Here is a 127,920-nt window from a genome sequence, read left to right on the forward strand (position 1 = left end):
CAATCAGCCACACACCCTGCGCTTGCCGCCTCTCCTTCCCAAGGCTGGGATTTCTAGCCCAGAGCAGCCAGGGCCACCCGCGGGTCGCACACCCGCTGACCCCACGCGCTCCTCGTGCCAGGCGTGCGCCCAGCCGCCTCCTCCTTCCTGCAGCTGCCGGCTGTCCCCGGCACCGGCACCGGCGCACCCGGGAGGGCAGCGCGGCCTGTTCCGAGCACGGCCTGCTGCTCCGCTTTCCCACAGCGCAGTGCCGAACTGCATCCAAAGGGCATCTCTGCACCCCGACCCACGGGGTTGCTGATGGGGCAGCCCTGGGCAAACACGAGCACTCATGCTGCCTGGCAGTACCAACAGGCAAATGCAGCCCCTCTTTTCCCCAGGACGTGTGTCCAGCTCGCCTTGTGCTGCCAGGTGCGGAAGCAGAAACTGGGTGACCTGAGGGACAGGAGCATGGTGGCCCGGTAACCTTGGGTATAAACTCTTCCCCTTTCCTCCTCCGCCTATTAAAATCTGCTTCATAAAACAGCTCGGTGCAATGCGGAAGAGATGGGCCAAGAGTGAGACAGTTGTGGTTGCTCTTATCGTCAGGGTAGGAGCACACAAAAGTCACCCTGTCAGTCACTTCATTCTTGATAAGTTATTTTGTGACAGTGGCTGCACAAGTGAGTCACTCGGCAGCAGTAGATGCTCCAGAGATTACAGCAGGTGATGGTACTGCTGATAGACTGGTGTTATATTACAATAGAAATCATAATTCCTGTTCCACAACTCCCCTTGTGGGTTTTAAGGAGTGCTTGGGCGGTCCTGTCCCAGTGCTTTTACAGCACGGGCAGGGCCGGGCCGGAGCGGCGCGGGACGGGGCGCTGGGAGCGCCGCCTGCCCGGGCTCCTGCCGCCGGGCACCCGCGGCTCCCCGCGCCGGAGGGCAGCGCCTGCGCTTCCAGGGGCTGCGGAGGACTCGGCGCCGCACGACCATGGTGAGTTACCCTCTGTGCCACCTCCGTGCTGGCTCCGGTGGGGACGGCCTGTGCTAGCGCCGCGGGTGAGAGTGTGTAAAGAGCAGCATCGGGATCCACAACCTGCTGCTCCTCAGGCCCGTTCGCCCACAGCCGCGGGGCCAGGACCCATCGTCCCGTCTCGGTGGATGCTGCTGTGGCTGTTGGGCACAGCAGCTGCTGCTCCCTTGTGCTCCCACACTTCCCTGTGGATTTCCAACTGGGAAGTGGGCAGGCAGGGCACTGGTCCCCTCACAGCTCTGTACCCAGGGCCCTTCCATAGCATATTCTCCTCCTTTTTATCCCATTGCCAGCACATGAGTCCTCTAACTCGCCTGCTACATGTCCCGGTGGGATACATGTTTGGGGCTGAAGCGCCAACCCAGGGTCGTGGCCCCACTGCAGTGCAGTCCATAGACCCGCACTCACTGCCCCTGCCAAGGCCAGGCTTTGCTTGGGAGCGTCCCACCCCTCGATGTCCTGCGCCCACTTAGCTAGCACGGTGCTAGCGCGCTTCCCGAGGCTGGGGCACGGCAGCCTCATTAGTCACGGCAGCTAGCAGTTTCCAAGGAAATGGTGCTTGCGCGCGGCGTGGAGGTTGGCATGGCTGCGGCCATGCTTGGTTTAACCTGTGCAGCTTTGCTCCGAGCGTGGCTTGAAGAGAGAGGGGGAATGCACCTTGGGCAGTGCCAAGCTGTGAATGCACTGCAAATCAGGGCAGGAGAAATGGCAAAAAAACCTCGGCAGCGGCCATAGCTGCTGGGGGCGGGAGCTGGCGGGAAGAGCCAGCAGGCAGGGCAGGGCGCACGGTTCCTGCAGGGAACCGTTAGGCTCCCATTAGCTAGGTCATGCCCGGCCCCAGCCGCGGTGACACAAGATGTCACCATGAGGAAGGACCGGGCGGCAGACGCGGGGAGCGAGTGGGCCACATTGCGAAGCTCCGTGTGACCCCTTGCACTGCTGCTCCCCGTCCCCAGCCAGCCGCCCTGCGCAGGGTTGGGCTCTCACCCAGAGCAGCAGTGTAAACATGCCCCAGCTTGGCAAGGGAGGAAACAGACTGCTCTTAAAGGCACTGGAAGGAAAGCACAAAGAGCACAGCTCCTAAACCACAAAATCACTTGGCTTTTGCTCCAGGATATGCAGGCTTATGGTAGCATTTGCCTCTGTTCATGCTGAAGAGATGTCCTGAAAAAAAGCCAAGCCTTACCTGTTGCAGTAGAGACTAGAGAAAACAGCAAAGGGAGTGGTGTTGCCGAGGGCTGGAAGGAGCCTCAAAGTACTGTGTTAATGTGCCGCTGTCATCGCCTCAGAAGGACAGCTGCACGCTTGCAGGATGCACACAGCCAGGGAGCAGCTCTCAGCAGCAGGGTCCAGGTAGGAATGCAAAACTGGGAAGAGGGAACGGTGCAGAATATCCCCAGAAACCACGTGAACAGCCACTGAACGCTGCTTGGCACCAGCCTGGTGGTCCCGTCCTGCTGCAGCCTGCCACAAGCGGTGCAGGTGCCTGCAGGACCAGGAGGCAGCAGTGCCGTATTCGTGCTGCTCGGCAGTGGTTGCAGCAGGGGCTGTTTGCCGGGTCTCCTAGCAGCGTCGCGGCTCTGCTCCACTCTGAGCTCCCCCGGGGTGCTTTCTCTGGGGCTCCAGAGGCTCCGGCAGTGCTAGGACAACCACTGGCAGCGGTGCTCCCACCAGAGCATGCCAACTGTGCCAGGGTCGGGCCAGCCGAGGCCAGGAGCACAAGTCTTGCCGTCGCGGGCCGGGGAACACAAATATTTTGACTGAATGTTTTGTGGCACATCAGCAAGCAACTCTTGTATAAAGCCTGTGAATGGTTAGGCCTCGTTGGCATTAAAAAGATAGGAACTCTAAGAGCCAGTTACCTGAATGGTGTATGGGGTGCCGTGGGGCAGGGCACGGCTGGGCTCACCCTGGGTGAGAGCCATGACGTTGCACGGGTTGGTGGCATGAGCAAGCAGCTCTGGCAAGGCCTAGCTCTGCAAGAGACTCCTTGGTAACGATGTGCCAGGATCCGTGTCCCCGTGCCTTCACCATGTCCCTGCTCTCGCAGCCGCATGTGCAGCAAGGAGTCACCACGGCGTGAGCTGGACTCATGCCTCCCACCTGCCAGCTGCTCTTCCCGTGCCCTTTCTGCTCCTTACCCGGGTTTTCCTCTCTGATTTGCAGGACGAAGCCTCCGAGCGACCACTGAATGGCAGAGGTAATGCCCGCTAGTACAGGAGCACGGCCCCACCGAGCCTCGTGCCACTCAGTCACGCTCCTCTGTGCTGCGTTGCAGGTGCCAGGGCAGGTCCCAAGGCCTCCACAGCACTGCAGAACTTCAAGCGCATCGGCATCCCCATCCTGGCGGTCGTGCTCGGCCTTGCCAGCCTCATAGCCATCGGCTTCTTTGGTATGGCCCCTGCTCTCCCCCACCATCGCTGGGCTGAGGCAGGACCAGCTTGGTCCCTCCCCACGGAGCCCCAGCGCTGATCCCCATTTCCCTGCAGTCAAGATCTACCTGGACTACTACTACTTCTTCTGCAAGCAGCCGCTGCGGCTGCTGCCGCTGGAGCAGGCGTGCGACGGCCAGGTCGACTGTGCGCAGGGCGAGGACGAGGCCAACTGTGCCCAGTGGATGCCCGATGGGCCGCAGGTGGCCGGTGAGTCCGGGACGCTGCAAAGCCCATGTGAAGCCTCAGCCCTCTCCGGCAGGGCTGATGCCACCTCTCTCTCCAGTCCGCATCTCCAGGAACAGATCCACGCTACAGGTGCTGGACACCCTCACTGGAGCCTGGTGCGAGGTCTGCCATGACTACTTCAACCTTACCCTGGCTGAAGCGGCTTGTAAGCAAATGGGCTACAGCAGGTAGGAGGCTGCTAGCTGCCCTGCTTCCCAAAGCGCTGCGGGGCTGAGTCCCCACTCAGCACCCCGTGGTCCCCCCGTGCCAGAGCAGGCCCTGGTTTCCAGCAGCGTGGCCGCAGGGCTGGCTCTGTGCCTAGCCCAGGTTTTTGCTTGCCATTCCTGCACCTCAGGGGGCTGTGGGTCACAAATCTGCTCCCATTAGAAGATCGAGGTGGCCTTGCCTGTGTCGTTGGTGTGCTGGCACGGTACTGCCATCCATGGGACCAGGACTCTACATCCCCTGTGGACGTCCTCCTCAGAGCACCACTCTGAGCCAGGCTTTTCCTCCGAGGCATTGGCTTGCAATGCACAGCTTAGCTGCACCTGATTACAGCAGAGAAACCTTGACAGCCTCCAGCGTTAGGTGTCAGTCCTAAGAAATGAGGGACTCGGTGCCAAGAATATGGTTCTAGTCTGCAGCAGCAGTGTCACTGGCCCCACATGAATCCCTGCTCCCCTGGGAGATGGAATTGGACCAGAAATGGCTATCCCACACCAAAGGCGCCGGTGCATCCTGCTGAGCCCTGTGCCTCCACTCGGTGTCTTGCAGCCCCCCTTCTTTCCGGGCGGTGGACACGGGCGGCAAGCAGTCCCTGCCACTGTGCGAGGCTGTGCTGAGCGCCGGCAGCCTCCGGGTGCGGGAGGTGGGCAGGTGAGTGTGCCGCCAACACCGGGCACCGGGACCCTGCACCCGCTGCCTCTCCTCACCCGCCACCGTCCCTCCCATAGGAAGTGTCTCTCGGGCTCCGCGGTCTCGCTGGTCTGCTCCCGTAAGTACGGCGGTGCAGAGCGGTGGGCGGTGCATTCTGCATCTCCTGGCAGCTCTGGGTGCAAGCCAAGGGCTCTGCTGAGCGGCTGCCCGGCCCCTTGGCAAGCTGGCATGGAACTCCCCGGGAAGCCACCGCCGCCGCGCTCGGGTCTCCCCACGCGCGGCAGGGAGGGCAGAGCGCGCTGGGCTGCCCTTGGCTGCCGCCGGCGCTAACGTGCTGCTCTGCGGCGGCCGGCAGAGGCTTGCGGCGAGAGCAGCCGGGCCCCGCGCGTGCTGGGCGGGCGCCCTGCGCCCATCGAGGCCTGGCCCTGGCAGGTGAGCCTGCGGTACCGCCGGGAGCACATCTGCGGCGGCACCATCATTGACGCCCGCTGGATCCTCACCGCCGCGCACTGCTTCAAGTGAGCCCGTGGACACGCGAGCCACCGCTGCCATCCCTGCGGGCTGCCGCGGAGCCCGGCGAGGGCAGTAAGGGCCGCATCCCCATGCAGGAACAACCCCCTGGTGCAGCGATGGCGTGTGAAGGCCGGCTCTGACCTGCTGTCCGGCAGCGCCAACCTCGACGTGGAGAAGGTCATCCTGGCCAAGGTGACACCCGCCACTCCCAAGGACGATGACATCGCCCTGGTCAAGCTGCGCTCCCCGCTGCACTTCTCTGGTGAGATGGGGTTCAACCGCCGGGCAGGAGCCCGCGTGCGGGGTGCCGGGCTCACGGCACCGCTCTGCCCCCCAGCCAGCAGCAAGCCCATCTGTCTGCCCTACTTCGACGAGGAGCTGCGCCCCGGCACCGCACTCTGGGTCACGGGCTGGGGTTATACAAAGGAGAACGGTGAGTGCTGTTGCGGGCACACTGGGCGCCCCTTGCCACCCTCCTCCAGAATGCTGCACTCAGCATGGGAGAGGAGAGGGGTCCCAGTGCTGAGCGTGTGCCCACACACAGGCAAGCTGTCCGAGACCCTGCAGGAGGCGGAGGTCATGCTCATAGACAACCTGAGCTGCAACCGGGCTGCCTACCACGGCGAGGTCACGGAGAAGATGCTGTGCGCGGGCCTGCCCCAGGGCGGCGTGGACACGTGCCAGGTGAGCGGGGCCCATGGCACCCCGCGGGGCGGCAGCGCACGGCCGGGGTGGCTCGGCCGGGCGGCGCGCTGTGTCCTGCTCAGGTGCTCGTGCTCCGCAGGGGGACAGCGGCGGGCCCCTGCTCTACTCGAGCGGCCCCTGGCAGGTGGTGGGCATCGTCAGCTGGGGCCAGGGCTGCGGCACCCCCAGGACACCCGGCGTCTACACCAGCGTGCAGGCGTACCTCAACTGGATCTACACCGTCCGCAGGGTCAGTGCGTGGGCTCGTGCGGGATGGGGCACGAGGGGAGGCGCAGTGTCTAACACGGGCATCTTCCCCTCTGTCCGTCCAGTCGGAGCTGTAAGACCTGCGGGCCAGGTCTCCTCCATCCCCGGCTTCCCAGCCCTCCTGCACTCGGCTCTCCCGGCCCTGGCAGCAGCTGGGAAATGAACCTAGAGCTGCTGAGGACACGGGAAGCTCGTGACCCTGCTGGGCAGGCTGTGGCTTAGCGTGTCCAAGGGCAGCCAAGGCGACGGAGGGCAGCAGCACTGACCCCATCAAGCAATTCGACTGTCTCAAGCTGCCTGCCGGAAAGACAGAGCAATTTATTGCCCTGGGCCACCTTGCTGTGTTAGGTGGGCTCCCGCGTGTCGAGGCTGCTGCTTGTTGGGATTCGGCCCCCTTCCCTCCTTCACAGGGGGAGGCGATGCTTGTGCTGGCAGAGACCCCCTTAAAAGAAAGGACTTGTTTTTTCCATGCAGTCTGAGACACAGTTTATGCCTCTCTGCATTTTTTGAAATGGGGAAGAAGAGGGGCTTTTCTAAGAAATAGAAGTGGGCACAAGTATTTCCAGAAAGACAAGAACCCTGGATCAGAGTCATTCTGGAGATGCTCTTTTTCTTGGGAAAGGCGCTGGCCACCCAGGCAGGGGATGCAAGCCCCAGCCAGCACCCTCAAAAACCCAAGCTGCAGAGCATTTCTCTAGTAAACATAATCTTTATTTCATTCAAGGCAAAGCTTGCTAAAACTCTACAGTGCAAAATGTGTTTTAAGTCGTAACGCAGCGTGTCGCACACACCCTGCGTGGACTCGCAGATATCTCCTATGTGTTTCTATAAACCTACACATACCTGCGTGGGTCACACCACACCTCGGCACCCACCTCCAGCAGTGCTGTCCCCAGCGCACGCCGCGAGAAGCCCCAGGGACCCCGCAGCACCCCCTTCTTCCCCACTGTGCTGCCTGCACCACCCGCACGCGCATGCCTACAGTTTCAGCCCCAAAACTGCTTGTGTTGACTGTTTTCCTTCAAGCCAGAGGAATAATCCATGCATAGTACAGCATTGCATATTCTGTGGTAAGTGGAGCTGAGTCCAGATACCGTCTAAAAAAGGTTGGCAGGTCAGGACAGCTGAAAAGAGTTCTCGAAAAAAAAAAAAAACAACCCACTTCCCTCCTCCTCTCACTGTCCTCTCCCTTGGGAGATCTTCCCAAGGATGGGCCAGCGGCTCGCAGGATGACTGGGGGGATCTTCCAGACCACCTCTCAGCAGCGGGACTCACAGGGAAAGTGCAGCTCTGGGGAGCCAAGCGATTTGCTGGAGGATCCTGCAGGTCCCTAGGGCAGAGACGAAACCGGGATCCTGGGGCCCGACTCCCACTCCTCCCTTTCCCCAGCAGCCAGGGAAGCCTGCGGGCACCTTGCAGCCCCACCGTGGTGGCACTGGCATGTAGCCAACAACGGTAGCTAAGCAGGGAACGAATCACTCCCCAAAGCACGCTGGCACCTTGCAAAACTAACTCGCTCCCTGGGTGGTGCTTTACGTGCCCAGTTCCCCAGAAGACCAGCAAGGCTCTACGCAGCTGGCAGCACAGTGGGGACATGCAGGCACGCTTGCATGCCATGCCTTCTGCCGGTGTGCTCCATCCTCTGAAATACAGTGGCCAGCAAACCCAAGAAACCCGGCTCACGCGGCTCCCTGCACGGCTCCAGTGCTCCTGCATCCCAGCAGCGCATGTGCCCTCCATGCAGACCCTCCAGCTTTGCACCCGCAGCGTCCTCCTGCAAGGACCTCAAAGCACGGGACAAGAGTTAGCCAAGGAAGCCTCACAGCATCCCCTGTGAGGTAGAGCAGTGTTATTATCCCCATTTTACAGGTGGGGAAACTGAGGCACAGCAAGGCAAGGCGACTTGCCCCGGGCCACCCAGCCAGGCAGTGGCAGGAGTGGGCTGGAGCAGCCTGAGCCCACTGCTCTCACCGGGATGCAACCGTGCTCCTTCATGCCCTGCGGCCGCAGTGCCGCAGTTTTCCTGGGGTGAAAGGGAAACACGACCTGCCTTCTTCCCATGGGAGTTGGATATAAAAAAGAAAATCTGGGTAACAGGCAGCTCAGCTATGAGAGCATCGCTGCTCGGAGCGCCTGGCTGTAAGAAGAGGGGCGCAGGAGGAAGAGCAGAACCGACCCAAGCCCAGGAGAGCTGCCTGCTGGGGCTCCGCATCGCACAGACGGCACAGGCACCCCGAGCACGGCGCACTGGGACGCCCGGCCACCAAAACAGCCCTGCAGGCACATGGGCCGTGCCACCACCAGGCTCCCAGCAGGGCCATGCCCGGGCACCCCGCGTCCCAGCCCCTCGGCACCCTCTTGCCTTGGCTCGCAGCAGAGCAGGCAGCTGCCTGTGTCCCGGCGGGCTGCGGGGCCACCTCCGATGGGATTCCCAGTCCCCACGAGAGCTGACGTCGTTCCCAAGAAGCAGTGCGGGTTGCAGGCACGTGTGTAATACAAACATGTCTCAAGCGCCAGTAGTTTGGGAAGAAAGCAAAAGGGGGACCGGGGGCCGGGGGCCTTCACGCCTTGGGGGCCACTTTCTGGTCCGCCTTGGAGCCGGCCAGGCCGTTCTCGGTGTTGTCGTTCCCCGAGGAGCTGACAAGGCACTCCTTCCTGAGGGGAATCATAGAATTGTAGAATCACAGAATCCTTATGGTTGGAAAAGACTTTCAAGATCAAGTCCAACTGTAAGCCCTTCAACACCATGCCTGTTAAACCATGTCCCTAAGTGTCTCATCTACACATTTCTTGAACACTGCCAGGGCTGGTGACTCCACCATTTCCTTGGGCAGCTTGTTCCGATGCTTCACTACTCTTTCTGTGTATAATTTTTTCCTAATATCTAACCTGAACCTCCCTTGGCACAACTTGAGGCCATTTCCTCCTGTCCTATCAGTAGCTACTTTGGAGAAGGGATTGACTCCGCCGCCCTCGGCCCCACTCACTTCCTGTCCTGCGTCTTCTTGATGATGAAGAGGACGACCTTCTTGACCAGCATGAAGAGGATGAGCAGGCCGATGAGCCCCCCCACGACGCCCACGATGATGAGCGTCACCGTGTTGTCCGTCTCCACCACTGCCGGGGAAAGGGCCCGCGAGGAGCTCAGCTGGGGCGAACTGCCTGCACGAGACCCCTCCACTCATCGCCCACCACACTGGTCCCGCAGGCGAGAGGGACGAGGCCGGCGCTGCTCCCAGAGGTGCAGCTGCCCCTAGGAACTTGGGTTCATGTGCCCACGGCCCCGCCACCCCCGCGGCACTCACTCTTGTGGACCACGGTGAGTAAGATGGAGGCACTGTGCTCCGCGTTCTTCTCCTTGGGGTTCTTGACGTGGCACGTGTACTTCCCGGCATCGCTGAAGTCCACCTCGTTCAGCAGGATGGAGATGTTGTTGTCCTTGCCAGTCGTGGAGCCCACAAACTCGACACGGGGGTTGCGCCCCACGAGGAAGGGCTCTGAGGCCTTGGTCTTTATCTTGCCGTGGTAAATCTGCAGAAATGGAGGAGGTCAGCACCTGCACCCCAAGCAAGGAAGGGGCTCGAGTGCTTGCCCTGCCCCATTGCACAAACGGGACCGGCCATGTGTCTCAGTGGCCATGGAGGATATCAGAGCCACAGATTAGCAGGGAAGAGCAGATCAGTGCAGCAACGGAAAGGAGTGTGGCAAAGAGCAGAGCATAGGCTGAAGAGTAGCCTATTCCTCAGGAAAGAAAGCCACGTAGCATTTCAGAGCAAGCAGCAGTGGAGAAATGAGCCATAAACTGCCCAAAGTGCCGACCTGCTCCTGTGCAGACAGCTTTGGAGCAAAAGGAATGAAACTGGTTCACAAGTTGGTACCAAGGAACTTTACAGAAATGGCTGGACTCAGCAGCAGCAAAACATCCAGACCATGTTTGCAAAAAAACTCAAGTGTGCATGGGGATGGGAGTTACCCTGTTTGCAGGGCCCGGGCCCGGTCCCGCCCAAGTGGGACACAAATGCTGCTCTGCAGTGAGGAAATCACACTGAATTGCCAGGAAAGCAGAAGAAAAGCTCAGAGAGCCACCCACCATCTCTGTCGAGTTGAAATACCATGTGAAGACCAGGTCCTGGAAGCCTATGCAGGTGGTGAAGACACAGGGCAACAGAACATTGGAGCCATTCAGGGCAGTCACGGTATTGGTCTTGCCCACGGACACCTCCAAGGCGAAGGCAATGGAGATGTGCACACCTGGTGGGGAGAAGACAGTGAGGATACCGTGCTGGCAGGTAGCCACGAGCCGTCCATTCCCAGGCACGCTGCCCAGCTCTGGCCAGGGAGAGCACGAGGGTCTCACTGGCCATGGTGCCATGCAAATAAGAGCATGTGCTTTGCTACCAGGGGACATGCAGGCAAGGCCCTCGCCTTCTCCATGCAACCACCCAGGGCCTGGTGGGGAAAGCAGAGCAGCCCAGGCCTCCCAGGGCAGCTCGGTGGGTGCAGGGGTCCCTGCTCCCCCAGGGTGTGCAGCGACTGAGCCTGGCACCCTGCGAGGCAGGGAGGATTGAAGGGGAGCCTCGTCTCACCAAGGAGAAGGCATGCAAATGAAAGCCCCTGATCTGCACGTTATCCACAGTGCCTCAGCTAAACCTTAAAGCTAGCGGGGGGAAGCCCAAAGCAAAGAAGAGCTCTCTGCTCTTAAAGCGACGAGATCAAACGCTAATTAGTATTACTGTGCTGGCTGGCTGCCTCTTGGACTGTGCCCCCAGTGAAGGGCTCGGGCTGAGCTGGTGCTGCAGGCTCCTGACAGAGGCTGTGCAGCGCTCAGAGCAGCATCCCAGCCAGCCCGCCTTGCAGAAAGCTTTGCCTCCCGCTGTAGCTGATGGGTGACCTTCAAACTGCAGAAGGCAGCTCTGCTACTCCTCTCCTCCCTGTTTGCAGAGGGGAGAGAAATACATGGAAGGAGCAGCTGCTAGTCCAGCTCTGAGAGCCAAGAGCATCGGTGGCAGCTGCCGGATTCTGCACAGGGGAAGGGCACTGCCCTGCTGTGCACCGGAGCCAGCAGTGTACGTACGATGCCCCTCCTGAGCACAGGGACGTTTTGCTTTGGAGCAGTGGAGCAGCCCCACAGCAGATTCCTGCCCTGCTCGCACCACGCGGCACAGGCCAGCAGAGCATCATCCTGTCCCTTCCCATCCCAGCGACAGTGGGGACCCCTCAGCTTTGCAATGGCTTCCCGGTGCTCTGCCTTGCCGGGGCACACACTGCTTTACCCTCTCTCATGCTCTCCTCGCCCTCCCCAGCAGAACCTCGGGTACCCAAGAGAAGGCTGTTTTCCCAGAGAAGACATCAGAGAGCCAAAGTCATAAGGATCGCAGCTCCCTGCAAGCCCGCGTGCGTCTCCCTTGGCGCATGAGCACGGAGGAAGCGCCCTCTGCTTCAGAGCGAGTTCTCTGTAGCTGCCTCGGCTGTTTAGCTATTCTGCTGCACGTGCGCATGCTAACGCTCCCAGGCGTGCCCGGCCCGGCCGAGCCGCCGGCTCGCACGCGGGCCACGCTCCCTGCTGCAGTGCTGCATTGCAAGCGCTGCAGCGAGCCACTGCCTTAACTTTGTGCAAAGAAGCCGCTCCCATTCTGCTGGAGAGGCTTCGCTCAATGTGTGGGAGCCTTGCCCAGCGGATGGAGGTCTCTAGCAGCGACCCAGCACTGTGACCATGCCACAGAGGGGACTTCAGGGCCAGGAGAGTGCCCAGGTGGTCAGAGCTGCTCCCTGGGGACGCCTGCTTGGCAGATATGGCCAAGCAGGAAGGTCCCTCGCAGGTGACAGTTATTTACAGGAAAGATGACTCCTTGCAACTTGTAACACTTTTAATCCTGTCTGCCACCGTTATAACATTGTGAGCATAATCTGAAGTGAATGTGTGGGGCACACGGAGGCTCATTTTGTTCCTGTCGCACTGTGCTCTCAGGAAGACAGAAGCGATATGTTACCACTAAAAAAAGCACAGAGGAAAACACGTTGAGAGCCCGGAAGATCCCTTCCTGAGCCTGCAGCACCAGCTGTCACCCTCTTTGCTTTACGCTCATAGCTGCTGCCCTTTGCTCCCCGGCGCGCTGCTTTCCGTTCCTCCGCTCACTTGCAGGATCCACCTGAGCAGCCCGTGGCAGGGAAACACTGCTCCGCAAAGGCTTGTGCTGCCTATGAAAGCCAGCGTGAGCTCCTGGTGCTGGCACAGGGGAGCAAGCGGTGCTGCTGAGCTGTCCAGCTCCTCTCTGCTGAGACCCGAGCCCGGGCTCACTTGCTGGGGCTGGGCCATCCAGGCCTCACCCTTCCCCTGAGCGAGCGCTGGCGGGGACGGCCGTGCTGCCCCCCAGCAGCCCCAGGAGAGCACAGGCATCTCCGAAACACTCCGCCACAGAGACCTGCACAGAGAGCTCCCCTCCCACGTCCAGGCTGTCGGCCCAGGACTGCAAGCAGTGAGGCAGAGTTCCTCTCTCCAGCCTAGCATCCTGCTGCCCAGCGTCCCTGAGCCTCTCCCGGCAGCACCTATCCAGCCTCCCTTGCTGGAAGTACCTGGCGCTGCATTTATCTGAAGCAGAACTCTCAAAGGAGAGCAGGGAACAGCACCCAAATCCTGCAGAGAGCCAGGTACTTTCCTGCCTCTGGTACCTCCAGCTCATTTAAAATGAATTGAAGAACTATGCCCTGTAAAATGCCTCTCCAGGGAGATTCCCAGGGGTTAGGGCTGCAAATGCAGCCCTTGCTTTTCAGCCCTCTACACCCATTAACAAGAGGTCAACCTACACAAGCTGCAGCCGGCGAGTGGCTTGGAACCAGCCCCAGTGGAACCTGCAGCGGGGAGGGGATGACTGCAACTGCCTTCCTTCTCTGCACAGCCAGGGGATTTGGGGTGTCCCCGACAGGGGCCTCATGCTCCGAGCAGTGACCCTGCAGTAGATTTTGTCCCCGAGCTGGGGAGAAGCGCATGCAAATGGTTGTTTCACGAAAGAGACTGTAAAAAGAAGGACCTGTCAGCTGGTGTGCTGGAGGCTGTGTTCAAGCAGCACATTGCTTCCCTATGGCTATTCCCCCGGTCACGTTAGCAGGCAGGTAGCGGCGGTGCCTGCTCGCAGCAGCAGCACGGAGCAGGGCAAAGCGCGACGCAGCCGCAGCGCTCGCAGAAGAAAGCTCTGGTGATGTTAGCGGCTGGTGCAGGCGGGGCGGGGGGCTGGAGGCAGGACTTCAGAGTCCTCTCCCGGACTCGGCTGCGAAGTCACCTTGGACAAGCCACTTATCCGTCTGCAGAGCAGAGAAAAGTGTGTGAGCGCGCGGGGAGAGGGAACTCATCGGAGCGGCGGCGGCGTCCGGCTGGATGCAAAGCTGCGGGGCGCGAAGCGGGGGCGGCGGGGGAGGCCGTCGGGACCCCCGCGTCTTACCGAGGAGCGCGGCGAGCGCGGCGCGGCGGCGAGCGGCGGCCGGGCGCGGGGCCATGGCTGCGGGCGGAGCGGCGCGGCACGGCACGGCACGGCACGGCGCGGCGCGGCGCGGCGCGGCGGGGAGCAGCGGGCTCCGCGCAGCCCCCGGCTCTGGCCTCCCCTGCCCCGCCGCGCCGGGCGGAGCCGTGCCGGGAGGAGGCGGCCCCGCGCCGCCCGCTCCGCCCCGGTGTCCCGGCAGCTGCCGCGGAGCCCGGCGCGTGGCCTCGGCCAGGACAGGGACACCCGCACAGCATCGTTCCTGCTCCCACGGGGACCGCGGGACGCACAGCACCACTGCAGCGGTCACACACGTGAGGGGATGCCACCCATCCAGGACCCTGCCTGCGCGACTGGGCTGCCCTTGCCTGGCTGCTTTCCCACACAGTGCTCTGGGCTGGGGATGCTGCTCCCCGCGCCTCGCCCGCTCATAGCCTGGGCATCCTCAGCTTTAGCCGGCCCTGCACCGGCCCCCTCTGCAGCTCCCTCTGCACCACCCGGGCAGGGGCATGACGGAGTGGGGAAGAGGAAAAGCTGCAGGCTTTGCCAGGCACTGAGGTGCCTGGGGGACTCAGAGAGGATGCCAGCATCGCTGGCAAACTGAGGAGCTGGAGCTGCAGAGCTGGCAAGCGAAACAGGAAAAGTACAGGCAGTGGGAGCCAGGCAGCGCTGGCAGCCACCGCAGCAGGAGCGCCGAGCACACTGCTGATGCAGCAAAGGTGGCTCATGGGCAGGCTGAGTGATGGCTACGGCGAGGTGAGGGGAGCCGCAGGCCCTGCAAGCAGGCAGGAAACGTGCAGAGACAGGAGGGGGAGCTCTGCATCTGCAGGAGCCCTGCTAATTGGGCTGGAGGTGACACCTCGGTGCAGCAGCTGAGCAGAGACGCATGCAGGGGTGTGCGTGGCCTGTCGCCCTGGCTTGTGGGTTGCTTGGGATGAAGAGCCTGGGCTGGGGCTCAGTGGGGCACAGTTCCACGTGCAGAAGCTGCACTGGCAGCTGAGGTTGAGTCTGGAGCCTCCAGGATGCAGCAAGCAGGAGCACAGGGACCTGCAGTGCTAGTAAGCTGCAGCGTTAACACCCACACTTGCTGCGGGTCAGGGCCACAGTATGTGAAAGACTCATTCCTGGGTCACGCGGGGGGCTGAGAAGTTTGCTTCCAAAAACATGGGGAAAAATCAGGACGAGTTTGTCCAAGGCGCCATGGTGAATCAGAGCGGCAGAGCTCCAGGAAGTGATGGCGGGGGAGGCTGTGGCCAGCAGCTGGGAGGGCCTGCCAGTAACTGCAGAGGCGTTGCTGCCACCACGGCACAGCCACGGGTGTGGACAGAAAGTGCTCTGCGAGCTCACACCCAGCTGCTCCTGCAGCAAGGCCCAGCTGCAGGGAGAGGTGCTGCGTGTGCCCAGGAGAACTGCAAAGGGACAGCAGTTCCCATGCCGCCTTAAGAGGGGACAAGGGCTTCATGGTGCCCAAGGTGCCACCTGCACTCTCCATCCATTCCCCCCACCAAGGCTCAAAAACTTGTGGCTGCAGAACACCTGCACAGGGGCCAGGCTCCTTGCAGATTGCCAGCCTGGCATTGCATGCCATAGAGCACCATGCCTTCCGGGACTTGGAGCTGCAGGCCACGGGCACGGCAGCCTAATAGAGCTGTCACACTCGCTGCCCCTCGCTGCTCCTCGGCAGGCTGCTCTTGGGAGACATCTGCTGCTGCCACGGGCCGGGAAAGGCTGCAATCTCCACAGCCTGGCCAGGTCCCGAGGTGTCCCACAGCCACTTCCCTGCACTCCTGTCAGGACGGCCAGGATGTCCGGCCCCGGGACGGGAGCAGGGCTGGGATGCTGCAGCTCCACAGGGCTCCTTTTCCTGAGGCCAGCACAAAACCACTGTGTCTAATTTCAAGCACCCTTTGCTGGGCCGGTGTCACCTCCCAGTGTGACGGGAAGCGAGGGCTCAAGGGCTCCATCGAGCTGGCCTGCTGCCACCAGAGCTCTTCTCGGGAGGGGGGTCAGGAGCTACCACATGTCCCCAAGTCCATTCCCAGCATTGCTGGGTTTGCTCCCTGCGTGGGCACAGACCCGGGATCGACTGCCCTGCAAACGGCAGTGGCCCCAGTGTGCTCGGCAGCCGGTGCACAGTAACTCCACGGTGCACGGCCGGTGAGCAGCCTGCTTACGGAGCACAGAGGGTTAAGCCGCTGCTCCCTGCAGCGGGCTCCCACTTGCCTCCACAAGGATGTGGAGCGGGGCAGGGCTGAGTGGAGCCTGTCAGCACACACCGGCCTGCAGCCTCCGGCATGGGACCCCACGGAGCCTCCGGCATGGGACCCCGCGGAGCAGCCCCCCTGGCTGCACCCCATCCTGCCTCTGCGTCCCCTGGTGCCCTCCCAAAGTGCCTGGAGCCAGGTGGCGCGGAAGTGGGGAAGGCAGAGGGAGGAGGTGGTGACACTGGAGCAGAGCCTCCCATCAGCACCTTAGATTTACTGCAAGGTCCTCTGGCTGTGACCTTTAAAAGGGAAGGCAGCCCAGGAGCTGGTAGTGAGCAGGAGGCGCCCAGAGTGTTGCGACGCTGCAGGACGGCTCAGCCGGGCTGGGAGCCGAGCACACGGACTGCGGGTGAGTACTTGGCTGTCTTTGCCTTTCTCCAGCGCCCTCCCTGCACTGCTGTCCCCCGGCGCGCTGCTAGCCTGCCCGCCTGCCCCTCCGCCTGCGCAGCGCTGTGCTCTGCTCCCTGGCAGGGCTGCGGCACGGCCGGCAGAGCCCGGCTCACGGGGCCCTTCGAGTCCTGTGCAGTGAGTGGGAGAGGAGGAGCAGCGCCCAGAGGCAGCTCCTGCCCAGGCAGCCGCGAGAGAGTCCGAGCGCGCTGCTGCGTCCCAGCAGAACGTTTCCTCCTGCCATGGCACAGCCCTACAGCGTCGCTGCTGGGCCTTCTGCGCACCGGGCACTTAACATCCCATTCTCTGCCCCTTCTTGCCACCTTCATCCCCCCGCCTCGGCTCTCCTGCCCTCGCTAGTGGCGTGGCTGGGCCGTACCCTGCATCCCACGGCGCCCTAGCAGCCTCTGGTGCTTCTTGTGCATGGGGCGATGCAGTGCCCAAGCTGCCTGTGTGCCCCATCCGGATGCACAGGCACCCACCAGCCTGCAGGAGGGCAGGGGGGACAACATGGAGGCAGGTGCCAGGGCTGCCCTGTGTCCTTTGCCGGTAGATTGATGGACGAGCTCATTAGTGCAGCTCTGGCACGCGTGCCCCGGCCCTGGGTCAGACGGGTGCCAATCAGCAGCCTGTGCCAGGGGAGAACGCGGGAGCGCAGCGCTCTCCCACTGCGCAAAGCCATGGGCTCCCAGGACATCTCCAGAGAGGTGCAAAGGCAGAGTGGGGACATGGACCCCTTCCCATCTCCTTCGACACAAAAGTACCACGTGTAAATGTTTTGTTGTTCTTTGCTTTGTTTCTTTTTAACTGTACAAAGAGCAATAAAAACATCCTACACTCAGGCTTTGGTGCAAGCAATACTAGCGGTGTTTGGCAAACAAAACTTACCGGAGGCGCCTGCCCCAAGTGTCAGTGGACAGTCGCGAGCAGCAGCGCGCCTCCCGCCGCTCGCTCTGCGCAGAGATCCTCCCTGCATGCCCAGCTAGGTGTGTGCAGCTGCATCGGCACATTGCTATCCAAGAAAGTGCATGGCAGAAATGAAAGGCAGACGCAGGACTGGCCACGGGTGCAAGAGTCAGAGACCTTTGGCCACAAAGTTGTCACGCCAGGGTCCGCGGAGAGCTGCTCGCGACCAGCCACGCGCTGGAGGCGCTGGCAGACGCTGGCCGTGCGTGGGGTCTCCAGCGGCGCTGCTGGGGAAAGCGGTTGGACACGCGCGTGCAGATGCAGAGAAGGGGACGGGAGGACCCGGGGGACAGGCAGCACGGTCACGAGGCTGAGCGGGACAGGGGCTGTGGAGCACGTGGGGCAGCAAACCAGGGACGGGGGCTGGCACCCAGCACTGCGGCCGGGCTGGCTGGCAGTGTGATGCCGTGGCAGTTACGGTTCAGACAGGGGTGCTCCCGGGCAGTCAGGAGAGGCAGTTTGGGCATCGGGGGTTGCTTAGGAATGAGGGAGCTGCCCTGCCTCCACGCCTGCAGCGAGCCCAGTCCTTCCCGGCAGGCGCCTGCGCTCCTTGTCCTCCCAGCCGCCCTTCCTCCCCTCCCTCTCCCCACCAGCGCGCCTTGGCACGCCGGCAAAGCGCTTGCCACTAGAATTACCCACCCCAAAGTGAAAACAAGCACAAAAAGTCCACCAAGCACCTCTGGCTGTGAGGCTCAGGCCCAAATATAGCCCAAGACGCACACGGGCATATCCATTAGGCGCCGGGAGCCATTAGCGGCTCCAAAAAGCAGCCGAGCAGGGGCTAATGGCCATTAGCAGCCACCAGCCACCGGGCGGGCTGGCACAGCCCCGGGAGGGCGGGCGCAGCACCTCGGTGCAGCCCCCTCGGCGCACAGGAGCGGGACGCTGGGGCCAGGCTCGCCAGCGCCCGTGCCCCGGGTGCCGCAGTCCAGCCCAGGTACCTGCTCCCCGTGCCGGGCTGGGTCACTGTTTCGCTGGAGGGAGGGATGCTCAGGGGGACGGCAATCCTTGCTCTGAGAAGCACATCGAGGGAGACAGGCTGTACAGGGGTGGAGAGGGGAGGGCAGCCCGGGGCGGGGGTGTTACTTGGTGCCCTCATCCGGGTTGCCTTCGCCGTCCGTCTTCCCCTCCTCCTCTGTCTTCTGGTCATCAGTGTTGAGCCTCTGCTGCTTTTTCCGGCGCACACACTTCACCACCATGAGCACCAGGATCACCACAGCCAGGAAGCCGCCGACGGAGGCGCCCACGATGACGGCCACCGTCGAGTCACGCTTGGGGGGCTCTGGGGAGAGAGGACACGGGGTCAGGACAGGCAGCGCCTGGCCGAGGCCACAGGGACCAGGCACCGCTCTGCACCGACCTTCAGTGAGCACCTTCAGACTGATGCTGGCATGGCCCCGCTGCCGGTCCGGGGGGTTGAGCACGTAGCAGTTGTAGGTGCCCTCATCCTCCAGCTGCACGTTGTTGAGAGTGAAGGACACGTCGTACTTGGTGGGGTTGCCGGTGAACTCCACGCGGTTCCCAAAGCGGTCCAGCTGCTTGTTCATGATCTTCATGCGGAACTGCAGGAACTGGGCAGTGTGGGCAGCAGACGAGGGGAGAGAACGTTTGGGACCCAGCACACTCGTCTTCCCCGGCTAGGCACCATGCTGCCTGGCACAGCTTGAACTGCGCATCTCCCTGGTTGTGCTCGTCCTGTGCACCCCTTCCCAAGCCCATGCCCACCACCAGCATTGCTCCCTTGCAGAGCTGCCTTGCAAGTCTCTCTCCTTGGAGATCTCTCCATTCCAGTCTACCACTGTGGCCACCCTGGCTCTGTACACTGCTGACTGCTAAGCTTCCTCGCAGCAGTGGCGAGCTGGATAAGAGGACCATGCATAGGGACCCAGAGGAACCCGCACAACTGTTTCAAGTCAGGGAAGCTGCTCCCGTAACCCCCAGCAGTGCCTCAACTCAGTGAGACTCACCAGCTCCTCTGAGCAGTTCTTGCACTCCTGGTACGTCCAGTTTAGGGAGAACTGCTTGTTTTCCACCTTGTAGCAGGAGTTGAAGGTGCAGGAGAGTTTCACAGAGGTGCCATTCAAGGCGTTGATGATGGGAGGAGCCATGACCTCCATGCCCAGCCCTGTGGGCACTGCAGCAAGCATGGAGAGCAAGAACAGAGATGCGGAGAAGTTAGGAAGGGAGCACCTGCGACTGTCCCGCAGGCTGATCTGGTCTCTCCCTCTCGTCCTGCACCTGGGCGGCTGAGCAGAGCTCCCACTAGCGCCTGGGATTGCCCTTCAGGCACGTCCACACACAAACCTGGTCATGGCAGCACGACGACAGCAAGGCCAGGACCACAGATCGCCCACACAGCACCAACACAGACAGGAGGGGAGCATCCCTGCATGCTGGCACTGTCCCCACGCCACACAGAGCCAGGCAGGGAGCCCGGCGGCTCTGCAAGGGCTAAGGACCACTTCACCAAGACTCTCCTGCTGCAGAATCGATACCGCTATGCAAAAGGCTGGATGCAGCATCAGAGCACAGGGCTCAGCGCCACGTCTGCTGGCTAGGCAATTTAAGGCTGTGCTCATCAGATTCCGTTCCAGGCAGGACGCGCTGCAGCAGCGAGGGATGCTCCTGCCAGGCAGATGCATTCTCACTCCCACACCTGCACACGCTTGCTCCACCACAGGACCTGCGCAACGGGATCGAGGGCGCTTGGAGGCCAAAGCCTGCGGCCTGCACCCAGCCACCAGCCTTGCCATCCGCTGGGAATGGGCCCGAGAGCACCTAAACCCAGCAGGTCCTGCCCAGCCAGTGGAGGGGAGAGCACGTGCTGGAAACAGGTCTCCTGTGCAACCTCTCACCAGCTGGAGAATACGGAGGAGAGGCAGCCTGGAAAAGGGAGCCTGTGGTACCCTGCAGGGACAGGAACACGGCAGCAGGTGCTTCCCAGGCCACCTCACCTCTCTTCTTCTCCTTGCCTGCTCCTTCCTCTCCTCCCTGCTGCCTGGCATGCTGCTGGCTCCACCCTGGGGCAGCGCTCAATGCCTGCAGAGGCAGGGGCTGCTGCTGTCTAATTTGCTCGGGTGCAAGCAGGGCAGAAATGGGGCCAGGCTCTGCAGCCAGGGAAAAGACCCTTTTCCCAGGGGCAGACCTGGTTGGTTGGAGCCGCGGCTCTTGCTTACAGCTGGATTTCCACCCATGAGCTGTGAAGCGTCTTTGTGCAGGGTCCCCAAGGCTTTGCAGGGGCCAAGAGCCACCAGCCGATCTCCGGGTGTCCCCAGCTCTGCAGCAGCAGGCCAGCCCTGGCCAGGGTCTGCACAGACGCCGGGTATCACTGCAGAGGGTCCAGCACAGAAGCGTGCACGGGCCCTGGGAGCACCCCACTCCCGCTGCCTCGAGAGCAGGGGACAAAGCTATAGGAAGGAAAGAAACCCCCAGGTGCTGTGGGATCGGCATCCCAGGCTGTGCTGTGGTTGCTCTGTCACCCCGTACCCTGCAGCTCATGCTCAGGAGGCAAAACCAGAGGCAGCCTCCACCAGGGACCGTGCTGGGCTTCTCCCCCGCCGCTGCACTCTCCCGAAGCACCAGCTGCCCAGCAGGATCCGCGGCCCCGCACGCTCCGGCAGGGCCATGCATCCCGGCTCCGTGCCTGCCGCGGTCCCAGCCGCTGGCACTCGCTGTGAGCAGGGCAGGAGCGCGGAGCCCGCGCTCCCCGCACCCCGCCGCTGCCCCTGCCCGCGGAGAGCCGCAGTGCCGGGGTGCCGCAGCGCAGCGCCCGGCCCCCGCGCTGCCCGGCGCCCCCGCCGTGGCCAGCCCCCTGCCCCGGCGCCAGGATGCACGGGCTAGAGCAGGGCTGGATGCAGGTGCAGCGTCCCCCGCCAGCCCCCGTCCCTGCGGCACCGTCATCCCCGTCCCTGCGGCACCGTCATCCCCATCCCTGCGGCACCGTCATCCCCATGGCTGCGGCGCAGCAGGGGCTCCTGGGGGCTGGGCGGGCAGGGGGCTCGGGGCCAGCGGCGGCTTCTCCGCGGGTGGCCGGTCGCATGCAGGGGGACGAGGTGGCACTTACCCAGTGCGAGGAGGAAGCCGAGGCCAGTGAGGCACACGGTGGGCTGCGGGAGCCGGGCATCCGGGCTCATTTTCAAGGACTCGTGTGTGTGCAGAGGACTTGGTGGTGGTGTGGAGGGTGGTGGTGGGGGCTTGCTTTTTGCGGACGCCCGGGGTTATTTCCAGGTGACATATAACATTAGAGCCCCTTATTTCCACAGCCCAATATGGCCGGCTGGAGCAGCGCGGGGTTAAAAAAATCAGTAAATGCTATGGTTGGTGGATCTCAGCAAAGGAAGTGGGAGGGCAGAAAAATTTCCCTCGAACAGCAGGCGGATGCTCCCGGCTTCATCCTGCTCCAGGGCTGCTTGCAGACTGGGCCGGGAGCGATGCCCGCTGAGGCTCAGTGGATCCCACCCTGCCTGGCAGACTGAGGAGCACCTCTGCGCAGGGATCTGCTCCGGGCAGCCAGTCTCACTTCTGGAGCAAGCACTCAAGGACCTGGTTGGGCATGGTGATCCCAGGCACGCTGTCCTGGCAGCCTGGGCATCTCCACATCCTGCGAGGAGGGCAGAGTCCCTGCCCTGGCACTACTGGTGCTTCCCCAGGGCAACCAACCAGTCCATCTTCATGCGGCCAGTGGGAAGGGGAGGCTCTGCCCAGCTGTAATGGGTTTTGGGCAGAGTCCTTGACCCCTGTCATACCTGGAGTGCCCAAGGAAAGCTGCGGACCTGGGCCCAGGCTGCAGTGGGGCAGGAAGGAGATGCCCCGCAAGCCCACACACATGGGAGAGCTGTCACCTGCAGCCGCACGGGCAGCTGGCTGCAGCCCTGTGGAGCACATTTGGCACCGGGCTCCAGGCCGTGTGGGCAAAGGCACCCTGCATCTGGAAGCACATGGCAGTGCCATGCTCAGGGTCCCTGGGAAGGTGGTGATGGAGCAGAGTAGAGGCAGGAGGGCTGCGCTCATGGAGCAGTGAGAGGCAATGAAAACCAGCAACCTGAGCAAAAGCACTAGAGCAGCGCCAGGGCACGGTGGCGGCCGAAGGACCCCGCAGTCATGCAGCAACCCCACTGCACCGGGATGGCCAGGCCCCTCCGCTCTGCTGGAGCTGCCCCACGGCACCGCTAAGGCCCCTGCAGCCACCCACCAGCCCCCGCGTGCCCTGGGGCCGCTCCGTTTAGTGCATCCCTCTGCAATCCCCGAGCTGCAGCGCACTGAGAAAAAGAGAGTGGGGTGTCAACGTGAAACCAAGGAGTGCGGTGGAGCAGCGGAGCTGCAGTGTCCCCGGCAGAGCGGGCGGGAGGTGGTCCCTGGCGCTCGCGTCCCTGCACCTGCAAGTGTCAAACATCTATATATAGTGCCGGGAGGTGGGTCAGCGCACGCCACGGAGGCAGCGGCCGAGGCTCCCCAGCCCGGGCAGCGAGCTGCAGGTGCTCCCACGCAGGGACCCGCGCGCTGTGCTCACTGCACAGGGATCCCTGCATGGCTTGGCTGCTTGCTGGAGCCGGTGGGGCTGAGGGGCTCCGTGCAAGGCGGGCACGTGGGCCCAGGTGCTCCCAGCTGGGCAGTTTTTGGCATGCTTGAGCTCCACATATTTAAGCAGCAAGTAAGAGGAAGCTCACTGGGGTTTTATTATCTTCAGCAGGCGCCACTGGCACATCCGCACTCCTCCCACAGCATCTCCCACTCCCTCCCTTCCCAGCTTCTCCTTGGAGATGGTTTTTGCAGGACCTGGAGCTGCATGGAGCAAGATCAAAGCTGGAGACCAGAGGCTGTGCCCTGCTGCACCCCCGCTCCGGGATCAGAGAGGAATAACTGCAGGTAACTGCAATGGGGCATGGAGCAGCTCTGGCACAGAGTGGCAGCAAAATGACACCGCTTCAAGGAAGGGCTGCCTGCTCCACATTGCTGGCCTGCCCATGCTGGGTAAGGGGTTTACACACCACAGCTGCACTGTTTGTTTCCCTCTGGAGCACGGCAGGGGCCTCCAGTGCTCTGCAGTCAGGCTGCTTGCTTTCCGCATGCTCCTGCCTATTCCCGTCCATCCACTCTGCCGGGATCACCCTCCTCGTCAGCTCCACGTAAATGCCGTTCTCCCGGAAGAAAGAGGGGTGCTGCAAGGAGCAAGGGACAAGGTGCGATGCTCTCATGGGCAGCAGGGCCAGGCTGCTGCTGCCTGGCCTGGCAAGCGAGGACTCAGGCCCTGCACTCCAGCGCAGTGATGCAGGGGGTCACGCGGCCCTAGCCTGCCCACGCCCCCGGGCTGCTCGGCTCCTCACCATGGTTATGTAGGTCTCCTCTGCTCTACTCTTCTTCCCTGTGTCCTGCTCAGCCTTGGGTGCCCCAGCCTCAGGGATGGAGACGTAAAATCCTTCCTGTTGAGGGGAGACCGGGATGCTTGGGACCAAGCAGTTGCCAGAGCCTGCAGCACAGTGAGGAGCCCGCAGCCCTCCTGTGAATGCTGGGGTGGCTGCCCAGGCATGGCCATGGCTGGTGCATGCACCAGCGTGCGCACCCAGCACCTGCCTTGCACTCTTGTGCCCCTCATCCCTCCCTGTCTCCTGCCACTCATCCTGCCCTTCGCTCCTGGCTGCCACGGAGGTGCCCACGGGTTCAGCCTGCTCTGCTTGAGCCCCTACCTCCACTTTGACCTTGTTGCCACCATCGCTGGGCCTCTCTAGAGCGCTGTTGGCTGCAGACCTGGAGGGAAGGCAGACGCAGAGTCAGCTCCGACAAGAGGTTCCTTGCTCTTTCTGCCCCAACCTCTGTCTCCAGGGACATGGGAGTGCCTTCTAGGGCCATCCCTGCCCTGCTGCGGGCCTGCAATGCCCACGGCAGCCCCCAGCCATCTCCAGGCACAGTGCAGGTCTCCAAAAGCAGTAGGAAGCCCAGGAGATTTGGGAGCAAAGGGGCGGCAGGCCAGGACACGGTGACACTAGAGGGCAGCAGGAGCCTGGGCCGCGCTGCGCTTTGTGAGAGAGGAAGAGCGGGCAGGGAGGAAGCCTCTGCCTCCTCCAGCTCCAGCCCTGCTGTGGGGCAGCCGGTGGGGCCAGGGCGGTGCTGGGTCCCGGACAGCGTGCACAGGGAGATGCTCCGAGCCCAGTGAACGTGTTGCCCGCTGGCAGCGGTACCTCCTCCTCAGGCCGAGTCCTGCCAGGAACGCCAGCAGGACAGCCACGCAGCAACAGCCCACAACCATGCTCCAAAATGCAGTGCTTCCCAGGGCTGCTGGCTCCCGGGCACCCGCCGCTCCTTGTCCTGCTGGGAGACACGAGACAGGGAGACACACGGACCACAGCCCAGCCACAGGGAAACCACGGTGGCAGGGCTGGAAGCCTCCCTGGGCCCCTGCCGACGTGGCCCCATCCCTGCCCTGCACCGCAGGGGGATGAGTGGGGAGATGTGGGGGGAGCGGGCACAGGGCACGTACCTCTCTGGGCCCCAGGGCTGACATGCAGCACCGTGTGGTTCTTGAAGATGCTGCTGTGCTGCAGCAGCCGCACCTCGCACACGTATGTGCCGCTGTCGTTCACCTGGACGTCCTGCAGCAAGATGGAGCCATCCCAGCGGGAAATGTCCCCCTGCCACTGCACCCGGTTCCGGAAAAGGCCCACAGGGATGCTATGGTTGCTGTAGTAGTAAAACACCATCTCCTCCTGTGAGGAGGCAGACCCCATCAGACGAAAAGAGCCACGGAGACAGGGCTGCCTTGTGCAAAAGCTCTCCAACCTGTTTACATTCCCTCTGTGCATAGTAAGGGCTCCCTGGCTGCGAGAGAGCCTGCTTCACTCCCCCAAGGTCTGGGAAAGCCCCAACACACCATGGAAAGTGCTGTGTGCTCACGGATAGCGTGTGGAAGTACCCACAGCCACCAGAGAGGGGTCTTCCCTGTCTCGTGGCCCGGGCCAGACGGGCTTCCCCGCGCCTCCCAAGAGCAGTGATGCTGCTTGCTCACTCGCTCTGCCTTGCTGCTGCCCCTGCATCTGCCCAACGCTGCTCCTGACTCACCTTCTGCTCGCCAGCGCCTGGCACGCGCAGCCAGTCCACTTTCACCACGGTCCAGCCCATGGCCAAGGAGTCCTGGAAACGGCACTGCAGCAGCACCGAGTCCCCTGCGTAGGCTTGGAGCTGAGGCTGCGTGAGCACCCAGCCAGCCGCCCCACTGCATCGCTCTGCCAAGGACAAGCAGAGCAGGGTGAGGCCAGGGAGGACGAGCAGATGCAGCCTGCCCATCCCCATAGGTCTGTCTTCTCCAGTGCAGCCTGGGGGCAAGGGCACTGTCCAGCCACGAGCACGATGCGGAGCCCCGCTCTCTCCCCAAGCCCTGCTCCTGGCGCGCCTGGGATGCGGGGCAGCTCATCCTGAGCGAGCGCAGCGACTGGGGTGCTGCGCTCGCTGAGCGAGCTACGCGCAAGAGAAGCAGCGAGGCCAGCTCGGGACTCGCGGCACAGCCCCAGCCCTCTGCGTCTCGGAGGCAAAGGCTGCGGCTCCCGCAGGGTTGCTCTTGTGAGTCACTGGCTGGGAGGACCAGCGCTGTTGTCATCTCACAAGGCCAGGGGCAATTCGACGCAAATGTCAGGTCCTCCTTTCATAACCCGGCCATTTGCCTTCTTTACCTCTTGCTCACAGGCTCCTGACCCAGGCCTGAGACTCGTCTGGCCACATATCTAGTGCCCAGGGTTTCTGGTGAACGCAGGCAGGGGAAACAAACAGAGGAACATCAAAGGGCAGGGAGCTGACGCAGCCCGGCCCGGCGGCTGCCCAGAGCGGGGCCAGACAGCACGCGGCGTGAAGGGGAAGCAGCAGGGCCAAAAGGCCCGTGTGGTTCACCAGCACAAACCCTCTGCGCTCCCATCCGCGCAGGCAAAACGGCGACTGTGAGATGCAGCCCTCTGCCTAGAAAAGCAGGGCAGAGCGGGGCCCTTGAGAAGAGGGAAACGCAACAGATGGAGAGAAAGCACCGGCAGAACCCAGCAGGACGAGGGGTGGCATCTCTGGTGCTGGTGTCAAGACTGGGTGAGCTGATTCAGAGGAGCTGCCCAGGCAGGCAGGTGTTTCCTGCCGCCTTTGTCAGTCTCTTCAGCTCTTCTACCAAGCAACTAAGGGCCAGGCCCTGGCAAAGCACCTGGTACTTGTCTGGTGCTCTGTAAATAATGAATGCAAAGTGCTGCAGCTTCCCAAACTGGTTTCTCAAGGCTTGACCAGCTGGGGAGCCAAACGGAGGAAGGGGACAGCCTATGGGAGCCTTGAGCAGCACAAAAATCAATACCCTGGAAGCCTTTCCCTGCACTTAGACTCAGCAAAGCAGTTCAAGTCCTTCCCGAGCCTTGGAGCCTGGCAGATCAAACACAGGTCTCAGTGTGGGGACACTCTAGCTGTTCAAGGCCTCCTGTGTGAGCCGGGCAGGATGGGAACACACAGCACACACGGATCAGAGGAGCTGCTGGTCCCCACGAGCAGCCTTGATGCTCTCAGGCCTGCAAATCCCCGAGAGCAACCTTGCCACCAGAGAGACTGTCACAGCACAGACAGAGGGACTGCGTAGGTCTTTCAGCAAAAGCTTGGGGGAAAGCAGGCGAGGCGGATAAAAGCACGAGGATGACTTACAGCTTACCCAGCAATGTCAGCACCAGAAGCAGGGCCAGTGACACCTTCATCTTGCTCTAAAAAGAACACCGGAGAGGACGTGCGCATCAGCTTTCGCCAGGGAAGGACACTGGCTGCTCACAACTGAATTGAACCCCAAAGTCAATAGAAGACTTTGTTCAGGTCTTTGCAGAGGGATGAACCAGCGCTTCTCTAGATTACGGGCTCTTGCAGCCAGCCCCACAAAACACTGTTGATAGCTGGGAGCCTGAAACCCACTGAAGCACAAATGTCAGATATTTCTTTGGTTTCAGAGTGCTTTGAGCCCTAGAAAGGAAGAGAGAGGGGGAGGGCTCTGTCTGAAACACCTTTGTGTTTCCCCCAAGTTATTAAACTTTCCGGTGGTTTGAGGGTCGAGGCTCTGCCTGCTCAACCGAGGCACGTAGAGATGGTAATCCTGCTCAGAGAGCACTGTTTGCTTCTATTACACCCCCAGAGCAGTTTGGATACAGACTCCTCATCCTGGGCATAAGTGCCCTGCTTCATGGTGCAGCACCTGATGGACACTTCTGCTTGAAGCCTCCAGGATCTATTCAGACAGGGCCATCTTTGGTCGCTGTATGCACTTTGACCTGCTGCACATTTCTGTAAAAGTAAAAGCTAAAAGCTGGTGTCATCTTTCTACATTTGGTAGAAATGGCCTGAAGGCCAAGGAAGAACTGTCATTACTGGGAACAGGCTCGCCAGTTCTCCTCCTCTTTCCATAAACGAAATCCTGAAAAGCGGCACCAAGCCTGCTGCGAGTGTCCGTCTTCAGAAGCAAGGATCGTTTGAGGATTGGGTTTTTTGGTGGCGGGGGGGATGGAAGCATGTGATTTGAATATGCTGTCTGCATCTCTGCCATGACACAGTTTACCGTGCAAACCATGCCTGCTCTGAATATAGCACGCACATGACCTACAAACACGGCAGGATTCATGCTCAGCTCCAAAGCTCTCGGCTGCTGCAGTGCATCACTGAGCTATAGCTTGCCAGAACCATCTCTGTTCCAGGTTCAAAGTCGGGGCTGACTTTAAATTGAAAAAAAAAAAAAAAAGCCTAGAAGCCTTCAGTGCACAGAAGCCCCCTGGAAAATTCACAGTCAGAACTTCCACAATTTCCCAAACACTCTGCACTCAAGTTACTGAGCTATGCAGAAGCTCTGACCCTCCTCAGCAAATCCTTTCCAGACTTATTGCCCTGTCTCAGAATAAATGCTTGCCCTGCCTTGGAAGGTGGGTTTGCAGGGCCTCCTTTTGTGGCGTGTGCCAGTAAATAACTGCACTTCACACATCAGGGGTGTGCTGAAGGCAGCACCCCCTTACTAAGGCTGTTGCAGTTAAGGGAATACTGAGACATTCAGATACCTCCACAGGATAATTACCTTTACCAAATGGATTAAAAAAATACACTGACATTCTGCCTTTGCTTTTTCCTACTTTCATGCATGGGATCTGAGCTCAAGACCCTCTCTCTTTCAGCAAAAAGAAAGCAAGCAAACATTATAGCAAACAATACTCACCCGGTGAGGCTTGGGGAAGGCCATCTGAATCTTTCATGAAGGACTCCTCAGTGACTAATTCAGAGACTCTGAATGAAGCTGATACTAAATCTTCCTGAAGTTGTGCGTGCGAGTCATTTAAAAGTTAGCAGCCTTTGGTTTCAGAGCCCTTATTTCATGCTCAGCTTGGTGGTCAGTTCTAACGGGGAAGAGGAAGTTGCAAGCTAGACTGGGGTACGAACGAAACAGGAGGCAGACAGGACTAGCACAGAGAGGTGAGGAGAATTACAGATGGGTGTGCGTGCTGCTAATAGGTATGCAGCTCCATAACGAGGGCATTCTTCACAGAGAGAAGCTGCCGCTCTCTCGCAGTCCACTGAACGCAGCAGACTGCTCGCACCCGTCATTACGTAACAAGTCACAAACCGAGCGCTTCTGGGCAAGCCTGCGCTCCCTCGCTTGGTAGCGGGGAACAAAGCAGGTTAAACAACAACCTGTGCAGGGTCTCGACAGTCCTGTCGCCTGCATCCTCTCCTGACAAGGTACGACCAGCGAGCAATACTGAACAACTTCTCTGAGCGCTACTGTTAGCGCAACCGGGCACCACAGTTCGGCAGACACAGCCAAGAAGAGCCTGTCAAGGATGCTCCCATAGCATAGACTGCTGCTATATTTTCAAAAACAGAGATTTATTTTCTACTGGCCCCCCCACACCCAGCCATTTTGGGTGCTTATTTTCATCTTCTCTTTTCCTATCAGGTACCACAGGAATCACTGGGCTCTGTCCCAGTAAAATGGTTTTAATGGTACACAGAGTCACTTCGACACAGCCAGCAGAGGAGGAAAAAGCTTTGCTCGTGCTCAAAACGATCCATAATCCCAAACACTATCAGCTGCCAGCTGGGAGCTTAGCATTGCACCGTGAAAAGATGCACTCAGGATTTAGCCTACTGCTTGTAAAGTGGTCCCAGTTAGAGGGAAACATGGTGTAGACAAGAGCAGTTCCTCAGTTCCACAAAGAACCATTGTGAGATGAGGTATCACTTCTGAAAGTGGAACAACAAACCACTTCTCTCTGGCCTGCGTATCAGTCCCATCGACATACTTTCTCTGCCCAGTTTTGCTTGGGAGAAGTAGTTCTCAATGGGGAGCACCAACTTTTAGAATTTAGTTTATTGCAGGCAGGAGAAAATTTTGTTTATCTGGAGGCACAGAACCACAGTTTTCCTGCTGTGCAGTCAGGCATGCCAAGGCCACGGCAGGCAACACAGACCTGCTGTGACGGGGCAGAACACATTCCCTTTGGAGGCAAGTCTGTTTTGTAAGCACCAACCCCCTCACCACAGAGCAGATTCTACAGCTGAGCATTGGTCAGAAGGTTTATGAGTTCCTGCAGCTGAATAGTGGTTACCTACCTTAACTCAAGTAAAGACATTTGCAGCTTTGACGGAAACAAAATCATTTATTGGCAATGGCATGTGAAAGTTGGCAGTAAACTTGTGACACGTGTAAAAAGAGACAATCTGATCAACGTCCCATACAGTAAACAAGCAGAGGACAGGAGCTCTTAAAGTACCTACAGAGAGAGGATTTTGACCGCTCTCATCTATGACATCCATTACTGAATAAGGTTAATGAAAGAGAGACTACTCTTTCTTACAGGGCAGTACTGATACGTCTAGCTGTTTCTTTAAAACAGTATCTAGAAGAGACGAACAACACAATCGTTCTCCCAAATACAAAACCTTAAGTTAACAGCTGAGGTAGATGGGGTTTTATGTTATCCCAGGTCCACAGTCCCCACTTCTGATAAAAAAAAAGTACATGAATTGGGTTTCACCTCTAGGCACAACAGGAGGTGCAACTACAGATGCAGTCTTAGCACAAAAAAAAACAAAAAAACAACAACAACAACAACAAAAAACACTAGATGCAACAATGTAAAACACAGAATTGTGGCAGAGAGCAAGTTCAAAAAGAAAAGGAAAACATTAGGAACAAAGTGGTGATCCTGTAATTAAATAGCAGATAAACCCCAAGAAGCAATTAAAAAGTAGTTTGTTCCCCTTGCTCCAAAGGCAAGCATACCTAATACCAACCTGTCAGGCTCGTTTAAGTCTTTGGCAAATATGTCCCAAAAGAATTGGGAAGAAAATGTTACCAGTACACCATGATCATCACCCTAGAAAGCTGCCACATTCTCCGAATTAGTTCGTGCTTCAGAGCAATTTGAATTCAGGGGCACAGGACTTGACAATAAAGAAAACAGGTCAGCATGTAAACAAAGAAATGTGCATTGTCAGATTGCTGGCAAGTACCAAACTGTACAGCTGTAGGCACTGAGGATGCTGTAGGCACTGGAGAAGCGAGGTTTTAAGTGTTGAGGCTTTTTTCTTCCAATAAGTTAGAAAGATCAAGAATCATTTCTGTGCTTAAATCAATCATCCCATTATTTTTCCAATCCATCAAGTTTAGAGCAAGTTCCTCCAATCTGTTCTGGTTATCTGGCAACCTTCATACCTATCTAGCAAGGAGCTTCAATGCCGTGATTTTGGTCTTTCTCCATAGCCTTGGTCACTCATCAGTAGGGGTCTTCATCATCTGTATCCTAAACGAGAAGTAAGGAGGGAAAAATTGAGCCCATGTATGAAAACATGAAGTGATTCACAACTTAGAATTCTGAGTCTGCTAAGCTTCTGACAAAAGCTTAAACTTTTAACTTTAAACTTTAAGTCTTCTAAAATGTTGGTGTATTTGAAAAAACCCTATGTCCTATAGTTATGTAACTACTTGCAGCTAAATCCATTTCACTCATCACAAACACAGCTAAATCGCCACTGCATAAGTGATACATGAGGTGTGTTTTTAGAGAAAAACAGACAAACCATATCAAGGGAAGATGACTTGCATTAGAACAGCGAATCAAGCAACACGTCTTTCACTCCTCCCCAACGTATTCCCTGGCTCTGTATTAGAGAACTGTGCCTTTGGTAAGCTTGCTCTGTATGACATGAGCAAAGATGGAAACACTCTCAAGGTAGGCATATTAAGGAGCTTACTTCTGCAGTATGACATGCTTAGGCATGCAGAACTTAAAAAAAGTAGGACGAGTGGGGAAAAACACTCGGCAATTCCAGTATAACACATAACCTGTTAAAGAATTTAGTTGCTACGGTAGTGGGTGAACAGAATTAGAGGACAACCCCTATCCCACAAAACTAAACCAACAAGCAAAGAAACATACATTAACCAAACAAAAATAAACCTTAAGAGTTCAACAGCACTGTTGTGACCAAAACGGTGCAAGTGGGGAGACCTCCAAGAAAGACGCAAGACTGCACAAGCTCGCAGCTTCTTTTGCAAAAACTATATTTAAACATGCCTGCCTCCATTCCCCACCACAGCAGTGTCAAACTCAGAACATAGAGCCCAAATGTGGTTTTGCACAGCCTTTATAGAAACTGCACAGCACAGGACCTATCACTTAAAACTCTGAATTTTCATCTTCAGATGTGAGCTTTGATTGCAATACAGTCAAACAGAAAAGTTCCCTCCCCAGGGAGGCAATACAATAGGCAGTCCTCACTTCCAACAAACCAGCTGTAGGAGATACCGACGAGCATGAGCCTCGCCACCTGGGATGCCTCTCTGCAGTTCAGAGGCATTATGAGCTCTACCTGCTGTTTCCCTAACACCTCCGAGTACTGAAGTCGACAAAACCACTGACAAAAACATCGACTTTCACTTACCACACACTTCCAACACCAGACTCTGAGTCTCCCCAAGCAGTTGTCTGTCTCTGTATATTCAGGCCTGCAGAAAGAGCACAGAATTAGGTTGGACTCTTCTAGCATGTGCACTACTATCTCATACAGACAGAGCTCTAGATCTGCCACACTGAACTCGAGGCTCTTCAGCATCCCTCAGATTCTGCATACTGAATCCAAAAGAATAAAAAGGGTAAGGTACCTCATCCTCAAGGGAGGCCTTTCGCTTAACTAGTGCTGTGAGAGAATACAACAGGTAACATTGTTAGGCTGGAAAGTTTCACAATACTAATCACAACACTGTAGTAAGCCCCCACTCTATACTACATTTTAGTACTTAATTTATTGCAAAAGTGAGTACAACTCCAGCAGCATTCATCTCTCCGTTCTCAATGCATCCACCATTCTGAACTCTGCCAGTAGAGAATAACAGCCCGTTCAGAAGGGAAATCAGTCTGCCAGGTCCATCCTATCCTTGGCATTTCTGCTCAAGCCATTTTCAAAGGAACTCGGCCTGCTTTGCTGTTTTGGATACTTTGTATCAAAACCCAATACATAAGCCTGCATAAGCAAAATATCGTGCTGATATAGGCTGAAATAAATCTGAACACAGAAGTGAAAAATTCTCCAGCTATGACCCACTTCAGTTCCACTGCTTCACGCCATTAACAGAAAAAGAGGATGTATAGAACATAAGTTAATGCTCCAGCACAGGGATTTTCCAAAGGCTTGCTTACCACTAGCTAAATTAGGCTCATGGAGACCTAGATCTGAATGGCTGAACTCCAAGTGCTGGGGGTTACGAAATGAAGGTCCCATGCCTACAGGTCAAAATATAGCATTTAAGTTCCAACCAAAACTTACTCATCAGACACTTCGATGGAAGATTTCTTACAGCCAGATGTTTTTTTCTCCTTCAGCACTCCAAATTTCCTTCCCATCCTCACCAACAGCAGAATGACCACAAGAATGGAGGGGAGAAATACTAATATGGACAGCAGCACTGCTGAAGTTAGCTGGAAGGAAAGACCTGCAAGGCAGAAAAAGCCCAGCTGTCTCTACGATATATTCACCCAGGACACGGGCTGCTAGCCTTTTCACACCAAACACAGAGCTGGCAGAGTTGAAACAGCTTGTGACCAAGTCTGTAAGGCTCCTATCCCACATCTTGTCCAGCAGAGTGCTTTATATACAAAAATCTACAATGGAAGGCAGTCAGAGCATGTCCAAACTGTAAATCTGAGGCAGCTCTTACATGCAGAATGGACAAGGAAATTAAACGCTACTAAGATAAGAATTTGTGATGTGAGAGTATTTTTAGACTCTCACACAGCACAACATATTCTACTATTGCTAGACTGGGAGACTCCCATTTCTGAACTATGTACTGAGCATCCGCGAAAACAACCACTTGCTCTTGCTCACCTCTACACAAGTGCTAAGCCCTGGTCAGGTTCAGGGTGATCCATGCTTCCAACACACTTAAAGGAAAAGTATCCTGTTCGTGCTCAGACTAAACAAACGCACACTTTTGTTTTCTGCGTCTTGACCACAGTTTCCTCTATCACTTCCTGTTCCTAGTAAATCAAATTGTTCTCAGTGTATTTAGCTAAAAAAGGACGTCTGAAGTAACCCTTGCTGCAATTCTTATGCGGAACTCCGGGGAACCAATTCCACAGGCAGCGCTCAAACTTTTAAAGGTCTGACAAAGCCGAGAGGCAGCCGTCTCGCACAGATGAAGGCGCACTAAAAGCAGAGCCTTACCCCTCTCTGTCACTGTCAGGACCGTCTGGGGAATGTTGTGGAACACGTCCGGAGGATTCTTGACACTGCAGATGAAGGTGCCATTATCACTCATCTCTAGGCTGTGGATAGCAATAGAAGCATCACCCTTGGCAATATCCCCAATCCATGATATTCTGTCTTTGAACTTTCCCACTGTTGTTGGGTATGCAACAGACTGGTAGTGAAAAATCTAGAAGGAAGAAAAGATAATAATCGCTCCAATAAAACACTCTCCTAAGAAATCAAACTAAATTCCCCTTTGATTTAAAATATCAAGAAGTACATGCTAAAAAGGATTCTTAACACTGCAAGATGACATAGCTGCGCAGGAAACTGCATGCAGCACTGCAAGAGCATAGCTTCCTTCAGGAAGTCTCCCCAGCAGCTGCTCTAAAGTCATTCTGTGTCTCTTTGCAGGATACAATAAAGCACTTGTATCAAAAGCCAGAGATCTAGTTTATCATCATGCCTTATCATAAAGTACTTTTTTTTTCGTCTGAGATACACCAGAGCAATTCAGAATAGGAGAAAAGGTGCCATTGAGAATCCCTAGTCAACGGGGAAACACACCAAGGCACACAAGAGGAAAAAAAAAAAAAAGAAAAAGAAAGAAGAGAAATATTCCCCATGCACAGAAACCCACCAGGCTCAAGCAGCCACGGCTCCCCACTCTACTTACTGTCTCCATAGCACCCCCGGTGAGGGGCCGGTACGTCCAGTCGAGCGTCAGACTCTCGCTGATGGGCGCAGTGGACGTGAAAGAGCATTTCAGCGATACCTGCTCGCCAATGAAAGCTCGCACTTTAGAGCTGACTTTAATCTCCAGGGAAAACGCACTGCAGACACCTGAAGGAGCGACGAGCACGGAAGGCAAGGATTAGAACTTCTGTTTTGCAACGTACTGGAAGTACCAAGGCACACACGGCACAGCCCCAGCTCGTAGGCAGAGGCACGGCAGCAGCTACCTCATAACACTTACCCAAAGAGACAACTCCCACAGCCTGTCTGCTACTGCACTGACATTCCCGCATAAAGAGCACAGACGCGGGGAACAGCTCCAGTCGCCCGCAGAGCCCAGAGCACCGCTGCTCCTCCCGCCGCGCCGCGCTTTTCCCCGGCCCCGCGGCGGGGCGGCCGGGGGGGAACCGGCCCGGCCTGGCCCGGCCTGGCCCGCTGCGGCCGCCCCGGGGAGCCCGCGCGCCCTCCCCGGGCCGCTCCAGGCCCCCCGCGGCGCGCTTACCGAGCAGGAGGAGCAGGACCCGCCGCAGGACGAGGCCGGAGCCGGAGCCGGAGCCGGAGCCGGAGCCGGAGCCGGAGCCGGAGCCGGAGCCGGAGCCGGAGCCGGAGCCGCCGCACCACATCCCAACCGCCCGGGCTCCCCTCAGCGCCGCAATATGGCGGCGCACCTGCGGGTGCGCAGGTGAGGGAGGAGCAGGCCCAACATGGCCGCCTCGGTCGCCATGGTGACGGGGCCTCCTGCTCGCAGCTGGGCCCGCGGGGACTGGCGCGGGGCTGCGGCGGGGACAGGGGACACGGGACACTGGACACCGGCCGCCCGCGGACAGGGGACACAGGCACACACGGGGACACGGGACGCCGGTGCGCCCAGTGTAGCCCTGAGCACCATTAGCACTGCAGCTGTGCATGATGTTGTCTTCTATCCACAATCCAAGTTTATTTATGACATGTGTGAAAGAAAAAGACCATGCACAAACAGATAATGCGTCTTGCACATCACAGTCCAGTCATAAAACCATAGAGACACTCTTTACATAAACAGGCCGATAATATTTTGATTTAGCGCTGGTCAAATACAGTAAAAGCGCAGTAGACTTTATCGACGCAGGGCTTCGTCACCCTCCGATGCATCTGCTGCCGCCGAGAGAGGATGTGGCAAATGGGCCCTGGGAGGCAGCAAGATACGCTTCTGTGTTATTAAAAATAAATAGAAAGCGAGGTGCAAGGGTCACCTTGGGTGGCTGGGAGCAGCACTGCCATTCAGTCCCCCACAAACACATTGTGAGAAACACATCCAGGGCTGGACCCTGTTAAAACGCATGCGCTCCCAAACTGTAGCACTTTCCACTGAAAGCAGCAAAGGAATTTCTATTACTTTATAGCAACTAGCTGCGCCTGTGATCCCTCACTTGCACTGTCTTCTTTTCTGGTCACATTAAAGAAGCTTTTGATGAAGGAACAAGAGGGCAACCTAGGTGCACCTTCTAATTATTAAGGTGCATGAGTATGTGTTTGCTCAGGTACTTTGCAAATCTCCACCTGGCTATCTTGGCCTTTTTTTCAAATCTTTGGGGACATTTCTTCTTCTTTAGAGCAGATTTCTTTAAATTCGGCATTTGTGAAGATTAAAAGGGCCTTGTTCATGGGGCCATTTCCTCCTGTTTTGCTTCGCCGAAGAAAATAACTCTTTGCAACTTATGCTCATGTCACGCTCTTTTCTTGCAGGAATTTTAGTTTGAGCAGGGATACCACATTTGCAGCATCAGTCATTTGTAGTTCAGGTTTGTCTTAACATTTGAAATTACAAGCATTCACGATCTGCTTTAGAAGTACCTAGGAAAGATTGTAAGAAAAACAAAACAGCAGAACGTTATTATGGCTTGTTGCTGGGAAAAAAAAAAAAAAAAAAAGTAGTAGATGCAACTGGTGAGCTCAGAAATTGGGTGGTAAAAGATATGGTGAAATGTTTCAGTAAATTCAGCAAATCTGCAAACAGATTCCAGTCTTCCTGTAGTGATTTAAAACAGCGAAGATTAAATGAATCAAAAAGCTGATTCAGAACTGATGAAGGGAAATTAGTTTGTTCCTCTTCATCCACCTAACAGGATAGCAATGGAAGGCAGCAATGAAGGCTTTCCTAGCAATGATCCTCAACAGTAAGGTGGAGAAATTAATTAGGCAACATTTGAATAGATACCTGCCTTGTATATACTGTTAAAGATCTCTACTCTTCTAATGGAGTGGCTTCCTTTTCTTCTGTAATCTTCAGCTTCTCCTTTTCAGTACTGTTAATAAAAAAATAAAAAGCCCAAACTAGCATCGGGTATTCTGAGCAGCAGCATCAGGTTCTGAGTTACACATAGCATAGATAATACAGAACAAGAAGTTATATGATAAGGTAATAAGCATTTTACAGGGATGGTGCCCACAGTTTGAGGTTTATGGAGGAAAGAAGAGGGTGATCTTCTGCCAACTGCCACTGCCACTTACGGTTACTGCTCTGAGTGGGAAGCCAGTCAGAAAGGTAAGAGCAAAACCAGGGCTCCAGAGTCCATTCATCCTGGAACTCTGTTCTGACTGCAAGTAAGCAGCCAATTACTGCTACTTGTGTTGGCAGTTTTGCACCATAAATGCTTAGGGTAGGATCTAAGCCAATGATTCCAAATGGTCATGAAGATATATTTCATCGGCCTCTTTCCTATGTCCTTACAGTTCTGTGTCTTCTACCTCAGTCTTCTCTTGCCGTTTCTTCCGAAAATGTCGACAGAAAATCACAGTTATCACCACAATGATCATCAGAACACAAGCAGACCCAATGGCCATTGCCAGGAAGTGGATTTCGGAGAATTGCACTGCATGGAGAGAAATAGGTAAATGTTCAAGAGAGAAAAAAGTCAATGAGCAAGAGAGAGACACTGAGGGACCCAGGTATGAGGCCCTTCTGCAACCTCTGAATAACCTTTTCTCGGGCTCCTTTCTCCTTGTATCCATCACCTATACTGCCACATTCTCATTTTAATCCCTTTCTTCCATGCATTTTCCCAGATGAGGAGAAAGACCTGACAGTGTTTTGCAGACCTCTGGGTGCAGTTCTTGGCCACTCACCTTTCTGCACAACCTTGAGTCGCACTTCACCAACTGTGCCATCAACATCTGGTGGGTTTTTCACCTGGCATGTGAATGTACCATTGTCAGAGGGCTGCAAATTCCAGATTACGATGGAAACATCGTTACGCTGAATATTCCCATCCCAGGTGACTCGCTCTTTGAACCGCCCAGTTGTCATCTTGTAGGGCTCCTTGAGGAAATAGAATACCTACATGAAAAGAGGGAAACTGTCACTCCTATGCAGTGTGCAGCACATGTGACAGAAGCAGTGCCTGAAAGCTGAGTGGCACCGGCAGAGGCAAATGGCCTGAGCAAAGGTGATCTGCGACAACTTGGTCCTCCCAGTGAACTCTGCGGCCACTTCACTCTGAGGAGTGATAGCACCTTTGCTCTGGCAGCCGCGCTCTGTCTGTCCTGCTCAGGCCAAAGGCTGTGTTAGGCTGTGTTCAGCCATCTTTCACTTATCTTACAGTACTCATTAACCTAACTACTCTGCCACATTAGCCAACACAAGCCATTCTCTAGGTCAAGGCACTGCAGGCTCTTAGCTTGGACATAAAGTTCAACTGTGGTATAAGCAGGTATGGTTTCATCAGGCCCAGGATATTTTAATCCCGACTACCCCAAACTAGACAGAAATACTGTTTCTTTAAACAGGGTGTACAAACAAACTTTTTGCTTATCTTAATTATTTTGAATAGCAGAGGGATGGTCCAAGATACATGTGCACACATACATGTGCACAGCTGCTGTGTTTGCCCATACCTACGCGGAGACCTGTTACAGTCACTGGGCTTACCCAGTGCTGTGCCTTGGGAGAGATTTGTCTGAACAAGTCTGTATCAGTGAAATGGAGCATAAAGGTCTCACTCACTGGCTCATGAGAGCTCTGGTCCTCAGGCTGGAAGTTCCAGGTCACTGACAGTCGCTGGCTAATCGGGCTGCTGCTGGAAAAAGTGCATTTTAAGCGTAGGTTAGTTCCATTCACAGCATCCACCTCCCTGGAAGTGTGAACTTCCACAGCTGCCACGGGCCACAGTGCTGCAGGGAAAACAGCAAGGTATTAGAGTTAAAGAAAACTACTGTCTGGGAGTAAATGCTTTATCTACTCTCAAGCTATGATGCAGCCTGCTTTATCTCTCCCTGTGAATGTTTAACCTGATGATCAAAAGGATACAGATTTAATTACTGAGGGCACAATCGTACTTATGCAAATACCAAGAGATCCCATGTACTTCCTGCAAGCCACACAAGCCATAGAGCGCCGGTTTCAGGGGAAGTTTGAGTTCATCTGAGTTGATACAGAACTTACTCGTCAATGTTGTGTCTGTACAATTAAACATTTACAGATCTGATAACTGTTTGAGTGGAGACCATTGAAAAAGCCTTGCCTGTAAGGGCAATAAATATCGCATTGTTTTTTGGGGAGAGGGAATACTTCTACCTTTTTCAGGGATAAACAAGCTTGCAATAAATGCATAGGAGATGCAATAAATGCTTGTAGTATACACTTGCTGCTGATGCCTGCTAACTATTCAGGCACTTGTCCTGGTCACCTTCTTGCATGTGGTTACATTCTACTGCGCTCTATTCCCCAGGGAAGCTCCCTTTAGAAAAGCAGTCCTGTCCTTTCAATTAGCACTGCTGAGCACCTATAAACAATTGCCATTTCCCATCCCAGGCAGACTACACAGATTTTCATTTATACACTTCATATAATCAGGGTGAGTGTCCTGCCCATCATGGTGAAAGCTACTCTTACTAATGCAAGAAGTGCTTGTTGAGGAGGTTAACAGCACTGCTGCACAATTAAAGTCAAAGCAGGTTGGGGAACTCAGTGCAGGACATCCTTATGGTAAATCTGTAAGTATTTGTTTGTCAAAGAGGCATCCTTTGTTAACCACCTGCCACAGCTGCTGCTTTAAAAATACGTTAGTATCAAGTTAGGCTATCCAGAAAGATAGACAAGCAGTAAAAGAGCATAAAGACAGAAAAACGGAAAATAAAAAAGCAAAAGGGTTGTCTATGTAGATGCTGTTCAGCTTCAAACTCCATTTGTCCTCTGGCCCACCCTGCTGTTGCACACACAGTGTACCCTGTCTAGCAGACTGCTGCTACAAAAGTGGTGCTGCATTTTCCCCACGATCGCTGTGTTGCTTGCCTGACCGCCTCAGCTCTCAGAACTGACTAAACCTAGTCCCTCTGGGTTTGCACAGAACAGCGGAGCTGATCATGCTGCTGCCACCAGTAGCACCCCCCTTCTTCCTGATCAGGCACTCCCATAACTTTCCTTTAACTCCTTCTTAGGAATAACACTCCCTCCCCCCCAAAAATAAAAAGAAATGAGCAATAATTTCTAGTCACCCTAAGAAGATAAATTACTCACCAAACTGTTGATTCAAGCAAAGTAGCTTATCTGGGCTGGTATATTTTCCTATTTGTATTACCTTTTTGTTTTTCTGTGATAATTGTCTGTAGCTGGATAGGCAGTCTAAATTTTAAATCTGTGGCCTAGTCAGTGTACTTCATAATCTGAAAATGCAATGGATTTATCTTTTTGAAAGTAATTTCTTATCAAAACTTTCTTGCCAAATATTTTCTTTTCTCAAAGGAGATTTTTTTTTGGAATGCCAAAACATTGAAGGTGTTCAGGTCTGAAAACTTCTCTGGGATAGATCATTGTAAAATCTTCTCTTCATTTTAAACTTCTTAAGAATAGCAGATGTAGGAATTGACTATGGAAGAATTTTTTCAGGAGAGGTTACGAAAAGGTATCTGTGTGCCAATGTGTTTGGAAAAGGAGGACATGGTATTCTTATAGCAAATTCGGTTTCCAGTTACATTACTATAAATGATTGAAAATTCAAGTAAGTTTATTGCTGTTCTGGATTCACTGCAGCATAACGGACTTAAAGCTAGCCCTTTTTAAAAAGCTCCGCTTGTCTAATAACAAAGATAGTGAAACAAACATCCAGGAGTAAAGTCCAGAGTCCTGGCCGGAGCAGGGAGCGAGGCTGGGGCCCGAAAAGGTGTGTAACTGGAGCTCAGAATGAGCTCGGTGTTCTTCTTCCACTGGAACACGCCTAAACCTGTTTGTCTGAGAAACTCAATCACTTCATGTCACTCACGGCGCACCCGTGAGCAGAAGAATCACAGCGATCGTGCACGGCACGCCTGAGACTTCTATAAAGTCACTCCTATAATAAGCTCGGCAATTTACTGATCAGGAGAGGAAAGTCGAGATGCAGCTGAGGCCGCATAAAACCAGGTTTCCTTACCTCGGAGCTGTACCCCAAGGAAGAGCACAGCACCCAGCCAGTTGGGGCCATGCATCAGGAAGACAAGCTCGTTCTCCAGACGCTGAGCAGTGCAGGTAAAAACGACGTTGTCTGGGACTCCCGATGACCGGATAGAAAATGAGTTCCCGAAAGCTTTCCCGCGACACTAGAGCGAATTCCTTCCTTTCAGCGTGGTCCACAAGGCCATGAGAGCTTCCTCCTGCTTGAGTCAGCACGCGCTCCCCGCCCTGGCACGGAAAGGCGAGGCACGGCCCACACAGGTCCCTTCTGTGGGTAAAACAGGCAGATTTTCAAGGTAAGATTAATTCCGTCTGCTCCCATATTCCTTTGCTCTTTTGTGTTGCAATCATCCCTCCTCCCAGTTTCCATCTGAAACCACTCCCCTCTTATGGGAGGTAGTGTGCTCCTAAAAGTAAATTTGCCTTAAGGTGTTTATAGCCTAGAGGGATGAGGGCTATGTGTTCAACAGATACCTGCAAACAATAGGAAAAAAAGCAAGCCAAAACAGGTTTGTTTTGCAGCAACGTTCACGCACATCCCGAGGATGGAAATGTCTTACTGAACTGCAGATATCTACAGTAGAATAACTAATCATTCCGTGAGGTTACCTAGTTGCAGGCATCGCATGGCAGAATTGTAAGACTGAATTAACTGGTGCTTGAAAGCTGCTCGGAAAAGTCGAAAGACATTATACTGGATGGGAGTCCAGCCCTGTGACAGTCAGGCACAGCTGGGAAATCCCGCTGCTTAACAGGCAACTCAAGGAACTAGAGAAACTCAGTGGGACACAGGATATGTCGATGGCAGAGTGTGGCAGTTGTCAGAGTGTGGAACTGAGTCGTGCATGTGTGTTAGCAAGATAAGGATGTTTGCAGGAGAGGACCATAAATCACTTCCCAGCCTGATTTGCTACTGGCTGTGGCTCTGTATGGGTCTGGTCCTTGGACTGTTTCCAAACAGTCCTGCCAGCTTAGGAGCTTCGATTGTCACTGGTGCTGCCGTCCTTGCACGGGGCCAGGGCAGGGACGGGGAGGACATCGCTAACTTCTGGGCACTTTGACAGGCTCCCTTTAGCTGAGCACCAAGCGGCGCAGTGTCAGTGTTGAGCCGTGTGTGCGCCAGCCGGGATGCCTTGGCTTAGCTGGGGCGCACTGAGAGCGTGTCACAGCTGACCAGAACAAGGTGTTCATGGAAAAGAGGGGAGCAGCAGGACTCTCAGACTTCCTGGGAAAGAGCAGCCATGTGCTCATCTCCCTCCCTTCTCGCTGTCGGAACATCCTTGCGGTTGCGTGCTGGGAAGTACTGAGTGTGTAGCCACTACGTGCAGCGCGCCCAAGGGAGACTTGGAAGGGGTAAGTCCTCCCTGTGCCAATTCTGCAGAATCCCACGGCTTGCAGATCCCTAACAGCGCTAGGAGCTGTGCTGTTTTTGCTACTCAGCAACCGCTGTTCAGGTCAGAACATGCAGCACCTCAGCACAGGCTCTCATTTTTAACCAGTGTATCCTTTTCCAGGTCAAGGAGACTGGCTCAGTCTTCCCAAGCGCCACTTTCTTGTCTTGGGAGAGACCGATCTCTTGTGATTGCAGTGGCGTTAAAATGAACATTTGGTCTTGACTGGCTCACCTCAGAGGAGAGAGAGCTTATGCAGTGTGTTGTGCACTGCAGCAGAACAAGGAAACGTGATCCCAAACAGGGCTCCTAGAGGCTGTCCTTCGGGGCATGGAAGCAGTTTGGTCTTGCAGCCAGAAAAGGCATTTTTATAATGGCCCAGCAAAAGAAAGCATTCTAGTGCCATAGCATGGGGATGCTGAAGCAGGACTGTCCCGCTGCTGCTGCCCGCTGCACAGGGCTTTGCCCGCTTAGGGGGAGGCCTGGGCAGAGGAGGTTCCCTTCTGCTCTGCTGTGCCAAGGCGGCAGCAGTGACCGAGTGAGAGCAGAGCGCTTGGAAGGGCTGGGAGCCCCCTCTAGTGGAGTCAGGCCTCTTTCAACCCGGCTTGTTAGACCCGACAAAACTCTCAGCGCACAGAAAGCTTCAAAAAAAGATGCTGCAAATGCTCCACATACATAGGCACAGTCGCAGTGGTGCCCAAGCACAGGGCCTGGACCCCTCCTAGGTTTAAATGGGAGGATGTCTCAGCCTTTCAGGCAGGAATTTCCCTGCTGCTTTTGGCAGCTGATATAGCAAAGGCTTTTTCCAAACAGGCACAGCCTTTCCTCCTTGCATTTCCCTCTTAGGGGACCTATGAGTTGACACAAATAAATATGAATTAGTGAAATAAAGCAGATTTTATTATAGGCGTGATTCACAACACCCATACCTGAAATTGTATAATTGTTTTTGCAGTCTCATACTGAAGTTGAAGAGACACAGAGAACAGAAGAGCTAAACACATACCCTCACAAAAGGAAAAAATGTCATGTACGATCTGTCTGGAGCAGAACATCAGCTGCAGCTCAGAGGTTTGCAGCACGTGGTGCTGCGCTTAGCCACGCTTCCTTTCACTGTGCTCCTCCGTGCCACATGCCACTCCTGAAGAGGCCCCAGGATCAGATGGGCTGGGCTACAGAGAAAGAACAAAGTTAAAATCCAGGTCGTGTCATCAGTGACTAAAAGTCTCCAGTGGAGTCTTGTGTGAACTGAGGAAAACACAGCAGAAATTGCAAGACAGCTTTTGAGAGAGTGCTGAACCAGTCACACAAGCCTCATCCCAGCTGGCACGGGGCTTAGCAGCATAAAAACCCAGCTATTTACCTGGCTTGTAAGTATGACCTACATCTCTTTGTTACTGGTCTTTCTTCTTCCACCTGGGTCTTTTTACCTTGTTTTTGTCTGCGTCATTACTGCTGTTGATGTCCTGTGTTCCTCTAGCATCCAGAGAAGGAGTGGCATGGTAGGAATCCAGCAAACACAATCACTGGAGCTGGCGCTACTTCAGGAAACTCAAAGGCTCATTTCTGCTGGCCGTAGAGTGTTTCTCACTGTTGAGATTCTCATAGCTTTGGGGGTTCCTTTGTTTATTCCCTTGCTATGCTAAGTTGCTTTCCACTATTTCATCTTTAGAAATGCTCACTTTAAACAAGTTGTTAGGGTGGTCCTGAAAGCAAATCTAACATGGGCTTGTTCATCTCTCCTACTGCTCCTGGGAAAGTTACAGCAGCTCTCCTGAGTCTTGAACGGGGCTGGCGCACGGCAGCCAACCCTTGCTGTCGATGACGTTCAGAAGTGAAGACATTTTGAGTCTCCACACTTCCTGGCGCACATTTTTTTATCATTCGTGTTCTGTGTCTTTCTTGACTGCCTGCAGGTTTCGCTGGAAACAGTGAGTCTCCTCGGCGCTGCTCAGTTCGTCGCCGTACCCAATTCTGGGAAAAAAACCTTGGGCCTCTTTCTTGTAAGCCAGAACTTGGAAAGCCAACGTGCGCTTTCTTTATTCACAGCCGGACTCAGTGATGCCAATTTGATCAGGGATGGCAGAGAAGAGCAAGAGAAGGAGGAACACGAGGATGAGGTTTGAGCTTTTCTTGCTTCTTCTGGGCCTCCTGCTGTGTGTGGGTGAGTACAGCGGCCAGAAGCCCATGGTGGTCAGAAGGGCATCTGCCCGGGTCAGCAGAGCAGCAAGCAGGGGAGTGTGCAGCTAGTTTTGCAAAGTACCCGCATCTTCTGTCAGACACAGTGCCTGGGGAGCCACAGCTGTCTAGACTGAGTATTCCCTTCAAAGTGCAGGTGCGGAGACCAGGATCGGGAATCCAACCCTCTCGGCTAGAGGAAAGGATCTAAGGTCCCAAAGTACTAGCTAGTTCACTAAAACACCCGCTCTTCAAAGTTAATGCAGTGCTGGGAGTGAAATGTAAGTGCCGGAGCTTGAAGGCAGTAATTTTTGCAGCAGTGTCTTCTATAAGAACCTGAGACTTTATGTTCATTCTATTTCCAGTATTTATTTATGCCGTTTTCTTAACTGTTTTGTGGTCTTGGGTAGATTACTTCCATTTTGTGTTCCAATTCACCATGATAAAATGGGAGAGGCGGCATTCTTCCGTGTTGCCAAAGTGAACTGACCAGTATTTGGAAAGCTTTTTTAAGATGAAGGGCAGAGTATCTGCAAAGGCTATAAAGATATTGTTAACTCTCAGAGATAAGTCGGAAAGATGATTAAAAGATACTTAAATAAGACTATAACAACTTCACCTAATGTGTGCCAAATACCAACTGCTTTTCTTTGAGAAGATAGAAAACATTTGACTTGGCAATGCTGTGTTCTTTTTAATATTTAAATTCATCTAAGATAAAGATTAAAGCATCAGATTGCCTTCTATCCAGCCAACTCTTACACCTGCGGAATTTCAAATCCAAAATTTTGTTACACGTCGCTCTGTAAAACAAGTGTTCCCTGGGATGAGACAACAGAACCAAGCAGATGAATGCAGCCCATTTTCTATTTATTGTGTTACTTCCTAACAACAAATAGGAAATCTTTAAAGCAAATCATGGGCCTGATTCAGACCTCCCCCCAAACCAGTTTTGTAATGCTCCAGCTTAGAAACTTTGCTGGTTCGAAAACCAGTCAAATTTCCATTCTGCTTTAATCTGTTTTAAACATGGCTTCTATAGGAAAAGATTTCATCTCAGAATCACATCTTATATTAGCCCACTCCCTGCTTGTAATGCACGTGACACAAATGCAGGTAACACAAGCAGCTGAATTTGGGAAAGACTCCCTTGAATTAGGAAAGATATAAGATATCAGTAATTTAATCTGTTAACACTCATTATTCTTTCTTTTGTAGTTGGCACAGCTGCACAGGAGGGTAAGTCTATTTTACCAGAGTTCTTAACTATTTAATATGATAAAAAGACCACAGATGCCTCACAAGCGAGGAGTCAAACAGAAATATTTGAATTTTGCAAATATCGTAGATTAGGAAAAATTCCCTGTTCATTACTTGTTGCTTTTCTTACTGATTTGAAAAACTAGCTCTCATGAATTGCCCTGAATTATTGCTAGTAATCTCCAAGCGTGGCTGGATATTTGCAGAGATCAGCAAGCAATAGAAAAAAACAGCAGGCAGGTTTGTTAATACTTGTTTTTCTTTCCTTTGCAGAGGGTGCTGAAGCACAGGAAGGTAAGCGTGCTTAACCAGCATTCTTAACTATTTAGGGTAATATAAACACTGCAGAAACATCACAAGGGAGGACTAAGAGGTAGGCAGAAATACTTGAATTCAAGCTGTATTTTAAGAGGGGAAGATTCCTTGTTCATTAGTTGCTACTGTTACCCCTGATTAAAAAAAAAACAAACAAAAATCATCTACTATGAGTTGCCCCAAGTTATTGTTAATGATCTCCAAAGAGGGTATGGATGGCATGTGCGGGAGCCTGCAAGCATACGATTAGTGGCATGTGGCCAAACTCTCTGACATGAAATTAAACATTCTGTGATGGCGTTTTGAGACTGCTTAGTGTTGCAAAAAGATTAATGTGAAAACTAAAGGAAAAGGTCTGTGCAAAAGACACATGCACGGGGAATTTACATTTTTACCAAAAATTCAAAGATTGGGCAAACCCAGCTACCGTGCTGGAAGCAGGTACTTCAGAAACTTCCAACAAGCTGCTTGGCAAGGAGGGCTGAGATGGCTCTTCTCCAGCTGGATTTCTGGGATTGAGGGGGGCCTGTGCAAAAGCCCATTGCAATGTTGGTTCCTTATCTGTAGACCCACCTCCCAGTGAAGAATTCCTGGTAGAGATTTCTGGAACTACAGTGACTATCACATGTCCTGTGACTGAAGGCACCATAACCTGGGATCCAGCTGTAATAAAACCATCTGACGATGAGACAAAATACATCATAGAGGATTATGACAGCTCCCCTCGCAATTTGAGTTGCTCATCAGGTGGCAAGAAGTACGCTATGTACCTGAATGCCAGAGGTGAGTGAAAGCACGCTCTGTCCATGAGAAACTCTGCAAGGGCTAATGGTGGATGGGTAATGTCCATCGCAAAGACTGGAGGCGCTTCTTGTCTCACAGAGTACGGGCCTCACATCCAGAGCACACAGCCTGGTTTCTGCAAATCAACATGGAACCAGGGAGAGTTTTCCTCCCTCCTGATGCTGATTTTAACCTCTGATATACTGGGAATTTGCTCTGCAAATTTGCTCTGCACCCAGGCCTTGGAAGCCAGCAGAGGTAGATTGGGATCAGAGGTAGGTAGGTGTGAACAGAGCAGTAATATTCTGGAAGACATTTTGCATCATCCTGCTAAGGCCATGCGGAAGAGAAGAGGGTAGTGAGTTTATTGCACACATCAGACCCTGGAATCGTTGGCAGATGGAAGCAAATGTTGTGAAAGAATATCCTGTCCATTCTCTCTCCATTTCTGTTTGCTTTCTCCTCCTTTCCACCCAGAGCTGCATCCTTTCTGCTAATGTTAAGCAGAAGAGGGGGGCCTGAACACTGTGAGCAGAAAGCTGGCCCTGATTGTGAGGTCTCAGACCTGGAGCTCCCCCCTTTTCGCTGTGCTCAAGAGTCAGGGTGTCAGTCTCTGAACACCTTCACCTCTCCTTCTACAGTGTGCGCAAACTGTGAGGAGCTGGATGCTTTAGCTGTCACAGGGATCGTCGTCGCAGACCTTCTCATCACCCTTGGGGTGCTGATTCTGGTCTACTACTTCAGCAAGGACAGGAAGGGGAAAACAAGCACTGGTGCAGGCAGCCGACCGCGAGGTAAGAGCCGTGTCAGGTGCGTCTGCCGTCTGGGACCTCCCTGGGGTGCAGAGAACTTGCCCTGGCAGCGCCGGAGCAGCCTGTGTCTCCTCTGGGCCTCCACGGCCTTGTCAGACTCCTCCGCTCCTGCCCACCACGTCTGCCGCTGTGAGCTGTCTCCTGTGGGAGATGGGCGCGCCTGCCATTTTGTGTCAAAGCTGTCCTGCCCACAGGAAACCATTTCACAGGCTGCTGTGAAGTGGTGGTGAGTCTGCGCTGAAGCAAGAACTGTCTAACGGCTGCTCAGCAAGAGCAGCCTGGCCTCGGCCTGCTCGGCTGCCGTCTCAGGCCCTCAAGGAGCAAGCATCAGGCTGGCACACAGAAGATGGAGTTAGAAATCACAACGTTTTATAAACTATAAGTTAGCCTTTATAGCTTCTGAAGTCATAGTTGGTGGCACAATGTGTTCAGCAGTGGGGGACGACACAAATTACAAACTACCCTGGGGTCATCTGCATGAAAGTCCCTGGCATTGGGGCATAAGAGTCATTACCAAGGATGGCCACTGTCTTCCTCTGTTGCAGGTCAGAAGATGCAGCATCCTCCTCCTGTTCCCAACCCAGACTATGAGGTATGGAGAATCTGCAGTTTTGCCATGTTTTTGCTGCTTGGGGAGGGATAGCCGGAGCGGGGAATCCATAGCATTTGTCCTTTGCGCTTTTTTGATAAAGCACTTGGTGAACCTCCAAGCTTTTCCAGGGGCAGGGGATGGAGGGGCTGAGCGGGGAGCCCTTCCCTTAGCAGTGACTCTAGAAGTCAGGAGCACAAGTGCAGCTTCCAGTGCGCTGTACATATTAGCAGAGCAGCACTGCTGCTCTCTCTTGTGCTTTGCTCTGAGTGTTGTGTGCACCAAGACCTAGGAATGTCAGAGTGTGCGTTAACCAGGGTTAACTAATCTGAATGCTGTTCCCACAGCCTATCCGGAAGGGCCAGCGGGAAGTGTATGCAGGCCTGGAACCCAGGGGCTTCTGAAACTCCCATGGATGACAAGCTGGAAAAGAGCGGCGGAGAGGCCAAGAGCTTCTGGCCCGCTTGATAGCAGATTTCTGCTGCCTGTTTTAGCATTTCTGCTGTCCTCCCACGGCACAGACATTTGGGGAAGAGCTAGATGGCTACACAGGACAGGCAGCCTGCTGCCTTCAACTGCCCCTCCTTGACATGTCCCTTCAGTCTGACAGAAGGGAAAAGGAAGAGATGAACACATTGGCAAGAGAAGTTTTCCTTCTCATTAAAGGACTGACTGAAGCTTTACTTGTGGTTCATGGCCTCCTTTTCCCTCACACTTCTTTCTCGCTGCTGCAGAATTTTCTCCTGTGTTTTATTTCTGCCGTGGGTGCCTGCACTTGCCCCTCATGCCTCCCTAGGCTGCTGACAGAGCAGTGTGATGGATCACAGAGTAGCTGAGCTGGCCCATGGTCCTTTATGTTTCAGAGCCTGACAGGTTCACACAGGGACTTGGCACCCTCCAGAGCCATCTGAAAGCTTCCTACTAGGAAGCTTAAATATTTGGCGGAGCATTAGATTTTAGATACTATTAAATTCCAGAGTTCTTAGATATTTCAGCTGAGACTGGGCCCTGCATAGCAATGTGTATCAGCTTTGCAGTCTCTGTGGGACAGCAAAGGGGGATTTTTGCTTTACCCAAATGGGAACTGAGCCCCTTTGGCTCAGCCTCAGGACCACCCCTCTGCCCTAAAAACAGCCTGGTTAGTGGAATGAAAAAGAAACCATTGGGGCCACACAGGTCATGCTACAGGATGCAAGAGAGCATCAAACCGTCTTGCTAGATTATCCCTCTCATCCCAGAGACTTCTCCATTCCTACTGCTAGTCTATAGCACAGCACAGGATAAAAATGTTTGTGGAGCATGCAAAGCCTGGGGACTGTACAAGAATGTGTGCTGGAGGAGTTTAATTTTCCTGAGTAGAAAATTATTTATTTCTCCATTTATAGCTATCTTTTATCTGTTCTTTATTGCCACTCTTCCTGTCTCCTGTTTCATCTCTGCTGGATTCTCTCTGTTACTAGGATGGCAGGTATCTTTGCCATTGGTAAAGACCTGTTTTAGCTTTTATCATGTACATTAAGAGGAATTGTGGTAGATTAATAAATTGAGAGACAGCTCTTCAAGATACGCATTTGAAAGGTTTCCTGATTGTTTTTCTTCTTCTAAAGGAAGGCAGTTTCTGCTAAAAATGGGGTCCCCAGCGGAGGGGTCGTCTCCCAGACTGAGAGCTGCTGTGGGGCCACCCTGCTGGCTCACCCTGCAGTAGCACACGAAGGGCTCGGGAGCAGACTGTGCCAGGATGGGGCAGGCGATCGGGCCTCCAAAACTGCACTGCCAAACGCAGCCTGGGCAAGCGGGTTTGCGAGCAGGACGGGGCTGGAGAGGAGCCGCTGCTAAAGCAGCAGCCCAGCGCATGGGCTGAGCGAGCCGGACTGCTGCTGCTCCGCTGAGACGGCTGGGAAGAGAGGAAACGGCAGCAGCAAGGGGGTTGCGGGAGGCTAGTTTAACCCTGCAGTTTCAGCGCGGCGGGGCCAAGCGCACAGCAAGGTTCCTGCCTCAATTGCTGTGCTTACCTCTCAGGATGTGGTTTTAGAGGGAGGCAGCACAGCTGGGCTCACCGTGCAAAGCGCTCTGTAGCTAGGCAGGAGATTGTTAAGATATGAAGAGCAGCATCTCTATAAACACCCTGGGCCAGGTTGTCAGCTTCTACAGATCATCAGTGCTCCTCTGAGACCGCTGGTCTGAAGAAGTTTGCTGAGCCCAGGCGCACAGCCCATTGCCCCAGATAGGATATGAGGAGCTTGGACTGCTCTGGGTCTTCAAGGGATAGATTTTGCCCCGTTTTATCCTGTGCTTCTCACAGCATTTATAGGACTGCATTTTTGCTGGTGTTTGCCACGAACTGTGTCATCCCACGCTCTTCTTATCGCGGTGGGATCAATGTAATGCCGTGACAACATCTCGCTGCCTCTGTGTTTAGCTGCACTACAGACATAGCTCCGTGTGCCCCGCAGGGGTGATGGGCTGAGCCGAACTTTTCAAAAATAGACTAGCTATAAACGTTCCCCTGCTCTCCGACCGGAGCACTGCATACTCGCTCTGCCGTGGCTTTCCCCTACCGAAATGAGTCTGAACGCGGTTAGCCGCATTGCTAATTATTTTGAGATCTGCTGGTGAGAAGAGCAAGGCAGTCCTCTGGTCGCTTGTTTGCTGAAGCCCTGCTCCGAGGCGCGTGCAGATGGAAGGAACAGATTGGTGTGGTTTAGCTGCAATGACCGTTGCAGGCTCCCCTGTCACTGGAGCAGGTTACATGGGCGAAAGAGCCACTGCAGCATTATTCTGCCCCACAAAGAGCAAACTGTTGTTGCCTGAAGAGCTGACACCACTGGAAAACAGCTCCTTGCCTTGGTCGCTGCGCATAAGGCTGATCTCACAGCGATTCCCGTAAGGGCCCATACGTGTTTTCTGCTTGAGACCTTGCGTCACACATTTGTGGCTGCTTTTCCTTGAGTGTTAACTTACATTTCACGAATAAATCCCAGGTCAGTGCACAGCCTGTTGCTCTCTAGAGCCAATCACGGAGAGGTAGACACGGGTGAGGACCCTCCAGAGACCTGTGTGGGCTGACCCTGGCCGTTGCTGCCTGCCAGCTCTGCTGCCGAGTGTTTGCTCCATCTCTGCCCCAGGTTTTGCTCCTTCTGCGTTTCCATTTCCGCTTCGAGCTTGGCCCACACAGGCTGATCTGAGGAGCTGGCACGGCTACGTCTTTGCTCATGTTTCCCGCCCGAAAGCACTGGGGCAGTGCCCCCACTCTGTGCAGGCACACACACCCCCTGTCCTCGTGTCCCCACTCCCCATTCTGGAAGAGGAGCTTAGTGAGACAAGGACACTCCCAGTGGCAGGAGCAGCAGCCCTCTCCCATGCCCAGGTCTCCTATGCTTTGCCCATCAGCTTCATCAACAGCCCAGATGTTATTTGGATCCAGGCACAGAGTGGTGTGGCCACGTGCCCCTGTGTGCGCCGGCAGAGCAGTGTCCTCCCAGGACAGGACAGGACAGGACAGGCAGGAGCGTTACGGCTCTGCAGGGCTCTGGATGGAGCACATTGCCACGTCCCCCCACAGCACTGCATGGCTTCCCTGGCCTCAACACAAGTGATGCAGGCAGAAAGCTATGAAAAAAGCTCATCTTTAATGACAAAGAAATAAAAAAATGTATCAGGTCAGGGAAAGAGCAGAGAGCCGCAAGCAGCCCAGCCTGCGAGGCTGCCAGAATGCTGCAGGGCTATTTAGGCAAAAACTCACATTGTCTTCAGCCAGCTGTGAGTTTACTAAGGCGATGCTGGGGTCCTACCCTGGCTGCTCGTGCTCGTGGTGAAGGGGTCACGAGCTGCTCGCGTTTTCAGACTTCACTTGCGGGCCTTGACAGGTGCCAGCCGGCTGTACTGTCCATCGTTCCGCTCACCGAGGGGCTAGGAGGAGGAAAGGGTGAGGTGAGCACAACAGGGGCTGCCTTTTGGGCAACTTTTGGCTCCTACACACGGAGCTGAAGCCCAGAGAGTAAGAGGGGAGCTGAGCCTGCCCCAGATCACCAGCACCACAATACCACCGCCTGTGCCTCAGGGGCTTAAGGCATTACACATCCCCCAGCAGTGAGGCCATCGTGGCTGCACGGCCACGCAGCCCCACACCATGCAGAGGTGCCAGAGCCCCCTGCACAGCCGCATGCTCACCTGGTAAAGCTGATCGTTGGCAATCAGGTTCTGCCTGTCAGAAGCTAAACAAAGAGAGATGGCAGTTAAGGATCGGGGGAGTTGTGTGGGAGCGCTTGCGGGTCAACCGGAGCAGTCGGCTGCTTTCAGCCCTGCGCTTTTACCTCCTGCGGGAGGAAGGATGCAAAGCCCCGCGCGGAGCCAGCCCATCACCCATGGGTAAGCCAGGGACTGCCAGCGTGGCTGAGGCTGCAGCCTCCACCTCGTGCAGCCCTCAAGGAGCTCCAGCACCTTGCCCAGCCTCCGATGTACCACCCCAGCCTGTCACGCAGGGGGATGCTGCGTGGCTCCTCTGGGCTCGTGGTGGGACATCCCCAGACTCACCTCGCGACAGGCGCCCCTTGTCGTGGCCGGTGATGCAGTAGACGGCGATGGCGAGGAACACGGTGGCGACCACGTCGGCGACCACGATGCCGGAGATGGTGGCGGCGTCCACCTCGATGCAGTTCTGGCACACTGCGGGCGGCGCGAGTGAGGGCGCGCCGGAGGACACCGGGCCGGAGGGCGCCGGGGCGTCCCCGCCGCTACTCACGCCGGTAGTGCACGTGCAGCGCCGTGTCCCGCGGCTCCTTGCCGGCCTCGCGCACGCGGCACGTGTAGAGGCCGCGCGGGTCGTCGTGCGCGGCGCCCAGCTCGAGGCGCGGCCCGCTGCCCACCGCCTCGCCGCGCCGCCACCACGACACGTCGGCGCCCTCGGCCGCTTTGCACTGCAGCGACACGCGCCCGTTCGCCTCCTTCACCAGCACGTCCTTCTGCCCTGCGGGGAGACGCCGCGGCGGGCGGGCTCAGCGACGCGGTGGCCCCGCGCCGCCGCCTCGTGCCCCGCCGCGCCTCGCCTCGCCTCACCTCGCGCGAGCGGCAGCAGCATCAGTCCGGCGAGCAGCGCCGCGGCGCCCGCCATCCCGCCGCCCCGCACGGCCAGAGCTGCCGCCGCCGCGAGCGGCCGCCCCGGGCCCGGCCCGCCCCGCCCCCGGTCCGCCCCGGCCCGCCCCGGCCCGCCCGCAGGAAGCGCGTCCCGCCGCTGTCCGCCTTCCCGGGGTGCTGCGCGGCGGCGGGCGGGAGGCCATGGCGGCGGCGGGCTCGCTGGTGGCGGCCGTGCTGGCGCACTCGGGCCGCCTGGACAAGGAGGACCTGGGCACGCGCATCGGGCGCCTCTCCCGCCGCGTGGAGGAGCTGAAGGCAGGCGCGGGGCCGGGGCGGGGGGCCGGGGGCGGGTGACCGTGTCGCCCCGCGCCGCCGGGTGACCGTGTCGCCCCGCGCCGTGTGTGCCGCAGGGAGAGGTCTGCGCCATGATCACCAACAAGTACAGCGAGTTCCTGCCCAGCATGCAGAGCGCCGAGGAGCTGGTGGCGCAGGTGGAGCGGCTGGCCGGCAGCATCGACGGGCTCAGGGCCCGCATCGAGAGCGAGGTGAGCGAGGGCTGCCATCCCGCGCGCCCGCACGGCCTGCGGCCCGTGCCGTGCCGTGCCGAGCCGCGTTGCGCCGCGCTGTCCAGTCCTGTGGGTAAAGTGCAAAAGTGCAGGTGACGAGGCTGTCACCCCTCGGGAATGCCGTGCGCCCGCACATTGTGGCATCAGGCCTCAAGTGTGTCCCCAGAGCCGTCATCAAGGCATGGCTCAGCGCTTGCTGTGCTTAATCCGTGGAAAGGCAGCCCGGCGCTCTGCCACGGGCTGCTGCTGTCGTCCTGCACAGCAGCAGATCTCGGGCACACAGCCGTGCCAGGGCCGGCTCTGCTCCTCCACAGGGATTCTTGTGCAGAGTGGGAACCCAGCGGGTGCCGCCTGCGTCTCAGCTGTGTGCGCCGCTGTGCAGACTGCGCAGGTCCCGCGGGCCGGATTACAGAGCCATTCTCACCATCTTCTCCTTTAACTGGCTTTAAGATGAGTGTAAGGAGCAGCATGTGTGTTCTTCTTCCCAGGAGGTTGCTTTGACTGCCTTTGGAAAGTATTTTTTTTCTTACAGTGACTTTAAAAACCCTGTAATGTAATAAAAGAGAAAACAGTTCATAGGAGTTTCTCATGCTGATAAGGATCGTTTTATCGAGAAGTAAAATAGGGGACTGCATAAGTTGAAGATACAGTTGTTGTGAAATGATAAAGCAGATAAACTGTTTTATTGGAGTCTTTTTTACCTCCTCCTCGAATTAGTGTAAGAATAGAAATACTTTTAAATCTTACGTGTTTATTCCTTTTAAGAGGAACTGTGTCAGAAAACATCTGGATGCCATAAATGAACTGATATGTCTGCTACCTTAGGTTCAGCGAGATCTGAACGTTGCCGTTGCCGAATTTACTGAACTGAAGCAGCAGCTGGAGAGAGACACGCTGGTTCTGAGTATTCTGAAAAAGCTACAAGAGGTGAGGTGGGGGAAAGTTACTGCATGGTGGTTCTCCTCCTGCAGCATTATTCAGGGCTTCTCTTCGGAGTAAACAACTCCTGTCTCTAGCCATGGCATTTAAAAATTCATCTTACAGCAGATGTACAGTTACCTCTGATTCTGTTTGTTGCAGTTTGATACAGCTATTAAAGAGTATAACACTGCATTGCTGGAAAAGAAGTATGTTGTAGCAGCTCAACAGCTGGAAAAGGTAATAATGGCTTCTCAAGCACAACCATGTGGTTCATAAAAACTTCCAATAAATTCCCTGAGATTCTTTTGTTCATAGGCCACTGGGGCAGCAGTTACCTGTATTTTGTGTTTGACTCTTTCCACCTTTATAACTAGGCACGAAGCAGCTTGAAAACCCTGGAATCTCGTAAGGGCTTTGAGCTAAAGATCCTGAAAGCGCTTGGCACGGAGCTCACGGTGCAGACACAGAACATGCTCTATCATCTAGGGGAGGAGTGGCAGAAGTTGGTTGTGTGGAAGCTTCCTCCTTCAAAAGGTACGCACAACTGTAGCCGAGCGTTGATCAGAACAGTTGCCAGGAATTCTAGGAACCCTATTCAGTGGAAGCAGAGAGTCTCCAAGCGACGCAGTCGCTTCTGTGATCTGCTGTAGCTCAGACCTCGCTCTGACACAGAGATCTTTCTTCCCTTTCTTTAGCAAGCAGCAGCCTGGAGTCAGTGCTGGCCTCAGAATTGTGCTTGTGCACAGTGCCATCAGAAGAGGAGTTTGCTGGCCCACCTGTTGCCTCTGTGCTGCAGGCATTTGCTATCCTAGGAGAACTGCACACCAAGCTGAAAACTTTTGGTAAGGCAGACCTTGGTTCTGGGTATACATAGCTGTAGTAGGCAGGGTGGATGCGAGCCCGAATTTGCTGCAAGATGGTTATTGAGGTCCAGGGCCATGTGAGCATTACACTGCAAGACACCTTCTTACTCTTTTGGCATGTGTTTTCCAGCAAGCATAACGTAAAACCTCTGGTTCTTACTATTCTAATAGACTGTATTTGTGACTGTGGTTTCATGGTCTCATGTTCAGTTTTTCCAGTTACATCCTCTTTCTCTGTAAAGAACATGACTGCTGGTTTCAAGCAGACGTTGAGCTTCTGCATTAGCAGGGGCTTATAAATCAGGAAGCATAGCAGATGCTAAGATAGGATTTAATGCTGCTGTCTGTCAGATTGTTTCTCTCTTTGATTAAATACGCTACTCTTTGTTAGGCCTCCCCCTATGCTTCAGTTGACTAAAATGGGGTTGAATTAAACCAAACTCAGCATTTTACCACATGCACGTTCCCTGATAGAGGTATTTCCTCTGCCTTATCGGGAATGTCCTTAAATCCAAAATAGCCTCTAGTGGGACCCACAGGAGCAAACAGCTTGCCTTGCACTGCTGAAAGAGTGTTTTTTTTTTTTCTTTTCTCAGGCCAGCTCTTGCTGAAACACATCCTCAAGCCACTGATTTCTTACTCATCTCTTTGGCCATTGGTAGAGGAACAATCAGATGTGGTCATCCTGCGTTTTAAGTCTGAGGAACTTAACTTGGATAATACTTCTCCTGTGGAGGTTTTTGAGAAGATTAAGCAAGTTCTGGAATTTCTTCACAAATATCTGCTGAGTAGGTAGTTTTCCCCTATTGCAATTGGACAGAGTTGCTGCTAGGCACTCAGCTCATGTAATTGTAGCAGAAGCTTTTTGGAACATCTGTTTATTAAGCAGCATTGATTTAGCCGTGTGGTCTAAGAAGCTTTTAATTTGCCATGCCATGCTCTTGGGCAGCTTGGCAACTTGCAAACTGAACTTGTTTGTGGTAAGTACATTCATACTGTGAAAATGAAAGAGAAACTTGCTTTGGCTCAAAAGAATCAAGGGATTCCTTTTTTTAGTGAATGATCTTTCTCTTGCGACGAGTCAGTGCAGTGATAATCATTGCACATGCCACAGGTCCAAAAGCTGGGAGTCGTGTCGCAGTCAACAGAGCTCCTCAGTCAGGCTGGTTCCACTCAGGATCTTCTAATGGCTAGGAGCTGGTCTGGGCTTTGCTAGCATTTCACAAAAATAAACATACAGAGAAAATGGTTTGGTTTACACATGACTTTTGCTGTTTTTTGGTGGGAGAGATGGTGCCACATGCCCAGGAAGGCCTGGACATGAAGAATACTTCCATAGTACTGATTGTGGAATGGCTGAGAGATGCTGTTCTGACAGGAGGGACTGAATGAATTGGTGGAGGGTCTGGTCAAGAAGGAAGGTGTGTTAAAATCTATTTGTGTTCTCTTGAGTCCAGATGTTCCTCTTGAGTGCGTGGACGACAAAAAGGAATGCAAGGTTGTACTATCAGAACTGCTGGGTGATATGATATGGGAAGAGTTATCTGACTGCCTCATTCAGAACTGTCTGGTGAATTCAATTCCAACTAACAGCAGCAAGCTAGAGCAATATGTAGAGGTAGGACTCAAAATCTTTCAAAAACGCATGATGGAAATCTCCGATATGTAGCTTCAACAGCAAGTGTCTCTCCTCTCTCTTTTGCTGAGGTAGAATAACATGGAACACTTCTCTCGTTTAAGCTGTGGTGGAGAATTTACTGCAACATTTACCTTTGTTTTTATGATCACGGCAGTTTCTTGTGTTGGCAACATAGATATTTTTTTAAAATTTAACTTAATTAATGGTAGCAAGGTGTGCCAAAACAGATTTGCCTGGAGACGGAGTTGTTTCAAACACAAGTAATGTTAGGACAAACACTCCAATCACTTTGCCCTAGGTAGGCTTGTACAAGGAAAATTGGCTGGATTAGGATTACTCTTTTGATTTTTGAGTTAGGTTGCCTGTTGAGTCAGGGGGAACAAAGTTAATAGAGCCATGTCTTTCCAGAACACCCTGGAGGAGCTGTTAGATTGTTAGAGCCTTTCAAACTTCCTTTCCTGCTTTGCTTTCAGCTGAGTGGAAGAGTTTATACCTTATGTTATTTCCCTCCTTTGATTTTAGAAAATTCACAGGTGCTAACGTAGCACTGTCTGCTTTTTCTCAGGTGATTAAGTCCACAGAGGAATTTGAAAAAGCCTTGAAGAACATGCAGTTTTTGAAAGGAGACACAACTAACTTACTGAAATATGCCCGTAATGTCAATTCCCACTTTGCTAACAAGAAGTGCCAGGATGTTATTGTGGCAGCCAGAAAGCTGATGACCTCAGAAATACACAATACTGTAAAGGTGCTTGTCATTGCAATATATCTCCTTTTTTTTTTAATGTAGAAAAATAGTAGAGCTAATGAAGACTTGTCGAGAACACTCAAGTCCTTTTTCATGGAGGGCTGACTCTTCTGGTTATTTGGGGATCTCAACAAACAACAATTTCAGATTGTTTTCTGTTTGTTTGTTTCATGGGTTGGTTGTTTTTAATGATGCTATAGTGAGTTATTCCACTAACATGATCTTTCTTAAAATACTTGCAAGTTCAGTTTTATAAGTGTTTTCTGACTATTGTCATAAGCACAAGAAAAAATAGAATATCACTTACAGAGCTTGTTTCTATGCATGAAACAGTGTATAATGTGTTTCATAGACTGCCGTATCACTGAAAATACAGGTGGCCTCTGGCAGAGACTTCTGAAGCCTTGCAGGCTATCTGGAGTCTCAAATCTGTCGTTCAGTGTTTCACTGTCTTGTGCAGTCTCCTTTCTGGGGACTCTAAATTATGTTTGACCTCTCTTACATTCCCCCACAGATCTCACCCGATTCCTCCGTATCCCTACCAAGACTTCCTGATCCAGGGGCAGGAGATCATTTGGAAATGGAGAAAACTTCAAAACTTCTGCATAACGAGATGGTGATTTTGGAGAATGAATCTAAACTGAGCCAGCACACATTTTCCCTGCCCACATGCCGCATCAGTTCTTCAGTGGAGGAACTAATGGATCTGGCTTACCAGACGCTTTTGGAGGCTACAGCCAGCACTGATCAGTGGTAGGATTTCTGTAACAGCAGGTAGCTCTCAGATGTGAGATACTTGTGCTTTTGGCAGCACTAAGCATCTGTTAGTAGATTAAAATCAATTTGGAAGAGCAGCAAATTGTCACAGTTTTTGTGAGCAGTCCTTGTGAGTTTTCCAGAATGCTGCCTTTGTTGACATTGCTGTAATTGATCCTGACAATTCATTCTTTGTGTCCATAAGGAAAATGTGCTTCACCACTCGTAAAACCTGGTTGCTTTAGAAGAAAAACTGAAAACAAACAATGCAGACACTTTCATTAGTTTCTCTGCTCAGGGCATCGGTGCTTTGTGATGTGTTGGTGAGAAAGGGACATTTATTTGTGATTTATCCTTGCCAATTATTCCTTAAGTGTAAAGGACAGTGAGAAAAGGAAAGTTTGGGAAGGTTTTTTGGAAGCTGTTGAAGCTCGTAGTCAAGGTAGGTTTCTGAATAATAATTAGAGCCAGCAAGAGTTGTCATCTTTGTTTCTCCCTTTTTTATCCTGGTTTTTGTTTTTAAATAGTCTTTCAAAAATCTCTTAAAAGGACCATCTGAAAATCCTATCTTTGATCTCCAGTTTGTTTTCTATTGCCTTCTTCCCTTTCAGCATTCAAGAACACATATATTAATTCTACTAACAAACTAACACAAACCTTATTTTTGTTTTAGCTGTATACAGCTCTTCTACTCTGTGCGGAATATATTCCAGCTGTTCTGTGATGTAGTGCCAACATACCACAAGTGAGTGTGCCTTTGTGTGTTATCTGGGCCTGCTTTGCAAAAAGAACTATGCTGTTGTATCAGCCCCACTTACTCCCCATTTGTCCACAACAGCCACAGATTAATAAGAATCTTCTTCCAGTGGAAAAAAGCTAGTACTCTTAATCCATTATTAAATGACACTGGCAGAGTATTTGTGTGAGAGGTTCAGCAGTTTCTGAGCTTGCAGTTTTATGACCCAGGAGGATGTTTTTTAATATGTCTTTGACATGAATCACATTGGTTCTATGTTTTATGATCCTTGTGCACATGAAGCTCAAGCAACATGCGCTAAAGTTTTGTCTCCAGAACTTAACAAATCTTGCAGATCGACTTTATCATTCCCCTCCATTGGGTTACTCAAATAGAGTCATGCTTTGTCATAGACATGGGTTAACCTTTAAGATATTCCAAAGTGGCTAATGTGGCTGAAAATAGTTTGTAAGTAGTTCTTCCCAAAGTGGTCTTTGAATCCAGATACAAAATTCTGACCTTGGGTCTGATCTGGAGATTTTCGTGTTTTCCCTGGGTGGGGGGGTGAGGGAGGAACTGAAAAAAAAACATTGAAAGATTACAAACACAGGATTGGGTCCAAGTACACTGATGCATTATTGGAAAGGACTTCTCTTTCCTCATCATCGTGCTATAACAAAGTGCCCATCTGCTTGGAATTCCATTGCTAAAAAATGGTGTGGGTACAACGCACCCTTGGAAAGCTGAGGAGTCTCTTCTCTAGCCATAATACACCCTTTCTGCATCAAAGTCCTTTTGCACATCTAGCAGGAGGCTGAATGCTTTTATTCTGACTGATGCCTTTATCAAGCATTGCTTGCAGTCAGATGCTTGCAGCATTTGTCTGAGATGCATTTCTCAGGGCTAGGTATAATGATTTTTTAACAGAGCCAGGTCTAAATGACTACATTCTTTTCTCCTCCTTCCTGGGACAGAGAGAACCTTCAGAAACTGCCCCAGCTGGCAGCCATTCACCACAACAACTGCATGTACATTGCGCACCACTTGCTCACCCTGGGACACCAGTTCCGGTACCGCCTGACCAGCATCTTGTGCGATGGAACAGCTACTTTTGTAGATATGGTACCTGCTTTTAGGAGACTTGGTAATTTCACCGTACGGTATTTAAATATTTTGCTAAGTGCAATGGTAGTTCATGCTGGCGTTCATTTTGTAAACGATTTAAAATGTAAATGGAGCTTCTGGCTAGAACAGGGAGTTGTTATTTAAGAATTTTCATACCTTCTGTGTAATAATGGGGTCTGACAGAGCTTTGTGATTCTAGGCAAGAAGGTCTTTAGAGCCTGACTCTTAGGTCTGGCTCTGCTTGCCCAGTGCACAGTTGCAAAAACAGTTTCCTACCCTGAACACAGAGATGTTGTGACATTCATAGATACTGCTTCAAGATCAGCTGGTCTCTCTCTTGATGCCTCCTTTAGGTCACTCCATAGAAACAAAAGCTGAGATATACTTGTGTCAGCCTCACAGGAGCCTGTCGTCCGTAGTTACTCTCACCTCTTCCGCATAAGCTTTGCGGCCATGAAAGCTCTACAGCAAATTACTGAATCTCTAACTGACAGTGCAGGCCTCATTAATTTGCTCCATGAGACTGATTAGAGGCTGGAAACGGTTTTAAAAACAAGTTTATGATTCAGCAGTTACAGTCTGCAAATAGGCAAAACAAATAATGTTTTGCATAAGACCCTCCCTCTGCCCTTGTTTCCTCCTGAAGGGATGGAGTGTTTTCTGGCCCAGATGCGAGTGCAGAAAGGAGAAATACTGGAGAGGCTGTCAAGTGCCAGGAATTTTTCCAATATGGATGATGAGGAAAATTACTGTGCAGCAAACAAAGCAATAAGGCAGGTAAGTAATACAAATTGAGACCAAACACACAGTTGTCTATAGATGTGGTCCATGAGTAGGTACAGTCTCAGTCCTGAGAACTGCAGGGTGCTTCAGCGGAGTTTGCAAACAGCTGTACTTACTAGTTTGGGTTGCATTTCCCTTGGCTGTGTCTCCTTTTATAAAACTGAAACATTCTTCTTGCTCTAAGATGAAATGAAAAGTTTCTAAACCTTGGGAATGTTTGTTCCCAAGCGAGTATATTGTTAAGGTATTTCATTTTTCAAGTTCTGTTGCACTTGTGATGAACCTTAAGGCAACCTGAATATGCTGCTTTTTTTCTCCCCCCTTCCGCAAGGAAGGCCTGTTGCGTGCAATAACTTGATGCTTTGTTGGCATTATTCTTCTTTAAAACTTTTCTGTCCAGCTGTAGTCGCCTTACCGTATGGTTCCTCTCTTGTATGTTCTGTTTGATAACACATCAGTTAGCACATAATTACTGTCTTCCAGGTATTGCATCAGTTGAAAAGACTGGGAAAAGTCTGGCAAGATGTTCTTCCTGTGAATGTGTACTGCAAGGCTATGGGGACGTTGCTGAACACGGCCCTCACAGGGATTCTCACTAGGATCACTGCCCTAGAGGTAATGGCATGGAGTGGGCATTTAACACAGCAGATACCCATAAACCTGTCATGCTTCTAAAAGAATGTCTCATTGCTTAAATCACAGTGGTAGTTTCCCATTTCATTTCCATTTGATTCCCAGAACTGTGTTTAAGCTTTTGTCAGGTTATGTGGAGACAAACACAGTGATCCTAATAAGTTTCTTAATGAGTACTTCTTCTCATACCTTTTCATGTCAAATAATAAAAATGTGTTTGCGCATTTGTTGTAGCTGTAATCTACACCAAAGAGCATCCCCACTGAATTAAGCCAATTATGCTTTTCTACTTTACAGGACACTTGCTCAGGCTGTGCCTGCAATAAACTTTGCTTTCATTGTTGGCCTGGCATAACCTGAACAATATCCTTACAAATTGTTCAGAACTTCATCAGAACTCTGCCCCATCGTGAAATGCTTGCCGTTGCATTAAGATAACTGTATTCAAAAGCACATCCATTGATCTGAGGGGACTGTAGAGCACTTGCTGATACTAGCCATTCATGAAAGAGGTCATATCAGTTTGAGAATATTAAGCATGGTCCAGACCACTGCTTTTCATCTTCACATAGCCACTATTTTACCTTTCACTTCCTGCTCCGTATCCCCAAAACATATCTAACTGTTCTTGTGCTCACGTTTGTTAATTTCTAGGATATCTCTGCTGAGGATGCAGATAGGTTGTACTCCCTCTGCAGGACCATGGTAGAAGAAGGACCCCAGGTTTTCACCCCACTACCTGAAGAGGATAAAAATAAGAAATATCAAGAGGAGGTTCCAGTCTATGTGCAGAAGTGGATGACATTCAAAGAGCTGATGATCATCCTACAAGCCAACCTCCAGGAAATAGTAGATCAGTAAGTATCTTACCTTTCACTAGGCCTGGCAGTTCTTCACCTTAGTAATGGGCTGCTGGGAAGTGCTCTGACAGCAGCAGGGCATTGCATCCCGGGGACCCTGTTCTCACAGAGGCAATTACCTTTAATAAAGGGGTTTCAAACAGGTTTGAGAATCAGGTACTGCGTCCTAGGGCTGTTGCTTGGGTGCATGTTTGTAGTGCCTTTCATGCTTGCCATCTGAACAGCAATGAAACGTGTCCTCAGCAGCCTAAAACAAAAGGCATATGCCACGGAGAAGGCACATGTTGAATGCAGCTAACTGGATTTGTCTTGTCTCTAGCCATACTGCTTTGACAGGTCTAGAACTTCTTACACTTGTAAGTAACCTTTAACCAATCAGCATCTTGGGCTTTAAGAGTGGGAGAACTACAGTGGTTTAAAGTGAGTTCTCAGCTTGTTTTATCAAGAAGTTGCCGTGCAATTTTGTGAAGTAATGATGTCATTTCTTTTCTGTCACTTAGGTGGGCGGATGGGAAAGGACCTCTTGCAGCTGAATTCTCCCCCATTGAAGTGAAGAGTCTTATCCGAGCCTTATTCCAGAACACAGAAAGGAGAGCAGCAGCACTGGCCAAAATTAAGTAACTGTGTGTTTACTCCTATGTGTTCCACCTTCTGATGGAACAAGACAAGAGTGAACGAAGTCTTACAGCTATTTTTTGATTCAACCCTTTTGTACTGCTATTTAATATGCTTTCCATTAGGCAAAGTGCCTCCTGGAGGCTGTACTGGAGAAAAAAAAAAAAAAAACATTTCCTAGCTCAATATCGATAGGGGAAATAAGGGAGTGGTTTGGGGTCTGGGGACTGGAAAGTCAAAGGTGGCTACACATAGACACTAATTGCCTTGCTCCATCTGCCAGGTCAGCAGAGTTAGGTCTTAAAAACTCAACCTCCTGCTATCCTCTCCAGATATACCCTTTAGATATTAGAGCTGGTGGGCATACAACCCTGGTCAAGAGATGCTTTTGGTGATGCTTGCTAAATTCCAATCTTCCTCTAAGCCCAGCCTTGGGCAATTTAGTAAATCTTTTATCCAACATCTCATTGCAAGATTAGGCACTGGTATCAGGTAGGCCTCCCATGCAAGAGAATGTGGTGCTGTACTGTGTCATCTCAAGATTGCTTAAGGGTCCTCTGGAGGGGATTTTATTTCCCTAGTGAATCTTTTACCTCTGCAGTTTTACATCAGGGCACATATACCCACTATATCTTACCTCATCCATCCTTGCAAATTGCATATTAAACCCACAGACTTTGATAGCTTTTGATGTTCTAAGACTGCTGAAGTGCCAAATTTTCCTCTTTCCTCCTCCTTTGCTGAGGTTTCCCTGAAAAGCAGATCTCAAGAGTGAAAATTTAAGGCAGAGGAGGAAACAGGTTCTATGTGTAGAAGTAAATTGTTTACTGCTTCACCGTGGTTTGTACAAGTGATAAAATTGCTCTTGACTTTATTTCTCATGGAAGATAGTTTAAAGGAGACTCAAAGTTTTCATCTTTGCCAGCTGTGGAAGTGAGTTCAGCCACTTCTTTTACTTTTTCATTGTGTAAGATGGAGGTAGCTTTGGCACCTACTGTCTTTCTGCCGTTATCTCTTTCCATACTTTTAGAAGAGAAAAGTAAATAAATTTAACAAGGAAAGGAAGTGTGCAGTTATAGCATTGTCTTTCAAGTTACTAATCTAATACAGTAAGTGTTAGATTGATTTGCTTTTTGATTCAGTATCTATCAGTCCTTTTTACAACACTACATTTGTCATAAATAGATTTCCAAACAAAGCAAAACCCTTTCTCCCCAGCACACCTATCACTATTACTTCACCTGATCTCTATCAACTTCATAAAGCCTCATAAAAGAATATTTTGAAAAGGTACATTTTTAATAGGAGAAATGGCCAAAGAATATTAGGAAAAGGGTTGATAATTTTTGGAGCTGCACAAAAGGGAAATAAGACATTGAGACAAGTTAAGTCAGACAAACAATTTACCCATACTGAGGCTGCAAATAATGAGTAACTGAGTGCAGGGAAGTACAAGGGGATGTTTACCTGTAGTCTTGGCTGTTAAGACCATATAAAGCAGAGGAAACCACTCTGTTCTTGCTATAAAAAGGCCCTTTTTGTCTGATGAGAAATCTTTAGTTTCACTGGCTTTTGGGCACATTTGTTAAAGACCTAAAAGAAGTGCTGCAGAAGAGATTTTTTTTGAGGGAACTATTTTAAAAGCAAAACATTAGTCACTACCTCAAAAAAAAAAAAAAAAAAAAAAGAGAAAATCAGGTACTGAAAGTACTTCAGTGCTATTAGAAAAAATTAAGTTTATTTTTAGTACTGTTTTTTTTTCTTATTCTTAGCACACTCACGTAAGCTATTTCTTCTACTATTCCACTGGTCTGCCAACAAAAATAGACAGCTGGCTGTCCCAGAGTCTCTTGCATTAGCAAACTGTTTTGATTTTGAGAAATGTCTATGTTTTATTTTAGTTGAAAATTTCACCAATAGCATTTGTTACAATAAATCCAAGATGTGGTGGGTGCTACGTGCATGGAGCAAAATGTTTCCTACCGCATAGCGCTTACAATCTGCTTATGAAAATTCTGCTCCCCAGGAGCTTAGTGTTTTCATCTTTGTTATCTATCCTGGTAGCCTTCTCATTTGCCCTTTGGTCCAACCCTGTTTGTATTCCCGAGCTTTTCTCCAGTACCTGGATCACAGCTGGCTCTTGCATCGCACCCGAGTCGTTGCAGATCTGAACAGCCTCTGCCTGCAGGGCCAGCTGAGTACACCCAAGGATCCCTTTCACACATAGCTATACAAGAAACCCATATTTCAAAAACACTCCTCCTATGCAGATTGCTCACAGAAGTGTAAGATGCTATTTTCTTTAATAAACTATTTGTACTAGCCAAGTTTCCTGCTGTCATCCGAAGGCTCTGCTGTGGGTATAGTTACAGACAGTATGAATTACTGCTGGACTGTTCTTCACTTGTTATGCAGACTGGGCTTTGCTCTTTGACGCCCCTCCGTGCTTTGCTTCTAGTAGATCTGGTAAAGAGAGGAGGGAAAAAAAAAAAAAAAAAAAGAGAGAGAGAGAGAGAGAAAAAGAATTAGTGCTGTGGGTTGAAAGGTTTTTCTGGATGTTCATGTGTCAAGGGTGACTATAGGGCAGAGACGACAGAAGAAATAGGGTGGGATTTGTGTGAGTAACATGCCTGGCAGTAGAGCAGGCACAGAGGCCAGAACTCCGTGTTTGTGAGGCTTGGTCTGATCTTCAGCGCTACAAGAGCCTCCACTGAAATAAAAAGTCTGCTGCTTCCTCAGTAACTGCAATTGCAAAGAAAGTGCAGCAGGGATGGAGGGGTGGAGAGCAGTTTGTACATAGGTGCCCGATGGCTATGGCTAGAAATTGACTATATTAAAATAACAAACAGCTACATTTCCCTACAGTGGAAACACAGCATAGGCATGGGAATCATTTTGGGGCCAATGGGGCAGAAGACCTCTACAGACACCTGCAGCTCCTCAAATGATATTCCCAGAGCCAGGTGGTGAGCTTCAAGGAAGGTGCTCTGCCACTTGTACTCTTTTTCTCCACTTCTTGCATGCAACTACGTGGCAGGGGCACACGCACTTTGCCCGCTTGCTGCGGCTTACCTCGGTGATGTGGTGAATCCAGGGCAGCAGCTGAGCCACGTTAGTGTAAACGCCCGGGTGGTTGGGCTCCCCACAGCCCTGACCCCAGCTCACGATGCCAACTAAGCGCCATGTGGGTCCATCCTGGCAAACCAGCGGGCCGCCGCTGTCCCCCTGCAAGGCAGAGCGAGGTTCAGCGCCACTGGAGCGGCCGCTTGGCTCCACCAGCCCCGGCTGCTACCTGGCAGGCATCGATCTGCCCGTGCGGGTAGCCGGCGCACAGCATCCTGGCAGTGAGCTCGCCCGCGTACATGCACGAGCTGTTGCACCGCTTGGTGCCGATCAAAGGCACCAGAGCTTCCTTCAGCGTCTCGGTAACCTGCGCTGCACAAGGAGGAAGGGCGAGACAAGGCCATCTTCAGCAAGCAGGAGGGGATGAGTGGGGCATCTGCCCTCACTCTTGCGCACCCCGTGGGGGAAGCGGGTACCAAAGCTTACCTTGCTCGGGGCTGGTGTAGCCCCAGCCAGAGACCCAGCAGTAGGAGCCCTGGAGGAGGTCCTGGCGGGCAGGCGGCAGGCACACGGCGCGCACAGCGTCTGCGGGGAAGCTGCCGGCTGAGCGGCAGCCGGAGGGGGCCACCGTGCTACATGCCCACAGCTGTGCCGTGGCCACTCACCCGAGAAGTTCAAGGGGACTTGGAGCTTCATCAGGGCGATGTCGTAGTCAAGAGTTTTGTCATCGTAAAGCGAGTGATAGATAATTTTCTCCACCGTTGTCCCTGCCTCTTGCCCGAACGCACCGTGGGCAACCACACCAGCAAACACCAGCCAGCCGGAGGCCTCCCGCCGCCGTCTGTAACTGACCAGAAACACGGGTGTCCCTCAGCATGGGTGAAGAGGCAGGCACAGAGCGCAGGGCACGGGACAGCAAGTGCTACCTGTGCACGCAGTGGGCCGCCGTGACGATCCAGTTTGGGGCCAGCACAGAGCCACCGCAGCGGTGCTGGGAGCCGTGCTGCACGCTGACCTGCCACGGCCAGCGCCCGCGGGGCGCGTCGGCCCCGCCGAGCACACGGGCGGCCCCAGGGCGCAGCCCGCACTCTGCGGGCCACCCCGCGGGCACGTGAGCCAGGAGCGCTGGGCAGCGCAGGGCCCCCGGCCCCAGCGTCAGGGGAGCGGGCACTTACCTGAGCATTTCAGAGCCACAACCCAACCTGACTCGCAGGCACTCCTGCATGGGTAAAACCCCCGCTCTGAAGCGGCACAGATGCCTCAGCCAACCCCAAGGGACTGCTCGTGGGCAGCGCCAGCACCGCATCCTCCTCATCTGCCTTCCCTGGAGCTGCCCTTACCTGACCTGCCACATGTCTTGCAGATGGCTGCCCCGCTCGGGTCTTATCTGGGCGAACTGCTGCGCGCCATCCAGCCGGACGTCTGTCACGTTCACCGCCTTCTGGTGGCTCATCCTGCAGCGTGACAGCACAGCTGCCAGGCTCCCATCGCCTGGGCCCTCAGCCCCTGGCAGCACCACGCACCTGAGGTAGCCGAGCTGCCGGCAGAGCCGCGTCCCCAGGGAGAACTCCCACCGCTCATGGCATGCCAGGAGCCAGGTGGGCCTGCTTTCCATCTGCACTTCCAGCAAGGAGGTCTCTGGGTTTATTCTGAAAGACACTGAAGGCATTTTATTAAGGAGAGCCTGCAAGTTCTCCTCCTTGAAGCCTGGCAGCTTCGTTGCACCATGACATCCAGAGTGCCTGGCTAAGGTCCCCTGCATGCTGCTCTCCACACACCCCTCCATGGCTGATATGCAAGGAGGGAAGGGAGAAACCTGTGCCAGGAGCTCGGGGCACCACAGGCTCCTCCTTGTCACTGTCATTGCACACTGCGATGGCTCCCGGTTCCTGCGGTAGGGTGAAGCCCGGGTCTGTCGGAGGCTGCTGCAGGTGTTTTACTTGGGGGAGAAGAGGGTACAGGTGGCATTGCATGGCCAGGACAGTCCAGCAAGGTGCACAGGTTTGGCATTGGCCTGCACCACCACCGAGAAGGCTGGACATGCCCCTCGCTGGGGTGACAATGAGCAGCAGAGCCAATGTAATTTCTGTGCACCTGCACGCACTGCAGCTCCAGGCCCATTGCAAGCAGCCCTGTCACCAGCACCTGTGCATGCTCAGGCTCTCAGCTCCAGCCCTGCCACATTAGGGGGGCCGTCACGGGGAAGGCACTGACCTAGGAGCCAAGCCCCAGCTGCCGTCCCTGCCAGCAGGCCGACCATCACGAGCGTTGGGAGCAGCCTCCGGGCAGCGCAGAGGTTTCCGAGCACTGTGCTGGAAGAACCTTTACAGGACAGAGAGGGGAAAGGATAAGCCTGGTCTTGCATCTCACCCAGGGAATCCCTCCCCACCAGGTGGCTGCAGCCTGGCACAAGGGCTTGCTGCCTCTGTGAGGACATGAGCTACACCCACAGATCCTGCAGGAGGCTAAAACCAGGGACCCTTCCCCTCCCAAGCCCATAAATGGCTCACCACATCCTGCAGGGACCCGGGTCGTCCTTATTCCTCTCTCCAGCTCTGCTGTCTGGCTCTTGCAGCTCTGCACAGCATCCCTGCCCTGCGCCGGGCTGTGGGGAAGCTCTCCAGCAGGGCTCTGGGCCAGACTCTGGAGAAGAAGGAAGGAAGGAGAGAAAAGGAAAAACAAACCTACTGCAAGGTAACCCAGGATGCAGCCTGGGAGCCCCACAGCAGTAAAGGATGAAGGTGCCACTCACCATGCTGGCCCAGGCGAGTTGGTGGCGCGGGCGCTGCCGTGCAGGGCTGCGGCAGGACCCAGGGCGCAGGCCTCCTGCGAGCGGCTCGAGTTTCACCGTGCACACCGGCAGCGCGGCGCCACGTGCTGAAGGGCGCCTTTGTCTGGGGCTGGCCTGCTTGCCTCCCTGCCCCGGGCCCCGCGCCAGGAGCTCACCACACCGCCAGGAGACCCTCAGGAACGGCCCCCAGTCCCTGGAGCAGCAGCTGGCGTGCTGCCCGCACTCACAAAGCCACCTTCCACCTGTCAGCCCCTCTGTGTCTTGCGCCTCCCTGACACACACCAAGCAGCTGAAGAGCAGCAGCAACCCCAGGCTCAACCCCCCGTGCAGTGGCACGAGCTCCAGGGCAAACTGTGCTGCACTGGGAGAGGGGAGCATGAGCGTGCTTGTACCAGCGGAGTACGGATCAGATGAGAACCGTGGGGCAGTTCTGCATCGCCCCCCACCTCCAAGCTGCATTTCCTTTGGGCTGCTGGCTGCAAAGAGCAATGAAGGTCAAGCAGCAGATCACTGGTTTCTGGTTTCTCTTGTAATTTCTTGCTGCTGAAAGACGCTTGGCCAATAGGAAAGAAGGCCTTGGCAGCGCTTCTTGTGTTAGAGCAGCAGCCACAGCTTCTGCCAAAAGCCCCACGATGCACATGCAGCCAAGCCTGTCTGTCTAAGCAGCTCACCAGCTGTACCACTCTCCCCACCAGGCTGCACCCATCCGCACCAAAGCGGTAAGAACCCCAGGACTGCAAGCATTCATGGCCCTGGCTCAGGGACTTCCTTGCACCTACAGGCTGGTATCATCAGAGCATCTTCTCCCATTTGCTGGTGACTGTAGGTGGTGCTGGAAGACTAGGAAGCACCAGCACAGAGCACAGGCGACTGCCCAGGAGTGTTCAAACAGGGACCAATATTTCTATCAGTTATGCTTGCTTGCAAAAGCAAAAGAAGTATCTTAAAAAGAAAGAGCTTTCAAAATTAGTTGCTCAATCTCATTTTCAACCATTCTCCCATAGTTCTTTAGAAAAGTAAAGTCAAACAGAGCAGTACTGCTCGTATGTGTGAACAGCAGCATGGAAATGCCTCTGCAAGTTACATGGCCATCACAGCATGGATGAGCTCCCTGAGAACAGCATGTCCCCTCCATCACTAAGGCTGACTTGTCTGCCAGCTGAGCGAAGCACCACTGCAGACCAGCAAGCCAGATGTTAGCTCCTGTTGCTTAACACAACTGCAGCTACATACATTGACATAAAGAGCTAGCCTGCAGTTTGGTAAATGACACACTATGAATTTTTGCAATAATAATCAAAAATCCTCTCCCTTGGTTAGCCAAGATTAGCAAGAAAGGGTTGCTTCTCAGCAAGTAAAAGTGCTTTCTGCATGTCTTACCTGATGCATTCCTCCCCAAACTTAATTTGGGCAGGCTGCCTTATTGCACCAAGCAGCTTTATTTCAGCTCTGGGGTGGACACAGCCAGAGTCATGTGGCTGTAGCCAGTACCTAGACTCATAAACCAAGCTGCAAGGCAGACAGGAGACCTTTGCTCTTCCAACACACTGCTTCGAGTGTCACAGCTACCACCTCATCCAAATCTGCCTCCCAGCAGACCTCAGCTTTGCACCAGGAAGCAAAGGGAATTGGTTACTCCTTTTAGGCTGTGCTCGGGTTTCCCCCATCCTTTCCAAAACAGGAGCTAAGTTCTTTCTGTAGGACTAAGCTGGAGGGACCCAAGACTACCAAAGAGTCAGTGGTTAAAAAAGGCTTTAAGTCCTCCTCAGGATTTAAAGCAACTGTCCCTTGTTGAAACAGGTTCTGCCACTCAGGGAGACTTTTTAAAGCCTTCCTCTAGTCCCTGCATTCACCCATCCAGACTATCACAGCTGGACAGTCCCGGCAGAAGCAAAACTGGATTTCACCTTTGATTAGCCCTGGGAGCTCCCAGCATCCCAGCAGCATCTGCTACATTCAAAGGCTCAGAGCACATCCAAGCTGAGGTGTCTGATGCTCGCCAGTAGCCAAATGAGCTCACCACTGGAAAGCAATATGCGAGCTGCTGCTCCATGCTCTGGGGCAGACCCAGCGGTTAAGTCTTAGATATGAAGCACTGAAGTGTGAACTTGCAGACAACTGAGGTAAACCCCCAGATGCCCAGAAATCCCTGACAGCAACACATACTCACCCAGAGAAGACCTAATAAAAAGCATCCAAATCAACATCAAGGCAGGCAGGCCTCTTAATTTGGGATGAATGAGTACCCAGTCTCCAATGCCCCAACTCCTGAGCCCTTCAGCAGCAGGTAAGGAGCCATCGGCTGCAGCATCACCTTATTCCCCCATGGCCAGACACCACAGGGAGTGTTTTTGCTTCTTTTACCTATCACCCACTTCTGCTGTTTTTTTCCTTTCTGATTTGATATGGAGGAGAGGAAGACAACAAGTCTCCTCCTGCTTGAATGTGAACAGCGGCTATGGTGGCTACAGGCCAGGGAGCCAAGCAGCCTCTCCATGCACACATTACTGCCTCCCTGCTTCCCCCTTGCCTGGCTGCCTGGAAGGGTCAGGCTCTGCCTGCACAGCTGGACCTGCCAGTGAGCAGCAAGTGATGCCGACAATCACTTGAGAGAAAACTGGAAGCCTGCAACAAGCTCAGCTGAAGGTGGAAGCATTAACTCTCCCTGTCTAGCAACTTAAGCGTTTGTGCTAGTTGGAGATAATAGATTAATGGTCCCTGGGAGAGGCAGGGAAAAGCCTGGAAGGATGTCTGGAAGCACTGTTAGACATGATGGGGAGGAAGACAGCTCCCCCAGCCCTGAGTGTCCTCCATTACTCTCATGTTCTTGGTTTTCCTTTGCAAGAAAGCTGACAAAAATCCCCAAATTGTTACCACTATTGCCTCTAAAACTATCAACACAACACTGGCCTGAACAGGGCTGCGCTTGCTCTCCCCAAGCCTCTCTGAACCCAGGGAACAAGGTGATGGATCCACTGACTTGGAGAAGCCCTTGCCACCACCTCAGGTGGTGTCCCTGCCTCTTGCTCCCTCTGTTGTACCACTTCCTCCCTCGTTGCATTTCCTTTCCTTCTGCCCCTGGGCTCTCCCCTAATAAAAGGGCTTAGGGAGATAAAGCAGTTTCTGTTAGCCTGTAATCAGAGAAATGGCCAAAAGCAACAGCCTAAAGCCTGTCTAATCCTGGTAATCACCTGCCAAATCTCATAAGGCCTAATGAGCTCTGGATATTCTCACTGTGGTTTCCCAGCATTGATGCTGGGGTCAAAAAAATAACAATGTCCCCCAAATGTATGGAGACTTCACCACCAACACCAGACACTTGGAGGTATGAGTGAACCCCATAAATATACAGGCCAGGATCTGAGACCTAGCACACTCTTCTGCCTTTAACTTGCTGAAGAAAAAAAGAAAAGGTGGGAAAGCTTGTCCTACACTTACATTGCACACAGGGCAATTTAATCTCTAACTTGCAGAACATGGCACTCATGTCACCATAAGAAATAAGACCTGCCTGACTGGATCTGACTAATCATCCATCTCACACCCAGCATCTTGTCTCCAAGAAAGGCCCCTATTCCAAGCCTCATAATGGGAAATTACTCAGTAAGACTTTTTTTTTTTTTTTTTTTTTTTAAAAACCTCAGGCAGTGGGATGCACTGACAGAAAGGAAGATAGTTTATATGCATTTACTCTGTCTAATGGAACCACACATCTCTCCATATTTCATATAAATGTCCAGTCCTATTTAGATATTTCCAAGAAGTAGAAAGCTGCTAGTCTAAACTTGACATGTTGTCACTATATCATTCATTCCAGTGATTTATTTCATATTCTTCATTGCTCAAGTCATCATCTCAAAGATGGTGAGTGGAGTCTTGCGTACAATAAATTGCTAAGGAGGTGTTATAGTTTGCATGCTCACTGATGCTCAGAAAGCAAGAGCACCTGCAGCTGGAAGCAGTGCCTACTTCCACCCTGCCCTTACCTTAAAAAGGGTGCTTTTAGCTCTCTTCCCCTTGGACCTCTCACTTTTGTCATCAGGGCAAGGGACTTTCTTGATGCTTTTCTACCTGCTTCATCATAGAGGCTCATGCAAAGTAGAAAATGGCCTCTGCCTCATTCCCATCTCCTTCCTGGGGGATTTTGCTGCATAATGAATATAGAACAAAGCAAAGGCAACTTCAAGAAAATGAGTTTCTCAGTAGAAAGAATCAAGGAGAGGTCTTACCATAAGAACCTGATACAATCATTTATTTGAAGAACAACTGGCCCCATATGAAACAAAGTGTGAAATATATTATTCCCCCAGTATCACAGTATTTTCAGCTTTAGAGATAACATGACACTGGTGGCAAAAAATCATTCCCAGGCACAGACCTTTTAGCCTTTAGAGCACTTGGCAAGGCTCCACTTGGAATTCAAAGGACTGAAGTGGAGAGGGAAATGAAGTCACCCCACACTCTCGTGCCTTCTGTGGGCTTGCACAACAGCTCTTGCACGATGCCTGTGTCAAGCCCCACTGCACCAAGGATCCTGGAGCTGCAACAACCGACTCCAGCTGATGCCAGGCAGTGCACTGCAGTGCTGAGAGACCAAGGACAGGCAGAGGGTACCCTTTTCTCTTGTAGGAGCCCGGTAAGAAGGCAAGGTAAACAAGTACAAGATAAACAGCACCTGTAGAAAGGTCTGATTTGTGCCCTCTTGCATTTTATTCTGCGGTTCGTGTCCACGTAACTTGGATCCTTTTACAGATTTGTTTCCCTCACTTGAGTTTACTCTCCCTCCATTCCTCACAGATGCATTTGTTCTGCAGTCATTTCTCTTCGGCCTTTTTTACTCCACTAAACAAAGTGCACTCAGTCTGTGGGAGTGCCTCTCCTCCCCCTTCCTCTTGTCCCAGGTTGAAGTCATTGTCTGGGATATGAATGAGCCATTATTCCAAGGAGGTTTCAGGTCTAAAAACTTTTCTCTCTCCTGGGAGCATCTTACTTCATCTGACTTTCCACAGACGGTTGCACTTCTCTTACCTGCCAAGTCCCTCATTTATTGCAAGCATTATAGTTAATCACTAAACACATCATCTTTTCTCCAACCAAAATTTTCTACTCAATTTGATCAGAAATTTTAAATAGCTTTATTTCCTCCAGAAGCTCAAGTGTTTAGGGAAGTGAGGAAACATTTACTATTAATTTAGCCTGACTATTTTACTTTACTCTGCTTTACCTTAGTAGTGGAGGAAATGCCCTTCACTTATAGAAGGACAGTAATCTGATAAATTATATCCCTGGATTCCAACACCATATGTTAAATGTGTTATGAAAATCTTTCCTTTGGGCCAGCTTTAGTTAGTGCACTTACACAAGAGCAAACTGCATCCTTCAAAGTCCAGCCTTCCCTAGTACATGGGTTTTTCCACATCAACTCTCCAGAGGGAGAGTTTCAGCTCTCCTCTTTCTGCATTAACTTCATCCTGGACAAGAAGGTCATGATTTAAAGCAGCTTTAAAGAAACAAATGTTACAGCAGCAGGAACTGCAAGCTTCCTCTTCTACTTTGTTCAGTGTCATTACACAAGTCTCTACTCTTTTGGGACACCCTAAATTCCACCCTTGTGTTTAAGGCACAGTTTAAAGACAGACACTAGCACTTAAGTGCACAGAAAGAAAACCCACAGGTGTCTGAAAGTAACCAATTAGAAAATAGCCCCTATACACATGCACCAGTGTACTCAGCTGCACTGTGGCATTGTAAGGTTGCACCTTGCTCAAGCAATGGACAAGCTGAGAAAGTTAAGTAAAGTCCTGCTGAAATCAAAGCACTGGATTTTCAAGGATGCTTAGCATGCAGTAACCCTTCACAAGAAAGATACTTAAATGCTCAAAAAAAGCTGAATCAAAATACTTGTGAATAATGATCCTAGAAGTGGACAGGCTTCCTCTACACTTGTGGACTGAGGGAAGCTGCAGGTGTGCAGAGGAAGGCAGAGCCCAGCAGTATTAAATTGTTCTTTGTGGAATGCTGGTTTTGCACAGTGCCAAGGTGCAGATAAGGAGCACCGAGGTTCTGAACCCTTGCTCATTGCCGCATTTCTCAGGCTGAGGCCAACCACTACTATAACTCTGCCCTTCTGGATATTTCTAGGCTGCAACTGGCTAAACATCTTCCTCAGTGTGAAGTTCACTGTCATTAAGTTACAGATCCCTTTGCCAGTTAAAGGGATTTTAATTAACACAGCCCATTGTTCCTCCAGTCAGCAGTGGTCAGAGGTGGAGAATTTAGTTCTAACAAGCAAGCATGTTTTAGTCTTTCCAAGTTTGGCAGGTTTACTGCATATATCATATGGTGCTAGCCACTAGCTCACCTAGCTGTGGGGGTCCCAAGCATTATGAGGTCTTAAGTATTACAGGGTCCTGCTGCAAAGCACACATTGGAGAGGCTGGTAGAGCAGGAACTAGGACTTAAGTGCACAAGTAAAACCTACTTAGGGTGAAGGGAATGTTTGCAAAAACAAAGCAATTTGTGGCACACACACACACCCACTAATTCCCACAGGTGACCCCAAAACAGGGTGCCAGGGAGTCATAGCTCGGCTGTCTCAGGACAGGGAGAGCACCTCTGCTCCTCAGGGCAGGCAGATCTTCATCTCCGCAGTCCATGCCCTTTCCCTGGTGACGAACGCTCCTGCGAGCCTGCCCCACACCAGCAGCAGGGCATCCAGTCAAGCCTGCAGCCTCCTGGCACCGTATCCTGCGAGCCCATCAGCTTCTCTTCTCCCCTAGGAGCATGGGAGAGGGAATGGTCAGCCAGACCTTCCTTAGCTCCCAGATCCTGCAGCTGCAGCAGGTGCTTTCCCCCAGCCTCTGTCCCTATTCCTTCCTGGTTTCATTTTGTTCTGCAGAGGAAGCTTCTCCCAGTATTTCCTCCCAGCTGCTTAACAGTCCACAGTGTGTAAATGGGTGCTGATTCTCATTTCCTCTAGAAACATGGGCTTGCTTGCAATACAAGCATTTCCAAGGAAGACCATTAGGACTCTCTGCCTGCTTGACTCACCTCCATCCACAACTAGCACTTCTCTTGAGGGAAGATTTAACAGTCATATCACTGTGCTCTTCAGTGAAAGAGCTCAAGTGGTTCAAGCAGATTATAAAACCAACTCCAGATACTTTTCCCCTTTACTTCCCTTCCCTCTTTGCACACCCTGTTCCAATTCAGGACCTGAGTCTACAACACAAATGCCCCAATGACTTCCACTTTTATCACTTCCAAAAGTGTCAGGGAAGATATCAGCCAAGGCAGAGAAGAAATGTTTTCTCTATGAAGTCAGTCAGCCCCCAGGATGTCATTGAAGATAGAAATTAAGGCTCATTAATATATATTGTATTATCCACAAAAACTGCATACTTAAATACTTTAATCCTTCACAAACAGCCTGAGCTCAGTTCTTCAAAGCCATCTTAGAGCCTACAAGTGTAAAATGAAAGATATCCTTAACCTAGCAAAGCATGCAAGATGCTGCAAGCATCAAACTGGTGAAACAGTAGGTTAGCAGGTTTGATTGAAGACACTGCAGAAGCTGGTCTTGCATATGTGTTTTTTGGTTCTTCACACTTTTCCTCAAGTTTCCTTTGTACCACCCCTCCACAATCCCCCTTCCTCCCAGTCTCCAAGAAGGGAAGAATAGGAGAATATAACTGACCTGGAAGAATTAGACATCTGTATCCAGAACAATGAGGACAACTGTAACCACAAGTGCTTCAGCCCACATGACTCCAGTGTCTATCTGTCAAGATGATGATAGAGATTAAAAACAAGATCTGATCATGTGTTCAAATGAAGTATAATTTTGTTTTGTTTTTAAGAAGTCCTGCAAAGTATCTGGAAGTCTGTTGGTTAGGGAAGCATCCACCTGCCCTTGAAATGCAGCCATGAGGCAAGCACAGCAACTTTAATACTAGGGGGTGGTATGCTACTTCAGCCAGCACATGGTTTGTACCCACCAAATGTTTAAAAGCAGCTCAAGTCTAATTTTCCCTGCTCCTGGGATAACACAGCAGGACTTGCTAGATCATCAAAATCAAGGTAGCATCCCATTGCCTGCAAGGAGGAGAAGGGAGTTTTTGGTACTGCTACTGGTCAACCACAAACCAATACAGATGCACTCACTATGCACCATGAGGCAGCTTCAAAATCCACCTAATTCCAACACTGACTTAAATAGGATTTAAACATGCATGGCTGGGTCCAGCACTAACAGCCTGGCACACTCATTAAGCTAAAAATGCCTGACTTATGTAGACTTGTTAGCTCCAGTATTACAAGCAGCTTCTGATTTGTCACAAGGAAAGAAGCTGTTATGGTGTCACCTGGAAGGTGGATGCACATGGAACTGCAACAACGCTGGGATTTCTTGTTGCTTGATCACTGCCCTTGGACACAGCATGAACTGGGGCTGCATCTTTTAGGATGCTAACCAGCCATTCTGCTCTTAAAGTTTTTGCGTACTGGGGACAGAAAGCAGGGCCAGGGGGGAGGGGGGGAGTTTACTTTCTAAACAGCCTCTAGAAACTATTGTTTATGAACCATTTCAACTGCTGCTTACCAGCCAAGCAAAATTCATTTCTCTTGCTCAAAGATAAACATAATCAGGACAGCACACACATCACAACTGGCATTCATCCATCTGAACAGAGGAGCATGTGTGCAATCTCCCTGCTATTTCCATCTTTTTCCAAGCACTTGGAGTCCCAGCACAAGCATTTCTGAGCAACCTCAGGACTCTGCAGCAAGCTTCAGTACCTACTTTCCCCTTGTACAAAGGGCACCTTTGAATGTTTTTGTGGTTATTCCATGCTCTCGCCTGTACATGCTGGAAGCAGTATTTCACCCACAATTTAGCATCAGGCCATCTGCATGGAGATAAGAACCACATTTGGTGGTCTTTTCCCCCCGCCCCTTGTAGAGAGAGAGGGTAGAAATAGACATTGCCTGAGGTTACTCAGAAATATTTTGTGTTTGGAGCTTTCCTGTTTTCTGGCTTTGCTACAACTTCACTCCCACACACCTGAACTAGCCCCATGCAATGCTCCAGAGTTTATTTTCATCTATTCATTTTGATAAAAGTGTTTATTTACTTTTCTCTATATATACTTTTCCAGCAAGGCACCTTCTTAAAGTGTTTCCACAGAGCTGTACCATTTTCCATCCAACTCTTCCTCCCCCTCCATTACTACTCAAGTCAGTAGAAAAGGGAAGAGAGAAAAATAAGTGGTGTTTTATACTTGATCCAGAGGCCCTTTTTTGTATTTGACTTTCACAAATACAGGAGGACAGATGCAGAGAGCAGGCCTTATCACACTACCCATCACTCCAGGAGCACCTGCTGCACAGGTCTGCATGCAGCTTCTCTGGGAGCAGCAGAAAACCCTGCATAATAACCATGTGACAACATGAGTATGATCAATCTGCCTGTCAGACCAGCCTGCAGTGGAGGTGATGATGGGAAACACCTCTGGAACAAGTCAAGTACATGCTCACTTGACCCCAAGAACACACATTTTAAATGCATGGCTCTGGTGCTGCAGATACAGGAGAGCCACCAAGGCTCTGCAGCGGCAAATCAAGCCTCAGTCTCCCTCGAGCTAGGGGAACCAACTTTGCAGTAAGGGCTGCACACTGCAGGTCACCCAAAAGCACTAGCAGAGACCTTCTGCCATCCAGGCCACTTTTCTAGTTTCTTCCCACCCTTCCCATCAGGTTACTGACCTCTTAGCTCTAAAGCAAAGGTCTCAGTTCCTGCCTGGGGGAGCAACAGTGAAGAGGCTGAAGATTAATCTGTGTCTTGCTGTTTCCTTTGTGCGTGCAGGAGCATGTCCCTCTGGGCAAGCAGGCTTTCCACAGTATGGGATGTACTGAACAGCAGGTGCCAACTGAGAGAGGAAAGAAAAAGGATTTTGCGGCATCGGTTAGAAACTGTTACTGCAACTATTAAATAAGATGCTAGCCCATTTACCCTCCTGAAACAATAGTCGCAGCTGCTTTCCAGAAGTACTCTTCCAAAGACAGCATTCTCATCAAGTAAAAGACTCAAAGGAAACAGACATTTGTTTCCACACAGAAACACCCCAGGCACAGACTATTTCCCTTTGCCTTAGCAGTTGTTATTGCTACTTTTTTCTTGTTAGACAAGGGTTTCCCATGGGGGTGGCTTCTGAACCCAGGGACCTGCTCCGAGCCACCCATGTCACCATGCAAGATGGTTGGGCTGACAGATCATGTGCACAGCAGCAGCAGCTGCCACTTAAGCCCACGCTTGACATGCTGCAAGGGCAAAGCATCCGACACAGGACATCTAGTTGCAGAGTTTCAAAGCTAGAAGCAATTGTTCAGCTGTTGGGTCTAGCTTCCCACACAACATGGGAGTTTAGTATAGCTATTCCCATACAGAGACAAACAACCCACACTCAGCTCCAGCATCTCATCCAGAACCAAGTGCAGCCTGCATCTGAGTGTTTCAAAGGCAGTATTAATTCTCTGGGCAGTTTGTTCCAGCACTTGAGCACCCCTTTAATTAAGCATTTGCACTTCATTTCTAATTTGAATTTGTCCAACATCCTCATCTAGCCATTTCTGCTCACTCTGCCTTTCCCTGCTGGATTAAAACCTGTGAACAGGTAGGATACTCACCCCCACCCCACAAACTTGTGCATAGGCAGTCAGCTCATTTCTTGGCCTTCCTTTCTATAAGCAAAAGAGATCGAGCTGCTTAAGTCTCCTGCTTCACAGCATTTTTGCACAGCTGACTGCATTTATTCTTTTGACTATCTTATCCAAAGAGGCATAAATGACTTTCATAACACAGGATTTCCCTTGTTGGAAGGGCCACAGGGAAAAAGACTCCCACCCTTTCAGTTAGCATCTCACCCACATCACTATAAGCGGCTGTTCATCATCATAAACATCTCTTCCCATCAGCACAGCACTAAGTCTCAGTCTACACAATAGCATGCCCTCAGCATTTTTCCCAGCAAGGGGTTATTACTGTTGTGGCATAACTAGCACAATTTTAGGCTCTCTGATAACAGGCTATTATTTCCTTCCTATTTCTAGTGTAGCTAATTACCCTGGGTTTGTTTCATGGAGCTTAATTTGATACCAAAGCTTTGCAAATGGACCAAAGTTAGAGCCATATTTGTAATGAGATGTTAAGTGCTGAATAGCTTGTCAGCAAAAACCTCTTCTGCAATGAAGTTCTCTTGCTGCTCAGTCCGGGGCTGGAAACAGCAGTGTACGTACGTGGAGGAGAGGAGGGGAAGGGGAAGGAGACGGGGATTCTCAGAAGCGTGTTACCCTAGGTGACTTCAGCAGACTTGTTGGGGAAGTTTTCAGTTAAGAATCGCAGTCCCAGGGGACAGGAAAAGAGACATTATTCAGCACTTCCCCCTGCAGGTATGGGCTTGGGGGCAGGATAGTCAGAAGAAAACTGTTGCTTTTCCAGAGAGCCCAGGGACACAGTTCAAGACAGCAGCCAACCCACAAGCACGGCTGCAAGCTGCTGGGGAGCACAGGCCCTCCTCTGCCTACCCACTTTCTCCCGTGGGCTGAGCACCTCTCGCTCAGTCCCCATGCAGTGCACTCGCACAGTTCCTGCTCCCTGCCATTGCATGACTCAAATGAGGGTTGTGCAGAGCAGCACACGCACTTGACTCCTGTGTACCCCCTCCCTCAGCTCATCTGAGACTTATTGGCACTTTCCCGTTAGAGGGCAGGACAGGATAAATAACCTAAGACCTGTTAGGACAGCAAAGCTGCACACGGCAATGCTGCTTCATGTTTTCCAGGTGAAGATGCTATTTCTATAGCAAATCAAGAGATTCAGATAAAAAGCCATGAAAAATCGTTTCCTGGATACCCCTCTGCTACACACTCTCTCTGAAGAGCTGGTCAAGAAGTGTTCTCCTAGCCCAAGCTATTGGTCAACACCAGTGCAGGTTTTAACCTCTTCCAAGATGGAAGCAATCATCTTTTGCGACATAAGAAATCATCCAGGTGTCTTGCCTCACCTCACTACAGACCACCAGATCAGCATGCTCCACCTTGCCCCAGCAAACAGAGATCCATGCCATCCCCACTCTGCAGCAATACCCAATCTGGGAGCACTTGTGTTCACAGCACATTTGCGCAAAATGGAGGCTGCGTTTACTTGTGAACAGGTTTCTCTCTTTTTCACTCTAGCAGGATTTGTCACTTTGTGAAGGGAAACAATGACAAGAGAATTTTGACATTTGTCATGTTTCTCACAGACCAGAACCAGTTATTGTCCCAAGCACCGTAGGGAAAAGAGGATACCAATGGTGTTATAGGAGCACTATTGTTTTTAACTCTTTGAAAGGAAGATTTCTATAAGACCAAAAACCAAAGCATATGATTATTTCTGCAAAGCCAGTTTGCCTTCAGACATGGAAGTACTTGCCTGGCAGTAAGAGGTCCAAGACTCTCTTTCAGCACCAATTAAAGCTTTTGGGCACTTTTTCCCCAAGTCAGGAGACTCTTCACCAGCCTGCCTGAAGCACAGCTAAAGAGCATGCTTCACCCACAGGTTCTGGGCAGCACAGGGCCCTACTAGGCCATGTCCAACCTGCTCAAAGGGATCACACCTCCAGCCCCAGGATGGGAAGGACTTCAAGAGTATCAACAACAGGAAGGGATTGAGGAAAGGAAAATAAATAAAAGAACCTGTGCTTTCTTCCCAGGACATCATAGGGCTCTTTCTAGTTGCAGAGCAGCAAAGCCCAGTATCACAGAAAATCTCATGCAAGTTTCTAGAAGCCTTCTGAATTGCCTTCAGCAGGCAGCAAGCCTCAGTAAGACAACTTTACTTTAGTTACTCTGCTCTGCATCCCATATGGGCTCCCTTCCTAGCCCCATTCATCTGTTTCTACAGTACTTGTTTGCCCTGCTACTTCTTCCAAAGAAACAAACCCCACCCTGTTCTCAGAAGGGTCCACTTGGAAGAAACCACCCCCACACAAGAAGGAGCCATTGCAGAAAGAACACTCCAACCTGAGCAAAAATCTGTGCAACGCAGTTGCAGAAACCATGCCTGAAATAGAAGCAGCAGAGGTGGCATCTACCTGCAAAGATAGATCAGCTCTCAGGGTTGCTTCAAGCTCTAAAGAAAGCACCCAACTTACCCAGGTGAGCCTCCAGCTCCCTCTCTTCCAGGCTCAACCTGCTCCCTATGAAAGCTATCTCTTCCCCCAGACCTTTATGGGTGCTGCTGCTGCTACCCCACCCCACACTCTGCTCCCAGCTGAAGGCTCTCAGCATCCTCAGCTGACGCTGCTAGGGGCCTTTTCTGGTGAGAGCTCACGGCTTCTTGAGGGCCATGTCACAGGTGCTGATCCAGGCAGCCACTAGAGATAAACAAGAAAAGGGAGAAAGAAACCTTCTTGGCACTTTTTGCCTTAAAACATGGCAATGGGAGAATTCGGATTTAAGTAGAGTAAATCAGAGCAACTTCAATAATATTATAGTTAAATAAACAAAAATGAAAACAAAAAAGCAACAAATGTTTATAAACAATAAAAGCTCTGTGAAAATAATATTACTAGGCTTGCGCTTATACACTCAAAATTTAAAGAGTGCAGGGAATGACTCTTTTTCTTCGTAGGTTAAGAAATAACCTAACATATAATCACTTAACAAAGATTATATAATAATTCATGCAAAGAGAACTGATGCTTGCAATGTTTGTGCTGACTTTCCTTAACTCCTTGGTGCCTGGCTCAGCAGCACCAGAGACTTGCTTGTTTGCAACTTTGGTGTGGTTCTGCACGTTTCTGCACATACCTCATCTTGTTGGCAGCACAACTGGCAACTGGGGGTGCAATAGCCGCATGCTTCTCTTAGCTGCAGGACACAGGAAGCATCTCCTGAATATCGCAACAAAGTCCAAAATGTTGTGAGCCAAGCTCTGTGTGTCTTGGATGCTGCTTCTCAGACTCAGATAGAAATCACAGGTCTTACACTGTTTAAAAAAAAAAAAAAGTGAAAATTCCTACATTCATTTCTTGCATTAATTTTCATTGTTATAGCAATAAATAGCAGCAACTGTGAATGGCTGTCACATAGTAATCAAACATTTCAGTGGCTTCCTGGAGCACCAGAGAGATGCTACAGCGGAGTCATTGGCTGTAGGTCAGGTACAGCCCAGCAGCTCCCAAAACAGCCCTGGTAATGAGGCTATGCCAGTCCTCATCGCGCAGCATTAACACTTCCCTTGTGGGAACAGATGCTCATAACTCATCTGCAAGAGGCTGGTGGAGCAAGGAGAGGGAAGGGTTTCTGTGACAGACAGCGGTGCCTTAGCAGTGAGTACTAAATCTTGAAGCAAGGTAGTTGTGAAGAGGAGTCTTCCCCCCACCATGCTTGGTGATTACATTTTAGAGGCCACAATGCCTCATCTCCCACTGACTGTGCAAAAGGGAAGACTCTACTGATGCTACCGTTAAAAAGCAGTACCAGGTCAATACACATATAGAAACAGAGAATATTTCAGGCTGTAGAACCGGAGTACTTGGTTTGCATAATAGCTCCTTCTCTTTTTTCCATGCTGAATTCTGAACAGTAACAGGAAATACTTTCGGTCAAAACTGTCCATCACAACAGTCTTTGCCCTTCTGAAAAGTGGACAGCACATCAGACCACATTTTCAGAGCATCATCTCATTAAAAAGATGTTTTTCCCCCTCTCATTTTAGGGCAAATCACAGCATTTCACACATACAAATGCGGCCTGCACTGGGTACTTGATACCAGTTGGCTCACATGTTATTATGGGGTTCTTAAGCATCATTCGAAAACCAGTTCTATTGATCCCAGTGGACAATTGCTTGTTAGTAATGGCATTCCCAATAAATTGTGCCTACCATGAAATTTTCTACAGCGGCTTTGTCACTCTCCCATTAGGGAGGTTTGCAGAGTCTAATAAATTGCTGCTTTATGTTTAAAAACCTAAAGAGTTGTACTAGTATTGAGCTTTTGCAGAAAAGACATATAGAGAGAAGACGACAACCATGGTGCATTTGCAGAAGGATTTCCATGCAGTCCACAACTGCAGATATTAAATCAATGTTCAGCACTGAGTGTTTGGATGATGCTTTAGCAAACACCAGCTACAAGCTTCTTTGCTGTGGCCACCCAGCTGGCCCTGGCTCCTGGCCCATTTTCTCCCATGCTCCGTGACTCCCTCATTCCAGCACTGTCATGGCACATGGTGGCAAAAGAGGGATGGAGAGGCAGGAAAGGATAAATAAATCAGGCTGTGTTTACTAACGTGTTATTTTTGCAGTCTCATATAAATAACAGCTAATATAAACAGTGATAATAGCACAATATTGCCAGGTACCAGGGGGATTGAATATCTAATTAATAATTAACAATATTTGGATTAAGCAGAAACAACAGCTTTATAATTAGAATCTGAAATTGCTGCTAATAATGACTGATTGATGCTGCTGCAAACGCAGAATTTTAAGTGACTAAGGACAAGTAACCTTCCCAAGGTTCTCACCAGAGTAAAGCAGAAAAGTGGAGAGATGGCCAATAACTGGTTTCTAAAATGGGGCGGATGAAGGAACAAGCTGAGAGAGGACGCGGTGGCAACTCTGACAGACTCAGAACCAGCTGCAGAGGGAGAGGGAGCCTTTGCTCTTCCACCGCTGCGAAGACAGGTGAGGGCCAGGGTTTGCAGGGCAAAACTCTGGTTAAAGGCAAGAGGCATGATCCTCTGAAACCCTGGAGCTATCTTGCATGGTCTGGACCATGGTCACTGACTGAACTGTTTAGCCCCTTGCTCCAGTTCATCCCCATGACCACAGTCACTGAAGCTTCAGGGAGAAGCTGAACTCCTGAGCAAAAGAGGGAAGCCCCCAAGACCCCTGCTGCATATTGAAATGGTTCAGGCTCCTCACTCGATGTGCGACTTCCATTCCTTGCATTCAGAGCCAGTGTTTATTTAAAATGATTTTGCTGTAACATGGTGATGTCTTGCCTCTGCCAGTTTCCAGCTCATTAGGTTTGTCTTTACAAAGATTACTACCTCCTCTGGGCTCCTCTCACCAGTCTCTTTTTTTTTTTTTTTAATGCGTGTTTATTTTCCTACAACTGCTATCACTTGGCAACGTGCAGCAAGGCAGAGGCAGCGAATTTGTTCTGCCATGCAAAGCTGGAAGCGGAAGAGAGAAAATCCTGGAGGGAATCCCCCTCAGCTGCTTGCCGCAAGATTAGAGGCACAGAGCAAGCGCTGGCTGCCATAAAACACTGGCAGCCTCTATAAGGCTCTCTGGCAGAGCATCAGAGGGGGCATGGCCAGGCCGTGCAACAGTCAACATCAGCAAGCTCCCCACAGCCACTCTGTTTAAACAGACTGAGTTACAACTCAAAATCCTACTAGCTTTTGCTGAAAAGACACCGCCTAATGTTGCAGTGTATACTCAGCATTGAAATGCCTAATCCATTGCTGGGGGATGAAAGCAAACCTTCACTGTGTTTAACCAGAAACGGCAAGCAAGTGATAAATAACCTCGGCATGGCTTTCATGTCGCCTTCAAAATCAGACGTGACATTGTTCTGTTCTCCAGAGACTGCTCGGAGCTCTGCTGCTGCAAAGCCCGTAGCCAGTCGTGGGAGGCCTGTGTGGGGCAGGCAGCCCAGCATGTGCACCACCGTGCCCCTGGGCACAGCTTTCCTCCTCCTTATTGCTGCATCTTCTTTCATTTCCTCTCAGCTGGGGAGGATTTCAGATAAACACTGCTTGACATTTTAAAGTATGAAGCTTTTTGTTCCCTGTAATTACTCCAAATCTCCAAGAAAGCCTTCAGAAGCTTTCAGCGTGGATGCGTCCTGCCAGATGCCATCCCTGCCTTTCCCACAGGAACAGAGGCTGAATATGCTTCTTAGAATCATAGAATCACAGAATCGTTAAGGTTGGAAGGGATCTCTGGAGGTCATCTAGTCCAACCCCCCTGCACATGCAGGGTCGCCTAGAGCAGGTGGCACAGGACTGCGTCCAAGCGGGTTTGGAAGATCTCCAGAGAAGGAGACTCCACAACCTCTCTGGGCAGCCTGTTCCAGTGCTCTGTCACCCTCACTGTTAAAAATTTTTTCCTTAAGTTCCTGTGGAACTTTTGATGCTTCCATTTGTGGCCATTACCTCTAGTTCTATCGGTGGCCACCAGTGAAAAGAGGCCAGCACCATCCTCCTCACTGCCTCCCTTGAGGTGCTTATAGACACTGCTCAGGTCCCCTCTCAGCCTTCTCTTCTCCAGCTGAACAGGCCCAGCTCCCTCAGTCTCTCCTTGTAGGGCAGATGTTCCAGGCCCCTGATCATCCTCGTAGCCCTGCGCTGGACTCTCTCCAGCAGCTCCACATCCTTCTTGTACTGTGGAGCCCAGAACTGGACACAATACTCCAGATGTGGCCTCACCAGGGCTGAGTAGAGGGGCAGGATCACCTCCCTCCACCTGCTGGAGACGCTCTTCTTAATGCAGCCCAGGATCCCATTGGCCTTCTTGGCCACGAGGGCACACTGCTGCCTCATGGTCAGCTTGTCGTCCACCATGACACCCAGGTCCCTCTCTGCAGAGCTGCTCTCCAGAAGGTCGGTCCCCAGCCTGTACTGGTGTCTGGGGTTATTCCTCCCCAGGTGCAGGACCTTGCACTTGGCCTTGTTGAATTTCATGAGATTTTTCACCACCCAGTTGTCCAGTCTGTCCAGGCCCCTCTGGATGGCAGCACAGCCCTCTGGGGTATCAGCTACTCCTCCCAGTTTCGTGTCATCAGCAAACTTGCTGAGGGAGCACTCTGTGCCTTCATCCAGGTCATTGATGAATAACTTGAACAGGACTGGACCAAGGATTGACCCCTGGGGGACCCCGCTAGCTACAGGCCTCCAACTGGACTCTGCACTGCTGATCTTCTTCCCTCCCCATAGGGTCTGGCCTCAGGTGAAGCCTGCAAGGGTCTTCCCTCTCACAAAGCACCTGCTTGCTGATGGTCAGAGGAGCAGATGGAAGAAAGAAGAGGCAGGAGGGACCTCCATGGGGGAAAATTTCACCAGAGAGTCTCTTGGTGGGCAAATTTAGGGTAAGTCACTGGGAAATTGTTTTCCCAAGCTGTCTGTTCTGTTTAGGGGAGCCACAGCACAGCAGTGCCCAGGGCTGGGGAGAGCAACAGGAGCTGATGTTTTAAAAGGGTTGCATATGGGACGGGGGATATTTAGACCATGCAACACATGCCTGTTTGCAGTCAATAGACCAGGGTTAAGCAGACTGGCTTGTTCCCCTTCATGGGCACCAAATATGATGGAGATGGATACACATCCTTTCAGAATGGCATCTTCCTCTAGGGACCAAACTGCGTGCGGGCAGAAGGACAAAGTGGCTGTTTGAGCAAAGAGCTCTCCAAGCACACTGGCCACGGGGCATGAGACACAGCCAAGAAGATGCCAGGCTGGGGGAGGTTTGTCAGATGTTAGTAACACGCTAGTGACTAATAGTTTCAGTTGCAAGGTTTAGAAACAAAAGAAAAGCTGCCTGGAACTTCTCACTCCATCCTCTTATTGCCTCTCCATCTGTCTTTGAGCAAATACCAAGAAGATATTTTGGGTGATGTACCAAGCTGTGAAATTAAGAAAAGGACAAAGAAAGACAAAAAGAAAGCGCCATCGGCTTGCTAGCAAAGAGAAAGAGTGGCTTAAAGCACAACAGGGAAGCAAGGATCTAAGGGCTTGTGGCACTCGCATTGCATTAAGGCTCCAGTTCTTGAAGGCTGGGTGCATGCGCTTGGGGTGTTGATGGTCCGGCTTGGCTCTCTGGTGCTGCAAGTGGAAACTGATAAGGTCGATAGTAGTTCACAGCTCCCGTGGGGATAGCACTAAGTCACAAAGAGAAACTGTGATCAGCAGCAGCCTGGCAGGGCAAGAGCTGGATGGTGTTATGGTGAACAAGCAGGAGGAAAAACTTGACATTAGGCTTTCAAGAGAGAGGATAAGGAAAATGCACTTTTTGGTTTACAGGTCCCTTGCTGGTTTAGGATTATTTAACTTTCCTCTTTGCCTAAGCATGTTTCAGTTTATCGATTGCTTGCTAACTTTGATTTACTTATCATGCCCAGGAGAGTACAATGAGTTCCAGTCTGTTCCAGTCTCTTGGCACCACCTCACTGTCTTCACAGAGTCTGACCCTTCAGGCCATTCCTGTCTCCTGGCTCTTCTCCTGGAGATGTTCCCAGCCCCATGACCCATGCCCATCTTTATCTGAGTTCTGTTTTCTCATCTTTCTGCTTTCTTGGGTGAGTGATGGAAAATGAGTCGTGCAGCTTGCATGTGGCATGGTCTAATTGATGGGCTCTGCTTGTAAGAATATTTACTACAACATCGTAATTAACTTGACATGCAACCAGAGTGTGGCAGATGGGAGCTGTGATTCATGGCTGACACAAGGCCTCCAGTAACACACGAGTAGGGACTCATGCCGCTTCCTCTTAGCTAATCAAATGAAAATAGAAGAAATTAAGTTTTTAATTCATCTTCCCCTCACCTGAGGCTGGTGCTGAACAGGATCACATCCATTTGCCAGAAGCCAGCAGTAAGCATATCACACAGCAAACAGAAAAGGAAGGTCTAGGTTGTGACCCGTGCTGAGAGTACTAAGTTAATTTTCAGACACTCATTGTAATGTTACCAGCTTGTGGAGCCATTTCATAAGAACAAAGTTCAGCAATATCTCTAGCATATTTACAAATGTAAGTATTTGAACTGAAATTTAAATGCTTGTCTTGCAGGTTGGCCAGAATTTGTTTGCTTTCCATCTTGCCCATAGATGGTTATATTTATCCCTAGTGTTGAAAGCCAGCTGGAGAAGGGATATCTGGCAACTTTTATCTGACCGGATGCAGAAATACAGCAAGGATGAGTAGAACAAGTGGAAAGTAGCAACTACCAGAGTGGTAGAATAACCCTGCCATGATATGTCCAGATAAGCATCATTTCTTACTCCTAGGTTTCACTCCAAACTGGGATGCTTTGGAAGGGATAATAGCTCTCTGCTTCCAAAGACGTCAGTCCTGCATCGTCAGGGCAAGGAGAAACTTTTACTGGTTAAATAATTCTGTAATTGAAGTCCACAAAACTTTGCACTTTCCTCTAAAACAGACCTATGTGTAGACATCCATACCAGTAATTTAAGTTTTCACAGGAAAATTGGACAACTTTCTTGTTTTGTGGCTGGCCATGTCAGCTGACCAGAGAGCTGCACTAAGCGTGAGGCTGCAACAGGCTGCAGTGCCATATTCCAGTGGCAAAAATGGGAGCCATTTACAACAGCAGTTCCGTGACTAATCCTGTGGTTTGGCATGTGTCTGCAGCAAAGTGCCCCGAGCAGTCAGTAGTGACTTTAAATCATACTAACTGTGTATACCCTGCTGCACGATGACTTCACACTTCAGTAATTATAATTAGAGCTGGTTACATTGTGAGTTTAACAAGCTGGTATTTTTTCACTGATGGCCTGCTCAGTATGCTGAGCGGACTGCTCTGGGGTTAATAAAACTCCCCAATTTAGTCCGAATCTTAGAGAAAAGTACCTTTCTAATTATGCTCATTGACACCTGCTAGCAATATTCATTTGACCTGTTATGTGCTGTCTTTAATCTTAATGAGATTCTTCTTGTATATGGCAATATATGCACAAAACGTAATGCAAAAGACACCCGGGCACGGGAAATAGGGCATCTCATCTACCGACAAATAATGGGAGCGATAAAGCAATTTTCATTCATCTATGATACTTACTCAGCTCTTGTTACCGTAGCACCTGAATGCCTCCCAGCCCTGTGTGTTATCTGCACAGCACTTCTGTGTGACAAGAACAAACTCACCGCTGCTTCACCCATGCTGAACCGAGGCACCAAGGGGCTGAGGGACACAGCAGAGAATGCAAAGAGCAGGGGCTCAAACCCATTTGGCCCAAGTCGTGGCCAACATGGGCAGCTTCTTCTGCAGCAAATCACAACGGCAGCATTTTTAGCGGAGGAACAAGCTCAAGGCCAAGGCCAGTGCTTCAGAAATGATCTCTGAGAGCAGATACCTGCCTAAGAACCTGCATCTAACAGTGCTGGATACTTGCAGCTCATATTTACCTGTCTCGGGTCACCCAGTAGGGTCACAGGATAGGGACAGTTCTCCCAAGTGCTATGCAACGGCTGGTGCTGCTCTGTCGGTGAGAGCAGGTCTGATTGATGCGCTAGGGCAGCTTTATCATAGAACTTTGGTCCTCGTTCCTGTTCCAGGAGCTCAGATAGTGTAGGCAAAATGAACCTTGTGCATTTGCCTGTTCCCCTTGCTCTGCATTCAAAAGTAATTTTGAAAGTTACTGTTAATTACAATGAGCAGAAAAAATCCCTGAACATTTGGGGTTGCCAAAAAGGGGGTAATGTTGCACATTGACCTTGTGCTAAAGAAAAGCTAGAATGGTAGTTGCAATTAGGTAGTTGCAATGCTGGGCACAAGCAGACCGGGCGGTGAGTCACAGGTAGAAGGACACTGTGCGTGCAGAGCCATAGTGTCTTTGATCCGTCCAAACCCTGGCCAGGACCAGGCATTCAGGGAGCAGCCTGTTGCCTTCTGGCATAATGCACTCTTCAGTTTCCACGTTCACTGCAGTTTGCTTATTTGTTCCTGTTTTCTCACCTCCTCACAGAATAACCCCTTTTACAAACTGGGCACGCTTTCTGGGGACAGAGCAGAAACAGAAAAAATCAGGGAAGGATGTTTTTTTTCTCCCTTCGCTTGTCTTCTCTTTTTCTTTTTTTTCTATTGGGAAATATCCCAAAACACAGTAAGTGCTCCTGAGCTCCAGCCAAACCTGTGGTTGAGTCCTAAGCCAGGGCAGGTCTGCCTGGTACCTCTCCTGATGTGTCAGTTCAGAACAGCAATTCAAAAGCTATGGAGAAATAAAGATGCCTGCCATCAAGTATTTTCCAGTATGAAAAGACCTGCCCAAAATAACAAGCAGTAGCTCTGCCTCACATGCAGCTTCTGCCAACTTGCCTAAAATTTTCAGTCATGGCAGCTGAATGTTTGCCCAGTCAGTGCTGACTGCTCACACATCTTTGCTGCCAGCTCCTGCAGACAGTGTTTTCTTGTTTGCTGGATCAATAAAAAGCAGCCTATTATCATATACACCTGCTGATTTAATCTAAATTGTGTGGGAGATGGCCACTGCAGAGGTGCTCCATGTATGCAATTAGCAGTTAACCCCACCTCTTTTTTAATAACAAATATTCTGATTGCAGTAGCAATATGTTCTGCAGATTAGATGGCTAAAGCTGACATAAGTGCACACTGAAAGGAAGAAAAAAACGTACAGACAATCTCTAAGCACCTATTAAAACAGATTTGCTCACTCTCAAAACAACCTTTATCTGATAGTGGATAACGCAGGGAACTAAGGAAATGGAGACAGCTGGAACATTTGTGAGTAGATAATTTGTTCCTAATTATGCTGTTTTCTACAGCCAACTTATGAGTTTCAACAAAACTTGAGAGAACAAAACACAAAGCTTGGTCTCTGGAACGCTGCCATCAAAAGCAGGAGACCTAGAGTCAACTCCTGCCTCTTACTTACAATATTAGGCAAGTTCAAGCCTAAATAATCTGGCATGTGGCATTGACCTTTACTGGCTTTTAGTTACTGGGAAAAGAAGTCTCTTAAGGGCTGGAAGTGCAGTCAAGCTGTGTGTAAACAGAGAGAAGGCTGTTCCTGAACTTTGCAGAGACTCCCACTGGAGAAGCAAACGCACATCACTGCTGAGCACCCCAGCTCTGTAACCTGTTCTTGCACAAGCTGAAGCAAGCAAAGGCTGCAGCTTTGGTCATTTTGTCCAGGAGTCACATTTAGTTCAGTGCCCAGAAACATCCTGTCTTCTACAATACAACCCCTTTCCTTTCGCTTTTACCCAGCTTTGGAAGGAGGAGCCAAGGAAAACAAGAGCTGTGTGCAGGGAGTGGGTTCATGTGTAAAACTGAAATTCAGCCCAAGCTATATTAGAGACAGGTTTTTCTTCCCCTAACAAAGGTCCCACAAATACAGATAGAGACACGATAAGAGGGCTTTTTTCTTTCTCTTCAGTGATCAAACTGGCTGCTTGGAATGGGGTTGTGTCGCCTGTGCAACAACTGTATTGCTCTGAGCTTCTCCAGAAACTGATCACAGATATTTTGCATTTCACAGGCTCCACTAATACAACAAAATGCTCAGTGAGTAAGAGCTATGGAATAAGGCAAAGGCAATAACAAGAGGAATGCAAACTTGACACTTGTTTTTTTTTCCCTGTGACAATTCAAAGGCATAATTTCTGTGAGTTTCTTTTTCCCAATCAGATGTGTAATTTAAAATTACATTTGAACTAAAGTGGTTTTTTTCTTTATTTTTTCCTCTCTTTTCCCATTTAAAGAACAAAACCCTCAAAGAACAGTTTAAAAGCAAGACAGGAAGAGTGCATGAAAGGGAATACATTTGTTAAGTCCCTTGGAAATCTAACTAAAAATCCAGCAAAACTGATCCCATCTTGAGCAAACTGAGTAAACCTATCTTCAAGGTTAAAGGGTACGTGCCCATTCCCCAATCTGTTGAAAAAAATCGTTCTAGGACTGTTCTGAGATATTTGCATTCATACCTCTTAAAAAGGACGGGATTAGACCAAAAACAGCCAAGTACACTTCAGATTGTAATTACACATTTCTGAATCCTTGTTTTTGTACTTATTTTTTTAAATAAAGTTTTCTTGAATGAGTTTAACCATAGATATGCCTCAGGTTGTGATGCCTGGGAGGATTTTGATGACTGCTACATCATCTGTTATAGTCTTGGTAACATACACTTGAACCAAGAAAATCTGAGTTAATTCAGACAAAGAACACACAAGCACTTCTATAGCAAAATAACCCAATCTATGAGATAACACTTTTTTGAGTCTCTCTCTACCTGTCAATAAACTAGTGGTAAAAGCAAATGAAAAGTGTCTGTGTTGGGTTTTGAGTCCACAGACTTACAAGGCTCAGAAACATCCAGTCAATTTTTCATTTTGAAATACAGCTCCAAGCCTTTTTAAAAACATTCTTTTAAGCCAATGACAAGTTGAGATCCTGCACTGAGAAAAGGTTTTTTTTATAAAATATACAAGAAACACAGGCATTATCACAGATTTTATTTGAATTCTTCCAGTAACAACATAACTGTGGTAAAGGACCAGGGTGGATGGGTGGGATGAGGCCTGCTTTCAACAGCCAGCTGGCAGCAGCTCTGCAGCCAGGGCCAATTGCACTGCACAAGCAACCTCCACTCTGCCCCCTACTCTGTACCCAAAAGGCAGCTACAGTTTCACTAGCGCTAAACAGCTGGCCGTGCAGCCCACGCGGCATGCCACGGCCACGACAAACTAGATCTTCCTCCAGTACTGCAGGACAACCACACTCCTACCATGATCTCCCTACAATATCTCTACACCTACCGCGCAGTACCACCGCATTCCTGGACCTCAACACCTCCACAGCATCTATTTCTACCACCATACTGCAACCTGCAAACTGCCACACAGGCACTGAAGTCCAAGGACAAGAACACAGTAACCTCACAACAGCAAAACTCCAACAACTGGGGCCAAGCAAAATTGCCTGTGCAGTGCAATGGCCCTGGCACGAGTTAGAGCAAAGCTGGGGGTGAAAGGGGCCCCTGGGGGTAACCTACAGGTGGACAAAGCATTTTATTCTGTAGAGGCAGAAAAGTGAAGATCCAGGTGCTGCACTCCAGCCCAAGAAGAAACAGCGACACCTGAGAGACAAGTCCTCCTGCTACCTCCATGGCCATATGCTGAAAGAGAAAATATAACACTTAGAACTGAACAAAATAACCTTAACTCCACCAAGATCCTAAAAACTTTGTCCCAACACCTTCTAGCACCTCGACTCAAACTCCTACTCCTATTGCAATACCACTAATAACCCCATACCATGCACCTACCCCCCGAACCAACAAAACCGCCACGAACGAGCCGCTCTCCCCAGAGCGACGCTCACTTGGCCGCTCTCCGCATCGCCCCTTGGCACCAGCGTGGCCCAGAACCAGCCTCCCTTTGGGAGGATGCGGAGCCCCAGCCCCAACAGCTCCTGCAGAAGCCCCTCGCTAAACTCACCAGCAGCCGCTGCCAACTCCACGGCCTCCAGCCGTCTTGATTGAAGCTGCAGCTGGGCTCAGAGGCGGGCACTCTGGGCAAAGGGAGCTGGGCATGGGGAGCAGCGGCCCGGCAGGCTTCACCCCTGCTTACAGGGGGCTGGGGCCGCTGCTGCGCTCGCAAAAGGCCAGGGGCCCCAGGGCACTAGCTGCTCCCCGACGTACAGGGCAGCCCGGGGCCCCGCGGCACAGGGAGGCTCCTTTTCTCCCAGGCAGGGGCACTCACCCCAAAGCGGCTGCCGGCTGAGCAGAAGCGCTCGGGACCCGGGCCCCGATTACGGCAGGTCCCCGACACCCAAGGCACACGGAGAGCTCAGCCTTCCCCCACGGCCACGGGAGTGAGCACCAGCAGCCAGGCCGCGAGCACGGGGCGCTGGCGCCTGCCGGGGCCGGCACCTAGCCCTGACTACAGGGAGGGCCCGCCTTGCCCCACGCTCCTCAGCCCCCCACCTCTCTCTCCGAGGGGGGGTCTGGACACCTGCCTCCTTACAGGCGGGCCGGGAAGGGCTCACTCCTCGTGGCTGGCTAAAGCAGCAGGCACCTCCACCCTGCTTACAGGGAGGCCAGGCTGCTCCTGGGGACAGCGGGCTCCACACCTCCGCACGCCCGCCCTGACTACAGGGCCGTCACGCTGGCCCCGCTGCCAGCAGGGCAGGCAGCCACACGGGCACAGACCTGGGCCCCCGCTGCAGGTAGGTCTACTTGCCCGCACCATTACCTAGTGGCTTCGCTCTGCCCGGGGACGGAAGGGGCAAAATGGAACTCTCACCCTCCTCCAATCCAGGTCTCGGAGGGGTCTCTGCTGCTGCGCAGAGCTCTTCTTTCTGTTCTGGGAAGCCCAGAATGCTCTGTGACACACCCCGAGGACAGGGGGTCACACTGGCCAGTTGCCAGCAGGCAAAAATATTTGGGGAGGGGCAAAGAGCCCTGCCCTGCTTACGGGGCAGGCGTGGGTTCCAGGGAGCTCACCGTGGCCCTCGGGTGCGGAGAAAGGGACTCACACCCTCCTTACAGGGTCGCCCCTCTCTCCAGGCAGCCAAGGAGCAAGGTGGCAAAGGGCCAACAATACAAAAGCAAAGACCTGAGCCCTGCTTACAGGGAGGTCGCCCAGCACAAGGGGAGCAAGGCCACCAAAGGCCAGCTGTGCTCGTATGTGACCGCAGCACTGTTTACAGGGTTGTCGCTTTGCCCAGAGTGCCTTTCTCTGCCCTCCTCTCTTCCTCCTCCTCTCTTCCTGCTCACTCTTGACTCGCAGTTCCTCTTCTTTCTTCTCTGGGAGTTGCTGCAAAGCAGAGCAGACATGTTTAGGAGAAAGGACAAGCTCAGCCTACCTGAAGGACAGCGCCATAGTGGGGAGCAACGAGCTCGCTACAGCTTGGCCCAAAACAGGCACCTCTTCACCCTGCGAGGCCGGCGTACGCCAGCCCCCCAACAAAACCGCCACGAACGAGCCGCTCTCCCCAGAGCGACGCTCACTTGGCCGCTCTCCGCATCGCCCCTTGGCACCCGCACGGCCCAGAACCAGCCTCCCTTTGAGAAGATGCAGCACCCCAGCCCCAACAGCTCCCACGGAAGCCCCTCGCTAAACTCACCAGCAGCCGCTGCCAACTCCACAGCGTCCAGCCATCTTGATTGAAGCTGCAGCTGGGCTCAGAGGCGGGCACTCTGGGCAAAGGGAGCTGGGCATGGGGAGCAGCGGCCTGGCAGGCTTCACCCCTGCTTACAGGGGGCTGGGGCCACTGCTGCGCTCACAAAAGGCCAGGGGCCCCAGGACACTAGCTGCTCCCCGAGGTACAGGGCAGCCCGGGGCCCCGCGGCACAGGGAGGCTCCTTTTCTCCCAGGCAGGGGCACTCTGAGCCACAGCCCACTAGCGGGGCGCTCACCCCAAAGCGGCTGCCGGCTGAGCAGAAGCGCTCGGGACCCGGGCCCCGATTACGGCAGGTCCCCGACACCCAAGGCACACGGAGAGCTCAGCCTTCCCCCACGGCCACGGGAGTGAGCACCAGCAGCCAGGCCGCGAGCACGGGGCGCTGGCGCCTGCCGGGGCCGGCACCTAGCCCTGACTACAGGGAGGGCCCGCCTTGCCCCACGCTCCTCAGCCCCCCACCTCTCTCTCCGAGGGGGGTCCGGACACCTGCCTCCTTACAGGCGGGCCGGGAAAGGCTCACTCCTCGTGGCTGGCTAAAGCAGCAGGCACCTCCACCCTGCTTACAGGGAGGCCAGGCTGCTCCTGGGGACAGCGGGCTCCACACCTCCGCATGCCCGCCCTGACTACAGGGCCGTCACGCTGGCCCCGCTGCCAGCAGGGCAGGCAGCCACATGGGCACAGACCTGGGCCCCCGCTGCAGGTAGGTCTGCTTGCCCGCACCATTACCTAGTGGCTTCGCTCTGCCCAAGGACAAGCCAGAACTCTCACCCTCCTCAAATATGGGTCCCAAAAGATTCCCCCTCTGCGGCCGCAAAGCGCTCATCTTTCCTTTATGGGAAGCCAAAGCTTTCTAGAGGGGCCTAAACATAAATCTCACACACTTCCTCACTCATTCCCACAAAGACAAGACAAGGACAAAGACAAACATGACTTTCCATGAAGGAAAGGGAGCACAGGGCAGCCAGTGGCAGGGAACCAGTCCTGACCCAAGATCGGAGGAGAGGCTCCGTCCTGCCTCCATGTCCCATGCAGGGACTCAAAATGCCAAGAAGCATCATGTGTCGCCAAAGGGCTTCTGTGCAGACACACCCCAAGGACAGGGGGTCACACTGGCCACTTGCCAGCAGGCAAAAAGATTTTTGCAGGGCAGAGATCCCTGCCCTGCTTACAGGGCAGGCGTGGGTTCCAGGGAGCTCCCCGTGGTCCTCAGGTGTGGAAAAAGGGACTCACACCCTCCTTACAGGGTCGCCCCTCTCTCCAGGCAGCCAAGGAGCAAGGTGGCAAAGGGCCAACAATACAAAAGCAAAGACCTGAGCCCTGCTTACAGGGAGGTCGCCCAGCACAAGGAGAGCAAGGCCACCAAAGGCCAGCTGTGCTCATATGTGACCACAGCCCTGCTTTGCAGCCCTGCTTTGCAGGGCTGTCACTTTGCCCAGAGTGCCTTTGTCTGCCCTCCTCTTTGCTTTTCCTCCTCCTCTCTTCCTGCTCACTCTTGACTCGCAGTTCCTCTTCTTTCTTCTCTGGGAGTTGCTGCAAAGCAGAGCAAACGCGTTTAGGACAAAGAAGCACCAGCTGAGCCTACCTGAAGGACAGTGCCATAGTGGGGAGCAACGAGCTCGCCACAGCTTGGCCCGAAACAGGCACCTCTTCACCCTGAGAGGCAACCGTACGCCAGCCCCCCAACAAAACCGCCACGAACGAACCGCTCTCCCCAGAGTGACGCTCACTTGGCCGCTCTCCGCATCGCCCCTTGGCACCAGCGTGGCCCAGAACCAGCCTCCCTTTGGGAGGATGCGGAGCCCCAGCCCCAACAGCTCCCGCAGAAGTCCCTCGCTAAACTCACCAGCAGCCGCTGCCAACTCCACAGCGTCCAGCTGTGTTGATTGAAGCTGCAGTTGGGCTCAGAGGCAGGCACTCTGGGCAAAGGGAGCTGGGCATGGGGAGCAGCGGCCCGGCAGGCTTCACCCCTGCTTACAGGGGGCTGGGGCCGCTGCTGCGCTCGCAAAAGGCCAGGGGCCCCAGGGCACTAGCTGCTCCCCGAGGTACAGGGCAGCCCGGGGCCCCGCGGCACAGGGAGGCTCCTTTTCTCCCAGGCAGGGGCGCTCACCCCAAAGCGGCTGCCAGCTGAGCAGAAGCGCTCGGGACCCGGGCCCCGATTACGGCAGGTCCCCGACACCCAAGGCACACGGAGAGCTCAGCCTTCCCCCACGGCCACGGGAGTGAGCACCAGCAGCCAGGCCGCGAGCACGGGGCGCTGGCGCCTGCCGGGGCCGGCACCTAGCCCTGACTACAGGGAGGGCCCGCCTTGCCCCACGCTCCTCAGCCCCCCACCTCTCTCTCCGAGGGGGGGTCCGGACACCTGCCTCCTTACAGGCGGGCCGGGAAGGGCTCACTCCTCGTGGCTGGCTAAAGCAGCAGGCACCTCCACCCTGCTTACAGGGAGGCCAGGCTGCTCCTGGGGACAGCGGGCTCCACACCTCCGCACGCCCGCCCTGACTACAGGGCCGTCACGCTGGCCCCGCTGCCAGCAGGGCAGACAGCCACACGGGCACAGACCTGGGCCCCCGCTGCAGGTAGGTCTGCTTGCCCGCACCATTACCTAGTGGCTTCGCTCTGCCCAGGGACGGAAGGGGCAAGATAGAACTCTCATCCTCCTCGAATCCAGGTCTCGGAGGGGTCTCTGCTGCTCCTGCGCAGAGCTGCTCTTTCTGTTCTGGGAAGCCCAGAACGCTCTGTGACACACCCCGAGGACAGGGGGTCACACTGGCCAGTTGCCAACAGGAATAAAGATTTTGGGGGGGCCAAGAGCCCTGCCCTGCTTACGGGGCAGGCGTGGGTTCCAGGGAGCTCCCCGTGGCCCTCAGGTGCGGAGAAAGGGACTCACACCCTCCTTACAGGGTCGCCCCTCTCTCCAGGCAGCCAAGGAGCAAGGTGGCAAAGGGCCAACAATACAAAAGCAAAGACCTGAGCCCTGCTTACAGGGAGGTCGCCCAGCACAAGGGGAGCAAGGCCACCAAAGGCCAGCTGTGCTTGTAAGTGACCATGAGTCTTGCTTCGCAGCTCTGCTTTGCAGGGCTGTCAATTTGCCCAGAGTGCCTTTCTCTGCCCTCTTCTCTCTTCCTCCTCCTCTCTTGACTCGCAGTTCCTCTTCTTTCTTCTCTGGGAGTTGCTACAAAGCAGAGCAGACATGTTTAGGACAAAGAAGGACAAGCTCAGCCTACCTGAAGGACAGTGCCATAGCGGGGAGCAACGAGCTCACCACAGCTTGCCCCAAAAAAGGCACCTCTTCACCCTGAGAGAAAACTGTACACCAGGCCCCCAAGGAGCTGCTCTCCCCAGAACGATGCTCACCTGGCAGCTCTCCACGTTGTCCTGTGGCACCAGTGTGGCTGGTTCTGACCAGCCTCCCTTCGAGAAGATGCAGTGCCCCAGCCCCAACAGCTCCCGCAGAAGCCCCTCGCTAAACTCACCAGCAGCCGCTGCCAACTCCGCAGCCTCCAGCTGTCTTGATTGAAGCTGCAGCTGGGCTCAGAGGCAGGCACTCTGGGCAAAGGGAGCTGGGCATGGGGTGCAGCAGCCTGGCAGGCTTCACCCCTGCTTACAGGGGGCTGGGGCCGCTGCTGCGCTCGCAAAAGGCCAGGGGCCCCAGGGCACTAGCTGCTCCCCGAGGTACAGGGCAGCCCGGGGCCCCGCGGCACAGGGAGGCTCCTTTTCTCCCAGGCAGGGGCACTCACCCCAAAGCGGCTGCCGGCTGAGCAGAAGCGCTCGGGACCCGGGCCCCGATTACGGCAGGTCCCCGACACCCAAGGCACACGGAGAGCTCAGCCTTCCCCCACGGCCACGGGAGTGAGCACCAGCAGCCAGGCCGCGAGCACGGGGCGCTGGCGCCTGCCGGGACCGGCACCTAGTCCTGACTACAGGGAGGGCCCGCCTTGCCCCACGCTCCTCAGCCCCCCACCTCTCTCTCCGAGGGGGGTCCGGACACCTGCCTCCTTACAGGCGGGCCGGGAAGGGCTCACTCCTCGTGGCTGGCTAAAGCAGCAGGCACCTCCACCCTGCTTACAGGGAGGCCAGGCTGCTCCTGGGGACAGCGGGCTCCACACCTCCGCACGCCCGCCCTGACTACAGGGCCGTCACGCTGGCCCCGCTGCCAGCAGGGCAGGCAGCCACACGGGCACAGACCTGGGCCCCCGCTGCAGGTAGGTCTGCTTGCCCGCACCATTACCTAGTGGCTTCGCTCTGCCCGGGGACGGAAGGGGCAAAATGGAACTCTCACCCTCCTCCAATCCAGGTCTCGGAGGGGTCTCTGCTGCTGCGCAGAGCCCTTCTTTCTGTTCTGGGAAGCCCAGAATGCTCTGTGACACACCCCGAGGACAGGGGGTCACACTGGCCAGTTGCCAGCAGGCAAAAATATTTGGGGAGGGGCAAAGAGCCCTGCCCTGCTTACAGGGCAGGCGTGGATTCCAGGGAGCTCCCCGTGGCCCTCAGGTGTGGAGAAAGGGACTCACACCCTCCTTACAGGGTCGCCCCTCTCTCCAGGCAGCCAAGGAGCAAGGTGGCAAAGGGCCAACAATACAAAAGCAAAGACCTGAGCCCTGCTTACAGAGAGGTCGCCCAGCACAAGGGGAGCAAGGCCACCAAAGGCCAGCTGTGCTCATATGTGACCACAGCCCTGCTTGCAGGGCTGTCGCTTTGCCCAGAGTGCCTTTCTCTGCCCTCCTCTTCTCTCTTCCTGCTCGCTCTTGACTCGCAGTTCCTCTTCTTTCTTCTCTGGGAGTTGCTGCAAAGCAGAGCAGACATGTTTAGGACAAAGAAGGACAAGCTCAGCCTACCTGAAGGACAGCGCCATAGTGGGGAGCAACGAGCTCGCTACAGCTTGGCCCGAAACAGGCACCTCTTCACCCTGAGAGGCAACCGTACGCCAGCCCCCCAACAAAACCGCCACGAACGAGCCGCTCTCCCCAGAGTGACACTCACTTGGCCGCTCTCCGCATCGCCCCTTGGCACCAGCGTGGCCCAGAACCAGCCTCCCTTTGGGAGGATGCGGAGCCCCAGCCCCAACAGCTCCTGCAGAAGCCCCTCGCTAAACTCACCAGCAGCTGCTGCCAACTCCACGGCCTCCAGCTGTCTTGATTGAAGCTGAAGCTGGGCTCAGAGGCAGGCACTCTGGGCAAAGGGAGCTGGGCATGGGGAGCAGCGGCCTGGCAGGCTTCACCCCTGCTTACAGGGGGCTGGGGCCGCTGCTGCGCTCGCAAAAGGCCAGGGGCCCCAGGGCACTAGCTGCTCCCCGAGGTACAGGGCAGCCCGGGGCCCCGCGGCACAGGGAGGCTCCTTTTCTCCCAGGCAGGGGCACTCACCCCAAAGCGGCTGCCGGCTGAGCAGAAGCGCTCGGGACCCGGGCCCCGATTACGGCAGGTCCCCGACACCCAAGGCACACGGAGAGCTCAGCCTTCCCCCACGGCCACGGGAGTGAGCACCAGCAGCCAGGCCGCGAGCACGGGGCGCTGGCGCCTGCCGGGACCGGCACCTAGTCCTGACTACAGGGAGGGCCCGCCTTGCCCCACGCTCCTCAGCCCCCCACCTCTCTCTCCGAGGGGGGTCCGGACACCTGCCTCCTTACAGGCGGGCCGGGAAGGGCTCACTCCTCGTGGCTGGCTAAAGCAGCAGGCACCTCCACCCTGCTTACAGGGAGGCCAGGCTGCTCCTGGGGACAGCGGGCTCCACACCTCCGCACGCCCGCCCTGACTACAGGGCCGTCACGCTGGCCCCGCTGCCAGCAGGGCAGGCAGCCACACGGGCACAGACCTGGGCCCCCGCTGCAGGTAGGTCTGCTTGCCCGCACCATTACTTAGTGGCTTCGCTCTGCCCGGGGATGGAAGGGGCAAGATGGAACTCCCCACCTCAAACCTGGCTCACGGAGGAGTCCCCGTCTGCTGCTTCGCAGGGCTCTTCTTTCCGTTCTGGGAAGCCATAGCTAATACGCTGCAGCGCTTTTTGTAGGGGCCTAAAGCTCACGCACTTCCTCACTCATTCCCACCAGGACAAGGAAGGGCAAGGACAGGGGCACACACACACACAGCTTTCCAGGAGGGAAAGGGAGCCGAGGGCAGTCAAAGTCAGGGGACCAGTCCCAACCCAGGGGAGGAGGAGACGTTCCGTCCTGTCCCCACGCTGCATGGAGGGGCTCAACAGGCCTAGGAGCTTCTCATGTTGCCAGAGTGTTACTGCCTTGACATACCCCAAGGACAGGGAGTCACGCTGGCCAGTTGCCAGCAGGCAAAAGTTTTTTGGGGGGCCAAGAGCCCTGCCCTGCTTACGGGGCAGGCGTGGGTTCCAGGGAGCTCCCCGTGGCCCTCGGGTGCGGAGAAAGGGACTCACACCCTCCTTACAGGGTCGCCCCTCTCTCCAGGCAGCCAAGGAGCAAGGTGGCAAAGGGCCAACAATACAAAAGCAAAGACCTGAGCCCTGCTTACAGGGAGGTCGCCCAGCACAAGGGGAGCAAGGCCACCAAAGGCCAGCTGTGCTTGTAAGTGACCATGAGTCTTGCTTCGCAGCTCTGCTTTGCAGGGCTGTCAATTTGCCCAGAGTGCCTTTCTCTGCCCTCTTCTCTCTTCCTCCTCCTCTCTTGACTCGCAGTTCCTCTTCTTTCTTCTCTGGGAGTTGCTGCAAAGCAGAGCAGACATGTTTAGGACAAAGAAGGACAAGCTCAGCCTGCCTGAAGGACAGCGCCATAGCAGTGAGCAACGAGCTCGCTACAGCTTGCCCCAAAACAGGCACCTCTTCACCCTGAGAGGCAACTGTACACCAGGCCCCCAAGGAGCCGCTCTCCCCAGAGTGACGCTCACTTGGCCGCTCTCCGCATCGCCCCTTGGCACCCGCACGGCCCAGACCAGCCTCCCTTTGAGAAGATGCAGCGTCCCAGCCCCAACAGCTCCCATGGAAGCCCCTCGCTAAACTCACCAGCAGCCGCTGCCAACTCCACAGCGTCCAGCCATCTTGATTGAAGCTGCAGCTGGGCTCAGAGGCAGGCACTCTGGGCAAAGGGAGCTGGGCATGGGGAACAGCAGCCCGGCAGGCTTCACCCCTGCTTACAGGGGGCTGGGGCCACTGCTGCGCTCGCAAAAGGCCAGGGACCCCAGGGCACTAGCTGCTCCCCGACGTACAGGGCAGCCCGGGGCCCCGCGGCACAGGGAGGCTCCTTTTCTCCCAGGCAGGGGCACTCTGAGCTGCAGCCCGCTAGCAGGGCGCTCACCCCAAAGCGGCTGCCGGCTGAGCAGAAGCGCTCGGGACCCGGGCCCCGATTACGGCAGGTCCCCGACACCCAAGGCACACGGAGAGCTCAGCCTTCCCCCACGGCCACGGGAGTGAGCACCAGCAGCCAGGCCGCGAGCACGGGGCGCTGGCGCCTGCCGGGGCCGGCACCTAGCCCTGACTACAGGGAGGGCCCGCCTTGCCCCACGCTCCTCAGCCCCCCACCTCTCTCTCCGAGGGGGGTCCGGACACCTGCCTCCTTACAGGCGGGCCGGGAAGGGCTCACTCCTCGTGGCTGGCTAAAGCAGCAGGCACCTCCACCCTGCTTACAGGGAGGCCAGGCTGCTCCTGGGGACAGCGGGCTCCACACCTCCGCACGCCCGCCCTGACTACAGGGCCGTCACGCTGGCCCCGCTGCCAGCAGGGCAGGCAGCCACACGGGCACAGACCTGGGCCCCCGCTGCAGGTAGGTCTGCTTGCCCGCACCATTACCTAGTGGCTTCGCTCTGCCCGGGGACGGAAGGGGCAAAATGGAACTCTCACCCTCCTCCAATCCAGGTCTCGGAGGGGTCTCTGCTGCTGCGCAGAGCCCTTCTTTCTGTTCTGGGAAGCCCAGAATGCTCTGTGACACACCCCGAGGACAGGGGGTCACACTGGCCAGTTGCCAGCAGGCAAAAATATTTGGGGAGGGGCAAAGAGCCCTGCCCTGCTTACAGGGCAGGCGTGGATTCCAGGGAGCTCCCCGTGGCCCTCAGGTGTGGAGAAAGGGACTCACACCCTCCTTACAGGGTCGCCCCTCTCTCCAGGCAGCCAAGGAGCAAGGTGGCAAAGGGCCAACAATACAAAAGCAAAGACCTGAGCCCTGCTTACAGAGAGGTCGCCCAGCACAAGGGGAGCAAGGCCACCAAAGGCCAGCTGTGCTCATATGTGACCACAGCCCTGCTTGCAGGGCTGTCGCTTTGCCCAGAGTGCCTTTCTCTGCCCTCCTCTTCTCTCTTCCTGCTCGCTCTTGACTCGCAGTTCCTCTTCTTTCTTCTCTGGGAGTTGCTGCAAAGCAGAGCAGACATGTTTAGGACAAAGAAGGACAAGCTCAGCCTACCTGAAGGACAGCGCCATAGTGGGGAGCAACGAGCTCGCTACAGCTTGGCCCGAAACAGGCACCTCTTCACCCTGAGAGGCAACCGTACGCCAGCCCCCCAACAAAACCGCCACGAACGAGCCGCTCTCCCCAGAGTGACACTCACTTGGCCGCTCTCCGCATCGCCCCTTGGCACCAGCGTGGCCCAGAACCAGCCTCCCTTTGGGAGGATGCGGAGCCCCAGCCCCAACAGCTCCTGCAGAAGCCCCTCGCTAAACTCACCAGCAGCTGCTGCCAACTCCACGGCCTCCAGCTGTCTTGATTGAAGCTGAAGCTGGGCTCAGAGGCAGGCACTCTGGGCAAAGGGAGCTGGGCATGGGGAGCAGCGGCCTGGCAGGCTTCACCCCTGCTTACAGGGGGCTGGGGCCGCTGCTGCGCTCGCAAAAGGCCAGGGGCCCCAGGGCACTAGCTGCTCCCCGAGGTACAGGGCAGCCCGGGGCCCCGCGGCACAGGGAGGCTCCTTTTCTCCCAGGCAGGGGCACTCACCCCAAAGCGGCTGCCGGCTGAGCAGAAGCGCTCGGGACCCGGGCCCCGATTACGGCAGGTCCCCGACACCCAAGGCACACGGAGAGCTCAGCCTTCCCCCACGGCCACGGGAGTGAGCACCAGCAGCCAGGCCGCGAGCACGGGGCGCTGGCGCCTGCCGGGACCGGCACCTAGTCCTGACTACAGGGAGGGCCCGCCTTGCCCCACGCTCCTCAGCCCCCCACCTCTCTCTCCGAGGGGGGGTCCGGACACCTGCCTCCTTACAGGCGGGCCGGGAAGGGCTCACTCCTCGTGGCTGGCTAAAGCAGCAGGCACCTCCACCCTGCTTACAGGGAGGCCAGGCTGCTCCTGGGGACAGCGGGCTCCACACCTCCGCACGCCCGCCCTGACTACAGGGCCGTCACGCTGGCCCCGCTGCCAGCAGGGCAGGCAGCCACACGGGCACAGACCTGGGCCCCCGCTGCAGGTAGGTCTGCTTGCCCGCACCATTACTTAGTGGCTTCGCTCTGCCCGGGGATGGAAGGGGCAAGATGGAACTCCCCACCTCAAACCTGGCTCACGGAGGAGTCCCCGTCTGCTGCTTCGCAGGGCTCTTCTTTCCGTTCTGGGAAGCCATAGCTAATACGCTGCAGCGCTTTTTGTAGGGGCCTAAAGCTCACGCACTTCCTCACTCATTCCCACCAGGACAAGGAAGGGCAAGGACAGGGGCACACACACACACAGCTTTCCAGGAGGGAAAGGGAGCCGAGGGCAGTCAAAGTCAGGGGACCAGTCCCAACCCAGGGGAGGAGGAGACGTTCCGTCCTGTCCCCACGCTGCATGGAGGGGCTCAACAGGCCTAGGAGCTTCTCATGTTGCCAGAGTGTTACTGCCTTGACATACCCCAAGGACAGGGAGTCACGCTGGCCAGTTGCCAGCAGGCAAAAGTTTTTTGGGGGGCCAAGAGCCCTGCCCTGCTTACGGGGCAGGCGTGGGTTCCAGGGAGCTCCCCGTGGCCCTCGGGTGCGGAGAAAGGGACTCACACCCTCCTTACAGGGTCGCCCCTCTCTCCAGGCAGCCAAGGAGCAAGGTGGCAAAGGGCCAACAATACAAAAGCAAAGACCTGAGCCCTGCTTACAGGGAGGTCGCCCAGCACAAGGGGAGCAAGGCCACCAAAGGCCAGCTGTGCTTGTAAGTGACCATGAGTCTTGCTTCGCAGCTCTGCTTTGCAGGGCTGTCAATTTGCCCAGAGTGCCTTTCTCTGCCCTCTTCTCTCTTCCTCCTCCTCTCTTGACTCGCAGTTCCTCTTCTTTCTTCTCTGGGAGTTGCTGCAAAGCAGAGCAGACATGTTTAGGACAAAGAAGGACAAGCTCAGCCTGCCTGAAGGACAGCGCCATAGCAGTGAGCAACGAGCTCGCTACAGCTTGCCCCAAAACAGGCACCTCTTCACCCTGAGAGGCAACTGTACACCAGGCCCCCAAGGAGCCGCTCTCCCCAGAGTGACGCTCACTTGGCCGCTCTCCGCATCGCCCCTTGGCACCCGCACGGCCCAGACCAGCCTCCCTTTGAGAAGATGCAGCGTCCCAGCCCCAACAGCTCCCATGGAAGCCCCTCGCTAAACTCACCAGCAGCCGCTGCCAACTCCACAGCGTCCAGCCATCTTGATTGAAGCTGCAGCTGGGCTCAGAGGCGGGCACTCTGGGCAAAGGGAGCTGGGCATGGGGAACAGCAGCCCGGCAGGCTTCACCCCTGCTTACAGGGGGCTGGGGCCACTGCTGCGCTCGCAAAAGGCCAGGGACCCCAGGGCACTAGCTGCTCCCCGACGTACAGGGCAGCCCGGGGCCCCGCGGCACAGGGAGGCTCCTTTTCTCCCAGGCAGGGGCACTCTGAGCTGCAGCCCGCTAGCAGGGCGCTCACCCCAAAGCGGCTGCCGGCTGAGCAGAAGCGCTCGGGACCCGGGCCCCGATTACGGCAGGTCCCCGACACCCAAGGCACACGGAGAGCTCAGCCTTCCCCCACGGCCACGGGAGTGAGCACCAGCAGCCAGGCCGCGAGCACGGGGCGCTGGCGCCTGCCGGGGCCGGCACCTAGCCCTGACTACAGGGAGGGCCCGCCTTGCCCCACGCTCCTCAGCCCCCCACCTCTCTCTCCGAGGGGGGTCCGGACACCTGCCTCCTTACAGGCGGGCCGGGAAGGGCTCACTCCTCGTGGCTGGCTAAAGCAGCAGGCACCTCCACCCTGCTTACAGGGAGGCCAGGCTGCTCCTGGGGACAGCGGGCTCCACACCTCCGCATGCCCGCCCTGACTACAGGGCCGTCACGCTGGCCCCGCTGCCAGCAGGGCAGGCAGCCACACGGGCACAGACCTGGGCCCCCGCTGCAGGTAGGTCTACTTGCCCGCACCATTACCTAGTGGCTTCGCTCTGCCCGGGGACGGAAGGGGCAAAATGGAACTCTCATCCTCCTCGAATCCAGGTCTCGGAGGGGTCTCTGCTGCTGTGCAGAGCTGCTCTTTCTGTTCTGGGGAGCCCAGAATGCTCTGTGACACACCCCGAGGACAGAGGGTCACACTGGCCAGTTGCCAGCAGGCAAAAAGTTTTTTGGGGGGGCAAAGAGCCCTGCCCTGCTTACGGGGCAGGCGTGGGTTCCAGGGAGCTCCCCGTGGCCCTCAGGTGCGGAGAAAGGGACTCACACCCTCCTTACAGGGTCGCCCCTCTCTCCAGGCAGCCAAGGAGCAAGGTGGCAAAGGGCCAACAATACAGAAGCAAAGACCTGAGCCCTGCTTACAGGGAGGTCGCCCAGCACAAGGGGAGCAAGGCCACCAAAGGCCAGCTGTGCTCATATGTGACCGCAGCCCTGCTTGCAGGGCTGTTGCTTTGCCCAGAGTGCCTTTCTCTGCCCTCCTCTTCTGTCTTCCTGCTCGCTCTTGTCTCGCAGTTCCTCTTGAGTGTTTTCTTCTCAGGGATCTGCTCCAAAACAAACCGGACATGTTTAGGACCTAGGCAGGTCACCACCAAACCCAGGGAACTCTGGCCTGTTCCAGCACCACTCCTGCTACTTTCACTAGGGACAAATGTGCTGCTGTTCATCATCTGTCTTGCTGCTTCTTTGGCCTCCCTCCCATAAACCATCCCCTCTGCAGCAAGAATTCCACTTGGTTAACTTACCAGCTGCTTTCTTTTCTTAAACAAAGGAACAAATAAATTATAGCTTTGCTTTCTAAATATAACCATTCATATGATAATTCTTTTTATTTCTCCCCTCCCATGGAAATCTGCTCCTTTAAACCAATCACATCTTAGCGTGTAATACTAGGGACCAAGAAGAACCACAGAACCTGAGGCTTCTTACTTAACTTGTCTGCATTAAAGCTGTATCCTCTCTGCAACTTCCTGTATCTTGAAACATTATATCGTCTCTCATGGGATACCGAGTTTCTTTCTTCTGCTCCCTTCTACTCCCTGTGACCTCAGCTTTTCCTTTCACAGATATCACAGAATTTCCTGCTTAGACCTCTGTGCTGTCCTACAACAATCCAAAGTTCACTCGGAGTCTGTCACACCTCCCCACCTACCTATATAATACCAAGAGCAGTGAATGCCTTCCCAGAGGCACCTCAGTCTTCTCCCTCTGACATATCACTGCCCCCTCAGTGGACCTCGGTGAGCCCCATCAAAATTCTGCCACTGTCTTCCCGAAAGTACCTTAGATTTGACTATGTAAAATACCTGCTCCAACCTCGCAGTGATACCTCAACTTCTCCCTCCAAAATGCCCTACCTTTTTCCCCCTGAGGTACCTCAATTTCTCTTTTGAAAACACTTTATCTGTCCCTTCACAGCTACCTCAAGTTTTTCCCTGCCAAAGTACTTATCCTGCCACCTCCAAGACACCACAGGTTTAATCACCAAAATGCAAGCCCTTTTCCCTCTGAAGCACCCTGACCTTTCTCTCCAAAATGGCTAGCCTAGATTTGCTATTTTCTTTCAGGTACCTCATCTCTTCCCTCCAAAATGACTCTCTCTCCCCTCTGAGCTATTCCAGCTTTTCCCTGAAAAGCCCTTGTCTCCCATCTCTATGTTACTTCAGTTTTCTTTCAAAAATGAGCATTGTATTCCCTCTACGCTATCTGACTAGCTGCCTAAAATATACTTGCTAAGTAAATCAAGGGAACATAGCAATTCCTGCAAAAGTTCTGCTTCTGTCTTATCTAAAGCTACCTCAGATTTTTCTGTCCAAAATGCTCCTTCTGTTCCTTCTCTACCATCTCAGTTTTTACCTCCGTAATGGCTGGCCTGACTCTAAGATATCTCAGCTTTTCCCTCCAAAATCCTCACTGCCCCAATCCCAACACTACCTCAACTTGCCTACCTAAAAGCTGAGTCTGCTTTCAACATGATCTCACTTTCTCCCTGCAAAATATTTGCCACGTCCCCATAATTTTACCTCAGCTTTTCCCTCAAATATACTGATTCTGTCCCTTCTTCGCAGCTCCAAAATGCTCCTCCTGTCCCCATCATATATTTCATCTTTCTGCCAAAATCCTCATCCTCTCTCCTCCAAATTTATCTCGGATTTTCCCTAGAAAATATTTTCCTCTCTATCTCAACATAACTTTTTTTTTTTTTTTTTTTTTTTTTTTGTCCAAAAAGCTCATCATGCCTTCTCTGCATCATGTTACTGTATCCCTACAAAACCCTCATCATCCTTCAATGATACCTCAACTTCTCCTTCAGAAATTCTGGCTCTTCCCCTTTTCAGGTACCTCAGCCTTCCCCTCCTGTTCACTCTGACAATGCCCTTGCACTACCGCCCATAATGCCTGCCTTTCCCCATCTAAAGCTGCTCCCGCTTTTGCCCGTCTAAGTTGTTCTTGGTAACCCCCATCGAGTTTTCTCTGCTTTGTTCTTACCGAAATTGTCCCTGCTTTTCCCCATCTAAGCGGTCTCCGTTTTTCCTCACACGGCCCCCGCTAAGATGTCACAGTTTTACTGGTCGCCCGTCCTCAGGGTGTCCTCAAGGTCCCGTCGCCCCCCACCCCCTCACTTCTGCCCACGACGCCGCGCGCTACCGCCCCCACCCCGGCCGCCCCCCGGCTGGTACTGCGCTTCCCGCGCCGCCAACGCGCCTTATATAGGGGCGGCCGGCGCGCGCGCGCGCCACCTGCCGCGCGAAAGCGGTGCTGCGTGGCGCGCCACTGCCGATCGTGGCGGGAAAAAAAGCGCGCGCCCGCGCCGCTGCCGCGAGGCTCCCACAGCGCCTCAGGGAGCTGCCTCAGCACCTGCGTCCTCTCAGGAGGTGCCGAGCACAGGCAGTCGCAGAGGCTGTGGCAAATATAGATATACTTCTATATTATAAATATAATGTATTGTATTATATACTTATAAATATTATATGTAAATATAGATAATATTTATAATATTGTTACATATATTATACATATAGGGTACTGTTCAGAGAAAAATATCTTTGAATTGCACTTTTGAAGTTTTTCTACTTCAGCTACATTCAGGAGAAAGCATGTGGTAAACGCCCTTGAAGTGTATGGAGTTTTGTAGTCTGCCCCAAACAAAGAATGTGTGAAAGACTCCCCGGCTCTTCATTTCAATAAAGGAAAACATTGCTCATTACTTCCCTTGTGGTACATGTCCTCAAAATTCATCTTCTTCCCTGCTGTAAACTCTCCCGTCTCTTCCTCTACAAGCAAAACCCCTTTTCAACTCAGAAACCAACACCATATTACAGGGAAAAACGCAAAATAGCTAATGGCAGACAGCCCAATCTCAAATATTCTTACAAACTTTAATCTAACCTGCTCATGAAACCTGTCAGAGTCTAACCAATCACTCATCTTGATTCCCGAAATGTATTCACAACTTCTGGAATATTTACTGCATTCCAACAGGGCCAATAGGCCTGTTTGAACAGATAAATCTGGGTAAAAAAGAGAAGGAAAGAGATTTGTATTATCTCAGTAATAAATCCTGTGAGTGGAAGCAGTCCCAGGTGAAAGCAGTTGAGCAGTGCACCCTCACAACTTTTTGCTATTACAGCACCTTCACACAATCAGGTGTCATTAATGTGCTCTTCCTGCAACAGATCATAATTGTGGCTTACCCTGAGGAGGCAGGAAGAGTTTTAGATCATTAGGATGGACTGTAGTAGCTTGTGTTTGGAACAGAGCTTCCAAGACATCTTCCAAAATAAGCATCTACCATGTTGTTTCTGTGACTGTGCGAAGTTAGACAATCTAATCCATAATAAAAATTATCCATCTGTGATTTCTACGTCTTTCTGTATTTCCTCAGTTGCTCTACCAGCTTTGACAAAGGCTTTATTCTTATTCTTCTTCTCAACTCTATCTGCAGAATCCACAAAGCACTTTTTATTGTTTTATTTTGAGAGTAAGAGATTGCATGCTTTGCCTGGCCTCCTCAAATCCTGACTCTAACAGCACCCATATAGCCACAGCTGGGGCACAGGGATGCCTCTGAATGGACATTTAACAGCACAGAACACCAATTAATGTCATTTACACCTAACTAGTAGAAGACAGTGAGTTGGCACTATAGGCTAAAAGACTTCATGCAGTGTGAGCTAGGAAACCAAGGGGCCCTACCACACATGCCAAGGCCATCTGCTGAGAGCATGCCTGTCTCTAAAGTTCTCAAGGCCTTGATTATGAAAATAGGGGAGATTATTCCATCCTTAAGACTCCAGTGATGTAATTACCAAACAATAAATCAGCACAACTGAAGAATATGCAAAGGAATTTGCAACCTTATCCCCGTAATTGTATCCCTGTTATTATCTGAGCAAGATAAAGGACATCAGGCCCCAGAGATTATTCCCTACCAGTTGTGATTTAAATTAGAATTGTTTGTCATTACTTAACTGGATGGGAGACTGCAAAGAAATCGTTTTAGTTTTCAGAAATTTCTCTCAGCCCCTCTAAAAGTACAAGTTTCACTTGCTCGACATTGATTTCTGGCTGGTTTGACCATTTTAAAGGCCTGATCCAAAGCATGCTGAAGTGAACAACAGCCTTTCCATGGGCATCAATTAACCAGAGATCGAGTCCTACACCTCCCACTTGTTAAAATTACCATCACCAGTATGGAAAACCCTCACAGACCCTTTTGCGTTTTTTCTCCGAAGGCCTGAAGGCCCCTTTTCCTTGGCTGCTTTCTCTTTGCAGCAGCACCTGGGAGCCAGGCCTTCTTGTTGGTGTTGCACAAGTTCCTATGGCATTGCAGCAAATTGGATAGTGCTCTGTTTGAGCTTAACTTATATTCAAACATCATTACTTATGGGGATCTAGGACAGAGCAGCAGGTCACAGATATAATGAGTTTAGGCGACAAAGGGTGGGACCTATTATAAATACATTTATAAAGGAGGAAAATGTCTGGTTGTTTGAGAAATGTAAAGGTTTTGAAAGAAGCATTTGACATCTATATTAACTCAAAGCCCCCAATGGGCTGGGCTTGTTTACATTGCTTCAGTCTTATTACAGGGTGAATTTTACCAGCTGTCTTGCTGAACAGTCATTTAGTCTTAAACTATAGTTAAAACTGTCATGGTTTTAAGCAAATTATATTGCGTTAAGTAATTATTTCCCTAACTGTAAAGGGAAATCAGGTAGCTCACGAATATCTCTCTCTCTTTTTTTTTTCTTTTTTCTGTTTTTCTTTCCAGAAATAAGAGCTAGCAGAGCACCCTCTGCATAAGATACAAGCAAGTGCAGAAGTAAAGATTTGGAAAGATTTTTGTTCTTAAAAAAGAAAAAGCATGAAAGGCATGAAATGATTCATTAATGGTATACGTTTGGGAATGAAGCAGACAGGAAGGGAATAGATTCCTACTAAGGTAATTTATCAATTAAACAGATCGACCATTTATCCTGAAACATCAGGGCAAAATTCCTCTCTTTTAAAACAAGGTGTTCCTGAATCAATGAAAGTTAATGCTCATGATTTCTACCAACTTTATATATTTATTCCTCCTGAGGGACCTTGCTGAAGAGCTATGGCAGGGAAGTGAGCTGCAGCAGCTAGAGGTCAGCCCAGATAAGGAGGAATATTATTCCTGTGTGATCTAGTACCATGTGCAGAGCTCTCATAGATCCCCAAAGAGGCTTGGAAGCTGACGTTCATCATGGGCAGCGGGAAGCTTCAGCTGAACTTGCTGTGGGGTCTGAGACCATGGCTACAGCCAGAGCCTGTATGGACTTTGTCATCCCTCTGATTAGAAACAGGCTCTGACAGCAAATGTTATCATTACAGTGGCCAAGTGGACGTTGCACGATACTTTTCATTGGGTTCCACTAGAATATGGGCTGCCAAGGATCCAGCCACAAGCAAGTAATGAGCCAGTAGCAGGAGCCTACACAATGACTACCAGCCTGTGAAGGCACTGCTGAAGCACTGCCCCTAACTGCAAGTGTATTGCCGTTCTCTACATAACCACCACACCAGCCCACACCGCTGCTAAAATAGTCATTTTGAGGGCTAGTCAGCAAATTTCTTTTGCCATCAGCCACTGAAGGTTGCTTAATGCAGGTATTTCTGTAATTGACAAAGCTCAAGCAAGTAAAATTCCCAATGAGGTCTAGCTTGAAGAAAAAAGAAGAGCAGAAGTCAGCTGGGGATTTGGTATTTAACTGCAAGACACAACAGGACTGGCTTTGCTTATGCATGAAAGTGACCTTGTTCTCTTTCTCTGCTTAGGGAAATAAAACTTGCAACTGAGGTGTTAATTACTGCTAGCTAATATTTTCTCAGATAATGCAAATTAGCACTCAGAAGCTTCAAAGAAGGTCAAAGGGAAGAAAATATTTGTTTTATGTGTACATAGTATTTTTGAGGGAGGTGAAAGGGAGCAGGGAATGGGGAGTGGGAAATCATTAATTTAAGATTAACAATAATGTAATAACAAAATTTGTTACTTTTTTTTACTTGCGTCCTTTTTGACAGAAAAAAAAGAAAAAAAAATGATTTTCAAGTGTGGATAAGATTGTCCTTTTTGGGGAAAAAATGCATTCTATTAAAAAAAAAGTTTCTGAAGACCACTTAGAAGTTGTAGTTGAGTTCTTCCATATTGCTACAAAAAAGGCTGCAAATATTTCTGTAAATAGGCTGAACTTCCAAATCAGAATTCCCGTTCCCAGATGCAGTATGATTCCTTGTCCAGGTCATGGAAAATAAGCACTTTCCATTCAGCTGTAGTAATAACATGGGTTTAAATTGGTTTCTACAAAATTACAATGGTGTGGTTATAGGTATTAAAGTAACATCAAGATGCCATCAAGCAGAACCCATGGTCCATGCTTGATGATCTAGACAGCAGAGAGAGAAGACTGTTTTATCTCCATTTTACTGATGTAAATCCTCAAGAATACCAAAATTGCCCCGTGCTCACACGAAGCAGCAATATGGAGCCAGAGGCACCCAGCAGTTACATCAGTGTGGGAACCGGTGCATCACCCAGCAATCACTATTATCTTTACTCACACATCTCCACCAGCTGCTGAGTTTTGGACGAATAATGAGGAAGCGAAGGAAGGGAGGGAAGAGAAGGGAAGAGGCTCTTTTCCAAGTTGATTGCCAGCACTCGAAGTTCCCAGGGGCCTTTGTTAGCAGAGAAAAAGCACCAGACAAAGTGACGCAGAGACACAGGAAGACTCTCTCTCTCTTTCTTTTAAGATAACCTAGTTAGCATTGAAAATTGGGGTTATTTATACATGGTCCCTGCACGTATCTCCAAGTGAACAAGGGCACAATTTAACATATCTTATGCTTTGTCTATGTGACAGAGCTCTGACAGTACCTGGCCAAATTCATTTACATTAAAATATTAAGTTACAGCATTTTCTTAAGTTTAAACATAATTTATAAACTGCAGTTAGGCAGGTTCTCCAAAATTATCACAGTCCTGTCCTTATCTGTTACAAAAAATACTGCATACAGTGAGACAATATCCAGCACAAAAGGCACCAACTGTTGCAGAACAGTGGCCACACCACGGAAACTCAGTCCTTTTTAGCAGGACAGTTTTAAGCCCAGAAAAGGAAATTAATTCCCTTTCTAGGTGCCAAACAACCACCGTAAGAGATAAGAAATACAGGCTCTGAAACTCCAAGAGCTTCAATAGGTATATTTCAACACTTCGTTTGGGAACAAATTATTATTGACATTCTGCTTCCAACCTGGGCTTGCTTTTTAAGAACACGAAAAAAATGTTTTTTTAAAACAGCTACAGCAATTTTTATTTATTTGAATGTGAGCTTACATCATTTCCCCAGTCAGGAATGCTGTAGGAACCGAGTAGACTGCTTAAAAGAATAAAAGCACCTGAAGCATGACTGAGAGATTGTATGGAGCTCAGCATAGGGGAGAATGAAGCGCAGGTTGAGAGTCTGTGGGTGAGGATTAAAGGGCAGGACAACAGGGGCGACACTGTCGTGGAAGGTTACTGCGGGCCTCCTGACCAGGCGGAGGAAGTGGATGAGGCCTTCTACACGCAGCTGCAAGAAGCCTCACAATCGCAGGCCCTAGTCCTTATGGGGGGCTTCAACTAGCCTGATATCTGCTAGGATAATCACACAGCTAGGAGCAGACAGTCCAGGAGGTTCCTGCAGAACATTGCAGATAACTTCTTGATGCAGGTGATTGATGAGCCAACAAGAGGAGGGGTGCTGCTAGACCTGATACTAACCAACAGAGATGGTCTAGTGGGAAATGTGAGGGTTGGGGGTAGTCTTGGCTGCAGTGACCACGAGATGATGGAATTCATGATCATGAGATGAGGAAGCTGGACAAGAAGTAGGATTGCAACCCTGGACTTTAAGAGAGCTAACTTTGACCTCTTCAGGGAGCTCCTTGGAGGAATCCCCTGAGGAAGGGTCCTAGAAGGAAAGGGGATCCAGGAGAGTTGGCTACTACTCAAGCACCACTTTCTCCAAGTTCAGGATCGGTGCATTCCTATAAGAAAGAAGTCGAGCAAGGCGGGCAGGAGACCTGTGTGGATGGGCATGGAGCTGTTGAGTAATCTCAATGAGAAAAAGAGCACGTACGTAATGTGGAAGAAGGGCTAGGCCACACGGGAAGAATATAGGAACATTGTCAGAGAATGCAGGGATGCAACAAGGAAGGCCAAGGCCCATTTGGAATTAGAGTTAGCAAGAGATGTCAGGGGCAACAGGAAGGGCTTCTGCAAATACATCAGCAGCAAGAGAAAGACTAGGGAAAATGTTAGTCCGCTGATGAATGGAGAGGGTGCCTTGGTGACAGAGGATGCAGAGAAGGCAGAGTTACTAAATGTCTTCTTTGCTTCTGTCTTTACTGCTAGGGCCAGTCCCCATGTACTGAGCCTAGAGACAAGAACGAAATCCAAGAGAGAGGAGGACTTTCCGACGGTCAAGGAAGATTGGGTTAGGGACTATTTAGGCAAACTGGACACCCATAAATCTATGGGCCCAGATGGGATGCACCCAAGAGTGCTGAGGGAACTGGCGGGGTCGTTGCTCAGCTGCTCTCCATCATCTTCAAGAGGACATGGAGAGTGGGGGATTTACCAGAGGACTGGAAGAAAGCCAACGTCACTCCAGTCTTCAAAAAGGGCAAGAAGCAGGAGCCAGGAAACTACAGGCCGTTCAACCTCACCTCCGTCCCTGGAAAGGTGATGGAGCACCTCATCCTAGAGACCATCTCTAGGTATGTCAAGGAAAAGAAGGTGATCAGGAGTAGTCAGCATGGATTGACCAAGTGTCTGACGAACCTGATAGCCTTCTATGATGAGGCGACCAGCTGGATGGATGATGGGAGAGCTGTGGATGTGGTCTACCGTGAGTTCAGCAAGGCTTTTGACACAGTCTCCCATAACATCCTGATAGGAAAGCTTAGGAAGTGTGGGCTGTGAAATGGATTGAGCTCTGCCGTGGCTGGATGGCAGAGCTCAGAGGGTGGTGATAAATGAAGCTGAGTCTGGTTGGAGGCCTGTGGCCTCCGTGTCCCGCAGGGGTCACTACTGGGCCTGGTGCTCTTCTACTTGTTCATCAGTGACTTGGATGAGGGCACAGAGTGCACCCTGAGCAAGTTTGCAGATGACACCGAAGTGGGAGGAGTGGCCGACTCCCGAGAGCTGTGCTGATATACAGAGACCTGGACAGGATGGAGAGCTGGGCAGAGAGGAACATTATGAGGTTCAACAAGACCAAGTGCAGGGTCCTGCATCTGGAGAGGAATAACCCCAGGGATTAGGACAGATTAGGGGTTGACCTGCTGGAAAGCAGCTCTGCAGAGACGGATTTGGGAGTCCTGGTTGACAACAGGTTAACTATGAGTCGGCAATGTACCCTGGTGGCCAAGAAGGCCAATGGGCTTCTGGCCTGCATCAGGAGGAGCATTGCCAGCAGGTTGAGGGAGGCGATCCTCCCCCTCTACTCAGCTTGGTGAGACTGCACCTGGAGTATTGTGTGCCATTCTGGGCTACCCAGTACAAGAAGGACATCCAGCCTCTAGAGAGGGTCCGGTAGAGAGCCACAAAGATGATTAAGAGACCGGAGCATTTGTCATATGAGGAAAGACTAAGCAAGCTGGGCCTTTTTAGTCTGGATAAAAGAAGGCTGAGAGGAGATTTGATCAATATTTAATCTGAGGGGTGACCGTAGGGAGGATAGGGCCAGGCTTTTCTCCATGGTGGCCAGTGACAGGATGAGGGGTAATGGGTGTAAGTTGAAACACAGGCAGTTCCACCTCCATACGAGGAAGAACTTCTTTGCTGTGAGGGTGACAGAGCCCTGGCATAGGATGCCCAGAGAGGCTGTGGAGTCTCCTTCTCTAGAGATGTTCCAAACCCGCCTGGATGCCACCCCGTGCCACATGCTCTGGGTGTCCCTGTTGGAGCAGGGGGTTGGACTAGATGATCTCTAGAGGTCCCTTCCAACCCTAAGCATTCTGTGATTCTGAGAGACGAACAGCAGAAGTTGCATACAGCTCTTTTACATATAGGGATATTTTAATAAATGAACAGCTGTTTGGCAAGTGTCCATAAACACAAATGTCAGCTGCCAATTAACAGGTAACCCCAAGCCCACGGTAAATCCAAAAAAATAGCCCTACCATCAGACAAGTTAGAAATTGCCCAATGCCCAACAGCAAACGAGTGGCGGAGTCCGTCCCCTGACACCTCCCGCGGGCACAGCCCACGCTACGGCTCCTCCCACCACTTCCCTAGCCACGCCCTAGGGTGGGGACCGTCCACAGGCCACGCCCCAAGCCCCTCCCACCACGTTATGCAGCCCTGACCCGGGGCCTCCCTCACTGCCTGGACCCCTCCCACCATCCCCCGGACCCCGCGACCCCTCCCCTGTCCCGGACCCCCCTCCGGTCCCTGCACTTGACTCCCCCCCACCCCGGGCCCCATGGCCCCTCCCCGGCCCCCCCCCCGCCTGGGATCCCACGACCCCTCCCCTGTCCCCGACCGCTCCCCGTCCCTGCCCTGGACCCTCCCCTGTCCCATGACCCCCCCCCCGCCCCACTCCCCCCTCGGATCCCACGATCCTTCCCACCATCCCCCGGGCCCCACGACCCCTCCCCTGTCCCTGCCCTGGACCCTCCCCTGTCCCATGACCCCCCCCCCGCCCCACTCCCCCGCTCGGGTCCCACGATCCTTCCCACCATCCCCCGGGCCCCACGACCCCTCCCCTGTCCCGGAGCCCTCTCTGGTCCCTGCGTTGCCCCCCCCCCGGGCCCCATGAGTCCTCCCCTGCCCCCCCCACCTCGGATCCCATGATCCCTCCCACCGCTCCCCGGGTCCCACGACCCCTCCCCTGTCCCCGCCCCCTCCCCTGACCCTGTCCTGTCACCCCACGCCGTCCCACGACCCCTCCCAGCCCCCATGAATCCACCCCTGCCCTTCCCTCCGATCCCATGACCCCTCCCTTGTCCCCGACCCCTCCCTGTCCCTCCCCTGTCCCATGACCCCTCCCAGACCCCGTGACCCCTCCCCTGCCCGCCCCCTCGGATCCCACGATCCCTCCCACTACTCCCCGGGTCCCACGACCCTTCCCCTGTCTCCGACCCCTCCCCTGCCCCCCCTCCCTGTCCCTTCCCTGGAACCTCCCCGAGATCCCACGATGTCCAAGCCCTGCCCCCACGCTGTCCCACGACCCCTCCCAGACTCCATGACCCCTCCCTGTCCCTCTCCCTCGGATCCTACGACCCCTCCCACCACTCCCCGGGTCCCCCAATATCTCCTCTGTCCCTGCCCCGCCCCACCAAGATCCCACGACTCCTCCCCTGTCCCCGACCCCTGCCTGTCCCCCACGCCGCCCCCCACGTCCCAGACCCCTCCCAGACCCCATGAGCCTTCCCCTGCCCCCTCACCCCGGGTCCCACGACCCCTCCCTGTCCCGCCACTGCCCCCCCCCCCGAATCCCCGAATCCCCGAATCCCACGATCCCTCCCACCGCTCCCCGCCTCCCACGACCCCTCCCTGTCCCTCCACTGCCCCCCTCCCCTGTCCCTGCCCTGGAACCTCCCTCTCCCCGACCACTCCCTGTCCCTGCCCTGTCCCCTCACCCCGTCCAACGACCCCTTCCAGACCCCATGACCCCTCCCCTGTCCCCCCCGTCCCCTCCCCGGGATCCCACGACCCCTCCCATCACCCCCACACGCCCCCAACGCCACCCCTGTCCCTGCCCTGCACCACCCTGCCCTGCGCCGTCTCCTCCCAGACCTCATGACCCCTCCACTGTCCCCCCTCCTCAGATCCCACCAAGGGGCCCCAGCCCCATCACCACTTCACCACTGGTAGGAACATATCACCCCCTTTCCAAAAGATGCCCATGGCAACCCCTTGGTAACAGTTAACCTGCCCCACCACAAAGACCCAGGTTCAGTCCCTGCTCTCACTGTCCACTTCCCCGCAGGGAAGCACAGAGCATGAAGAAAATACAGATGTTTGACTGAGGCGCAAATACACCAAGAAGACACTTGGGCTAAAGGAGCAGGGGGCCGGGCCACTTTCAACAGCCAGCTGGGCAGCAACTCTGCAGCCAGGGCCAATTGCACTGCACAAGCAACCTCCACTCTGCCCCCTACTCTGTACCCAAAAGGCAGCTACAGTTTCACTAGCGCTAAACAGCTGGCCGTGCAGCCCACGCGGCATGCCACGGCCACGACAAACTAGATCTTCCTCCAGTACTGCAGGACAACCACACTCCTACCATGATCTCCCCACAATATCTCTACACCTACCGCGCAGTACCACCGCATTCCTGGACCTCAACACCTCCACAGCATCTATTTCTACCACCATACTCCAACCTGCAAACCGCCACACAGGCACTGAAGTCCAAGGACAAGAACACAGTAACCTCACAACAGCAAAACTCCAACAACTGGGGCCAAGCAAAATTGCCTGTGCAGTGCAATGGCCCTGGCACGAGTTAGAGCAAAGCTGGGGGTGAAAGGGGCCCCTGGGGGTAACCTACAGGTGGACAAAGCATTTTATTCTGTAGAGGCAGAAAAGTGAAGATCCAGGTGCTGCACTCCAGCCCAAGAAGAAACAGCGACGCCTCGAGCTCAGATCCTCGTGCTACCTCCATGGCCACATGCTGAAAGAGGAAAAATAACACTTAGAACTGAACAAAAGAAACTTAAACCCGCCAAGATCCTGACAGCTTTGTCCCAGCACCCTCCGGTACCATGACTGACCCGTACTCCTATTGCAATACCACTAATAACCCCATACCATGCGCCTTCATTCCCCAAGTCTGCCAAAAAAAAAAAAAAAACATAATAACTTAGCTGCTCTAAACAAAGGGGACCACCAAATTTGTTGTCATACAGCCCTTAGGCGGCACCTTCTCCCAAAGGCCCAGGAGATCCCCCAACATAAAGGAAGCTCACAGCAAAGGTCCCAATGACATTGTGACTTGGCCAGAGCACTCCTGATAGGGCTGTCTTTTTCCTCCTTTACCTTCATCTTGCTTGTTCTTGTGATCCCTCTTGACCTGCAGTACCTCATCAGTCCTTTCTTCTCTGGGAGCTGCTGCAAAGCAGAGCAAACATGTTTAGGAGAAAGAAGGAAAAGTTCAGCCTACCTGAAGGACAGCGCCATAGCGGGGAGCAACGAGCTCACCACAGCTTGCCCCAAAACAGGCACCTCTTCACCCTGCGAGGCCGGCGTACGCCAGCCCCCCAACAAAACCGCCACGAACGAGCCGCTCTCCCCAGAGTGACACTCACTTGGCCGCTCTCCGCATCGCCCCTTGGCACCCGCACGGCCCAGAAGCAGCCTCCCTTTGAGAAGATGCAGCGCCCCAGCCCCAACAGCTCCCACGGAAGCCCCTCACTAAACTCACCAGCAGCTGCTGCCAACTCCACGGCCTCCAGCTGTCTTGATTGAAGCTGCAGCTGGGCTCAGAGGCAGGCACTCTGGGCAAAGGGAGCTGGGCATGGGGAGCAGCGGCCCAGCAGGCTTAACCCCTGCTTACAGGGGGCTGGGGCCGCTGCTGCGCTCGCAAAAGGCCAGGCGCCCCAGGGCACTAGCTGCTCCCCGACGTACAGGGCAGCCCGGGGCCCCGCGGCACAGGGAGGCTCCTTTTCTCCCAGGCAGGGGCACTCACCCCAAAGCGGCTGCCGGCTGAGCAGAAGTGCTCGGGACCCGGGCCCCGATTACGGCAGGTCCCCGACACCCAAGGCACACGGAGAGCTCAGCCTTCCCCCACGGCCACGGGAGTGAGCACCAGCAGCCAGGCCGCGAGCACGGGGCGCTGGCGCCTGCCGGGGCCGGCACCTAGCCCTGACTACAGGGAGGGCCCGCCTTGCCCCACGCTCCTCAGCCCCCCACCTCTCTCTCCGAGGGGGGTCCGGACACCTGCCTCCTTACAGGCGGGCCGGGAAGGGCTCACTCCTCGTGGCTGGCTAAAGCAGCAGGCACCTCCACCCTGCTTACAGGGAGGCCAGGCTGCTCCTGGGGACAGCGGGCTCCACACCTCCGCATGCCCACCCTGACTACAGGGCCGTCACGCTGGCCCCGCTGCCAGCAGGGCAGGCAGCCACATGGGCACAGACCTGGGCCCCCGCTGCAGGTAGGTCTGCTTGCCCGCACCATTACCTAGTGGCTTTGCTCTGCCCGGGGACGGAAGGGGCAAGATGGAACTCCCCACCTCAAACCTGGCTCACGGAGGAGTCCCCGTCTGCTGCTTCGCAGGGCTCTTCTTTCCGTTCTGGGAAGCCGTAGCTAATACGCTGCAGCGCTTTTTGTAGGGGCCTAAAGCTCACGCGCTTCCTCACTCATTCCCACCAGGACAAGGAAGGGCAAGGACAGGGGCACACACACACACAGCTTTCCAGGAGGGAAAGGGAGCCGAGGGCAGTCAAAGTCAGGGGACCAGTCCCGACCCAGGGGAGGAGGAGATGTTCCGTCCTGTCCCCACGCTGCATGGAGGGGCTCAACAGGCCTAGGAGCTTCTCATGTTGCCAGAGTGTTACTGCCTTGACGTACCCCAAGGACAGGGAGTCACGCTGGCCAGTTGCCAGCAGGCAAAAGTTTTTTGGGGGGCCAAGAGCCCTGCCCTGCTTACGGGGCAGGCGTGGGTTCCAGGGAGCTCCCCGTGGCCCTCGGGTGCGGAGAAAGGGACTCACACCCTCCTTACAGGGTCGCCCCTCTCTCCAGGCAGCCAAGGAGCAAGGTGGCAAAGGGCCAACAATACAAAAGCAAAAGACCTGAGCCCTGCTTACAGGGAGGTCGCCCAGCACAAGGGGAGCAAGGCCACCAAAGGCCAGCTGTGCTCGTATGTGACCGCAGCCCTGCTTGCAGGGTTGTTGCTTTGCCCAGAGTGCCTTTCTCTGCCCTCCTCTTCTCTCTTCCTCCTCCTCTCTTGACTCGCAGTTCCTCTTCTTTCTTCTCTGGGAGTTGCTGCAAAGCAGAGCAAACATGTTTAGGAGAAAGAAGGAAAAGTTCAGCCTACCTGAAGGACAGTGCCATAGCGGGGAGCAACGAGCTCACCACAGCTTGCCCCAAAACAGGCACCTCTTCACCCTGAGAGGCAACCGTACGCCAGCCCCCCAACAAAACCACCATGAACGAGCCGCTCTCCCCAGAGTGACACTCACTTGGCCGCTCTCCGCATCGCCCCTTGGCACCAGCGTGGCCCAGAAGCAGCCTCCCTTTGAGAAGATGCAGCGCCCCAGCCCCAACAGCTCCCACGGAAGCCCCTCGCTAAACTCACCAGCAGCCACTGCCAACTCCACGGCCTCCAGCTGTCTTGATTGAAGCTGCAGCTGGGCTCAGAGGCAGGCACTCTGGGCAAAGGGAGCTGGGCATGGGGAGCAGCGGCCTGGCAGGCTTCACCCCTGCTTACAGGGCAGCCCGGGGCCACTGCTGCGCTCGCAAAAGGCCAGGGGCCCCAGGGCACTAGCTGCTCCCCGACGTACAGGGCAGCCCGGGGCCCCGCGGCACAGGGAGGCTCCTTTTCTCCCAGGCAGGGGCACTCACCCCAAAGCGGCTGCCGGCTGAGCAGAAGCGCTCGGGACCCGGGCCCCGATTACGGCAGGTCCCCGACACCCAAGGCACACGGAGAGCTCAGCCTTCCCCCACGGCCACGGGAGTGAGCACCAGCAGCCAGGCCCCGAACACGGGGCGCTGGCGCCTGCCGGGGCCGGCACCTAGTCCTGACTACAGGGAGGGCCCGCCTTGCCCCACGCTCCTCAGCCCCCCAGCTCTCTCTCCGAGGGGTGGTCCGGACACCTGCCTCCTTACAGGCGGGCCGGGAAGGGCTCACTCCTCGTGGCTGGCTAAAGCAGCAGGCACCTCCACCCTGCTTACAGGGAAGCCAGGCTGCTCCTGGGGACAGCGGGCTCCACACCTCCACATGCCCGCCCTGACTACAGGGCCGTCACGCTGGCCCCGCTGCCAGCAGGGCAGGCAGCCACACGGGCACAGACCTGGGCCCCCGCTGCAGGTAGGTCTGCTTGCCCGCACCATTACCTAGTGGCTTCGCTCTGCCCGGGGACGGAAGGGGCAAGATGGAACTCCCCACCTCAAACCTGGCTCACGGAGGAGTCCCCGTCTGCTGCTTCGCAGGGCTCTTCTTTCCGTTCTGGGAAGCCGTAGCTAATACGCTGCAGCGCTTTTTGTAGGGGCCTAAAGCTCACGCGCTTCCTCACTCATTCCCACCAGGACAAGGAAGGGCAAGGACAGGGGCACACACACACACAGCTTTCCAGGAGGGAAAGGGAGCCGAGGGCAGTCAAAGTCAGGGGACCAGTCCCGACCCAGGGGAGGAGGAGACGTTCCGTCCTGTCCCCACGCTGCATGGAGGGGCTCAACAGGCCTAGGAGCTTCTCATGTTGCCAGAGTGTTACTGCCTTGACATACCCCAAGGACAGGGAGTCACGCTGGCCAGTTGCCAGCAGGCAAAAGTTTTTTGGGGGGCCAAGAGCCCTGCCCTGCTTACAGGGCAGGCGTGGGTTCCAGGGAGCTCCCCGTGGCTCTCAGGTGCGGAGAAAGGGACTCACACCCTGCTTACAGGGTCGCCCCTCTCTCCAGGCAGCCAAGGAGCAAGGTGGCAAAGGGCCAACAATACAAAAGCAAAGACCTGAGCCCTGCTTACAGGGAGGTCGCCCAGCACAAGGGGAGCAAGGCCACCAAAGGCCAGCTGTGCTTGTATGTGACCGCAGCCCTGCTTGCAGGGTTGTTGCTTTGCCCAGAGTGCCTTTCTCTGCCCTCTTCTTCTCTCTTCCTCCTCCTCTCTTGACTCGCAGTTCCTCTTCTTTCTTCTCTGGGAGTTGCTGCAAAGCAGAGCAAACATGTTTAGGAGAAAGAAAGAAAAGTTCAGCCTGCCTGAAGGACAGCGCCATAGCGGGGAGCAACGAGCTCGCTGCAGCTTGGCCCAAAACAGGCACCACTTCACTCTGAGAGGCAATTGTACATCAGGCCCCCAAAGAGCCGCTCTCCTCAGAGCGACGCTCACTTGGCCGCTCTCCGCATCGCCCCTTGGCACCAGCGTGGCCCAGAAGCAGCCTCCCTTTGAGAAGATGCAGCACCCCAGCCCCAACAGCTCCCATGGAAGCCCCTCACTAAACTCACCAGCAGCCGCTGCCAACTCCACGGCCTCCAGCTGTCTTGATTGAAGCTGCAGCTGGGCTCAGAGGCAGGCACTCTGGGCAAAGGGAGCTGGGCATGGGGAGCAGCGGCCTGGCAGGCTTCACCCCTGCTTACAGGGCAGCCCGGGGCCACTGCTGCACTTGCAAAAGGCCAGGGACCCCAGGGCACTAGCTGCTCCCCGACGTACAGGGCAGCCTGGGGCCCCGCGGCACAGGAGGCTCCTTTTCTCCCAGGCAGGGGCACTCTGAGCTGCAGCCCGCTAGCGGGGCGCTCACCCCAAAGCGGCTGCCGGCTGAGCAGAAGCGCTCGGGACCCGGGCCCCGATTACGGCAGGTCCCCGACACCCAAGGCACACGGAGAGCTCAGCCTTCCCCCACGGCCACGGGAGTGAGCACCAGCAGCCAGGCCGCGAGCACGGGGCGCTGGCGCCTGCCGGGGCCGGCACCTAGCCCTGACTACAGGGAGGGCCCGCCTTGCCCCACGCTCCTCAGCCCCCCACCTCTCTCTCCGAGGGGGGTCCGGACACCTGCCTCCTTACAGGCGGGCCGGGAAGGGCTCACTCCTCGTGGCTGGCTAAAGCAGCAGGCACCTCCACCCTGCTTACAGGGAGGCCAGGCTGCTCCTGGGGACAGCGGGCTCCACACCTCCGCATGCCCACCCTGACTACAGGGCCGTCACGCTGGCCCCGCTGCCAGCAGGGCAGGCAGCCACATGGGCACAGACCTGGGCCCCCCGCTGCAGGTAGGTCTGCTTGCCCGCACCATTACCTAGTGGCTTTGCTCTGCCCGGGGACGGAAGGGGCAAGATGGAACTCCCCACCTCAAACCTGGCTCACGGAGGAGTCCCCGTCTGCTGCTTCGCAGGGCTCTTCTTTCCGTTCTGGGAAGCCGTAGCTAATACGCTGCAGCGCTTTTTGTAGGGGCCTAAAGCTCACGCGCTTCCTCACTCATTCCCACCAGGACAAGGAAGGGCAAGGACAGGGGCACACACACACACAGCTTTCCAGGAGGGAAAGGGAGCCGAGGGCAGTCAAAGTCAGGGGACCAGTCCCGACCCAGGGGAGGAGGAGATGTTCCGTCCTGTCCCCACGCTGCATGGAGGGGCTCAACAGGCCTAGGAGCTTCTCATGTTGCCAGAGTGTTACTGCCTTGACATACCCCAAGGACAGGGAGTCACGCTGGCCAGTTGCCAGCAGGCAAAAGTTTTTTGGGGGGCCAAGAGCCCTGCCCTGCTTACGGGGCAGGCGTGGGTTCCAGGGAGCTCCCCGTGGCCCTCGGGTGCGGAGAAAGGGACTCACACCCTCCTTACAGGGTCGCCCCTCTCTCCAGGCAGCCAAGGAGCAAGGTGGCAAAGGGCCAACAATACAAAAGCAAAAGACCTGAGCCCTGCTTACAGGGAGGTCGCCCAGCACAAGGGGAGCAAGGCCACCAAAGGCCAGCTGTGCTTGTATGTGACCGCAGCCCTGCTTGCAGGGTTGTCGCTTTGCCCAGAGTGCCTTTCTCTGCCCTCCTCTTCTGTCTTCCTCCTCCTCTCTTCCTGCTTGCTCTTGACTCGCAGTTCCTCTTGATTCCTTTCTTTTCCGGGAGCTGCCTCAAAACAAACCAGACATGTTTAGGACAAAGGGAGGTCACCACCAAACCCAGGAAGCACAGCGTGTTCCAGCACCACTCCTGCTGCTTTCACTAGGGACGAATGTGCTGCTGTTCATCATCTCTCTTCCTTCTTCTTTGTCCTCCCTTCCATAAACCATTTCTTTGTAGCAAGACAACCTCTTACTTACCTCACCAGCAGCAACTGCTGCTCCTCTCCTTTTCTCCAGGAGGGATGGTGTGCGGGATTTTTTATTTTTATTTATTTATTTATTAAGCTTCAACCGAAGAGCTCTAATGAAAGGGAAATAAATTTAAAAGGCTTAGATTTTAAAATATATTCTTCCCTATGAGGATGCTTTTCATTTTTCCCATTCTTTTCCATGGAAGTCTGCTCCTTCAATGCAATGGCTTCTTAATATTAGGAATGCTAAGCACCACAGAACAAAGACCACTCACTCAAACACTCGAATGCTGCCACTTTCTCCCCCAAATTATCTAATATTTTCCTCACTAAAAGTTTTGCCCTCTGCCCTCAGTCATATTTCAAACTCTCCTACCACAGCACCCTCCCTTTTGCCTGTGAGGTCCCTCATCCTCTCCCTCCAACGTGCCCACCATTTTAGCTCTGAGGTCCCTCACGCTTTCCCTCCAACGTGCCTGCCATTTTAGCTATTAGGTCCCTCAACCTCTCCCCCCAACGTGCCCGCCATTTTAGCTCTTAGGTCCCTCAACCTCTCCCTCCAACGTGCCCGCCATTTTGGCTCTAAGGTCCCTCAACCTCTCCCCTCCAACGTGCCCGCCATTTTAGCTCTAAGGTCCCTCAACCTCTCCCTCCCATATGCCCTCCATTTCACCTCTAAGGTCCCTCAACCTCTCCCTCCAACGTGCCCGCCATTTTAGCTCTAAGGTCCCTCACACTTTCCCTCCAACGTGCCTGCCCTTTTAGCTCTTA

General features: G+C 53.2%; 10 protein-coding genes across 10 annotated transcripts; 3 read left to right on the plus strand and 7 right to left on the minus strand.

The window, feature by feature from the left end:
* Window positions 1-535: 535 nt before the first annotated feature.
* TMPRSS4 (transmembrane serine protease 4) lies at window positions 536-6,212 on the plus strand. The gene is given in 13 exon segments (XM_088540264.1): window positions 536-589; window positions 3,182-3,407; window positions 3,505-3,657; window positions 3,734-3,863; window positions 4,450-4,551; window positions 4,629-4,669; window positions 4,907-5,069; window positions 5,160-5,326; window positions 5,402-5,497; window positions 5,609-5,748; window positions 5,849-6,002; window positions 6,039-6,103; window positions 6,105-6,212. Coding segments are annotated over 13 exon segments (1,599 nt in total).
* A 2,292-nt stretch (window positions 6,213-8,504) lies between these two features.
* SCN4B (sodium voltage-gated channel beta subunit 4) lies at window positions 8,505-13,506 on the minus strand. The gene is made up of 5 exons (XM_088540203.1): window positions 13,452-13,506; window positions 10,106-10,266; window positions 9,321-9,546; window positions 9,003-9,132; window positions 8,505-8,670 (listed from the first exon to the last, which is right to left on the minus strand). Exons 1-5 carry the CDS (start codon window positions 13,504-13,506, stop codon window positions 8,577-8,579), a joined length of 666 nt encoding a protein of 221 aa, XP_088396329.1. The 3' UTR covers window positions 8,505-8,576.
* A 4,493-nt stretch (window positions 13,507-17,999) lies between these two features.
* Window positions 18,000-21,424, minus strand: SCN2B (sodium voltage-gated channel beta subunit 2). The gene is made up of 4 exons (XM_010216258.2): window positions 21,168-21,424; window positions 19,072-19,238; window positions 18,465-18,675; window positions 18,000-18,386 (listed from the first exon to the last, which is right to left on the minus strand). The coding sequence occupies exons 1-4, from the start codon at window positions 21,235-21,237 to the stop codon at window positions 18,187-18,189; spliced, it is 648 nt and encodes a 215-aa protein (XP_010214560.1). The 5' UTR covers window positions 21,238-21,424; the 3' UTR covers window positions 18,000-18,186.
* Window positions 21,425-23,028: 1,604 nt separating this feature from the next.
* LOC148595814 (uncharacterized) lies at window positions 23,029-26,850 on the minus strand. Its single transcript, XM_088540265.1, has 7 exons — window positions 26,763-26,850; window positions 25,157-25,320; window positions 24,579-24,804; window positions 24,280-24,406; window positions 23,788-23,848; window positions 23,428-23,523; window positions 23,029-23,262 (listed from the first exon to the last, which is right to left on the minus strand). The coding sequence occupies exons 1-7, from the start codon at window positions 26,803-26,805 to the stop codon at window positions 23,029-23,031; spliced, it is 951 nt and encodes a 316-aa protein (XP_088396391.1). The 5' UTR covers window positions 26,806-26,850.
* A 4,005-nt stretch (window positions 26,851-30,855) lies between these two features.
* On the minus strand, window positions 30,856-35,561 carry MPZL3 (myelin protein zero like 3). Its single transcript, XM_088540266.1, is given in 9 exon segments — window positions 30,856-30,882; window positions 32,024-32,087; window positions 32,906-33,071; window positions 33,806-34,016; window positions 34,506-34,672; window positions 35,067-35,139; window positions 35,207-35,241; window positions 35,244-35,338; window positions 35,542-35,561. Coding segments are annotated over 9 exon segments (858 nt in total).
* A 1,169-nt stretch (window positions 35,562-36,730) lies between these two features.
* On the minus strand, window positions 36,731-41,069 carry MPZL2 (myelin protein zero like 2). Its single transcript, XM_010216256.2, has 5 exons — window positions 40,951-41,069; window positions 38,547-38,713; window positions 37,670-37,880; window positions 37,275-37,416; window positions 36,731-36,849 (listed from the first exon to the last, which is right to left on the minus strand). The coding sequence occupies exons 1-5, from the start codon at window positions 41,003-41,005 to the stop codon at window positions 36,789-36,791; spliced, it is 636 nt and encodes a 211-aa protein (XP_010214558.2). The 5' UTR covers window positions 41,006-41,069; the 3' UTR covers window positions 36,731-36,788.
* A 3,201-nt stretch (window positions 41,070-44,270) lies between these two features.
* On the plus strand, window positions 44,271-48,872 carry CD3E (CD3 epsilon subunit of T-cell receptor complex). The gene is made up of 8 exons (XM_088540207.1): window positions 44,271-44,292; window positions 44,411-44,525; window positions 45,758-45,778; window positions 46,073-46,093; window positions 46,682-46,897; window positions 47,539-47,691; window positions 48,255-48,301; window positions 48,646-48,872. The coding sequence occupies exons 2-8, from the start codon at window positions 44,441-44,443 to the stop codon at window positions 48,700-48,702; spliced, it is 600 nt and encodes a 199-aa protein (XP_088396333.1). The 5' UTR covers window positions 44,271-44,292; window positions 44,411-44,440; the 3' UTR covers window positions 48,703-48,872.
* A 3,038-nt stretch (window positions 48,873-51,910) lies between these two features.
* Window positions 51,911-53,408, minus strand: CD3D (CD3 delta subunit of T-cell receptor complex). Its single transcript, XM_088540267.1, has 5 exons — window positions 53,334-53,408; window positions 53,040-53,256; window positions 52,832-52,963; window positions 52,469-52,512; window positions 51,911-52,207 (listed from the first exon to the last, which is right to left on the minus strand). The coding sequence occupies exons 1-5, from the start codon at window positions 53,406-53,408 to the stop codon at window positions 52,145-52,147; spliced, it is 531 nt and encodes a 176-aa protein (XP_088396393.1). The 3' UTR covers window positions 51,911-52,144.
* Window positions 53,409-53,539: 131 nt separating this feature from the next.
* ZW10 (zw10 kinetochore protein) lies at window positions 53,540-63,638 on the plus strand. The gene is made up of 16 exons (XM_088540250.1): window positions 53,540-53,686; window positions 53,782-53,916; window positions 54,763-54,864; window positions 55,018-55,095; window positions 55,233-55,392; window positions 55,554-55,700; window positions 56,318-56,509; window positions 57,179-57,339; window positions 57,926-58,108; window positions 58,623-58,861; window positions 59,538-59,609; window positions 60,575-60,744; window positions 61,372-61,502; window positions 61,992-62,123; window positions 62,796-62,998; window positions 63,502-63,638. Exons 1-16 carry the CDS (start codon window positions 53,573-53,575, stop codon window positions 63,620-63,622), a joined length of 2,340 nt encoding a protein of 779 aa, XP_088396376.1. The 5' UTR covers window positions 53,540-53,572; the 3' UTR covers window positions 63,623-63,638.
* Window positions 63,639-66,027: 2,389 nt separating this feature from the next.
* On the minus strand, window positions 66,028-69,434 carry TMPRSS5 (transmembrane serine protease 5). Its single transcript, XM_088540268.1, has 12 exons — window positions 69,404-69,434; window positions 68,894-69,001; window positions 68,496-68,618; window positions 68,203-68,338; window positions 68,020-68,133; window positions 67,855-67,898; window positions 67,606-67,768; window positions 67,345-67,526; window positions 67,166-67,264; window positions 66,909-67,051; window positions 66,689-66,841; window positions 66,028-66,079 (listed from the first exon to the last, which is right to left on the minus strand). The coding sequence occupies exons 1-12, from the start codon at window positions 69,432-69,434 to the stop codon at window positions 66,071-66,073; spliced, it is 1,305 nt and encodes a 434-aa protein (XP_088396394.1). The 3' UTR covers window positions 66,028-66,070.
* Window positions 69,435-127,920: the final 58,486 nt, after the last annotated feature.

The sequence above is a fragment of the Tinamus guttatus genome, unplaced genomic scaffold, assembly GCF_059628265.1.
Source record: "Tinamus guttatus ecotype Peru unplaced genomic scaffold, ASM5962826v1 Tinamus_guttatus_pri_ptg000057l, whole genome shotgun sequence".
Taxonomy (NCBI): Eukaryota; Metazoa; Chordata; class Aves; order Tinamiformes; family Tinamidae; genus Tinamus; species Tinamus guttatus.

What these genes read in the sequence shown, in the direction of transcription:
- ZW10 (XM_088540250.1), top strand. Translation starts at nt 53,573, where the DNA reads ATGGCGGCGGCGGGCTCGCTGGTGGCGGCCGTGCTGGCGCACTCGGGC. An exon ending in CACCAAGCTGAAAACTTTTG is followed by an intron (nt 55,701 to 56,317) that starts GTAAGGCAGACC and finishes TTCTTTTCTCAG; the next exon opens with GCCAGCTCTTGCTGAAACAC. An exon ending in AAATACACAATACTGTAAAG is followed by an intron (nt 58,109 to 58,622) that starts GTGCTTGTCATT and finishes ATTCCCCCACAG; the next exon opens with ATCTCACCCGATTCCTCCGT.
- SCN2B (XM_010216258.2), bottom strand. Translation starts at nt 21,237, where the DNA reads ATGAGCCCGGATGCCCGGCTCCCGCAGCCCACCGTGTGCCTCACTGGC. An exon ending in CGGCTTCCTCCTCGCACTGG is followed by an intron (nt 19,239 to 21,167) that starts GTAAGTGCCACC and finishes TGCTTGCTGCAG; the next exon opens with TGCCCACAGGGCTGGGCATG. An exon ending in AGAACTGCTCAGAGGAGCTG is followed by an intron (nt 18,676 to 19,071) that starts GTGAGTCTCACT and finishes CACACTGCCCAG; the next exon opens with TTCCTGCAGTTCCGCATGAA.
- CD3D (XM_088540267.1), bottom strand. Translation starts at nt 53,408, where the DNA reads ATGGCGGGCGCCGCGGCGCTGCTCGCCGGACTGATGCTGCTGCCGCTC. An exon ending in GCTGCACGTGCACTACCGGC is followed by an intron (nt 52,964 to 53,039) that starts GTGAGTAGCGGC and finishes CGCCGCCCGCAG; the next exon opens with TGTGCCAGAACTGCATCGAG. An exon ending in CCAACGATCAGCTTTACCAG is followed by an intron (nt 52,208 to 52,468) that starts GTGAGCATGCGG and finishes TCCTCCTCCTAG; the next exon opens with CCCCTCGGTGAGCGGAACGA.
- CD3E (XM_088540207.1), top strand. Translation starts at nt 44,441, where the DNA reads ATGGCAGAGAAGAGCAAGAGAAGGAGGAACACGAGGATGAGGTTTGAG. An exon ending in GGGCCTCCTGCTGTGTGTGG is followed by an intron (nt 44,526 to 45,757) that starts GTGAGTACAGCG and finishes TTTCTTTTGTAG; the next exon opens with TTGGCACAGCTGCACAGGAG. An exon ending in GGGTGCTGAAGCACAGGAAG is followed by an intron (nt 46,094 to 46,681) that starts GTAAGCGTGCTT and finishes CCTTATCTGTAG; the next exon opens with ACCCACCTCCCAGTGAAGAA.
- TMPRSS5 (XM_088540268.1), bottom strand. Translation starts at nt 69,434, where the DNA reads ATGGTGAGTGGCACCTTCATCCTTTACTGCT. An exon ending in CGGCAGCTCGGCTACCTCAG is followed by an intron (nt 68,134 to 68,202) that starts GTGCGTGGTGCT and finishes GTCACGCTGCAG; the next exon opens with GATGAGCCACCAGAAGGCGG. An exon ending in CTACACCAGCCCCGAGCAAG is followed by an intron (nt 67,052 to 67,165) that starts GTAAGCTTTGGT and finishes CTCCTTGTGCAG; the next exon opens with CGCAGGTTACCGAGACGCTG.
- MPZL2 (XM_010216256.2), bottom strand. Translation starts at nt 41,005, where the DNA reads ATGCATGGCCCCAACTGGCTGGGTGCTGTGCTCTTCCTTGGGGTACAG. An exon ending in ACTCAAGGTTGTGCAGAAAG is followed by an intron (nt 37,417 to 37,669) that starts GTGAGTGGCCAA and finishes CTCTCCATGCAG; the next exon opens with TGCAATTCTCCGAAATCCAC. An exon ending in GAGGTAGAAGACACAGAACT is followed by an intron (nt 36,850 to 37,274) that starts GTAAGGACATAG and finishes TTTTATTAACAG; the next exon opens with TACTGAAAAGGAGAAGCTGA.
- SCN4B (XM_088540203.1), bottom strand. Translation starts at nt 13,506, where the DNA reads ATGGCCCCGCGCCCGGCCGCCGCTCGCCGCCGCGCCGCGCTCGCCGCG. An exon ending in CGCGCTCGCCGCGCTCCTCG is followed by an intron (nt 10,267 to 13,451) that starts GTAAGACGCGGG and finishes TCTCCCCACCAG; the next exon opens with GTGTGCACATCTCCATTGCC. An exon ending in AAGAAGACGCAGGACAGGAA is followed by an intron (nt 8,671 to 9,002) that starts GTGAGTGGGGCC and finishes GATTCCCCTCAG; the next exon opens with GAAGGAGTGCCTTGTCAGCT.
- LOC148595814 (XM_088540265.1), bottom strand. Translation starts at nt 26,805, where the DNA reads ATGAAGGTGTCACTGGCCCTGCTTCTGGTGCTGACATTGCTGG. An exon ending in CAGGCGCTGGCGAGCAGAAG is followed by an intron (nt 24,805 to 25,156) that starts GTGAGTCAGGAG and finishes GCCTCCTCACAG; the next exon opens with GAGGAGATGGTGTTTTACTA. An exon ending in AGGAGACCTACATAACCATG is followed by an intron (nt 23,263 to 23,427) that starts GTGAGGAGCCGA and finishes TGCTCCTTGCAG; the next exon opens with CACCCCTCTTTCTTCCGGGA.